At 45.7% G+C, this 123833-nt stretch overlaps 1 protein-coding gene across 5 annotated transcripts; it reads left to right on the forward strand.

The window, feature by feature from the left end:
- Window positions 1–20112: 20112 nt before the first annotated feature.
- Rnf19a (ring finger protein 19A, RBR E3 ubiquitin protein ligase) lies at window positions 20113–119960 on the forward strand. Of its 5 annotated transcripts, none has more exons than XM_035449614.1 (10): window positions 20113–20134; window positions 95839–96604; window positions 103757–103965; window positions 107372–107516; window positions 108478–108640; window positions 113547–113661; window positions 114015–114176; window positions 115523–115736; window positions 116869–117012; window positions 117842–119960. In XM_035449614.1, exons 2-10 carry the CDS (start codon window positions 96009–96011, stop codon window positions 118521–118523), a joined length of 2430 nt encoding a protein of 809 aa, XP_035305505.1. In that variant the 5' UTR covers window positions 20113–20134; window positions 95839–96008; the 3' UTR covers window positions 118524–119960. The 5 variants fall into 5 exon arrangements, with proteins under 5 accessions (XP_035305505.1, XP_027287296.1, XP_027287294.1 ...); XM_027431495.2 differs by lacking the exon at window positions 20113–20134 and adding an exon at window positions 81438–81509; XM_027431493.2 differs by lacking the exon at window positions 20113–20134 and adding an exon at window positions 81565–81702.
- The last annotated feature ends 3873 nt before the right edge of the window (window positions 119961–123833 follow it).

A 123833-nucleotide genomic window follows, 5' to 3' on the forward strand; every position in this document is an offset into this window, starting at 1 on the left:
CTGAAGAGGCAGAGTTGAAGAGGAGAGGGGCAGGAAGGAGAGGGAGGGGCAGGGAGGGGAAAAGGAGGGAAGGAGGGGAGATGAGAGGTCCCCTTGGCTTGCAGAAGTGGTCCCCAAGTGGGAAACAGCGTCACTCTGCTCGCAGTAATTTGCCCCCTCCCGAGACCACCTGGGAGAGCGCTCCGAGTCCCACGGTGGCAGAACTCTTGGCTGCACATTCTCCGCCCTGTGAGTCAGGAATCAATACGGAATCTTAGCAACAAAGCCGATGATAGGTGGGCGGACCTTATTCCGACCAGCGAGCTTTTATGTCTATTTAGGAATCATCGTGGCTCCAGCTTTCCTTCGAGATAATCCGTAAACATCCACTCATGACTCAAGCCAAATATTTGTTACCGTTTAAAGTATTCCACACCGTCCGTACCCAGGTTCTCTCCCAGCCGGTGAGTCACCGCTCGCCCGCTCACACAGGCCAGGCGGCAGCTACACCTGACCAGGCGGCTCTTCCGCACGCACCGGCGTTTATTAGCATCCCACCTGCACCCGCGTTTATTAGCATCCCACCTGCCTTAAACGAGAATGAGGGTTCAAGAACTGTTCAAGAAAAAGAAAAAAAAAGAGCAATATCTGGGAAACGAGGAAGACTGCAGACGGGAAGTCCTCCGCGCCACGTTCAGGGCAGCTTCTAATAAGAAAATCAGTAAAGAAATAGCAGTTTATGCCATTTAGAGGCAAACCGTCCTTCCATCTGGGGGGGGGGGGGAAGCGGGCTCCAGGAGGCTGCCTGCCTGGATTCGGACACACACACACACCCCATACGCGCGCGCACACACACACACACACACACACACACACACACACACACACACACACACACACCACACAGACACACACACAACACCCCTGTGGGGGGCGCAGAGAGGGCTCGGAAAGCCACCCGGTGGTGGGTTCCATATTGCATTTTACGCTTTTGTGTCTTGCGAATGCTCTTTTCCAGGGGTCTAACCCCGAGCTTCACCTCTGGAGGAGAGAAGGAACAAGCACACCAGTTACCGCCTCCCCGGGTGATGGATAAAGGAAGCCTCTCCTAGGGCAAGAGAAGTCACAGAGGCAAGGGTCAACTTTCTCAACTCAAACGCAACACGAGCTCTCTCTCTCTCTCTCTCTCTCTCTCTCTCTCTCTCTCTCTCTCTCTCTCTCCTCTCTCTCTCTCTTTTTTTCTGTCCTCTGCCTGAGGCAGTTCGGAATCGCTGAGGTCACTATCACTCCAGTGTGCTTCAGGGACCCCATGAGTGTTAGAATTCGCTGAGCCTAGTACAATGCAGGATGTAATGTCCAACCACAGTGCTACTGAGACCCTGGAAGGTCGCATTCCAACACTGTCAACCCCTGGGGAGTCTGTCCTGCTAGCTCAGTGGGCTGGCGGGCTCCAGGCTGCCCTGTTAGGTAGTGAGAGGTATGTGGCAGCCAGGAGCCAGCAGCACTTTCTCCTGGATCTTGGCCAGGGGGTAACCTACCCGCAGCCCTTCCTGCCTGCAAGGAATGTAGGTGGGGTCCTCCTCCTACCTGCCAGGTGAACACCAGCAGGAGAAGGCTGTGCCAAGCTAGGGCCTCTTCTGCACTCACACTGCCTCTGTGAGCGTTTAAGAGAGCAGCACCTGGTGTCTCCTCTCTTGCATTCTGGGACTAGCCCGGGGGTCAGCTTTACCCACACAGACTGCTGTTAAACTCGCCTAGATGGGTATCGTTTAAGGAGGCCTCCCCCAGGGCCAGATGATAGGAACAAAGCAAGATTACGGTACAAAAATGTATTTGAAAGCAAAACCTTCTGAGCAAGTCTCTCCAGAACGTCTGTGCTGACAGGACCCTGAGGACTGCCTCACGGTCCTGTCAGCACCACATCCCCGAAAGGAAGGCAGTCTGATGTGCAGAAGGTTCCCGTGTGGGTGAGTTCGGGGAAAGGGGACTTCTCTTCCCAACAGCCAGTAGCCCGTGTTCTCACATTGTGCCAGAGCAGACTTTGGCACCAGTCCTGATGCTCCTGTCTGCCCTCTGTTTCCAGGAGACCTTGAGGGTGGGAGCCTTCATTTATAGGAGCCAAGGTGTATCCAATTGGTGTCTGGGGAGAAAATGGCTCAGATGCAGCCTGCTTGGCTTCCCCAAGACCCTGGATTTGAGTCTCCCTCCTCCCGTTCAAAAACAAACAAATCCTACTGCTGCTAATCAAGTAGCATGAATTCCTTCCTTCCTTCCTTCCTTTTCCTTCCTTCCTTCCTTTTCCTTCCTTCCTTCCTTTTCCTTCCTTCCTTTTCCTTCCTTCCTTTTCCTTCCTTCTAGTCCTGGCTGCCTTGGTCCTCAACTTTTCTAATGCTGTGACCCTCATGTTCCTCATGCTATAGTGACATTGCTACTTTATAACTGTGATTTTGCTGCTGTTACGAATCGTCATGTAATTATCTGTGTTTTCAGATGGTCTCAGGTGTGACCCCTGTGAAAAGGTGGTTTGGACCCCAAGGGTCGTGACCCACAGGTTGAGAGCCACTGCCAGTAACTCATGGAGATCTGCCTGCCTCTACCTCTAGAGAGCTGGGGTTAAAGGCACGCACCACCACCACCTCTAGCCTTTTATTGTTTGTTTTAATTTTTAGTAAAATTTGTAATTTTACTTATTTTTGAAACATTTTTTATTTATTTTTCACATTCCAATTCCAGTTCCCCCCCCTCCTGCTCCCACCATCTTTCCCCCTCCCATCTGCTCCTCGGAGAGGGTGAGGCCTCCCCTAGGAAGTCTACTAAGTCTGTCCCATCATCTCCTTGAGGCAGGACCAAGGCCCCTCCCCACCCCACACCCCTGTGTCCAGGCTGGGCAAGGCATCTCTCCATATAGCATGGGCTCCACTAAGTCAGTCTGTGCATTAGAGTCAGATCTTGGACCCACTGCCAGTGGCCTCATATATTGTCCCAGCCACACCATTGTCACCTGTATTAAGGGAGTCTAGTTGGGTCTCATGCAGGTTCCCCATTTGTCAGACCTGAGTCACTGATCTCTCACCAGCTCGGGTCAGCTGATCCTGTGGGTTTCCCCATCATGGTCTTGACTCCTTTGTTCATATTATGGCTCCTCACTCCCTTCGATGATGAATGTTTTCTTAAGCAACTGATAACTCATGAAGTTGGGTATCAGCAGAGCGTGTCCTAAGGGCCTTGGTATGCAACATTGTTGCTGCCACATTGGCGACAGAGAAATCATCCATTTCCTCTGAAAGTCTGATTGTGTTAGTTCAGGCAGTGAACTGACGGAGGCAGAGAAGGCGTACACGCAAGTTAATTAACACGCAGAGACAGGGGCCCAAATAGCACATAGGAAATATTGTGGGGGTATTCATCAGAGATGACTGCTCTGACAAGGGTTTGAGCCAATAGGAAGCCTTCATTAGCTGGCTGGCAAATGCACTGGGTGTCTGGGATCCCAGTGTAGCACTGAGCCTTTCTCCGGGTGCGTTTTTAAGCACAAAACCCTGTTCTGGGTTGACATACTTCAGTTAACAAGAACAGTTACCCAGAAGCAGAACTACAGAAGCCAACAAGCAAGGTTAGGACGTTTAGAGACTTTCCCAGAACTCTATGGACTATGATGATTAGGCCTTTGTTTTAGTTTTGGCAGGTGGTACTGTCTAAGTGCTGAGTTTTGCAGCCTGACTGGTACTTCCATCATGGAGTCAGTCGTGCTAAGGTCTGGGGACCTGTTACACGAGACACAGGAGCCTGAGCAGTTGAAGCTCACTTGGGTAAAAGTGTGGGGTCTCTGGAGAGAGGTAGCTGACAGATTACAAGACGATGGATAAGGGTGGTGAGTCTCCAGGGTGGTTATGGTCATCTCTGCCTGGGCCTAGGGGTCAGATGCCCCATTATGCTTTCTTCTTGTGAAAAAGAAGATGCCCTAGGGAAGTGTGGTCCTTAGCCAGGAAACCTGAGCCTGCATCCTGTAGTGTTCCTTAATGTACCTGTGAGGGACTAGGACTTAGACAGAGCCCTGATAGGGAGAGGGGCCACAGCTCAATAATAAAGGCATCAGACTTCCAGCTGCTTCCTTGCACTCCTGCCTGACACAAAGGTCTGGCAGCTTGAAACAAAGGCCTTGCCGGCTTGGATTTTTCTCCTATCAGTGGCAAGCCCCCCTCCCTCCACACCCCAGCAGTAGACCTGTCCAACAAGTTCAAGGCCAGTTCTGGACATGGGACACATTTATCCCTAATTTGTGGCCCTGTCTGCTTCCCTGCGTTTGTTCAAGCTGGCCAACCCTAAGTTAGGGGACAACGACCCTTAAACCGCCCCAGGCCTTGAAGACAGAGCAGATTTCCGACTCCTAAGTACCTTTCTTTGCAAAGGGTCTTGCTCTGTGTGTGTGTGGGGGGGAGCAGGTGTACACGCATGTGTGTGTGTCATCTCACTGGACACTTCTGCCTCCTGTGTCTGAGATTTTTCCCCGCCACTACTTGTCACACCTGAGATTTTCTTTTCCTGCCTTTTAATTATTTAACTGGCAGAGAAAAGGAACCTGACCAAGGCCCCTTGAGGCTAACAGCTAGAGGTTTGTTTCCTTTTTACAGAGGGACTGTTCTTTGGAGTCCTTGCTGTGTCAGGTCCTCTTAACCAACTCCAGTTATGTGAAGAAATCTCTCTGGGGTGGGCGTTTCGGTCTCCTGTGTGCATTCATGGAAACGCCTGAGGAAAAGTAGGGAAGAGAAGAGGGCACTGCAGCTGGTGCCAACCCTTTCATCTTCAGGACAAAGGCAGGCACCTCAAACACCGCATAGCTAAACACAAGCAAGCAGAGTGAACCTTAACAGTCCCAGTCTGCAGGCTCCCTGAAGTATCCAGCTACTGGGGGTCCCCTTTACACACACACACACACACACACACACACACACACACACACACACACACAATGTTCGATCAAAATGCATTTTGTTATTTGGGAACTCAACACAATGTGTTTTCATCATATGGACTTTATTCTTTTTGTGTTTTTCTGAGACAGTCTCATGTAGCCAAGGCTGGCCTAGACTCCTGTCTCCCCCTCCCAAGTAGGCACGTGCCACCACACCCAGCTGGGGGTCCCCATCGCAACCATCCTGGAGGAAATGAAGTTATTCTAAAGCAACCCTTGTACCCTTCTCTTTGACTAACAGACTCTTGAGACAACAAACCCCAAGATGTTGGAATTTCCTCATGAGTCTCACACTGTACGAAGGAGCGGCCTGAAGCCTGGTCTCAGCCAAAGGGTGAGCTTGTCTCCCAGAAAGAGTCATGTACTTGTGACAACTTGTCAGCTGCCTTGCAGGGCCGGCCGGAGTCCAGACAGTGGTGACGGGATTGCCTCCTGACTGACATCACACGCTGGCCCTCTAAGTCTAAAATGTTGAATCGGGGCTTAGAAGATGAACTTTAGGAGTCACAGGACCTCTTTGATGCCCTTCCCAATGTGGTCACGTTGAATAAATTTCTTTCCTCTGCTTTCACTATTAATTGGCCCATTGAGGAAGGGCTGGCAGAGCCTCCCTTGTTAACGCCACCAAAGTCCACACCCTCGGCCTAACAACCCTAGTGACACTATCTAGGCTTCCTGGGCGAGCGACACATCGGGGACTCCTGTCAGTACAGCAAAGGGAAGCGAGATGCAGCCCCCGAATACAAATGACATCACCAGGTCCACCCACGGTGAGGCAAGGGGCTACGGTGGTCAGTCACTGAGCCACAACAGGAAGTAGAAGGGCACGAGGAGTCTGAGGAGGAGCGAAGGGTGGAATTCCAGCCTTAAAGAGGGTCTGGCCGGGCCACCGTATGCCTCCACCCCATTCCCAGCGCCTACTGCATACGTGATTGTATGGGGGATGCCAGTAACCTAGAAGACACTTCACAGGCTGTCTCTCCATTTGTACACTCTCCACATCACTGACCGTCTTCTGTCACGCTAAAGGCCCATTTCTTCTCTATTACCAGACGGCAACTTGTTACCTTTGCTCTTACCTGCAAGAGCAGAACTCTGCAAGGGAAGACGTTTTTCGTCTCCTTTACCAGACATGCCCCAGGAGAACTGCCTTATCTCAGGCAGAAAGACCCGGGTACTCTGAAGATGTGCTCTGCCCGCCTCTTCTCAGGGGAGTCTGTGATCACTCTTGGAGCCCAGCAATCGGGCTGCCACCTGCATGAATAAAAACAACTAGAATGTGCAGGAGAGGCGTACCAAAGTGCACGCGGTCTCTAGGCTCACTCAGTACCCTAAACCTCTCCAGTCCAGGGGTTTTCCCTCCTGCTGTGTGCTCTCTTGGTTCTGTTCTTGATTCTCCTTGGCCCTCTTTGTTCTCTTGGTACCCCTCTCTCTAACTTCTTCTGTCTCTCTCAGCCCTCTTCCCTCTCTCTCTTCCCTTCCTCTCTCCCTCTCTCTTAGACCTCTCTCTCTCCTCAGACCTCTTCCCTCTCTTCCTCCTCTTCCCTTCTCCCTCTCTCTTAGACCTCTCTCTCTCTCCTCAGACCTCTTCCCTCTCTCTCTTCCCTTCCTCTCTCCCTCTCTCTTAGACCCCCCTCTCTCTCCTCAGACCTCTTCCCTCTCTCTCTTCCCTTCCTCTCTCCCTCTCTCTTAGACCTCTCTCTCTCTCTTTCTCTCTCCTCCGACCTCTTCCCTCTCTTTCTCCTCTTCCCTTCTCCCTCTCTCTTAGACCCCCCCTCTCTCTCTCTCTCCTCAGACCTCTTCCCTCTCTCTCTTCCCTTCCTCTCTCCCTCTCTCTTAGACCCCCCCTCAGACCTCTTCCCTCTCTTTCTCCTCTTCCCTTCTCCCTCTCTCTTAGACCCCTCTCTCTCTGTCTCTCTCTGTCTCTGTCTCTCTCTGTCTCTGTCTCTCTCCTCAGACCTCTTCCCTCTCTCTCTTCCCTTCCTCTCTCCCTCTCTTAGACCTCTCTCTCTCTCTCTCTCTCTCTCTCTCTCTCTCTCTCCCTCTCCTCAGACCTCTTCCCTCTCTTTCTCCTCTTCCCTTCTCCCTCTCTCCTCTCATGGCCCTGTTCAGTCCTAAGAGCCACATCCAGTCCACTGTTCTGTCTCCCTGCCCTGGATTCTTCCTGGTGCCTCTGCCTGTGCTCTCCCCCACATCTACAATAAAACCCTTCTCCCCAACATCACCTGGGACCCGTCATGTCCTCATTTCCATTCAGGGGGATCATAGAGTCCGACGGCCCTCAGACTTCAATGTGTTCAAGAATCACCCGTCTCTAGTTAAAAAGGAGATTCTTAGTCCTTGTAGGTTCCCATTCAGTAGCTCTAGGAGCCCAAGAAAGTGCACGTTAAAGAAGCCAAAGCTGCAGGATTCGATGCCAGTGATCTGAGGCACTCACTTGGAGGATCAGTGACAGAGTTGGGGGAAAAAATGCCTCAGTTATAAAAGGCAGCACAGACCACCCAGATGATCCATTGTGTAGCTGGGGTAGACCTGGCCCTTCCCACTGCTGTGCCAAACATTCCCACTCTTACTATGTTTGTGAGTTCTGAGTGTATGCTGGTTACCAAGGGAACATGAGCGCCTGATGACATCCAAGCATACAACTACCCTTAACTATCCTTAGAAAAACCCAGCTCCGTGGTTTTCATCACCTCTACTTTCCTGTAAATCCCTTGAAAACCACCAATATGCTTTTGTGACTTGCCGACGTCAAGATCGTTTGCCAGGAGGGAACTCCTAGTGAGCCAGGACATACAAATGGATTTGGAGGTTGCATTTGAAAAACACAGGAAAATTGTGTCGTGGAACTTGGTGTAATTTAATGCTGATAAGGCCTTTGAGATGGTCTTCAAGGGAATGTGTTCACTGGTGAAAACTCAAGAATTTTAGAAGTTGTAAGGAGGAGGAATCTAAATGAATAATCCATAAACGAAAGAATGACAGTTGGCCTAAAGGTGCTGCAATGGAGAAAATGTCATGCTGGTTGAGAGCACTGCCCGTCATTTCCAGGAAGTGTCAGGACTTGGGGTTAGATCCCAGAGGACCCTCTCACTGAACGAAGGTGGCTCACACAGTTTCCTAAGAGAGATCTTTGTGGTGGCATGTCTGACTGCAGCTAATGGAGAAGAGTCACCGTGGGCCACACAGTAAGTTCCAGGCCAGAGGGAGAGGGGCCCCTGTTCCTGCCACAGAACCCTCAACATCTCCCATTAACCTGCCAGATTCCTCTGCCAGGTTTACGTATTCCAGGCTGGCCCACACTGCCTGGGCTAAGGTGTAGTCCGAAAGAACAACCACTTCTCAGAAAGGAACTGATACAAAAGTCCCCTTCACATGAGCTTTGTTGGGAGAAAGATACAGGACCACAGGCTGCCAGGGAGAGCATTAGGACAGATACAGCAGTATGGCCATACCCAGGTGTCATGGGGGCTTGAAGGGAAAGAAACCTTTTCATTGAAATCCCAGAATATTAGAGTTCAGACACTGCTTTAGGCAGCGTCAATGGGCCCTGAAATGTAGCAAGGATAATGAAAACCCAGAGACAGATATCGGAGTTCAAGCTAAAGATCAGAGAAGCAAAGCAGCCAGCCACTAGAGAGTTCTCACCTCTACCAAGGCTCAGACCAGAGGGGAGCAGTCCTGTCCTTAGTGATTTCGGACTGCAATGCTCTCCACCAGACCTCAAACTGCACTGGGACTGCATTGAGCTCCTGCCTTATATTTCCTCTCTAGTGTGGGAATTAAAGGCCCATCATCCCAAGTGCTGGAACCAAAGGTGTGAGCTCTGTTCCTCTCTTAGACTGATTCACTCTCATGTAGCCCAGGGTGTCCTCAAACTCATAGAGGTCCATCTGCTCTGTCCCCCTAAGTGCTGGGATTAAAGGTGTAAGGTGTGGTCACCACTGCCTGTCCTCTATGGATAACTAGTGGCTTAGATGTGTGTGTGTGTGTGTGTGTGTGTGTCTGTCTGTCTGTCTGTCTGTCTGTGTGTGTGTCTGTATGTGTATGGCTAACTAGTGGCTTAATTCTGCACTCTGATCTTCAGGCCAGCTTTATTTGTTAGATTAGAAACAATATCGCTACACTGAAGGGAGAGACACACCTCTCAGTTCTGGAGAACAAAGAGGCCTTGCAACTTCGATAGGTTTGCAGGCGTGGTGGCAGGCTTCACACCAGGTGACCTAGCCATCTGCCTGGAATCTTGGAGGCAGGCAGTGGGCGGGACCATAAAGGCACCCAACAGCTGCCGGAAGGAGGGAGGACAGCAAGGCACAGTGCATCAGCTCTGTCTGCAGAGCTCATGTGGCCTGATTTCTGGGAGAGAAAAAAAAAGGCAGCTGGAGAGTCTGTCACCTAACAGGTGACAGAGCAGAATTCCCTGGGAGATCACTCAGTGCAGGCAAGACGGCCTCCATCCCCCAGCCTGGCTTTCCTGATGAGGGTGTCGCTCAGTCTCTGGAGGCTTTGCAATCCGATCATTGTTTTCCATAGGCTAACAAGGAAGGTCTGGGCAGCTTTGGGCTGCACAGCAAGCATAAGCAAATCTGTGTTCTGATGGGGGATGTCCTTCTGTATCTATGTTTCTCTTTTTGGTTGATGAATAAAACAGTGTCTGGCCAATAGAGGCAGGAAGATAGGCTGGGATAGGAGACGAGGAGAATTCTGGGAAGGGTAGGCAGAGAAGGCCGGAAAGGGGAGATGGGGGTGGGGGGAGACGGGGAATAACACATGCCAGGTGGGGCCATGTAGAAATACATGGATTGATGGTTATGGGTTAATAACTAAGACAGAACTAGTCAATAGGAGGCCCTAGCCATCGGCCATCAGTTTGATAATTAATATAAGTCTCTCTCTGTTTATTTGGGGCTGAGAAGGGTGGCAGGACCTGGCGGGACAAGAACCCACCGCAACAATGTTTTTGCCCCACTGTCTTATAACTAGAAGGATGCCCTTTCATCTGTCAATGCGGATATCGCCTTGCCTGTGCTTACCTCATCCGAATCTCAGTGAAATGTAGGTCGGTACGCTGTCCCCAGTCACATACTTGGCTATGCTGCTGTGATACTGTCTGTTTTGGGAGCCTCGGCAACTGTGTCACCTCACTCAACACGTCATAATCACAGCTGGCAGCCAACACGTCTCCCACATAACGGGCATCCTCAGAGTGCTTTGGGCACAGCGACCCAGTCTCTCTATTATTTTCCTGAGTTCTCTATTCACGTTTGAAGAGGCACTTTCTCACGCAGGGTGACAGGGAGGTTTTGGAATCTGTAGCGTGGGAAATTCACAACCATAATGAAAGAATTTATCTGTTCCAGTTAAGGTTTCTATCGCTGTGAAGAGACACCACAACCACAGCAAGTCTTATAAAGGAAAACGTTTAATTGGGTGGCTCACAGTTTCAGAGGTTCAGTCCATTGTCATCATGGTGGGACATGGAGGCAGGCAGGGCAGAGACTTTCACATCTTGCAGGCAACAGGAAGCGGTCTCCGGTGTCACACTGAGCAAAGCTTGAGCAGAAGAGTCCTCAAAGCCTGCCCCCCACAGTGACACACTTCCTCCGAAAAGGCCACACCTCCTAATAGTGTCCCTCCCTATGAGATTATGGGAATCAATTACATTCAAACTACTTGGTTTCCTCCAAAGCAGATTCTCACGTCAGTGTCAGCAGTGTCACTGTGGGGCTTTGGGAAGGAAGGTGAAGTCACCCAAGGTCAGACGTGTCCAGGGGTCAGAGCTGAAGCTGGGGGTGTGGGAGACACACCCTTAGAAGCCGCAGCCCAGAAGGCAGTGTGGGACAGACACATCACCACCGCTCCGGACAGCCTGTCAGGCGTGTGTCTCACACTTGGATGCCAGCCTTCTTTCCCACACGTGCCTCTGAATACATACTGTGTCCTCTGGTCTCAGCGGACGCCAGCTTTTGCCAATGTCTCACTTTCTCAAGCGGTGTGACCTCTTACGCCAGAGGGAAGGGTGAAGTCAGCTCCTCAGAGAGAAGTTACTCAGAGGGAAAGCCAGAGTTCATATTTGAAGGGCAGGCATCAGTCTCGTGGTAATGACAGCTGAGCATTCTATCATCTCAGCGACCAGTCACGCTCAGCCCAGGGAGACATGCACCCTGTGAGCGGCCTGGGAAGGGCCAAGTCATTAATACCTGTCCCTAAATTATCGCGAGGACCTCCTGTCTCTGTGGTCGAGATGGTCATCGCCCGTATTGTCCCCCCTCCTAGCTTTTCTCCTCCTTTGACCATGTCAGTTATGGGAGAAAACAGTGAAATAAGCTTTGGACTTCAAATAAGCAAGATGGCTCGGTGTGTGAACTTGTTTGCCAGCAAGCCTGCCAGCTTGGCTCTGATCCCTGATACCCACATAGTAAAAGCAGAGAATCAGTCAACTCCCCAAAGTCGTTCTGTGATCCCAACACTGCGCCATAGCACACACACACATACACACACACACACACATATACACCACACACACACATACACAACATATATATGCACACATACTACACCACACACACACATATATACACACATACATACACCACACACACACATACACACATATACACACATATATATACACACATACATACACCACACACACACATACACACACATATACACACATACACACACATATATATATATATACACCACACACACACATACATACACACACATACACACACACACACATATATACACACAATATACCACACACACATACACACACACATATACACCACACACATACACACACATTCACACATACATACACCACACACACACATACACACACACATATATACACACACAAACACAAACATATATATATACACACACATCCACACATACGCATATACACACATACACACACATATATACACATACACATATATACACACACATATATATACACACATACATACACCACACACACACATACACACACACATATACACACATACACACACATATATACACACACATACACACATATATAAACACACATACATATACCACACACACACACATACACACACACATATATATATACACACACACATACATACACCACACACACACACATATACACACATACACACACATATATACACACACACACACATATATACACACACACATACACCACACACACACACATACACACACATACATACACCACACACACATATACACCACACACACACACACACACATATACACACATACATACACCACACACACATATATACACACATACATATACACACACATACATATACACATGCACACACATATATATACACACATACACACACCACACACACATATATATACATACACACACACACACACACACACACACACACCAAAATAAATAAGATTAGCTTTTTTTAAATTTTTTTTTTTGTTTGTTTTTTGAGACAGGGTTTCTCTGTGTAGCTTTGGAGGCTGTCCTGGCACTCACTCTGGAGACCAGGCTGGTCTCGAACTCACAGAGATCCACCTGCCTCTGCCTCCCAAGTGCTGGGATTAAAGGCATGCGCCACCAAAGACTGGCCAACTTTGTCTTTTTATTTCTGGATGTGTATCAGTTGCAAGTCCTTGGCTGAGTGCAAACCCCTATATTCCTGCCACTCACCCACTCAACCAGCACCATGACACCCCATTCCGGAAACAATGCTGGAGGCCACACCCCAAGCTCTGTCACTCTGTCAGAAGCAGCCAAGCACCCGAATCTCCCACCCACCCAAACAACGCTTTGCCAATCCTGTCATGAACTCTGCATTTTACCACCAATACCGGTTCATTTTGGTTACAAGTTGGGTTGCCAGATTTAGCAAATAGAAACTCAGCCACCCAGTTGCATTTCAACTTCAGATAAGCCATGGTAAAACTTGCAGTACGTGCTTAGGATTTTTTTTTTAAGTTATTATATATTTGAATTTCAAGTTTGACTGGATGCCCTGTGGTGTTTTTTTTTTTTTTTTTTTTTCAGCAACAGCCCCAAACCACAGCTCACCGATTTAGGTAACTCAGAGTTTGGAGGCTGTGGCTGTGTTGCTTTCAGCATGGCCTGGATGTCATCAGGAACATGGTTTCCTCTTTTCCCTCCACTGGTCATCCTCTTTTGAGTTAGCTATATCCGAAGATAGGGATCGGTACTTATGGGTCCAAGACAGCTAGAATCTTCTTGCTTTGGTTTATTTTGAGACAAAGTCTCAATATTGAGCTTAGGCTACCCTGGAACTCATGACGGTCCTGCCTCTGCCTCTGTCTCCTGAATGCTGCCACTTATAGGTGCTGCCCCCACACCTGGCAAGACAGATAAATGTTAAAAGACAGTAATAGAATGATAATATTTTTATAGTCAAAATACCTGGAGGATAAAGGAAAATCATAGAGAACTCTCTGGAAGTGTCTTCCAACTTCCTCCCATACTAAACAGATTTTATTCCCACGCTTGATTTCAGTTTAAAAGAGGTAGTTACAAGACCGCCCAAGAACAGTGGTTCAACGGTGTGCTTTTATGAGAGCTCGTTTCAACAGAAGACTTCAATCCTACATAAAAGCTTTCTTTGTTAGAAAACTTTCTGCAGAGAGACATCACCCATGACTCATTCTTTCTCCCAGGCCGGGGACCCCTGCCCTGCAATGGTCATTGAGGACATGATCTAAGCTGTTCCAGGGATACCCCCATTATTCAATCGACAATGCTCTCTTCCGGGAGAAGCAGACACACACAGATGCTTGTGAGACAGTGTGGCAGGGGCTGGAGAGATGGCTCAGCAGTCAAGGGCGCTGGCTGCTGTTTGCAGGCCTGGGTCTGAGTCCCATCACCCGTGTGGTGGCTCACAACCGTCTAACTCCAGTCCCGGAGGATCTGACCCCTCCTGTAGCCTCCTAGGGCAGTGTATTATATGGTGCACAGCAGTGAGAAGCATTGTAAATGCCAGAAGCATGGCTCTTTTCCCAAAAAACACTGCCTTCGTGAAAGGGAAACAACATTAAGTAACTTTGTATAGCTGGATACATCCCAACGGTGGCTCCACTAGAAGAAGCTACAAAGCTGCCTTAGATGAATGGAACTTACAGATGTTGACACATCCTACATATTTTAATTGCTAATATGACTTGACCACAGATTCCTCTGTTGCAAGCATAAGAAATGTGATATTTAATAAGCCGGTAAAAGAGAGGTTATTATGTAACTCGATGCTCAAGTTAGTGGGAAAAAAAATATATTTCTTTCCAAAAAGGAATATGACTCACTAAAAGCATCAAGTAAGTCATCTTGGACATAGCCTTTAGCACAGTGCCCGGGCCAGAGGACTGTGAATGAGTGAGTCGCTCTGTCTCTGAGAGTTACTGGGAACTCTTGGATTCTAGTCTCGGCTCTTACGTGTGGTGGGTAGTTCATTAACCTCCTTGAGGGTTACTTCTTATCCAGTAAACTTAAAGGCGGGGTTTATGGGAGAGCTCCAGCTTCACCTGATTACATTATTCATTGTTCAGGGGCAGCGTGACTCGGAAGCTTAACACACAGAGAAGGAGTGCAGGGTGTGTGTCAGGGGGAGGGAGAGGGAGGGGGAGAGGGGGGGAAGGGCTGGAGAGGGGAAGAGTGTGTGTGTGTGTACATGTGTGTAAGAGAGAGGGGGGAGAGAGAGAGAGAGAGAGAGAGAGACAGAGACACAGAGACACACAGAGAGAGACAGAGACAGAGACAGAGAGAGAGACAGAGAGAGAGAGAGAGAGAGAGAGAGAGAGAGAGAGAGACTGTGTGTGTGCTCCTCAGCTTCCCCCTGGTCATCTTATAGTCAGTCACCTGCTTGGAACACAGAGATTGTCACCTCCTGATACAAAGTCATTTCCAGCTCTCACACTGGGAGAGCCTACCCTTGCAAACCACTTGGCTATAAAATAATATTAAGATGGGGGGAGGTGAAGCCAAGCACTCAGCACATTAGCGTTATTTCTCTGTGGAAAAAGATGTGGTTTTTTTTTTTTGTTGTTGTTGTTTTTTGTTTTTTGTTTTTTGTTTTGTTGTTTTTAAAAGTGGAACATCTCAAACTGATGACATTCTTGACAGTGAATCTGCAAAGTCAGAAATGAAAGAAGGAAGAACATCTCTTTGTTCTGATTCCATTTCAGAGCAATTTCCTAGATGGGCAATGAGCACGGACCCAGAGCCATGCCTTCTCCAAGAATGCAAGGGGCAATGTCACCAAGCATAGAAGCTGGCTTCTCTCCTTTGTTTAAGGCTCTTGGCCAAAACATCACAGAGGAAATCCCCAGTTGCAGGAAAGTCAAGCGTGTTCCTGCGCAGCTGGGCTGATCACACACGTGGTTATGACACCGCTCGCTCCCCAAGCACATTTTCCACCATCTGTAACAGGCAAGTGCTGGCTCGGGAGGCAGGTTCTTCCTGCTCACTCAGGAGTCTCCACTAGCAAGAGACAGAGCTATGGCCTATGAAACCACAACCTTTCCCCTTCCTCAAAGGAATTGCTCGTAGGTTGGGGTTGCAGGGACTCTGTTTATGTCAACACTCCCTGCCCAGAAAGCAGAACACTGAGGGATGAGCTCCCGGCAAGTAGCATCACTATTTAAGCCACGGCCAAGACTACCTCCAAATGCCCAGTCGTGAACTTCATTTGTAAAGCTCTCCCATCAATGCAAAAGCACACAATGTCTGGAAACTCACAGTGAGAGACCGAGCCCCCAAACTTTACCATCCCCAAGCCAAACTACTTTATCACTGCTTACAGCTCCCCTGGGAAGGAGACCGAGAAGTGAGTCAGTGAGAGCTGCCATGTAAGATAGCATAGGAGGCCTCACTGGAGCTTCTGGCTTCCAAGCTGGCACTCAGCTAGGAAAGCCAGAGACTGCTTCTGGCAGGCTTATTTCTACAGGTCATAAGAAAGCCATTGTCAACCATGTGCATTCCATAGATCCAAGTCCCAAACCACGGAATATTTCAATTGTCTCCCCACAACTCCCAGTGCTGAAAGATTAAATCTGTCCCTCAGAAGACAGATTTATCTGAGGAACGGCAGGAAGGGGGCTGATTTTTCTGAAGGCCTTAATTAGTCCCTTCCGGATCCATTCCTTGAAGGCCCCTGTATCTGGTGGGGTCAGTTCTTGTCCTTTCTGGGGGCAGCCAGAGATCACTGTTGAACTGGATTTACACCGTAAACATGAAATCACCCAGGAAAATTCTTGTTTAGACTGGAATGAAAACATTGGCTGGCAGGGTACACGCCGTTAATCCCAGCACTTGGGATCTTTGATTTCGGGTCTACAAGAGCTAGTTCCAGGACAGCCTTCAAAGCCACAGAGAAACCCTGTCTCAAAAAACCAAAAAAAAAAAAAAAAAAAAAAAAAAAGAAAGAAAGAAAACCTTGGTTGACATCATAAGCTTTTTCCATCTTGGTCTTTGTTCAGACTCTGGAGGCTGGAACTTGCCTCCCAGGTAGTTGTCTGCAGCACATGGGTGGTGTGTGAACCAGAGGTCTGTTTGCTCACCGGGGCGGTTTCCTTAAAATGCAGAGGCATGACATTGGAATGTCAGACATTGTATCAGGATATGTATATACATCTAAAAGGAAAATTCCCAGTGGATGGTAAAAATACAGGTTTTTTTTTTTCTTTTGTATTTTTGTATTCTTTTGTATTTTGTACTTTTCAAAGTAGTTTCTGAAATACCTAGATATTTCTCTTGTAGCAGGATAGATGAAAAGAGGTGTGTGTGTGTGTGTGTGTGTGTGTGTGTGTGTGTGTGTGTGTGTGTTATGATAAGGCTTAGCCAACACAGAAATTATTCTCTGGAGAGTGTAGGCCCCCCAATTCTAGACTGTTCACTGAATTTTCAGGAAGAGGTCCTCAACCTGTCTTGTAACAGAGGATGTAATTAACTTTCTGCTTCACTTCAGCCCTAGAGACCACTTAGGAAACACTGTCAAAGTATTGAGTGCTGGCTGGACCGTTCTGGCTAACCGGTTCAAAATGATGCACACACAAGCCAAATTTTTATTTTTATTCTTGAGAAAGTGTATGCTTGAACTGGTTATGAGGCATGCTTGTTGTCAAAGGAAGGGGGTGGCATCTGCTCCTTTGGGTTTACTTTGTCCCCTCCACTGAGCTGATGCTAAACACTGTCCCAGCTTGCCAGAGTAGGAGAGTCACACTGTGGGTGTGGCTCTGAACGCTGGGACCAGCCGGCTTCTTTCCCAGTTGGTTGAAGACCTCGGATGATATGCGGGCAGGAAGAGATGGCATGATTTCATTCTCTGGCTCAGTTCTTCTTAATGCAAAGGATGGAGTTTGTTTATATAAGCTGACTAATCCTGCTATCACTATTCTGCTTGTCCAGAGATAATTTTGAGACAAATATGCATCAATGAAGGCACAACATTTAGAATATTTTATTAGCTCCAAGCTGACACTGTGTTCAAGGGTACTGCAGAAAGGGAAAAGAAAAGAATGAGGGGTGGGGTGGGGGGTGGGGGGAAGCGTTTGGACAGCCTCCATGTGGAGTACTGAGCTTGGAGTCAGCTTCCCCGAGCCTTGAACTGGGTTCTGCCATTGACTTGGTAGAGACGGTAAATAGAAACTATAAAAGTTGAGTGTATCCTGGGATACCCTTCCTACAATATGGCCCCTGCAGGTCTTCCTGGTTCTCTCTGTAGTCTGCACAGAGGGGAACTTGTAAGCTAACCAGGAGGCTCAGGGAACTCCGCATGGTTACCAAACAAACAAACAAACAAACAGAAAAACATCGGCAGTCTAATCTACACCTCCGAATTCTAATCAGCTGTACGGGGTGAGGCTGCAGCAGATGGGGTAAGGCTTTTGAACAGTGACCAGCCTGCTTTGGCTCAGAAATGGATACTGCTTGGCTCTTGCCTCTGTTATAAACTTGACAAGATCTGGGAAGTCCAGGTTCCACCACGGAAGTCACTAATGCTGCTTGTGCTGGCTTGTCACTCAGCCTTATTCCATCTAGACTCTAGACAATCTCCCTGGGTGTGTTCTAGGGGGATAAACGTGGGGGAGAGGACCCACATTTGCCAAGTGTCCCTCGTGCGTTGTCTCAAGGGAGCCACACAGTCTCCTATGAGGCCTATAGAGGCCACCGTGTCATCCGTGTTAGCAGCTCAAGAACACTGTGGATACCTGCTCAAGAAAACCTGCCCCGGGCCTCAATGAGCAACAGCTGGGCTAACCCACCATCTGTCTACCAACGAAGACGACAGTTACCCAACACTTCCACAGTAGTCTGCCCAAACCAGAGTTGTGCCAAGAACCAAAAAGTCCTCTAAAAGGCAGCCAAAGTACACTTCATGGATTTGATGTACTTAGGAGGGAATGTTTTATTCACAGGCTGTCTCCCAGGGCCTGGCCCAGACCATTACTGTTTTCTCACAGGAAGGAGAAAATCAAGGCCCCTGAGTGCTGAGTCCATCTCATTGCCGCCCAGTGGTGCTTCCAATAGCAACCGTCCGGTTCAGACTGGTCTGTCGGACTACTCAGAGCCTGTCTGGTCTTGGTCCTTTCTTAGCTCCCCCCGACACCTCCTTTACCTGTCCGTGGGATTTAGGATCTGATATACAGAATTTTAGCTCCAGTATTAAGAGTAAAAGAAAAGTTTGTCTTGAGTCCTGACATCGGAAATGAAGACATGGATCAGCCCACTTCAATTTGCCCTGGAGTAGAAAATCTCTTTTCAAATAGTCTACTTGGCCATTTACTGGGGAGGGGTTCCTTTTAAAAGTCCACAAATAAAGCCAGGGGCGGGGGTCGGGGTGTGACACATGCCTTTAATGCCAGCACTCGGGAGGCAGAGGCAGGCTATCTCTGTGAGTTTGAAACCAGCCTGGTCTGCAAGAGCAAGTTCCAGGACAGCCTCCAAAGCCACAGAGAAACCCTGTCTTGAAAAACAAACAAACAAACAGAAAAAAGTCCACAAATATGATCATAAGTAACAATCTGTTTTTATTTTTCTATTTCTAGGGAAGCTTGAGGCCATTTGTTTTTTATAAGATCCATGTCACACATCACACAATAAACTTGACTTGAGGCCCGATGAGCAGTCTACCTGCTGCTCCATGGAGCTGGGTGTGGTTCCAGGTGAGAGAAGCCGTTGACCTCATCTTACCAACCAACAGATGGAGAAAGCTTGAGGGTCTACTCAGGGAGGTCAACATTTACCTTACTGCTGGGTCCTGCAAATGCTCTTCAAAGGGTTATAAAGAAACGGATTCAGTCCCAAGAATATCCATCAGGGCATTTCAGCCCAGATGGGCACTGGCACTTTGGGAAACTTAGCACCATCATAATGCCAAAGAGAAAGATGGCAAGAGCCAGCAGTAATGGAGAGCGTGACCACAGGCACCGCCCAGAACATTAAGACCTTTCCCAGAGGGCAGGAATTGAGAATTCCTGTCCGGGAAATTTAAATTTTATTTTTGTAAGGCAAAAATTTTAAGATTTTTTTGTGATATCCTCAAAAAATTGTAAACAGGGAAAGACAAAGATTATTTTTGTAACATCCTCCAAATAAATATGCATAGGGAAAAATGTTATTATTTGTTTACTCATCTAGTTATCTATTTGTGTGTATAGCATGGGTATGTGGAGATCAGAAGAGGGCACTGGGTGTCCTTCGCCACTTAATCCTTTGAGGCAGGCTCCCTCGAGCAACGGGCTCCTTCTTGTTTGTTTGTTTGTTTTCAGTTAAACTGGAAGCTTGCAAATCCCAGAAACTCCCTTGTCCCTGCTTTCCTCAGAGCTGGGGTCATTCACAGGTGTTTCCCCAAAACCTGGTTTGTTACACAAATGCTAGGTTTAGAACTCCTGGCTTCAGGATGGCATAACAAGGGCTCCTTTCCTTTTAGTTTTTATGTTATATGTATGTAAGTGCACATGCCTGTCTTAATGTGTGTGCAGGTGCATCAGATTCTCTGGAACTGGAGTTGCCTCAAGCAAGCGGTAGTAAGCTGTTCCAGGCGGGTGCTGGGAACTGAACCAGGGTACTCTGCAAGAGCAGAAAGCGCTCTTAACCACCGAGCCATCTCTTCATCCACCATAACAAGGCCTCTTAACTACTGAGGTTTCTCTGCAGTCCAGGTAAGAAAGATGTTTTTGTTTCAAAGCTAAATGTTCATAGAACGAGTTTAAGTCTGGATAACTTAGGCAGCTGACAGAGCAACGTCATTAGACTTAAATCTGGCGTTAGTCATTTCCCACTGGACTTTTATCGTCTCTATACACAACGCTCAAAATGCTTAGACATCGACTAGTTACAAATACTGTATGCTCGTTATTTTCTGCTACTAAGTGGCTGTGGGGTTACTTTCACAATAAAACTTGAGAAGTTTAGAGTTGTGTGACGAAAGCTCTGGCAGATTCTGGTGGGCCTTACTCCAGCCCTGCCTCCACCCCAGTAGATTTTCGTGTTATTAAGATAGTTTGCTATTATGGCATTTAGGAAGAAGGAGGTTCTCCATAACATCTAATTTTAGAAACGGAGGCACAGATACTCAAAAGTATTGTCTTCGCCGTTCCCAGTCCCTTTCCTGTTGTAACTAACGGCTCCCGAGTTCCAATAGCCATTATGTAACCTTGGAACCAGGGCTGGGGTTTTTCTTGGCCTTGCATAGGTTATAAACACAAATGCTAATTCTCCTGAACAACTATGATACAAGGGCAGACATGGAAGTGGGGGCGGGGGTGGGGGGCGGCGGCAGGGACGGGCACAGCACAAAACCAAACCAAAAACACAGCAGAAATCAGAAGACAAGACGAAGTATTTGCTTGTTTCCAAAACCTTTGTAAGCCTAGGGAGGGAGTCCCGCTTGCTACTGTGTTTATACTTTCTTTATCCACAAGGCCTCTGTTACCACCAAATCCAACCCTCTGCTGATACATCTTTTGCTGCTAAGGACTGTGTGTTTGCAGGGTGCTTGTCTGAGACAGGGAGAGGGGAGGATGGGGGAAGGTAAATGAACAGACTCTCAAGTCCCACCAGGAGAACCAGAGGCACAGACATCTTGACCTTGGCCACTTGTCATATCCAGATAAACAAGAAACAAACCAATAGGCTCACCCCTCTACCTCAACTACGGCCCCAGCACTCTGTCACATGTCTGATTTCCAGAACATGTGTGGGAAAAGGCGTGTTCCTGTCTCATGGCTCTACTGTTCTGCTGTTCTTCGGCTAAACCGTAATGGGGAGGGTGTGGCGGGGGGTCTGTTCATCTATGGAGATGAGAGAGAGAGAGAGAGAGACTTTTCAAGTTTTTGTTTGTTTTGTCATTTAACTGACAACGTTTAAAACTGCATGTGAACCTTGTGACTGGCCATGACCTCAGGATTGTTACAGAGGAGTGCAGAGAAATCACATGGCGGGGGAATGGGGAGGTATCTCCATTGGTAAAGTGCTTGCCGTGTAAACATGAGGACCCAAGTTCAATGTCCAGCACCTGTGTACAAAGCCAGGCGTCCCAGTGATGGGGGGGGGCAGATAGAGGCAGAGCCCTGGGTCTCCTTGGTCAGCCTGAGCTAACTGGTGACTGACTGTCCCTGAACTAGGACACCTGCGGATGGCCCTGGCCACACATACACCCTCACACTCTCAAACAGGCACATATACACTCACACATTTGCACGCACCTAATACGCACAAACACCCATACATACACGAAGAACTTGGGTTTGTTTGTTCTTAGGGAAAGCATGGGAGCTGGGAGCCAAGGGGGGCCATCGTCTGGCTCCTAGAGTCACTTAACACCAAAGGACAGCTTTGTGGAGACCTGGGGCCCTACCTTGCCCACGTAGCACTCAAAGGTAGGATCTCCATTAGGTTGTCTGCAAGATACCCAGGGACCAGGACCTTCTGTGGAGACTGTGTAGGCGTCATGAGCACAGCAGTTCAGCCAGTGAGTGTCTTGACCCCAACCAGGGTGGCCCAGAGACCTTTTCTCATGTTTCCTGGATGTTGTGATCCTTGGTGTGTTCAGGCAATCTCAGAGAGAAGGGAAGTTCCTCCCTGTGCCTCTCCCCTGGCCTTGCCTCCACCAAAGGACAGAGGTTGTATTTCCCAGAGAGCCAACTGCCACCTTGTCCCTGAGTTGCTCTAAAAGAGTTGGGCACAGAGCGTGCACATCAGTTACACTCTAAACTCTGGGGTCAGTCGACTGGCATTTGAACTATCTGAGTCACTGCATTCACTGGACGGTAATTTAACTTCTGAAAGGCTAATTAAAGACTCGCGTTTCCTTGGGTTTTGTCTCAGGCTTGGGAAGGACTGCTCTTTGGAGAAACAGCTGGGAGGACAGTGACAGAGCTCCACTGGCTGAGTGTGCATATAGTGCACAAAGCCTTGGGTTCAATCTAATCCCTGGAACAGCAAAAAGCCAGGCATGATGCAGTGTTGTTGGAATTTCTTATCCCACCAGGTCCCGCCGTTTCAACCCCAAATAAACACACAGAGAATTATAATAATTTATAAACTGTTGTCCAATAGCTAGGGCTTCTTACTGGCTAGCTCTGTGTTAATTATTAACGCATTTCTATAAATCTATGTATTTCCACGTGGTCTTGGCTTATCGGAGATTGCCCGGACCTGTTATTCCTTTGTCGTCCACATGGCGTCCCTTTCCGGTTCCTCTCTGCCTACCTTTCCCAGAATCCTCCTTGTCTCCTAATCCCGCCTATCTTCCTGCCTCTATTGGCCAAACGGCGTTTTATTCATCAACCAATAAGAGGAACATATATACAGGAGGACATCCCCCATCAATGCGGCACTCAGGGGATGACAGGAGGACCAGTAGTTGAAGGGCATTTTCTGATACGTATAGCACACCTGAGGCCAGCCTGGGCTATCTGAGACCTTGTCAGAGAGAGAGGGAGGAAGGGGGAAGGGAGGAGGGGGAGAATGGAATCTTGGCATCTTGAACGGGCGCTCACTTGGTCTCACATGAGCAGGAAAGGTCCAGAGGTCAAGCCAGCCAGCTGTCAGTAGTTGTCTGACCTTAGATAGTACCCAGTTCCTGTTTGACACCAGTTCTGTTCTGCGGGCAGAAAGTTTACTCATGCCACAAAGTACTGTCACGCGCACTTCTGGTGAAACTTGGAAGCGAGCTACGTCCAAAGGTCTTAGAAGTCAGAAACCTGGGACTTTCACCAAGCCTGCAGAGTGAGTGGCACACCTGTTTGTACCTGCTTGGTAATAAATGTCTTTCTGTAGCAGAATGCAGTGCGAACGTCACTTCGCTGTGGTTATGGCTGACGTCTATGCTCAGCACATCTGCCACCCACACAGACTCAGGCTGCTTTAAGAGCATGACGCTTCATCAGGTGTGAGACTGTCACTCCCTTGTTCCGGCGGCTCTGCCAAGGCTGACGGTTGGAGTTTCTCCATCATACCCTTGTTAAAAAGGAGCTGACTTTTTTTTTTTTTTTTTTTTAAAGCACACCTGGAATGTCAGAGCCACACCTCACTGAAATCATGTGTCAATAACCCCAGCAAAGGAGGTGACAGCACCTGTCCTGGAGGGTCGACGCCCTGATTGCCTTCTTGGCTTCGCTTGCTTCTCCTGGTTTTGCCATAGGGTGTCCACTCACACTTCATCCCTACGCAGCAGAAAAGCACGAAGCACAGAGTGTGAAGCACATGCACTGAGCCAGCCCTCTATCAGTCCTCGTAAAGATGCGAGCTGTGAGTCAGTAGTGAATCCTGCAAGCGCCAACTTTACAGTCTTGTGAGAAAGAAGCATGTGCAGACATCAGCCTGTAACAGACAGGAACACCGCCATCTACACACAGGGCAAATATCGTGTGGGCTGGGAGGGAGCTCTGACTGAGGGAAAGAGCAGGCTTTGGAGAGGATGCAGTGAGCCTGGAGAGTGGGGTGCAGTGAGCCTGGAGAATGGGGTGCAGTGAGCCTGGAGAATGGGGTGCAGTGAGCCTGGAGAATGGATGCAGTGAGCCTGGAGAATGGGGTGCAGTGAGCCTGGAGAGTGGGGTGCAGTGAGCCTGAGCCTGGAGAATGGGGTGCAGTGAGCCTGGAGAATGGGGTGCAGTGAGCCTGGAGAGTGGATGCAGTGAGCCTGGAGAGTGGGGTGCAGTGAGCCTGGAGAGTGGGGTGCAGTGAGCCTGGAGAGTGGGGTGCAGTGAGCCTGGAGAATGGGGTGCAGTGAGCCTGGAGAGTGGATGCAGTGAGCCTGGAGAGTGGGGTGCAGTGAGCCTGGAGAGTGGGGTGCAGTGAGCCTGGAGAATGGGGTGCAGTGAGCCTGGAGAGTGGATGCAGTGAGCCTGGAGAGTGGGGTGCAGTGAGCCTGGAGAGTGGGGTGCAGTGAGCCTGGAGAGTGGGGTGCAGTGAGCCTGGAGAATGGGGTGCAGTGAGCCTGGAGAGTGGATGCAGTGAGCCTGGAGAGTGGGGTGCAGTGAGCCTGGAGAGTGGGGTGCAGTGAGCCTGGAGAATGGATGCAGTGAGCCTGGAGAATGGGGTGCAGTGAGCCTGGAGAGTGGGGTGCAGTGAGCCTGGAGAATGGGGTGCAGTGAGCCTGGAGAATGGGGTGCAGTGAGCCTGGAGAGTGGGATGCAGTGAGCCTGGAGAGTGGGGTGCAGTGAGCCTGGAGAATGGGGTGCAGTGAGCCTGGAGAGTGGGGTGCAGTGAGCCTGGAGAGTGGGGTGCAGTGAGCCTGGAGAGTGGGGTGCAGTGAGCCTGGAGAATGGGGTGCAGTGAGCCTGGAGAATGGGGTGCAGTGAGCCTGGAGAATGGGGTGCAGTGAGCCTGGAGAATGGGGTGCAGTGAGCCTGGAGAGTGGGAAGAGTCTTTTGATGGACAACGAGGAGGCTATCCCAGGAGTAGGAATGATTTGGAATCCAGTGGAGCCAGCAGTCTGTTCCCATGACACCAGGTTCTGGATTTTATGCCAGGTCTGTATAGGTCAGGAAAGGAAACTCCAGCAAGTGTGGTAGAAATACAGAGTAAAATGAAGGCCTGAAACCCTGCTACCACAGTTCCTAACTGGCACAGAGACACCCGGTCACATGGGCAGTGTGGGGAACCCGACAGCCCTCCAGCCATACTGCACCCAGCCAGATTTAAATTTCACACGATACCCTGGGAGCCAGAAAAGCCTTGCTGTTAACAGTTTTGAATGGCATCACGAGGAATCTGGGCTTTGTTCTGTAGCCAATGGGAAGCCACTGAAGATTTTTGAGGTTTGAAGAGACCAAAAAAAATAAATAAATAAATAAAAAATACAAAGGATAAGAACAAGATGAATATTAATACATACTTTTCTTCTTGTGTTCTCTGCTCTAGGTATATTCTCAACCATTCACAAAAGCTGCTGGGAGGCAAATTTTATGGTGTGTGTGTGTGTGTGTGTGTGTGCCACTTGCAGAGTTTGTTTTCCTTCTTCCACCGTGTGGGCTGCAGGAATCAAACCGGCCATCAGACTTGGTGCCAAGCTTCTTAACCTGCTGGGCCACCTGACCAGCCATGAGCAGATCAGGCCGCTCAGCCCCTCTTAAGAGCCCACCAGAGGCAGGTCCACGGCCTAGCTCTCTGAACACATCCCAGGACTCTTCCACTGCTCTGGGTTTGAGACACTATGCTTCTGTGTGGGTCGTGGGTCACCAAGGCCGTACTTGTGGGAGTGTGGGAATTAAAATGCCAAATTAAAATGTAAAAGACAGAAACATATTGATGAACACATAATCTAAAAGTGAAAAGAGAACTTGAGTTTTCTAGACATTCTTAATTCGCCCATTTATAACCAAAAACTTTGTTGTATTTTTTTTTTCTAATAAGATAAAGTTGTAAAACAAAGGCAGTTCACCCCAGTCAGTATCAGACTGTGAGCACACAGGCCCTTGTAAGCTCGGATGTATTTACTTTTGTCTCAATGTTAAGTAATACCACATTAATCAGAAAGCTTCTGGAAACTGTAGGTTCCCGAGAATTAAAACAGTCTTAAATATCACAAGATATCACAGGGCAGAAACTCCATTGGACAGCCTGCAGGTTGTCATGGAATGTAACTGTGATTACAAACAGACACACCTCGGCTCTGAGGCATTTTTGGTGTCCATGTGCCCGAGAAGGGAGGTGGGCCTGTTCCAGCCAAACTCCCACCCCCCAACATTTACTGCTCTGTGATAGTCGTGAGGAGGAGTAGGCATGGCCATGGCTCCTTTTTAACCAGAAAGTTACTTCCCTTGGATTATAATAAAATCCAAGCTAGGGCTCAGGAGGTGGCTTGGTGTGTCAGGCAGGCACTTACTGGGCAAGCATGAGGATCCAAGTTCAGCTCCCCAAACCCATGTAAAGCCAGAAGTGGTGTGCATCTGTAATCCCAGCGGGAAAACCACTGGAGGCGCTAAGGGCAGCTGTCATAGCAGTCACAGCAGTGAACAAGAGACTCTGTCTCAAACAAGGTGACGAGGTGGAAGGTGACTGCTGACAGTTGTCCTCTGACTTCCAACACCTGGGTGTGACATGCTCATGCCGACACACACACACACACACACACACACACACACACACACTATACACAGACCCCATATACACACATATACAGATCAAAACATAATAATGAAACGCAATCTAAGCTAGAGATTCTCCACTGTCAGCTTTGACCATCGTAGACCTGCTTCTTATCGGAAACCTGCAGGATTTTCCTCACCCGAGTTTCATGGATAGTCTGGAGAGTTTTCCTGTGCCATTTAGGCAAGTCTTCACTGCCACCATTTGAAGGTGTGAACAGGGACGATGGGAAAAGCCTGGGGTTTCTCTTCTCTAATAGTACAGGTCTGCTCTCGGCTGTTCAGCGATCACAAGGCTGCAAAAAGCATGCTGGATGTCATCCCTCGGCTTCAAGAATCCCTCCAGAGGAAAGCCACATGGGCCCAGTATAGCTAGCCATCTCCTTGGGTCATTCTCCTTGTGCAGCTACACCAGCCACACCCTTTCCATACTCGCAAAGAGCGCTCCAGTCCTTAAATACTCTCTCTACATGGGCTTCCCTGTAGAGTGACACATAGAACTGCCTTACTGACAAAAGGGGGGAAATATTGGCACTGTGACCCCCTTCTCTTCTTTCCCTGAAGATGGTGTGATGCCCGGAGCTATAGCAGCCTCCCATCACCGGGAAAGTTTGGGAAAACTGAAGTGATATTAGCGCTAACCTCATCCCATCCCTGAGCTGGTCAAGAGAACCACCGTTGCCTGCCTCCTAGCTCCATAGGTTGAGAAGTCACTTCCAATCTGGCTCTACTTTTTTTTTTTTTTTTTTTTGGTTTTTCGAGACAGGGTTTCTCTGTGTAGCTTTGGAGCCTATCCTGGAACTAGCTCTTGTAGACCAGGCTGGCCTTGAACTCACAGAGATCCGCCTGCCTCTGCCTCCCGAGTGCTGGGATTAAAGGCGTGCGCCACCAACGCCCGGCTGGCTCTACTTCTTACAGACGGTTCCTGCTAACACCGAACTCACTCCAACATGTCAGCAGACTACCCACCACTCTCCTCAATTCTCTCTCCTGAAGCCCATTTTTATCATGCCTGGTGCCTTCTTCATGGAAACCTAGCAGCGGTTTAAGCTTGACATTTGGGGGAGGGAGTTACATAAACTCATGTTGAAAGAAATACATTCATCGATTTCATTTTCAAGACCTATCATGTGTCACACCACACAGATGAAAAGCTTTCCCCGGGGGCAGCTGCTGCCCACGTGAGGGGACCAGTTGTTGTAAGAGAGGAAAGGGAAATGGTGACAGGGGTGCTAGCTGTGTGCCTAAACACAGTAACCGTTAGCAACCTCAAATGCCAAGGCTGGGCGGGAAGGAAGCGTGGGAGAAAACAAAACAAAACTAGAGGCCTCGATACCGTCTTCCGTGTACTAACCTGCCTTAAAAGTGTTAAGAATTTTATTCTCTTTAGAAGAAAAGCAAGACACTGATGCTTCCAAATGTTTCACCTGAACCCCCCTGAACAGATCTGGAGTCTCCTGCGGAACAGTGGGGTGGCTGAAATTTGTTTTGTCTGTTCCCTATTTGCTCGGGCCTTGGGGATTCTGGAGCCTTGAAAATTTGTACCAATGAGTTTATTTTTATTCCATGAATGGTGTAAGCGACTTATGCGCCAACGGGCTATTGATCTTTGCTTTATTGGGTGCCTTGACAAGCTGTCTAAAGAGATGCACACATCTCATGGCATTAGTTCACACAAGAAAAGAATTCACACGGACCTGGTTTTCATGAGATGGCCAGGGCAACAGGCTGAACACAGCATACCTTTGATGGGTAGTTACCAGAATGGATGCACAATGCACAGTGTCAACTAACAGTGTGTGTGTTTTCGAAATTGTTTTTACAGTTATCGCTAGCTTGAACAATTTCCATTAAAATCACAACAAATAGAGGTTAGTGAGTGTGTCAATTCAAACAACCCCCAAATCATGAATAATCGCTTCAGACATCATGATTAAAATTTGTTTTCCCCTCATTGGGACTGGGACACACACACACAAACAGACACACACACACACACACAGACACACGCGCGCGCGAGGGCACAATGGAGAATAACTGTTAGTTGGGAAAGGGAAAGGTGTCAGCAGGGGTGTGAGGAGGACAAAATGGTATGATAAAAATACACAATAGACATGTTTGAAAAGTCAGAGTGGAGCCCGTTATTAGGTATAAGTAATAAATGCTAATAAGAAATTTTAATAGAAAATAATGGTTGCTGGTTAAACCCCAAGTGGATGTTCCCAATCAGCCCACAGGTCTTCACCCCCCCAGACTCCCAACCTTGTTTCCCCACCACCCTCAGCCCATAACTCCTGACGCTGCCCCATTGCCCTGTGTAATATCCTGGAGGATGGAGCCCAGATGAGGAAGAGGGATGGGAGCTCATATTTCATTGGCCTGGCCGCGGTCACGTGACCAGCCACAGTAATTGCAAGTAAGTTGGGAAATCAAGCTTGGCCCTGAGCTCTAGGTGAAAGTCAAGTTAACTTCTGCAATAACGAAAGGGAGAAGGTAAAACAAAATGAGATTTACAGACTAACGAGGGATGGAAAATTCAGTTAACAAGAAGCTAGTCTATACCCCAGGGGAGACAGCAGAGGTCTACCAATTCATGTGTTAAAAGTGAAAGAGGATATGATAAAAGCTGGACAAGGGTCAGAAAGACACAGCACGCTCACTCCCCCCCCCCCATGACACACTTGGCATAACCAGTATGTTCAGTGTGTTAATCTGCTGCTCCAGTGTGCCTTCCAGAGAAGTCTCTCAGTTTCACATATCCTGCAGTTAGTGCACCACCTGTGTGCAGGTGCCCACGGAGGCCAGAAGAGACCATTAGTTCACCTGCAACTGGACTGACAGGTGGCTGTGAGCTACCTAAGGTGGGTGCTGGATATTTAACCCAGGTCCTCTACAAAAACAATTAACACTCTTAACCACCAAAGCATCCATCCAGCCCCAAATCAATACACTCTTAAACAGCATCTGAATATTCAAGAGAACCCAATTTGTTCACACAAGAGCCAAGTTTATTATAGGAGTTACTTCAGCTATAGAAAGATTTTTTTTTCTTGCTAGGTTTTAAAACATTGCCCCATCAGGCATTTCTAAAAATAAAAAGATATTAAATTTGTGAAAGTTGTTGAAGACATTTTAGAAAATTAAGCTACTCATGTGAAAGGCAGTGGTTTGAAGAAATTACATCTTTTAAAATGTATAAAGAAACCCTGAATAAACAACAAAGAAATCATTCCCATTTTTGTATATAAAAACAATCACTGCATTCACAAATAGAATAACTAGATTTGCAGGTTTAAGTCTGAAGGCTTGAAACTAAATTTCAAAATGCTCAACTCAGATTATTAATTAGATAGTCTACGAAGAGCAGAGGCTGTAAACAATCTTATTTAATTTTGTTTTGCTTGTTGTTTAATGAATTTATTTTGTTAATAAAGCTAGAAAATGACCCATGTAATCTGCAGAGGAAATAAGGTAGGATCTTCAAGTATCATGCTAACCTTTTTGAAATAGAGAAATGAGTGGTGTTACAATCCACATCCAACTCTTGAAACAGCCGCTCTACAAGCTCAACAACCACAAAAGAAATTAATTATGTGTTGGTTCCCCTGAGGCCTCCTAAAGGGTGTGTGTGTGTGTGTGTGTGTGTGTGTGTGTGTGTGTGTGTGTGTGTGTGTGTGTGTGTGTGTGTGTGGTTTCTTTTTCCTTGAGACGGGATCTTTTTCACTGACCCAGTAAGCTAAGATGTCTGTCTGGTCGGCAAGCCCGAGGGATCCATCCATCTCTTCCCCAGCTATGGTTTCTGAGGATGTAAGTGAGGCCCTCACTATTGCAAGTCAAACTTGGGAGCGCAGAGGAGACTTGGGGACCTGCTTCCTCAGAGTTGGGTACTGAAGGATGTGGGGAGGGGGACAGAGGAGCTGACAGGCAGAATCAGGGTCCCTCCCAGGAATTCCGCTCAGAGCAGGGACAGAGAAAAGCTGGGTCAGACCTGGTCACAAGAAATGACTCAAGATCCAAAGTCGGTGCAGCTCCCTGTGGTGACTCAGCAATTCTGGGTGAGCACACAGAGGACAAGGGAGTGACTGCATCGTGATAGAGACGAACACTGGGTGCTGAGCTCTCGGACAGAAGAGACGCTAAATACAGCCAGCTCCTCCGCCAACCAAGGGACAGCAGAAGGGACAGAGAGACCTGCAGGGAAGAGGGCGCTCTGCTGCCAGACAGATGGAACTGGCACTCGGCGCCCGGTGCCTTGGCACCCGCTGTAATAATTATCCTCATCTTAACTGTGAAGCCGGTCTAGAAGGGCAGGGCCAGCGTTCGGGGAGACCTGTGGTGTCCCGGTGACAGCAAAGGTCTGCAACACTGCAGAGGCTGTGGTAGAAGCAAGGGCTGAAACTGTAGCAGCACCTTGTAGGTGATGGTAATGTCCCATACCCCAAAGTGTCCCCAGCATTGTCAAATGCTCTCCAGAGAACTGAATCGGCCGCGACCACTGCTCTGGAATGGAAGGTCTGAGGAAACAGGAACTCCCCTGCGGTGAGCCACATGCGATCAGCATCACCAGGCGGATGGAGGGAGGCATGGACAAAGGAACAACCTCCAGACTACAGCAGTTGTGGAAACGCATTGTGACAAGGACACACCGGAAACCTTCCTGTGTTAATAATAAAATAAGCCCTGGGGGCTGAAGAGATGAATCGGTGGTTAAGAGCACTTGCTGAGTTCAGGACCTGGGATCCACATGTTGATTCCCAACCACCTATAGCTATAGTTACAGGGACCAGACTTCATCTTTGTAGTCCTAAGGCACCAGGCACACCTGTGGTGCACACACACACGCTTGCAGGCAAAACACTTGTACACAACAAAATAAAATAATATTAAAAAAAATTTACCCAGGCATGGTGGCACAAGCCTTTAATCCCAGCACTCAGGAGGCAGAGCCAGGCAGATCTCTATGAGTTCAAGGCCAGCCTGATCTACATAAAGAGTTCTAGCATAGTCAGGGTTGCAAAGAGACCTTGTCTCAAAAAACAAAACAAACAAAAAAACAAAAACCCCAAACAAAAGGTAAATAAATAAATAAAGCCTAAAAGGCAATTGATATGATTGAGACCAAGACACCCCAGTAGAGGGAAGAAGGAAACGATGATTTGTTTGCATTTCCAAATCCTTACCGGGTTCTACGTGTTTGCTTTTTCCACGTGGTAGTAGTGCCAGTAAGTTTACTGTTATCAGTAAAAATTTTAATACCCATAAACACAGCCTGTGGTACTTCTCTGGAATCCTTAGCATCCCATTTGGAAACCTGCCTCTATTCAAACACAAAGCTCCATTATATTAAGTGGATGGACCAATCACCACCCAGAGATAGGAACAGAAGGCAGAGCACCGAGAGCAACCGACCGAGAAGGGTGCGAAATACCTTTCAGGTTTGCCCTCACAAGCCAGAAAGCAATGGTAGCATCTCAGATTGGGTAGGATAAGATTTTGAGGGCAAGACGAAGGAGTTGTTCTAAGGTAGAACATTTTTCTGGAGATGTAGCTCAGGGGTAGAGTCCTGCCTACCCCACAGAGAGTCCCGGATTGTCCCCAGCACCCCAAACAAGTAGACGAGGCAGTATACACAGGACACTTCAGCCACGTAGGTGGAGCGCAGTCACTGTTGTCAGCAGTGGCTTAAGACGATGCTTCGGGCAGTGGTGGGCAGGGTACCCGGTGGAGGGGAGACCACTGGGATGTCTCTGATGTGGGGAGCCAGGGGCTATGGCTGTTTCACCAAAGAGCAAGAATAACGCGGGCTGAAATGGTCCACAGGCTAACAGGCTGTGCTTAAACAACTGTGTTTTAACAACATTAGGATAATGGAATTTATTTTCCACTTAAGAGCAGCTCTGAGGGAGGGTTATACAGCAGGGTCATGAAGACCTGGGCGAATCAACCCTCTCAGCGGCATGGGTAGGCTTGGCCACTTGAGGCAAAGCCAGTGTTGTCTGTAAGGTTATTTGGTTTCCAGGGTAATCCGCTTAGAAACAGGATTCCGGGATGGAAGATAATTTGAAAATTCTTTTTCGTGAAGATCCAGAGGATAATTTTTCTGTCACTATAAATTACAGTCTCTTGTCCTTCCTCTTTTGATTTGATGACATGGTAGCCGAGGAAGCCAGCGAATTCCTGGTACCCATTCTTTCTTTCCCTGTCAGTGACAGAGCCCTTGGTTGGGAATATGGTTACAAGATGCCTCATTCTCCAGCTGCCCTGGCTAGATGTGGCCACATTGTTAAGATAAGGTGGTACCCAATGGAAACTGCTGGGAGCAATCATTCTAACCTTGGTTAGACTCTCTGCTCCCTCTACCTCTTTGCTCCTCCATCTTGCTTTCTGGTACAGATATGGACTGCCCCAGGCCTAACAGCAGCAGGCTGTACCTAGGAAAGGCAGGGCCAGGAGCCAAGGGCCCCTGAGCCTTGCAGTTTCTGCAGAACAAACACAGCAGCCCCAGACTGCCTAGCTGGACCCTCTCGGGAGACAGAAATACTTCCGTTTTGCCTAAGTCTGTCTTTGGGGGTATTCTCCGATGAAGTAAAAACTAATCCGCAGTATAAACAAACTTCTTGATTTATCCTCATACAATACTTTCTAATTTCTCTGTCACCCATTCTTTCTTCTCCTCAATTCGTCACCCGGAGACTTGACGAAACACTCTGACGGATTTAGCTGAGCCCCCCCCCCCCACTACCCTGCCTCTCCACCTCCCTACCTGTGGGACTCTGCAGTACCTTCCTGCAGAGATAATTCACACTGTAAGACATGAAAAAGGGACAAACAGGAGTCAGAGATAGCTTAGCAGGTGAAGGCGCTTTGGACCAAGTCTGACAACTGGAGTCGGAACTCCAGGACCACATGTAGAAAGAACTGACTCTTGCAAGTAGTCCTTTGACCTCCACACATGTGCCCTGAGAAACAAATAAATGTAAACAAAATGTAAGTGGAAACTCAGGTCAGTTGGCAGAGTGGAGCCTCCATGAAGGAATACTGGCTGCTTTTAAAACGGAGACAGAAAGAGACATACACATATGTCTCCTGCTCTTGCTTCATAGTGTTCTGTACCACCACAGGACTCTATCAACAAGAAGGCTAAAAGCAAAGCCAGGTATGGCGCACGCCTCTAATTCCAGCGCTTAGGAGGCTGCAGCAAGAGAGTTGTGCTATTCTGGACTACAGTGAATTCAAGACCGGTGAAAGCTACATAATGAGACCCTGAGAGAGAGAGAGAGAGAGAGAGAGAGAGAGAGAGAGAGAGAGAGAGAGAGAGAGAGAGAGAGAGAGAGAGAGGAGAGAGAGAGAGAGACAGGGTCAGAGAGACAGAGTGAAAAGCAGGCAGAGACAGACACACAGAGACAGAGAGGCAGACAGACAGACAGACAGACAGACAGACAGACAGACAGGCACACACACAAAGACAAACAGTCAGGCAAAGGCAGGGAGAAACAGACAGGCAGACAGACACACATAGAGTCAGGCAAAGGCAGGCAGAGACAGACAGACAGACAGACAGACACACACACACACACACAGAGAGAGAGAGAGAGAGAGAGAGAGAGAGAGAGAGAGAGGAGAGAGAGAGAGAGAGAATGACCAGATGCCAAAGCAAACCTATTGTCTTCATGAAGTATCTAGTCTCAGACATGTCATTACAGTAATGAGAAACAGACCTACACTTCCAGTGTGGAAAGTCTCTGTGATCTTCGTCCGTCTTTTCTCCACTCTCCCTTCATCCCTCTTTGCTTGTCTTGGATGGACTCTCCTCTTGAAATGCTAATCCCTATCCGTCTGCCAGAGTTTTCCATGTTTCCACAGATCATATCAAATGTCCCCTTTCTAGTGACAACAGGCTGTGAGCCATCTCCAGCCACAGCTGTAGACAGTATCTCTCAGCTGAGAGTTTATCTCTCTCTGTCTCTCTCTGTCTCTCTCTCTCTGTCTCTCTCTCTCTCTCTCTCTCTCTCTCTCTCTCTCACACACACACACAGTTTCTGTTTGTGAAAACAGAAACTATGGTTATCAATCAGTATAATATCTGCTGCCCTTATGTAATTCTTATTTATGATAAATAGCAGTGAGTTGTAGACTTGGGCGCTGAACACAGAATTATACTCATACAGATCATTGTCAAACAGTTTGTTTTAGATTTTACTGTTTGTTGTTGTTGTCTGGTTTTCCTTTTGCTTTTAGTCAAGGTCTCATTCTGCAGTCATGACTGGCTCGGAGCTCCCCAGGTAGACCAGGCTGGCAAACTCAGAGACTGCACTGCCACCCTTGGCAATGGCGAGGATAATGGATGTTACTTTGCCCTGATGCTGACCCCTTGACACCAGGACTGTGACTTGCTTCCTCTCTCTTCCCCACCCACATCTGACCTCTTAGCCTCCATCTCTCAATGTTGCACTCACAGAATCATCTCCAGCCCTTCTTGGGTCAGACACAAATGGACCTCTCTCTTGACACCGTTAACATTGTCTTTTACTAAAATTCCTTTTTCTTTCCCACCCATAGGGCCTGTCACTTTCAAAGCGGAATCAATGCAGATTAAGATCTGCCTATTTTCTGTTCTTACGTATTTATGTTAATGTTGGAGGTTAAGTATTTATGTTAATCTTGGAGGTAAGTATTAGGAAGTAGCTTTACCACCACTCCCAAATCTGTCCACCTTCTGATTTTCTGTTTGCTTTTTGTTTTGTGTTTGTTAGTGTTTATTTCGTTTTGTCTTTTGAGACAGGGCCTCGTGTAGTAAGGCTGGCCTTGAACTGTTAATCTTTCTGCCTCCACCTCCCAAGTGTTGAGATTACAGGCATGTGCCACCGTGACCATGTCTGGTTCCTCTTCTGATTTTAAACTTAGAAATTATCTCCAAGGAACATGGAGCTGGGAAATGGTACCCAGCACAGCGTCTCTGGCAGAAGACCTTCCCAACATCACTCCCCAGCGGGAGGGTTTATGTTCTAAAGACCCGTCTCCTGATATAGCTGTTGCCACCTCCTCTAGCGTCTCCCCTTGGTGGTTCCTGGTCTAATTCAGCCTTATTCAGTGGTGAACATCCCCAGGTAGATAGACGCTCGTTACATTAAAGTGAGTCTATAGCTGACATGGGGCTTCCTTTTGATTGTATTCTCCCACCCAACCTAACACAGAGTCCTTTGCCTCATGTTTTCTGTCACTGAGGAGTGAAGTTCTATTGTCTGGGTCTGCAGGTCAGCTGGTAGTGAAGCCAGATGGCAGCTGACTTCAGAACCAATGTGGTGGTGCTCCCTGAGTTTTCTGTTGTGTTAGTGTCCCACACTTTCCTCCCCTCTGTGTAAGCCGCACTAACCAGATTCTTGGTATTGTAACAAATGCCTGTGACAAATCCGATTATGAAGAGGAGACGTTTATTTGGGTCTACAGTTTGGAAGGTTCCTGCCAGTTGACCTTATGGATCTGAGGCCTATGATAGGCAGTGTACCATAGTAGGGGTACATGGTGGAACAAGATGCTCACTTTATGGTATGACCAGAGCCTTGCAAATCCTCTTCAAGACATGACAACTTCCCATAGGTCTCTATTCAACTCTCTCTCTCTCTCTCTCTCTCTCTCTCTCTCTCTCTCTCTCTTGAGACAGAGTTTCTCTGTATTGTTTTGGAGGCTGTTCTGGAACTCACTCTCTAGACCAGGCTGACCTCAAACTCAGAGATCCGCCTGCCTCTGTCTCCCGAGTACTGGGATTAAAGGTGCGCACCACCAATACCCAGCCCCATTCAACTCTTAACGGTTCCAGCACCTTCTCATAGCACCATGGAGAAAAACAAGATGAGCAGGTGGGGGTTTGGGAGACATTCTGGATCTAAATGATATCGTGGTTCTTAAGTAGCATCTTAAATCTGTTCTTCCTCGTCTGTTTTCCCAGCAGCCAGTGAACCCGCATGGAATCTTGGTGCTGTCTGTGAAGACAGAGTTTCTATCCTGCCTGCTCACTCAGCTGTTTAGTTCCACATAAACACACAGAGGTTTATATTAATTATAAACTGTTAGCCGAGTGGTGGTGGCACACGCCTTTAATCCCAGCACTCGGGAGGCAGAGGCAAGCAGTCTATGAGTTTGGAGCCAGCCTGGTCTACAGAGCGAGTGCCAGGATAGGCTCCAAAGCTACACAGAGAAACCCTGTCTCACAAAACAATATATATATATATATATATATATATATATATATATATATATGCTGGCCGATGGCTCAGGATTCTTACTGGCTAGCTCTCTCTTAATTATTAACCCATTTCTATTAATCTATGTATTGCCCGGAGGCTGTGGTTTACTCTGGCATATTATTCCTTCATCAGCTACATGGCATCTCCCTGGCAGCTCCTCTCTGTCTCCTCTTCCCAGCATTCTCCTAGTCTGGTAGCCCCACCTATACTTCCTGCCTGGCTACTGGCCAATAAGCATTTATTCATCAACCACCAAGAAAAACATATATATACAGCATACAGAAGGACATCCCCCACCAGTCTGTTGGCTCTCCTCAAGTGCAAAGTTCTCCTGTGCTCAAGAGTCTTTTATCAACCAAACACCTTCACTCTGTGCTGTTGGGTCAGGAAGAATAGGGTCTGCCTCTTCTCTCAAAAGAGGGTCTTGAGGCTAACCCTTTTCTTTTTGCAGGCTGACACTCCTTTGCATCTTGGGAGTTGCTTATTTTTCAGGGATGGGGATATATCCTGTGGCCCTACTATGCAGCTCATGAAAGAGGTTCAGATAAATGGCTCTCAGGGGGGAAGAATGTGTCTCTTCCATTCTCTTTCTTTAGCCTAACGAGCTTGTATCCAAGATGGCCTAATTAGTCTTGGAGAGAGAGAGGAGGTGTTCAAAAATAGTGAAACTAGAGTCTGGAGTCTGTGAACCCTGAAGCCAGCCATAAGCAAGCACCTACTGCTTTACTGGGGTCAGACTATTCAGCTAGCTTGCATTTTTAGGTAGTAAAGGTCACCATGAAGAATAAAAGCATATTAGAACATGGTATACCAGATGGCTCCCCCCAAAAAAAACCTAGACAGAGGATGGGAAGAAAGCTACAAATACAGACCTATAAAAGCTATATTTGTTTTGCTTTGGTATAGCCTCATTTCCATGCTGTCTCAAGCTTTGCTGCATAGTCTCGACCTAGAAGGGATGTTTGTAGTTCTCCCAATTTACTATTTCTTGAGGTAACCCCCACAGTGTCATTGTTACAGTCAGTCTTCCTCCATGATGATATAGGTGGAGGTTAAATAATATAAAACCTATATATAATACCAACCACCAGGTTATATAAGTGTGAAACCTAACTTTGGGGCATTGTTATCCTTTAAAGCATTCTCTCTGATTTGGGGTTATATTACAAAGATGCCTATGAACTTAGTCTAAGTGACGCCATACCAGGCAGTGGCTGAAGAACCACATAGTGGCACCAGGAAAGATCTTCAAGAAAGAACTAACAGGAATCTGTTTCATTTCTTTGACCAAATGCTGTGGTGCTTTCTCTGCACCAATCATGTCATTTATCTCTCCCAGTAACAAGGTCACATAGTTAGTAAATGCTGGAACCAAAACTCATCCCCGGGCAGCCTGGCATGCCATATTTGTACCTGAATGATCATTTCCTCCTAAATTTCTTTGGAATATTACTGTTTGGGTGGGAGGTGTTCCCCAAAGCCACAGAGAACAAGTGAAATGAAATCAACTTCTTTTAAAAGAAAGCCCCAAGGAGCAAATGACTCTGGGTCAGTCTGCTCCTCTCTGGTGCACATCCTGGCAGGAAACTTCCGAGATTGCCTGCACTAAGCACAGGAGACTTTGGGAAGGAAGTGTTTGCCCTTGACTCTCACCGGGTTTCCTGTTTTGTCCTCCAACATTTACATACATTAAAAATATTTTTAGGAAACAAGTTTGTTGATGATATTGCTTTTCCTTTTGCGTGCAGTAAGATTCACGTTGGGGAGTGATCAGTTGTGGAACCGCTGGGCTAACTACATCCATACTCTGTCCCTTCCCCTTTGAAGCCTGAGCTTTGGGCACTCTCCTTACACTTTAAAAACGCCTCTCCCTCCCTGGCGCTCCCACTCTGCCAATTCTCGTGGTGCTTTGCAAATATTATTTGCATATACTCCTGAATCTTGACCAAACCGCCAGCTGCCTGCTTGTCACAGTGCTGTGGTTACCAGCACACAGCAGCCACTCACATGAGCTAATAGAATGGATGAAATACAGATCAGTGACTGCTTACAAGCTGTCAGCACTGAGAACCTGCATGAGAAGCAGGGGCTCATCTGATCTCTCTTAAAGCTGGTGACACCACTGAGCAGGTCTACAAGTCATTACTCTCAGGCAAGAGCTGGGGCTCGGGGAGCTATGTGATTCGATTAAGGTATCACAGGTCATAAACACTTGAGCCATGAGCCAAGCTCAAATAATCCTTTCCTTAAAATAGGCAGATGAAGAAAGTCTGCAGCTCAGGGGGTTTGCCGATCCTCGTGGGTTCCGGTGAATCTTAAAAGGTTTTACTGTTTGGTCTGGCTGTTGGTTCCAGCAGAATGAAGTTATGGAGACAGTGGTCACCTTAATTTTTGTGATCTTTCCTAAAAAAGGCAGCGTGGTGTAGAAGGGAACTGGCTGAATATCGTCCTGGTCAGAGTTCACATCCTGGTTCTGACCCTGTCCCCAGCATCCCTGTATCTCTCCTAGAGGAGCGATGGCTCTCACACCTTTGGATGGAGAAGAGCAAATCAGGCATCCAGAGTCTCAACCCTCCTCCTGGCTACATTTTAGCACCCTCCTGGCGTTCCATGAGATGCTATGGTCCAGATCAGGTATTTGAATAACAGGATGCCTATGAGGTCTACTGGCGGCGTGTTCATCGCCCTGGCATCCTTTCTTTTCCGGATTTAACCAGGTCCCAAACACCAGAACAAGTTCTGTCTCTCAAAGTCGCTCTTCCCACAGCCTGCAGAGGACCCTCACCTATCTGGATGAGGAATCCTCCCGTCAGCCTTCCAGCCCTACTACAGGGTGTGCTTGTTCTTTATTGACTGGGGGGGAGGGTACATCTGTTGGGTGGTGAAAGGGGGAATCTTGAGCTCTTGGCACAAGCTAGAGGTGCACAAGCTAAAAACCAGCAAAAAATTACCTTAGACTAAACACATTAAACACATTTCCCTACTGCTGGACTCCTTGAAGCCTTTGCTGTCCTCAGCTGACACTGACTGTCCAAGAGTTGCTGCAGAACTCACTTTCAAGTGTACATTACGTGACTATGATGTTTCTTCATTGCAAGACACTGCTTGGGGCCAGCTTCCCACCCCCCAGGTTACTTAAAACAAACAAACAAACAAAAACCTCATTTATTTAGGGGCATCAGTGCACCGCACACATGTTGAGATCCAAGAACACCCTTCCATCCCAAGGGTTCAAAGGTTGAGCTCAGGTTGGCAGCAAGAGCCTTTACTGGCTGAGCTATCTTGCCAGTCTCCTCCCCTCCAGTTAGATTCTTAGGAAGCCAGTGGTTTATTCAGTCTTTAAGGGGGGTGCGGGGGAGGGTATGGGACACAACTAGAATATCTGAAACTGCTAAAGGAATGACCTGATACACCAAAGTTAAAAACAAGCACAATAAAAAACAATTGAATTAGCCATTACCGGTTCTTAACTGGTTGCTTCAAGGATCATAAAAGCAAGAGACATTGTCAAGACGAATAGCTGGGAAGTCTCATTTGCGACCCAAGGCTTTAAAGAAATGTCCAGTGGCTGTGGCTCTTGTTAGTGACCAGACGAGAAAACTATTAGCACCAGGCTCACTTGGCGTCTTCCGTTCCCCAACAAAAGGCATTTGTATCTCAGGCTTTGGAAGACATACACAAATCTGGGGGTGGGCAGCGAATATGCAGTTGAGATGAGTTAATGCAGAGATGAATAAGCCCTCCTTATTCCAAGAACAAAGACACTCCAATGGCTCCCGAACAGCTGGAATATTGAGAAGCCCTATATGAGAAACTGTGTGCTTTATTCCTTCAGACGTGTAACATTCTCAAGACCGAATTGCTGTTTTTAATTTAATCATTTGAGGCAGTTGTATCTCTTCAGCTAAGATTACAATGACAGGCTGCAACCAGGCAGACTTCCCTTGCAAATCTGTTCCAAAATGTAGCAGCAGAGGAGGGTGCTAAAATGTAGCCAGGAGGAGGGTTGAGACTCTGGACAATAAAGCTTTGTTAAGTCCATTGCACTTTTTATCAACCGCCCATGGCTTCCAGCACAGGAAGATCTCACTTTGGATGTTTAAAGTAGCAGAAAATGGCTGCTGAAGAAACAGAAGATCGATACAATAGAATAAAGTAAGAGATTAGCACTTGGCAGGGAAAAAGGGGGGGGCTAGAATCATAGACTCATCCCTTGGGAACTCAGCCTTCTGAGGCTCAGCTTTCTCAGCGATAAATGGAGATGTTCTCATCATCTTTTCTTGTCGCTTTGTGTGTGTGTGTGTGTGTGTGTGTGTGTGTGTGTGTGTGAGAGAGAGAGAGAGAGAGAGAGAGAGAGAGGGAGAGGGAGAGGGAGAGGGGGGGGTCTCACTGTGTAGCTCTGGCTGGCCTGGGATTCACCATATAGATCAGGCTGGGCTTGAACTCACACAGACCCACCCACCTGCCCTAGCCTCCCGAGATTAAAGGCACATGCCACACCAGGCCTGAGATCATTTTTGATACAATGCAGAGCAATTTGCAAACTGTGCCTTTAACAGTTGTAAGCATAGCATTTATGTTAGTGCAGCACTAATGACGTCAGCAAACGGTCATTATCGTAAGAAAAACCAGTCTCTGTCTGATGTTGGAGAGCAGAGGAAGGAGGCCAACAAGTGCTGGAATATCAACACAAAAATAATTGGAAACCTGGTTTATAGGAACAGGAAGGGAAAGGATTAGGTCGGCTAAAAGGCTTTGGAAAGAGTAGCTTTATTCCCATTAGCAGAATTCGGGGGAGAAGAGGAAAGATTGGTCTTCTGTGCTCACTGAGATTGGTTCTGAGGTAGCTGATGAGGTAGGCTCTCCTGAAACCCTCTAGAACTTTCCCAGACCCCACCCCACCATGTGTTGACCCTGGAGCCTGCCTTAATTTTTTTTTTTTTAAGAATGTAAATCAGAACAGATTTTGAAACATTTGACCATTGGGTCGGGGTTTCAAGTGTCTTTGGGAGAAAAGGAGATTATTTTAAAATTAGATAAATGGTGATCATGAGAGAATTTGAGAATATGCCTACGGGATGAAGTTTACAGTATGTGAATTCTTAGACCTACCTATAGAGAGGTTATTCCTAAAAGAGCTAAAGCCGCCTGTGATAGCTCTGCCACTAAGTGAGACCCAGGCCTCCTGTTTATATTTGCTAAATGCTTATTATGGGCCACATTTTCCCAGTTGTTGTATTTTACATAGCTCGTTTGATTGTTTCAATACCCCTGCAAGACAAGTACTGTTATCTCCGCTGACAAACTATGGCTTACCTGTGCTCACAAAATAGTCTGGAGCACGACTAGGATCTGAAATCAGGTCTATCTTGAGATTCCTGTCTCCTTGAACTACTCAATAGACCATATCACTTTCCATGGGTAGATGGAGGTGTTACGAGAATCTGATTACCTGAAAACTTGACATAAACTCAGTACTGTAGACAAAGAACTGCGGTACAAAAAGGAACTAGATGAGCCACACTCTAAATATTCATCTGTATACATTAGCATAACTAAACGATGAAATCGGGAAGATGGAACAGAGCTGAAGAAGTGCCGGCCTTGATCTATTCCGCAAACACACATAGAAATCCAGGCTTGGCAGTGTACACTTGTACTCCCCATGCTGGGGAGGCAGAGACAAGGGATCCCTAGGGCTCACTCTCCCGAAAGTCTAACCTAATTAGTGAGCTCTGGCCCAGTGAGAGACCCTGTCTAAAAGAAGGTGAGTAGTGTTCCTGGGGAAGTTTTCAAAGGATTCAAGGGCCGAGAAGTTCGGTAAGACCTCTCTCTATAGCAGAGCTGGGCTAATGGGCTCAGAGGTGTTCCCTGAATTAGAATTCCAGTCAGTCACCCCGGTGAACATCTTTGATCTGATTTTGAAGACCCAAAAGGACAAGGTAGCAGCTACCTAGTGACCAACGAATTCCCTTGCTCTCCTCTGTCTGGAGCCTTGGTTCCTCTATGCAGCTTTCTAACACACGTCCCCACACTCTACAACGCTCCCCAAACCCTACGGTATCCTGGTCTCAGTCAGCGTTCTATTGCTGTGAAGAGACACCACAACCATGGCAACTCTCATGAAAGAAAGCTGGGCCACTGCTAGGGAAGCAGGGCAGTAACTGTGGAGTCACAATTGCTGGCTGAAATAGCAGGAGACACAGCCACCATGGCAAAGATTAAAACAACCGTTTCCTTTAAGTTCTTTTACTTCTGCCCCTAGTCTATCTATATCTGTTGATAGAGTTCCACTCAGCTGGTGGACACCATCCAGACATTAGCTGCAGACTACAGAGTGCTCCAAAGGTGATCTATACCACTCCAGCCCCAGGTCGTCCTACAAAACTGGAGAGCCCTGGACTTGCTCAAAAGCTGATGTGAACCAGTCCAGATGATGTGATTGCTTCCTGTGTCTTCATCTGGGTCAGCAAACCAGACACTTCTGATGAATGCCCCATTGCCCTAATCCCTTCTGGGCCTTTGGCTAATATTCCAGCCTTCCTAGGCCAAACAATGACGTCCCAGTTTCAGCAGGAAGTTGTAAAGAGAATACATCACCCCTTATCCTCAACAAAGGCTGGAACATTAGATCCAAAGGAAACTCCCTGGCAAGGGAGACAAAATGACCGTACATATAATGCCTACTGGCATACCAGGCTCCCCTGTTGTCAGAAGGTAACCATTAAAGACAAACAGACCAGTGTTTCTCAACCTGTGAATCATGAACTCCTTTTGGGGGTCAAATGACCTTCCCACAGGAGTCACCTAAGACCACTGGAAAACACAGATATTTGCATGCTGATCCATAACTGTAGCAAAATTACAGTTATGAAGTAACAACAAAAATAATTTTATGAGGCCAGATGGTGGTGGTGGTGCACTCCTTTAATCCCAGCAATTGGGAGGCAGAGGCAGGTGGATCTCTGTGAGTTCGAGACCAGCTTGGTCAGCAGAGTAAATTTCAGAACAGCCAAGGCGATTACACAGAGAAATCCTGTCTCAAAAAAAAAAAAAAAAAAAAAAAAAAAAAAAAAAAAAAAAAAAAAACATGGGGAACTGTATTAAAGGCTGGAAGCATTAGGAAGGTTGAAATGGACCAAGATCAACAAGTAGATTCATTAGCTAAAACAGTTCTACGATACGATAAGGCATTCATTTGCTCTATGCAGAACAAAGAGGATAGCTTTGAGAAGCACTTATTCTTTCTATGCTAACCAATCAAACATAATTAGAGAGACCCTAGCCATGATACAAATAAAGTATTGTCTCCAACAAATAGAAAACGCCAAGATGCTTACGGTCAGCTGGTATTATTAGCCATACAACAGATTTGAAAGGGACACACAAGACAAGGGGAGGATGTAGACCAGCCCAACTCCCATCTTAAGATTAAAGATTTCAAGATCAAAATGAGTTTATTCCTGTGAATTCGGGGTTTAAATGAATCCACCAGACCCAAGAAACAATCCTGTTTTCTGTAAAACTTGGGTTTGACCAGGTCTTGACCCATTTTCTGGAATTTGACACGGCGTTCCACACCCTATATACCCTAACCTTCACCCTGATAAGATAAGATGGTTGGCCAAATAATTTTGAGAAGTTCAGACAAGTTTCTACATAACCAAAATTCCTCTGGAAATCCCCCAACCTTTGAAAAGCCCCTAGTCTTGCAGTTTGGAGGGTGGGCTATATAAACACCACAGTCTCCAATATTCAATGCTATTTTCTCAAACCCTGCTTTAGAGAGAAAGCCCTATCTGATAGAAAACAAAGCTTGCTTAACTTGATCATAGAGGGGCTGGAGAGATGGCTCAGCAGTTAAGAGCACTGACTGTTCTTCCAGAGGTCCTGAGTTCAATTCCTGGCAACCACATGGTGGCTCACAACCACCTTGAATGAGATCTGGTGCCCCTCTGCCGGAGTGCAGGCAGAAGACTGTGTACATAATAAATAAATAAAATCTTTAAAAAAGCCCAAAAAACTTGATCATAGAATTTGGGTAACGGTCTTTACTCTCATTTAGTGGGATTAATACCCCAAACTATGACATCTTGGGCAAGTTACAACTTGAAAGTTGGGAATCTGAGATGGGAATCCACTTTTTTGTGAGAATGAAATAAAAAACTGTAAGAAAGAGATTCAAAAACTACAAGAGTGTTCATGTGTGCAGACACATACACACACACACACACACACACACACACACACACACACACATGCACTCTATTGTTGTCCTTTCTCTAGTTCACTTACTGACTTTCAAAAAGCCCCACAGAGCCTTCCTAAACCTAATTCCACGCCAGTGACTCAGATCTTGCATCTCTGCCCTTTAATACTAAAATTTTAAGTCAAACTTTACTAAAGAAAGTCATCACCCCCTCTGTGGACAGTCTCTCTCTCTCTCTCTCTCTCTCTCTCTCTCTCTCTCTCTCTCTCTGTGTGTGTGTGTGTGTGTGTGTGTGTGTGTGTGTCTGCCTATCTGTCTCTCTCTCTCTTACACACACACACATACACATACACACTCACACACTCACTCAGAGACCTAAGACCTAATAAAAGCATTCCCTTAGATGGTACTCTGAGAGCTAGCTCTTTTTGCTGAGTCTGACTCTTCTGCTTGCCGGCCTGGCAGTCATACGATGCTGTAGGCCGCTCTTCCTTCTCTAGTTCTGTGATGACGAATTCTCTCCTGCTCCATGATCCTCCTCAATATACTTTCCCCAAGTCTCCTCCTAGCTGGGGCAGTCTCCTCTCACTTCCCTCCCTCACAGACTCATATCCTCATGGCTTCAATGACTAAGCAGAAAACCCCCGTTATTCACCCCAATCCCAATCTCTCCCCAGATCTGCTGGGTTCTCCCAACATCAGCCTTTCCATACCATGTCTAAGATAAAACTTAATTGCTTTCCCTCCAGACTGGCTCTTCTTCTTCTTAGCCCATGTGTGGTTAGTTCCCCAATTCTGGCAGGTCCTTTTTCTAATGTTGAATGGGTTACTTTACAGAGATGCCGGTGAGAGCTCTGCGTCTTTCTTGAAGACCAGGTAAGCCTTCTCACCGCAAATGTTGATGTGCAGCTTAGTTATAGAATGCCTTTCAACCTTACTGAGAGTGTCCTCAGTAACAGATTCCGTTGAGCATTTTTTGTATAGTCTTAGGAGTAGGATGGATTTTGAGTGGATGGTTCCTATTAAATGGCAGAAAACAAAACAAAACAAAACAAAAAACAGGTGTCTCTCAGACCAACAGACAAGATGACACAGTTTCCCAAGATTTACTAACGGTACAGTTTTCCCAGGGCTACAAACTGCTGTGTGGTCCAAACCGGCCTTGGTGTCAAAGTTCGACTCATGAAGGTCTGGTCTTGAAGGTGGGTCTGGCTTTCCCTCCAAGCGCCTGGAGACCTGCCTCCTTTTTTGAGAACTGAGGCCTAGCTGTCTATTCTACCCCACCCACCCTAATACCCTTGCCTAGCAAAGACACCAAGGTCAGTGAAGCATTTATTCTTTTTCTGCCAGCCCCAAAGTGACTGTTTCTCTGCTGTTTCTCTGCTGTGTCACACCTTCTAGTTGTTGCTGTTGCTGTGGGGTCCTCACCCCCCACCCCACCTCGTCATTCCTTTCAGAGATGTCCCCAGATGGTGTCCAGTGCTTTGATCTAGTCATTTTGAGTCTGTCATCCAAAAACAAAAGCAAAAGCTGCTATCCATATTCGATCACAGCCTCTTTTATTAAGGGCAGGTGATGTAATTCCACCTGAATGCTTGTCATTCCTGAAGCTCTCAATCACCTCAGGATGCCATGCCTTTCTTCCCAGGAAGTTCAGGTTTCTCCTTAAAACCCTGCCTAAGCTGGGAAGCACTTTCCTACAGTCGTGTTGTTTAATTTTGCTTACCCCTAAGTCACTTCCCTTGAAGGAAGTGCCCCCGCCCATCAATTCCAAAATTCCATCATCTCCTTTGTCCCCTTTTGCCTTCCAACTTTCCTGAGCTCTGTGAATAAATCCAGCCCTGTAGCATTGACCTCTGCCCCTTCTGAATCTCTTTACATTGCACGAAGCCTCAGTTCCCACAGTAAAATCATGCAGAGAATAAAAACAAAGGACCCCGCATCACAGTTCCCCCGGAGTCCTCGGTCAGCAGACTGACTGTAGAAAGAGTGAAGAAAGCCTGTCTTTTCTTACACTACTGGCCCACCATAGTCTCTGGCTGGTTTTTCATTCCAAACGACAGGCCTGACTGCCAAAGACCTACAACAGTGTGAAAGAACTTATCAGCCTCAAAGCAGGTGCAGAGGAAGGGGAGATAAACCACCAGGAAAAGAAGCCTGAAGACAGACTGGCTTCACTGCAGAAATGATCCAACCACGGCAGACAGTGGAGGAGTGCAAACTACGGCACTCACAGGACACGGCTCCCTTCATACCAGTTCATGGGGATGCATGTGCCCCGCTACCATTTGAAACAGTGTCCTAAGGTGGGGTGAGTGCAGCGCACTAGATTTCAGTTTCCCTCTTCTACCTGGCCTCCAGTCTCCATAGCCCAACACTAGGTCCTACCTCTCAACATCACAGTGGCAATCAGACTTCAAGTATCAGAGGAGACAAGCCATGTTCAAGCCACATGTTACTTGATTTGTATATTTAGCCTAGGGAGGCTCACATACAGCACCATGGCTGGACACTGGCTAAGAACAGATGTTGACCTGGGGAGCTCACACACAGCATCCTGGCTGGACACTGGCTATGAACAGATGTTGACCTGGGAGCTCACACACAACACCGTGGCTGGACACTGGCTATGAACAGATGTTGACCTGGACACTGGCTATGAACAGATGTTGACCTGGGGAGCTCACACACAGCATCCTGGCTGGACACTGGCTATGAACAGATGTTGACCTGGGGAGCTCACACACAACACCGTGGCTGGACACTGGCTATGAACAGATGTTGACCTGGACACTGGCTATGAACAGATGTTGACCTGGGGAGCTCACACATAGCACCGTGGCTGGACACTGGCTATGAACAGATGTTGACCTGGGGAGCTCACACACAGCACCATGCCTGGACACTGGCTATAAACAGATGTTGACCTGGGAGCTCACACAAAGCACCATGGCTGGACACTGGCTATGAACAGATGTTAACCTGGGGAGCTCACACACAGCACTGTGGCCCTCCATTTGAAGTGGGGCCTGATGGAAGTCAGATGATCATTGGGGTTTTAGCCATGATCCAACCCACAATGGATCCACCACAGAGTCGCTGAACCTGTTCTGTGGTTCTTTGCCCAGTCCCAGGATGCACAACTGAGGTAAATGTTCTTAGCATTTGGCCTGTGATGTGGAGGCTGTTGAGAACAGAGCTGCCTCTGTCTGAGAAAATTAAAACAAAAGATTGCCTCCCTAGACAGATCACAGACGTTGAGTGCCAGCAAGAAGACCTGAGAGATACCAGAGTGGCAGTTCCTGCCCTCTAACTCTATTTGGCCTTTGCAGAAGCCAGATGGTTTAGCATTAGCTTAGTCAGGTGGTGACTCCAATTGCACCACTGTACCAGATGTGGCTTCCTTGCCTAAGTCGGTACCCTAGCATCTGCTTTTCCTCTCCATAGCTGCCCACATGGCCCACCAGACACAGTCTGTTTTCCTCTGGTCAAGATCAGCAGGATGCTTCTTTAAATACTACCTCAGAGGTAAATCACGTAACTTCACAGAACATTGAGCATTTATCTATTCCACAAAATATTATGCTGGTCTGTTGCTTTGTAACATTGTGACGATTGCATCAGGTGAAAGAGAGGTAATATCTATCCCAGAATTGCTGGTAGAGCATTTGTCCGTCAATGGATGGGGGAAAAATTCAAATAAAACCCAAGGGACTCACCTCAGAATTTTTAGGAGTGCAATGGTGTAGGGTACGCCAACGTGTCTTGTAAAGTGAAGGATAAGTTGTTGTACCTGGCCCCTCCTATAACCAAGAAAACAGTGCAACACCCCGTGTACCCGTTTGGATTTTGAGGAAGTACATTCTGCTCTTGGGCGTGTTACCTGAAGCGGTAGCCGAATGACTGGAAAAGCTGCTGCTGCTTTTGAAAAGGCCCAGACTACAAAGGATCCAAGCTGCTGTGTAGGCTTCTTTGTCCCTTGGGCCTTATGATACAGCAGAACCAATAATACTTGAGATGTCTGTGACAGAAATGCTGTTTGGAGCCTTTGGCAGGCTCCCCTAGGTGAATCACAGGAAAAGCCCTTGGGATTTTTGAGCAATACCCTGCTGTCATTGCAGAAAGCTATTCTCCCTTTGAGAGACAGATCTTGACCTGCTATTGAGCCCTGCTGGAAATGGAATGCTTGACTTTGGACCAGAACTGGCTCTGATCTCACCCACCAAGCTACAAAGCTGGGTGTGCACAGAAGTAATCTACTATTAAACAGAAGAAGTATTTGCATAATTGGGCCTGAGCAGGTCCTGAAGGCACAAGTAAGTTAATGAAGAAATGGTTTCCAATTCCTATGGCTCCTACTCCTGACAGAATGCCTGTGGCCCCCCAGTATATATCTGTTATCAGTGGGAAACGGAAGAGAAGATTCCGGACAGGCGGTGAATGATCGAAGGTTCTGCACAGTATACCGACACCACCTGAAAGTGGACAACTGTTGCACTGTAGGAGCTTTCTAGGCATCCCTGAGGATGGGTGGTGAAGGAGAATTTTCAGAGTGGTCATGCACTTGGTCATAAATGGTCCTTGGGGAGAAAAATGGTCAGATGTGTGAGTGTCCACCAAGCCACGGCTCTAGGAAATGGTTTAGTGAGAGGTCAAGGACTTGGGAGGAACACAATTGAAAAGTTGGTGATAACAAGTGTGTAGCTGGAACTACCCACACTGGAGCTAGGGAGGAGTCAGGAGGAGAGGGGAGCAAGTGTACCCCAGGACAAATGAGCATTCATGACATGACATGAACACAGTCACACTAAGGGCACCTCAGACTCACGGGAATGGTGCTGCTTTCCCAGGTTCCAGTAAGGATGTTGACAAAAGGTTGACATTTAGCTAAGAAACAGTTCGTGCCGAGTACGGACACAGCTTCCTCCTCCCACATGACTGCGCGGTCACGTTCCCTACTGTGACTATTCCCTCACACAGACCACCCCCCCCCCCATGACATTAGCTAGCACACCTCATTTGTGCATCATGTTACTTGTGTCTATTTCTCTTAGTCTCCCACCACCACCCTCAGGTAGGTTTCCAGGGCCCTGATGTGTAGACCAAACACAGTGCTTTGGAGAACAGGGGGCCCCTTAGGTCTCCTGTTAGTGTTACCAAGTTTTTATTAAAATCAGTAGGAAATTTCAACACTCAGATCAAATCCAGGAGTGATGACAAATGGCCCAGACCCTATAGGACTCAAGATGGGTCATCCTTCCAAGTAAAGGATCAAAGCTTGCTGAAATATTTGCTGAAGGCGGGGGGGGGGGGGGGGGGATACGGAATGGATAATAGAAGGATATGGCTATAAGTACTAGCTACAGCCATGTGACCAGTTACTGAAATGAAAACCATGTTGTATCTCCGGTTTTAGGAAAATGCAGGTTTGTGTGTATATAAAGCATACTAAAGAGATATCTTTGTTTTCGTCCCAGTCTTTTGTCATGTGACACACCACTGATTTGCCGTGTTAGCACTGAAGTGCTAGTGGCTTTATTTTACAGTATTTAAGTTAAAAGGGGGGAGGGGAAGAACCACGCAGAAAACTTCACCTCCCAGGGGAAGGGCGCATATTCAGTCCTGTGCAGGGCAGTTCTGTCTTTCACATGAGGCGAGGTTATGGCTTTTGTGAGGCTGTTTATTTGGAGACTTAAGTGTGGTTCAAGACGTGTTTGGGAATCTAAGTTGACAGAGGCTGGACCTGTGATAGTTAATGGTTGGGTTGAAAGGCACCTAGCAAGTTTGTCAGGCACACTTCCAAATGTATCTGTCAGGGTGTTTCCAGAGACAACAGGCAGGCTGTGAGTTAACCCAAGGAGAAAGAAGCAACATGAATGTGGGTGGAATTATTCAATAGGCTAAGACCCCTCGTGAACCAAAAACTGGCATCAAGTCTGCAGAGAGTAAAATCTGGTTTTTCTTGAGTGGATATGTTTTCTCCGTCATCATAAACAGACGTCATACTACAGCTCCCTTGATCCTTAAATCTAGACCCTCCCCTCTGGCTCTCTAGGGAGCTGCCAAGCCTTCAGCCTCAGATGGGGGCCATATCATTGCTTCCTCTTGTTCTGAGGCTTCTAGCTTTTTAGTTGGGGTAGCTACTGGGTTCTCTGGTTCTTTAGTTTATAGCCAGCCGTAGTTGAATTATTCACTGTGCAAGCCAATGAAACAGCGTGTGTGTGTGTGTGTGTGTGTGTGTGTGTGTGTGTGTGTGTACAGATAGCTCCAGCTGTCGACTTGACATAAGCCTAAAGTCACCTGGGAAGAGAGGAACCTCAAGTGAAGAGCTAGCTTGATCAGATTGGCCTTGTGGACATATTTTTTGAGACATTGCTAAAATTGATGTAGGAGGGACCAGTTACTGCAGGTGATGCCATCCCTAGGCAAGTGAGTCTGGGCTGTATGCGAAAGGGAGCTAAATGTGAGCCTACGAGTAAGCCAGTAAGTAGAATTCTTCCAGGGTTTCTGGTTCAAGCTCTTGCCTTGAGTTCCTGCCTTAGTGTCTCTCAATAATGGACCTGTAACATGAAATAGACGCTTCCTCTCCAAGTTGCTTCAGTCATGCTTTTTAGCATAACCAACTGTGTAGTTGGGTTTTTGTTTTTTGTTTTTTCTCTCTGCGGGTTCGACACCCAGCTCCCAAATAAATACTTATGAATGCCCGGCCTTAGCTTGACTTGTTTCTAGCCACCTTTGCTTACGTAAATTATCCCATTTCTCTTTAATTACATTTTGCCTCTGGGCTTTTTACCTTTCTTTATTCTATATATCTTTCTTTCCTTCTTACCCCGTGTCTGGCTGTGTGGCTGTGTGGCTGGCTGGATGGCTGGATGGCCCCTGACATCCTCTTCTCCTCCTTTTTTTGCCCCTCCCTCCTCTCTTCTCTCGTCTAGATTTCTCCTCCTGTTAATTTTCTCTGCCTATTCCTCTCCTGCCTAGCTATTGGCCATTCAGCTCTTTGTTAGATTAATCGGGTGTTTTAGACAAGCACAGTAAAACAGCTTTACAGAGTTAAACAAGTTCGGCATAAAAGAATGCAACACATCCTTGCATCATTAAACAAATATCCCACAGCATAAACAAATGTAACACATCTTAAACGAATATCCCACAACAAAGCAAAAACAGATAGATAGATAGATAGATAGATGGATGGATGGATGGATGGATGGATAGATAGATAGATAGATAGATAGACGGATGGATGGATGGATAGACAGATGGATAGATAGAAAAATAGGTAGATGATCGATTGATGGATGGATGGATGGATGGATAGATGGATAGATGGATGGATGGATAGATAGATAGATAGATAGATAGACGGATGGATGGATGGATAGATAGATGGATAGATAGAAAAATAGGTAGATGATCGATTGATGGATGGATGGATGGATGGATAGATAGATAGATGGATGGATAGATAGGTAGATGATTGATGGATAGATGGATAGATAGATGATAGGTAGATAGATAGATAGATAGATGATAGATGCATAGGTATATCTACATGTGTATTCTATTACTTTGTTCTCTATAGGATTAGAGAACCCTGACCCATACACAATAGAGGGTCCACCTTAGTGCAGGTTATTAAGCATAGTTGATTTTACTTTGATAAAGAATAGGACCAGGAAATTGAGAATTACTCCTGGTGGTGTCAGCAGACTGTATGTCTCCTTGTAGAAGGTAATATTAGATGGTTCCCGTAATTTACATTTCTGTGATCATATTGCAATTTAGGAACTAGTTGTACTTATTAATAGCATCTAACATTAGAATCTCACCTTCCATTTTTTTCTATAAATGATTTTTATAGACTTCTCATGAGCCTCGGAGGTGGGTAGAACAGCTGTTATTTGCCCCAGTTAGAGAGTTGATTTATGGTGTTTGGGACTTCGGTTAATTCTCTGGAAACTTACGCAGACATTGATGAAGCAGTGATATTCTCTGGAAAAGCAAGAGCATAACTCAGATTTTTTTCATCAGTTTCCTGGAATCCAGTAAAAAACCGTTGATGATTTTGAGTTTAAGTATGATAACTTTAAATGGATCTGTAGCTTAGAAATTGCTGCTGTCGTGAGTAACGTATTACTTCACCTATCCTAAGAGCATGAGATAATGGACTTCTAACTCACAGAGCAAAGTAGAGCAAGAGGCATTTAAATGATGCAAAATAGATCTGCAATGGTATGCCAGCATCCACTCAGAAGTACAGAATTATAAGGAAGACAGTCTCTGCTGTGTGGAAATGAACATGGTTATTTGATCACAAATTAAAATTCCCCTTGATGTTATAGGACATACAGAGTGTGTCTTACTTTTCTATCTCTGTGATAGAATGCCATGGCCAAGGAAGGACTCATTTGGGTTAACAGTTCCAGATAGATAAGTGTAACAGGAATAATAAAAACCCAGAGACAGATATTGGGGTTCAAGCTGAAGATCTGGGAAGCAAAATAGTCAAACCACCAGAGAGCTCTCACCTCTACCAATGCTCAGCTGGAAGGGACAATCCACCGAACCTCAGATTGCATCTCCGGACCAAACTCCTCCTCACCAAATCTCAGACTGCTCCTGAGACTGCACTGAGCGCCTTGTATTCTCTCTAGTGCTGGGATTAAAGGCATGAGCTCTGGGTTCTCTTTTAGACTGATTCACTCTCCTGTAGCCCAGGATAGCCTTGAACTCACAGAGATCACTCTGTCCCTATCTTCTGAGTCCTGGGATTGAAGGTGTGTGCCACCACTGCCAGCTTCTATGGTTTCGGCTAGCTTTGCATTCTGATCTCCAGGCAAGCTTCATTAGATCATACAGAATCTATCTCCACAGACTCGAGTCTATCAAGGTGAAGCAGCAGGCATTGTGGCAGGCACAGCAGCTGGCACAGCAAGCTGAGAGCTTACATCTTGAACCAAAACTACAAGGCAAAGAGAGCCAAACTCAAAATGGCAGCAGTCATTAAACTTTCAAAGGTAACCTTCACTGGCACACTTCCCCCAACAAGGCCACAATCCCTAGGCCTCTCCAAACAGTGCCACCAACTGGGGATCAAATATCTAAATGCCCGTGACTATGGGAGCGTGTCCTATTCAAAGCACCCCAGAGCAGAACCAATAATTTCACTCTGGCAACTCCATCATCTCATTCCAATAGAGCCCCCAGTCTTCTCTCTGTGTTCATTATACTGTATGGTGTTGACTCTCAAGAGAATGACCAAAATGTGGCTTTGAGACTAGATATAGATTCATGAGACAGATAATAATATATAGTAGTTAGTCATACTTCTAGGCAAGTATTTGTTAGTTGCTGTTATTGTCTGATAAAGCCCGGGATAAGTAAATGCTATCAATTTGCAACTAAAAGCAATTCCTTTCTTATTTCTAAGAGTAAGCAAGGAAGCGGTGCTTGTTTGAAAAAAAAAAATGATGGAACCACATTTTGGCAAAATTGTAGGAAGTGAGCAGATGGGAGATAGAAGAAAAGCCACATGAGTAAGAAAAGCCTCGAGTTTTCGCCACATAACTAGAATATAAAAGAAGGTTCTCCTGGGAACCCGTGGGTCACTTGATCCAACGGCGGTGATTTATTTTCCATCCAGCAAGTGTTCTAAACTTCGGGGGGTAGAGAGAGCCTTGTGACATATGGCTCTCAGCACCAGCTGTGACAGGGGAAAACGGCTGTTGATAGAATAATTCTGACTCAGATAATAAGGCCCTTAGCTGCATCTAATAGCTTCACAGGAAATTTTAAGATGGAAGTCAGCCAACAAACCCATCTTCATCTGCTCTTTCCTTTTGGATAGCACGGGCATTAGACACTTGTTTGTTTTTATAAAGATAATTTTTTAAAAAAATGCAATGGAGTTGTTTCACAGAGGACCCCCGATTTATATTTCAAACTCGGTCAAAGGATAAAAAATAGCTGCTTGCTGACATAACCCACCCCAGTGCCGTCTTCGTTGTCTTATGCCGGGGACTAAGCTATGGCTTGGGAGGTGAGGGGAGGAAATGGCCGGCCAAGAGATCTGAATCTGCATGGGTAAGTGTGTGCTGTGCCAGAGGAGGGGTAGCAATGGCAAGACACAGATGTGTCCTCATTAGCAGGAAATCACGGCCCGTTCTGAACTTTAAAGAGTAATTGGTTTCTGATGGCAATGTGAAAGACAGATTGGGAGGGTAAGACGATGAACTTGGCAGTACCTTTGGAAGGTTCTAGAAGGCTGCTAAAAGAAGGAGAAACGCTGTGGAATTAAACTGTGACAGTGGCCCTGAAGACAGAGGACGGAGGGCAGATTTGATGTGCGCACCAGGTCCCGTGTCTCAGTCATGCCCTCCGTGACATCGTGTTCTCCTTTAGTACAGGGTTCCCTCCAGGGGCTCCATTTGTATCTGATTATGTTTCTCTAGTCCGCTGCAATCTCAAACAAAATTCCCTGGCTCTCTTTCGTGATCCTTGATGACACTGACATTTTTGAAAAGCACAGGTCGGTTACTTTATAGACTGTTTTTCTGTCTTGGCTTGTCTGATGTTTCCTGGGGATTTGATCCAGATCACGCACGTCCAGATGGAATACCACACCAGCAATGCTGTGTCCTTCTGAAGGCCACATCTGGAGGCCACATGATGCCACCACCTGCTCCTCATTGGTTATGTTAATCCTGACTATCCAGTCAGGGCGTTTTTCTTCTTTCCCGACTGTGGAGTTTCTATTTTCCTCCCTGTTGCCACAAGTAGTCTGTGGGGCAACACTTTAAGGCCATATATATGTTCAGCTCATCCCCAAACTTTCCCACCTGGGTTTGGCTTCTTGGTTGATGCTGTACCGTCCACAGAACTTCCAGAGGGGGCTTAATCATCCTTGAATCAAAAGCCCCATGACTACAGACCTAACCCACTGCCACAGTGACACAGCTAACTCATTTATGAAGACAGAGCCCAGATCCCCTATGTCTCACCTCTGCATGCTACCACACCAGGGGTTAAGTTTCCAACTAAGCATCTTAGAGCAAGGCCTCCAGGATGAAGAAGGTAGGTGGCTGGGGGCAATGGGTGAGCGGCTCAGATACCAGGAGGAGACTAAGCAGAGCAAGGATTGGATAGCCTCTACTGAAGTTGATGAGTAGGGGGTCTTTGGCAGCCCACCCGGAAGAGCTACACCAAATGGAAGCCGAGGACCAAACAGAAGACGGATGAGCATCAAGCATAGACGGCTCCTCCTCCGTGGATATTCTAGGAAGAAGCAGCATTAGGCTCTATTAACTCCTGGGCTATCAATTGAGTGCAGAGAAAGCTGTCCTGCTCATCTTGAATTTCTGGGAATGAGTGCAGCCTTGGCAAACAATGGGTAATTTCTAGTGGAGTGGAAACCAGACGGAAGCCACCCCTGCCTTGGAGACCTCATAGTCCAGTAAGGAAATAATAACCGAATGAGACGAATGTCAGAAGGGCATGGTTCTGTATGATAGCACCAATTCTAGTTGGTAATAATAATAAAAACTCAGAGACAGATATTGGGGTTAAAGCTGAAGATCACAGAAGCAAAGCAGCCAGCCGCTAGAGAGTTCTCACCTCTACCAATGCTCAGACCAAAGGGGGTGATCCTGTCCTCAGACTGCACTGAGCTCCTGTCTCCTCCGCCTTATATTCCTCTCTAGTGCTGGAATTAAAGGGATCCCAAGTGCTGAGATCACCTTTGTGTGAGCTCTGTTTCTCTTTTAGACTGGATCAGTTTCGTGTAGCTCAAGGTGGCCTTGAATTAACAGAGATCCGTCTGCCTCTGACTCCTGAGTGTTGGGATTAAAAGTGTGGTCACCACTGCCTGGCCTCTATGGCTATCTAGTGTGGCTAGCTCTGCACACTGATCTTCAGGCAAGCTTTATCTGTTAGATCATAAACAAAAATATCACCACATTGTAGGATAAGAGATTTTGTTTTAGAAGTCTTTATTTTAACTGTATAGCCTCTCAAGTCTTGACGAACAGTCATACACAATCACAACAAATTATCCAGCTTTCACATCACCCACCAAAGTCTTCTCTCACCCGAGGTCCTTATAACCACTGATTTCTGTTCCTGTACCTTTGACTTTTTCATGTCATGTCATGTAAATGTCACTCAAGCAGAAATCTTTTTGTTTGGTAACACAAAGCCAGAGCCTTTTGTGCCGGGTGTTTTTCATTTAATATGTTTTTTTGAGATTCACCCAAGTTGTTGTTGCATGGAGCTCATTCTGTGTGGTTGGTGAGCCGTATTTCGTTGCATGGCTGCATCACAATTTGTGTCTCAGTTAATGGATATTTATTTGGGTTGCTTCCAGCTTGGAACAATTTTAATTTGTAGGCAGGTCTCTGTATGGGTATAAATTTTCATTTCTATTGGTGAATCCTGGGGAGAGGGGCTGGGCATATGCTGAACCTTGTAAAAAAAAAACAAACAAAAAAAAACTGCCAACTTTTTTCCAAGTAGTAGCTCGCTCTCTCTCTCTCTCTCTCTCTCTCTCTCTCTCTCTCTCTCTCTCTCTCTCTGTGTGTGTGTGTGTGTGTGTGTGTGTGTGTGTGTCTTCAATAATATATCAGATTCCTTTCTTTTACTTTGTATTTTCCTCAGAACTTAATACTGTCATTTTTGAAAGTCTAGCTTTTGACTTTACATTCACTAAGGTAATTGACACTTGGTAGAAATTGAACTCTGGGTTTTTAATTTGGATCTTCTGGGCTAGCAAATGTAGGATGGGATTCCTTCACAATCTAGGAGCCTCCTCTGTGAGATCACAGTCAGTATTCTATACTGTGCCTCAATGCTGTTCCCTACGTAAGGAAGTTCAGTAAATCACCCGAGCTGTTCTGTACCTCGTCACACAAAAACGGCCTTTGTGATAGTTTTGCCCAACACGGGCTCACATAAGTTTTCTGGGAAGCCTTAAGGTGGATCTGGCTAAACTATGAGGTCTGGCAGATCAAGAATATTATGTCCCCAGAACAAACAGATGGCCCTTTTGGTAGGGGTGGGGGGAGAGGGAGAGGGAGAGGGAGTGTTCATTAGTTAAGAGTGTGCACTGTTCTTGCAGAGGGCTCAGATTTGGCTCCCAGCACCCATGTCAGGTGGCTCACAACTTCTGCTCCAAGGGTACTGACGTCTCTGGCCTCTGAAGGCACTTATACGCCTGTGCACACACCCACGTTCTTACACATAATTAAAAATAAAGTAAGGGGGCTGGAGAAATGATTCAACAGTGAAAAGCACTTGCTGCCTTTGCCGAAGACTTAGGTTTGGTTCCCAGCACCCACTTAATTCCAGTTCCAGGGGATCTGACTCCCTCTTCTGACTTCTTCAGGCACCAGGCTCACACATGGTACACACATAGGCATATACTCACACACATAAAATTAGTTAGATAAATCTTCATTATGTCTTGCTTTCATAAGAACTACAGAGTCCTGAGAAGTGACAGAAAGGAATTGACAGGGAAAATTGTCTCTGGCTTGTGTTATTGTGAATGAAAACCAAGAGAGGAACTATTGACTAGACTGGATCATCTAACACCAGACAGTGGAACCACAAACAACTTGTTTGCTGTTAGCAGGACTTTAAGTGGTGAATGAAAACTGACACAGAAATGAACAACAAAACATCCACCATGAAATTCAGAAGTTACAGTGGTTAAAATGTCGAGCCAGGCAGTGGTGGCACATTCCTTTAATCCCAGCACTTGGGAGGCAGAGGCAGATGGATCTCTGAGAGTTGGAGGCCAGCCTGGTCTACAGAGTGAGTTCCAGGACAGCCAGGACTACAGAGAAATCCTGTCTCAAAAAAAAAAAAAATGTCAATCATTTAATTCTTGCCAAGAGTTGCTCAGGGGCTGAAATGTCCCTTGTGTAGTAGGCCCTTTCTCTGTTCAGCTTCCTGACTAGCTAATCTAACCAGGGACAGACACTTACCTCAAACTGGGGCAATCAGATTCTCAGACACAAGGGCTGACCTGGACAGCACGGACAATGAAGAGTTGAGGTCAAGAAGAAGACCAGGTGTCGTGTGAAGAGATGCCCTACCTACCCCAAAGCTGGACGGTCAGAATCTAAGGATGTAGCTGAGCTGAGCCTCGTTAGTATGCATGGAGCCTTGTGTTGAAGCCTTGAGCTCAGGACCCAGCACTACATAAACCAGGCATGGTGCTACACACTTACAAATCCCATCACCAAGGAGGGGGAGGCAGGAGGATCAGAAGTTCAAGGCCACCCTGGGCTACATTGAGAGTTTTACGGCCAGCCTGGGCTACGTGAGACCTTGTCTCATCATGAACGAACAAGCACTCTGCAGAGATGCAGAGATACAGAGCAGCCTGTGAGAGGAAAACGAAACCGTAGTCAGACAAGAACCACAGAGATTAGGAGGGCAGACGGGAGTCAGACAAGCTGTGTGCTCACACAAGCTTTCTCTGGCTGGGCCGTTTGATTTCCTTCCCCTTACCGGGGCTGGCTCCACTGTGTTTTGTTTGATTCCTCAGAACCAAAGGGTACTTTGAGAAAGACATTCATCGATTGGATTAGAGCCCAGAGTCAAAAGTAAACAAGGAAAAGCATCTGAGCCGTCACAGGCTAACTCTCACGTGACACAAGACATCTGTTACCGTTCGCTTAACTTTTATAACAGCTGCATTGAGGTCATTTACATACTCTGAAAATTCAGCCTTCTTTCATGGCCTAGTTACTTTTACTTTTTAAAAACAACCCACCAAGCTTCCAGACCTAGTGTCCGAGCCCCTGGACAGTGTTTACCGAGAGCGGCCAATAGAAGTAAGGACACCACAGCAGTAATGGTAACAGCCTAGCACAAGGGAAAATCAAAACTACAAATAGGGGCCCGGTAATTCTGAAGGGGGTATACCACGTCAGCGGCCTTTGGAGAGTGTTTTTTTAAGTGTCTTTTAGTTCCGAGGGACAGCTCAAGTTACATTTAATTTTAAGGGAAGGAGCTACAAGCAAGGAGGGAAACAGGGCTCTCAGGTCCACAGGCCCTCGTGGGAACTCAGCAAGGCAAAAATCAGTGAGTGCATCACCTCAGGATGCCACCAGGAACCCCAGGTTACCCCTTCAGCATCAGGGTCCAGCTCAGGCGCTGTTTTTTGTCACTCACCCCCCCCCCCACTGCCCTTCCCTTTCTGGCTTGTCAGTGTCTTTCCAAGGGTCTGCTCCCAGCCAGCTGCCTCATTCTCTTTGCAGCAGGCAGACTGGCAGCTCACGACCCAACTCAACCTGCAGAGTCACTGGCGTGCACGGTGCCGGTTGCAGCATGCACTTGGCAGCCCGCAGACCTTTGCCAGGCCCCTTTGCCTTCCCTACACCCTCATCTTATTTGCATGGCCTGCCCCCACTGACTGCTGAAGGAGTCTGAGTGTGTGACCTGGCTGTCTGTCTCTTTGGCAAACAGCCTTTCAACAGAGCATCTACTTTTCCATAGCATTTGGTTGTTCTACCCCCATTGGCTCTCTATACATTCAAACAAGCAAACAAACAAAATACTCACCACTGCAAACCTTTAATTCTTCATTCAAAAGCCCCACGTGGTGAGTGTGGATCACGTCCCAGAGTGGGCCGAACTGTTCCCACCTGTTCTTGTACGGAGCTGACCAGCCTATGGCGATGGCTGCCTTTGGTCCTGTGTTCACTCTGCCCAGTCTGCTGAGGCTGAGGGGCAGCAAGGGCCACCTGGAAGAGCACAGTAGTCCAGCACCACTTAGCTGCTTGAGTGGCAAGTGTGTCACCTGCAGAAGGGCCCAGGGAAAGGCCAGCAACAGTTTCCCTGCAGTGAGTGAGAAAGACTCAACTCTACAGACTTGACAACTTGAGGATCACACTCCATCCTGGCCTCCCCAAATACTGAACGTAGATGATGCTAACCTTGGGCCTTTTTAAAGGGGTCGAGTTGTGTTCAGCTTGTCTTGTTAAAGGATGTTGTGATGTATGTAACAGGTTTTGAAATAATTTCCACTGAAAGTGGCAGATGGGTGATGGCTCAGCAGATAAAGAAGGCTCTGCAGCCAAGCCTAATGGCCTGGGTTCCATCTCCCCAGACCCACATGGTAGAAGGAGAGAACTAACTTCTGCAAGTGTCCTCTGACCTCTGCAAGAGCACTGTGGTGCAAGCCCACTTGCACACGCACTCGAGCGCGCTCACACACACACACAGAGACACACATAGTCACAGACACACACATAGTCACACACACAGTCACACAGACAGACACACACATAGTCACACACACAGAGACACAGATACACAGACACACACATACACACAGATACACAGACACACAAAGTCACACACGCACAGATACACACATAGTCACACACACAGATACATAGACACACACAGATACACACAGAGACACACACATAGTCACACACACAGACACACATACAGACACACACACAGTCACACACACAGAGACACACACAGTCACACACACATACACACAGATACACAGACACAAAAAGTCACACACACAGATACATAGACACACACAGATACACACACAGTCACAGACACACACACAGTCACACACACAGACACACAGACAGACACACACATAGTTACACACAGAGACACACTCATACAGACACACACACACATAATCACACACGGATATACCCAAATGCACACTCAGATACACAGAGACACACACACAGATACACACAGAGACACACACATAGTCACACACAGAGACACACAGACACAGACAGACACATACATACAGACGCACACACACATAGTCACACACACAGATATACCCAAATGCACACTCAGATACACACACACACACACAGATACAAATACAGACACAGACACTTACTCTAAATGTAACTGAAAAGCACAAGATGAAAATAGAAAATGACAGGAAGTAAAAACACTGAAAGGTGCCCAGGTAGATTATTCTGAAAGTTAATTTTTCGGGGCTGGAGAGATGGAGAAGCAGTTCAGGGCACGGCTGTTCCTCCAGAGGACTTGGGTTCGATTCCCAGCACCCACACCATCTGTAACTCCAGTTCCAGAAGATCTGATGTCCTCCTCTGACTTCTAACGGCACCAAACAGACAAAACATTCACACATAAAATGAATTTTTTAAAAAAATCTTTAAAAAGAAAAAGAAAACCATTTTTTCTTTGAGATAGGAATGGTCTTGAAAGTTGCTAATGACGTAACCTCTGCCTAGCCAGGCAGTGGGACATGCCTGTAATCCAAGCATTCAAGAGGCCTGGGCAGCAGAATCATGAGTTAGAGGACAGTCTGTGCTACGTTGGGAGTTCAAGGCTACTCTAGGCTATGTATTAAGACCCTATCTCAAACAACAAGAATAAAACTGGAAACTGGAGAGATGGCTCAGTGGGTAAAAGTGTGTATTGTTCTTACAGAGGACTGACACTCAAGTCCCAGAAACTGAAGGGACCAGCTCCCCTTTCGGCAGCCATAACAGCCGAACACGTGCTTGCCATAAACTTGCCTTGGTCACTTAGAGGTCAGATGCCTGCCCTGTGACAAGGAACCAATCAGAAGTTAACTGGTGGTGCTGTCCTTTACGACCCTGGGTGTGCTTTACGGACAAGCGCACAGCAATGACGCACAAAGCATAGCAACCACCCTGGGAGGGCCTATGGGCCATAACAATCAGTTGACCAATCAACACAGGGCAAGCCCTCCAGGCCTGGAGGCACACCAATCCTGAGCCTGTGCGTTCCCCTAGACACTCCCCTTACGCTGCCCTATAAGATCTTTTGGGAGCCCATTGGAGCCGTCTTTTCTAGCTGTCCGCCATGGCGGGTGGGTGAAAGACCCGAGCTAACATGGGGTTAGCTCATTAAATTACAATAAAGCCTCGTGCAGTTTGCATCAAGCTTTCGACTCTGCCTGGTGATTGGGGTGACCACAGTTGTGGCCTGGGACCCCGGATACCTGAGTTTTCCGGGGGTCTAACAAAACCATGTCGGGCAGCTCACAACCACTTGTAACTCCAGCTCCTGTAATTCTAGCTCCTATGGTCTCTTTGAGCACCTGCAGTCTCATGGATGTACCTATACACAGACACATACATGTAACTGAAAACAGTAAAAATAAATATTTTTAGATAACTAAAGGGAACATAAATATCTTTTAGCTGTCATTGATCAGCTAGCAAATGTTTTGGAGACTTGATGCCTTGATTTCCTGATTCCTTATTCATCTACCTGACCTGGTTATTTAGATTAAATAAGAAAACACACATGACAGCTGTCAAGGTGGCTCAAGGGAGATTGCTTCCGAGTCTGATGGCCTGCATTCAATCTCCCAAACCCACAGGGTAGAAGGAGAGAGTTAACTCCCAAAGGTTGTCCTTTGACCTCTACAGACACACACCACACACACACACACACACACACACACACACACGCTTGCAACTTAATAAAAAAAATACAAATGAAACATCAAGAATAGGTACCTGGTTCTTAGCGAAGGGCTAAAAATTGGTAACTCTTATTGTTACTGTGTAAAATGGAGCTATGTGATAACGCATTAGCAGCATTGTCTACGTGTTCCTGTGTGTTCTTACACTGAACACAAGTTGAGTAGTCCTTCTCCAAACCAAGAAAATTGCTTCAGTCAGGCTAGTCTACTGTCGTGCTGGGGGTGTGTGTGGGTCGCCTCAGCTTGTTGAACTGTGTGGGCATCTCTGCTCATTCACTTATCTTGGTGCCTACACAGAAAGGCAAACCCCCAATGCAGACAGCTGTCAATGTGAAAGTAAACACCTCTGAAAAACAACAAAGCCAATGCCAAAGGACTGATGAGACAGTCCCTGGAGCCTCTGGCCAGCTCGGGATGATTTCCTGCTTGGAAATAAGACAGGAAAGTGCCGAATGGATGCTGGCCAGCAAGGCTGGGGTCGGAAGCCAGTGGGACTTGGGGAAGCCATCAAGACCACAGAGGGAGTTTCAAAATAGGTTGAAGGCCAGTCTCACCTTAGACTGAGTAAACACAGAGGCTCAGAGGCGGGGCCACGGAAGGCAGAGGGCAAGCTGAGGTGTCTAAAAGCTCCGCAAATCTTACAGTGGCCAGCCTAGACAGAGACCCCTGCTCTTCTAGGGTTCCCTGTAATTTGCTTCCGCCACCAGGAACTACTCCAAGGAGAGTCTACCAGCTGAGGCAAGGAAAGGGAGAGGAGAAGACGCTGCCCCCCCCCACCCCAAAGTGTGTGTGTGTGTGTGTGTGTGTGTGTGTGTGTGTGTGTGTGTGTGTGCGCGCGCGCGCGCGCGCGCTCGCGTGCACAAAAACATGTTAGGCTGGTATCCACAAAGGCTAGAGGTCTCTGGAGCCTGAGTTACAAATGGTTATGAGTGGCTCAGTGTGGGTCCTGGGAACCAAATTCCTATCTTCTGTTTAACTACTGAGCCATCTTTCTAGGCCCCCACGTCTCATTTGTTTGTTTGTTACGGAGACTAGTAAGGTCTCTCATTAAATGTCACCAGTTTGACTTGACTGGCCACCAGGCGGTCCTCGGTCCCCTGTCTGTAACTCCTCAGTGCTGGAATAAGTAGCTCAGAAGGCCACACCGAGCTTCTAAGCAGGGTGCCAGAGACCAAGCCTAGGTTCTCACACTTGCTCCCTTGACCATCAAGCCAGGCCCCGAAGCCTGGAGGCATTCTGCTTGTGTGTTGTTTTGGGCAGGATTCTTCTTAGACCACACAGTTCAGGAACCGTAGAAAAACTGGAGAAATGGCAGAAGAATAAAAGGTAGGAGACAACATGTATAATTTCTTTAAACACAAGTACCTACAGCTTTAACATACTTCTGGTTTTCTTTTTCTTTTTTCCATGTATTTATGGAATTGTGATCTCATTGCATAAGGAGTCTTGTATCCTGCTTTTAATATAATGTACACATTTTCCCTTGTTGGTGTGTTTTTCCGTGGCCTTCCTGGTAGGAATACGCCATACCTTACTTAGAAGACAACGGCTTCCAAATGGCTTTTCCAATAGGCTTTCAAGTACCCCTGCTAAAGCAATACTACTTATCTGTGTGCGTTAATTGTCTGTTTTGATGGTTGTGCTGGCATGATGGGCTCCAAGAAGAGCCATTACTGGATCTCAAGATTTAAAATCCTAAAGGCTCTTGCTGCTAAGCCTTTCTGGAAGCATCCATTAGTTTGCACCTGTGGCCAACACAGCCTAATTTTCTGGAATGAAAGATGGAATCTGAACAAGCAAATAAACTCAAGGACAATTTTATTATAATTTTTTAAAAAAGGAAAACTGCAGGGCAGGCAAACTGTTAATTTCAGCCATTGCCTGGAGGAAGAAGAGTGAGCAGAGAGAGAGAAGGCCTTGCCTTTTTGAGATTTGTGTGGGAATTCTGCCTGCACAACAGAAGGCAGGTAGCTGGGCCAGGTGACCTGGTGTTGTTCACTTCTAATCCCAGCGCTTGGGAGGCAGAGGCAGGCAGATCTCTGTGTTCTGTACTAGCCAGGTCTACATAGCAGGTTAGCCTATGTAGGGCTGTGTAATGAGAACTTGTCTCAAAACAAACAAGGAAGTAGCTTCAGAGATAAGAGTACTTAAGCCCAGAGTTCCAGGAAAGCCGGCCTAGGCATTGGCGAGTATCTAAAAAAAGGAAGAACAAAAGAAGAACTATGTATTTTACGGCTACCTCAGAAAGTCAGGCAGGCTTAACCTAGTTACACAGCTGTGTAAGCAATTGCCTTGAGCTGTTTTGTTGTTTGTTTGTTTCTGTCCTCCTGCCTTTGTCTCCAGAGTGCTGGGACTATAGGTGTACACAGCTACACATGACCAAGGTTGAACTTTTAATATGTTTATTAGACGTGTATATTTCCCATCTAGTATTCAGTTTTCTTTTCCTATTCACAGAAATAGTAAGACAAAAGTCAGACTCAGCAGCAATGCTTGTAACCCCAATATGGGAGGCTGAGGCAGGAGGATTGCTGTAACTTTGAGACCAGCAAGTTTGAGGACTAGCCTGGGCTACATAATGAGTTCAGTGCTAGCATCGACTTTAGAACTGTAGCTCTCTCCTTCAAATGGGCCAGAGTCACCTTCTCAGCATCCAGTGTCCCATATTGTCCCAGAATACAGGGGACACCAAGGAAGGCACCATCCTTTATTAGTTAAGTATAGCTTACTACCGGGATCCAAATCCCGAGAGTAGAAACATGGACCCACTGTGGACAGAGCATTGTGAAAGAAAGCTCTACAGCAAGTGACAGGGTTGTGGAAAGAAAATATGCCAGAGAGGTGTGTAGGGTCAAATTCCAATAGACTGAGAAGCTGGGAGTTGAGACATTTTGAAACTGAAAGCACAAGTTGGCTTCAAGAGACCGAGATCTCAATCAAAGGGAGAGGTTTATTGGCGGCCTGCGTCATAATCTCTTCCTCCGTTCCCTGAGTTCACTTTCTTGGGTTGACCTCATTTTCTTTCAGACTCTTTCAACACACTGGCTTCTAGCTACGACGGCTTACAAATACACGGTCCCCACTTTCTCTAATCGTTACACTGCAGATCTTGGAGCTAATTCCTACTGGTCAGTTTGGGTTACTTGACTGCCTCTGAGATGATCAATGTGTGAAACACTAGTAAGCCAGGCAAGCGATACGTGATCATTCCTCTGTGTGATAAGTTTAATCTAAGGACCAAAAGGCAGAAAGGGTGATGGCGATTTCTCCAAAGGAATCGAGGTCCTGCTTGTTACCGTTATTTTTTTATAATTATTTTGCATTCGTTTATTGTATGGGTGTGTGTGTGTGTGTGTGTGTGTGTGTGTGTGTGTGTGTGTGTGTGTGTGTGCACCGTGGCACTCTTGTGGAAGTCAAAGGACAGCTTGGGAGTGTCAGCTCTCTCCTTCCATCTTGTGTGTTCTAGGTATTGAACTCAGATTGGCAGGCTTGGTAGCAAGCACCTTTAGCTACTGAACCCTCTCCATGGCCCACGATCCTATCTCTAAATACCAAGATGCTGAACAGACAGAAACATTAGCAGTCTATTATGAGCAAAAACAAAAGGATCAAATGGTGATTATCCCCTTAAGAATAGAAAAGGCCAGGCACGAAGACTCCCGCCTTCAATCCCAGTGCTCGGGAGGCAGAGAGGGGCAGAGCTCTATGATTTTTGAGGTCAGCCTGCTCTACATAGAGAGTTCCAGACCAGTGAGATCCCATCACAAAGAAGCAAACAAACAAATCTTTGGAAGGAGAAAGGTTCAAATGGCAGAGAAGTTGGAGAGACCAGGGATGGAGGGTGGAAGGAATAGAAACTGATACTGTTTAGACAGAAACAGTCCCTGCCTCTCCTATTCTACGTCCCCAACGCCCCCCACAAGTCCCACACAAATCACGATCCCTTACAATGCCCCTCTAAACTCTTGGATGTGTTCAGCAGTGACGGGCTCGTGGGTGTGAGGATATTGTGTTGTCACACAGGTCTGATTCTTTGAAATGCCAGCTTTTCATTGAGCTCAAGTCTAGCTCTCAGTTTGCCTTCAGGATAACTATAAATCATCCACTTTCATCACTGGTCCTTTGTGTAGCAAGATAGTTCCTTTCTGCCCTGGTCTTTTCTCTCTCGGCTAAGCCAACCAGTTCTTTGACCACATATCTGGTGACATAGTTTCCAGACTTTTCTATGACCTATTTCTCTTTCTCAAGATTCACGCCCCCAGCCCCCGTGTGTGGGTGGGGGTAGAGACTATGGTGTATATGTGTCTGAATACACACGCAGAGGCCAGAGAAGGACATCCGGTGACCTGCTCTTTCACTTTTGGTCTTCCTCCTTTGAGACAGGGTATCTTACTGAGCCTGCACCTAGGCCACAGTGACCATCCTCTCTCTGCCCCCCTGGGGTTACAGTCTTATGTGTGCCCTGGGGAATCCGAACTCAGGCACGTTCTCATGCTTGGACAGCAAGGGCTTTCACCCACTGGAAGGTCTATCTGGTTCCTATCTTGTTTTGGAGGGACAGCGTCTCATTCTCTAGCCAAGGCTAGCCTGGGACTCACTATATAGCAGAGGGTGGGTAGCCTTATATTCACAATCCTCCCAGCTGAGCTGGGAGTGCTAAGATTACTGGCCTGTGCCTGCTTTGAGACTGTCTTTAAAAATCTGTCTAAATAAAAGCCTGAGAACTGCTGGGTTCTGTGGGAGAATGGCTGGGCTTATCTGGACACCATGGCCCGTTTCTTTGATACTGTGTCACGGCTCAGCCATTTCTGAGCTTATGATCCACCAAATCTCGGGCCCTTTTTCTTAGGAATGGCTGCCAAGTTGGGCCTTTTGTAGCTACGAAAACAGTGTTCTTGGCACCAAAGAGGACTTTCTACTTTTTCTTTCGATCTTTTCTTGTTTCTTTTGGATTTCATCTAGTCACTTGCTCTGATAAAATATGACTTTGTAAGCAGGAAGTCTTTGCTCCTTGATGTAAACCTTAACTCTGGTGACCCCTTAACTCTGGTGACCCCTTAACTCTAGTGACCCCCTTAGATCTAGTTATGCCTGGTTCCTGAACAGTACAGTGGCTACCTTGCTAATGCCTCGATTGTGTGTCATGGCCTCACTAGCCAGGGGTGTCTGTGTGTATCTGTGTGTGTGTGTGTACGAGTGCACGTGTGAGTGTGTGTGTACACACATTTAAGTGTGTATCTGAGCTTTGACCAGTTACTTCAGTAAGTCACCTCCAACCTTTGCTCCGGTTTTTTGCTTAGTGCCAGCTGTTCTGGACAGACAGACACTTAGGTACCTATAAACTGTTCTTCCTGTCTCCTGTGGCCATTATAAGACAGTATCTGGGGCAGCTCTGGAGGGATCTTGAATTAGGCTGGCCTTCTGCCTTGAGGAAGATTTCTGAAATCATCACGACGTAGCCAAACTTTCTGCCTTCCATCCCAAACTGAGATTAACAGAGACCCCCATGCATGCCTCCCTAGATCAGAGTTGGAAGCCTTTGTCCTGTCTCTGTGTCATCTATGACCCCCTCCCTGGCCCATAGAAAACCATTTTTAAGTGGTTGGGACTTACTCCCAGAGACTCAAAGACCCTCTATGATCTAAGACTGGCATAGCCCTGCCTGCCATCTTGAAATGCTAATACCTGTATGTCTAAGCTCTTTCCCACCCCCTGACCCGAGAGCACTGGAGTGGATCCTTTACATGCAGATACTCATTGAAGTAACTAAAATCCACTATCCCTGTCCTTCACTGTCCATCTGCCTCTGACAAGTTTGCTTTAGTTAGTCTCCAGGGCTCTCTCAGCCCCAGCAATACCCCCCTATCCACTTGTGGCTGCTCCCACACCAAAAATTCCCAAGCAGCTGGAGAGATGGCTCAGTGTGTGTAGTGTTCTTGCATTTGAAAAAAAAAAAAAAAAAAAGGACACTAGTTCCACTGGGTCCAACTTGCCCAGGTCCCCCAGGTTATGACCATAATAGAGTGAGATCTGGGGGGGGGGCAGAGGGAGGGTGTATTTTATAAAGATTCCCAGATCCTAAAACTTCCTCACTGGCCCAGTATTGATAGGTCACAGGACTAAAGCAATGTTTCTTTACATTCTGTAACTAGGCTGAGATGAGTAACAGAAAGTAAACCCAGACGTGTGGGACTTTTCCAGCCCCGTAGAAAGTACCTAGAAGACAATCCAAATAAAATCACTTAAAAGAGAAGCACAGCTGACACAATTTCTGAGAAACCATTCAGAGGAATGTGTAATCCAGATCCAAGGATATCAATCTGCTGGCTCCCATCCTGATCGTTTGGGGTTGGACACACATTTCAAAAGGATAATAGTCTGAAGCAGTCCTCAAAGAAACTGCCAGAACGAAACTTGAAGATGCCGCAAATGTCCTCCCGATTTCTTTGATGGAAGAGGGTGCGGTTTTGTGTGCAGTGCAGACCGTTTTGAGAGTAAAAATAAAGTACCAGTTATTTCAGAATAATAAATACTGAGAACCATAAGGAGTAAGAACAGGGAGGAGGGGATGAATTCGAGGACCGAGGAGAAGAAAATAAGGCCAGCTCTTCTGAGACCGGGAGGCAAGACGGGGTCTCCTGAGGGGAGGCGGAGGGGATGCAGCATGGCGAGAGGGCTGATAAGGTGATGGATGCTTCTCCATCACTAAATCACCTCGACCAATCAGAAGTTCAAGTCAGGGCTACCCCCGTTTCCCTCACTAGACTGTTAAGATCCATGAGAGCAGTGCTGTGATTTGGATAAAGGTCCCCGAGGTCCGGTGTTAAAGGCTTGGCTCCAAGATGGTTCTGTTGGAATCTGGTAGAATCTTTGAGATGTGGGGCTTGGTGGGAGTGCTGAGATCACTGGGGGCACACCTCCAAAAGAGGTAGTAGGACTTTGGCCCCTTCGAACCTCTTTCTGTTTCCTTCTTGGCCATAAAGTAAGCTCTGAAGCTCTACCCCGTGCCCCTTCCAGGACACACCACCTTGCTGCAGGTCCAAAGCAAGAAGACCAGTCGATCAAGTTTTGGAGAACTTCCAGAACTGTCAGCCAAGCTAAGCCTCTTCTCTTTATGAGTTGATTATTTCTGCCATTTTGTTAGAGTAACAGAAATCTAGATAGCAAGGCAAGGCTTGGATACGCTCTGTTCTCTTTTGTGATGCCTACTGCCTAGCGCGGTGCATGGAATATTATTGGCTCCCAACTAGAATCTGTTGTATAGAGTGGGGGTTTTAAAGGCCCAGATGTGTGGGAGGCACTCCGAATAGGTGTGGTTGGGGCTGTGTTCTGGAAACGACAAGAAATGAATAACGGGGCTGCTGATCTGTGGTGCAGTGGTGGTGGCATACACTGAAGGAGAATTAAATCATCGTTTTCCTGAAGCTTGGGAGCAAGAACAGAAAAGGCAACGAGATGGTAATTGTCATGACTAACAGAGTAGCGAGAAAAAGGAACAAGAGGGCAGGATGTAAACGGTAGGGCAATGGAGTCTGGGCTAGAAGTAGATCAAGGGTGGAGATAAACTGAACAAGTCATAAAATTATGGTTGCTTTAAGGGCTCTGGGCTGGTATAATGCACAGGTTTGCAGTATAGAGATTAGCAGCAGGCCAAGCGCCCATCTCAAGTTTTCATTATCAATTATGTGAATGTTCCAACATGGACTGTGTCTGGTTTATTTTCTCTTGTAGCCTGATCTTTCCAGTTAATCGAGTTAGAAATGAAGGAGAGAGGAAAGGAAGGAAGAAATAAATAAATTGTTTTAAGACTATTAAAATCATGAGCTATTCAGATCTCTATATGCGTACAAGGCGTGGATACGTATTTACATGGATATATATTACTCCATCCATGCATGTCCAGAGAGATTTTCCAAAATATTGGGGTTAGTAGAAGTGATTAGAAAACTCTGTCATATAATTGAGTTGGGTTACATGTGTTCTCTACACTATGGGATGAGATCTACTTTATGGGATCTGCAATGTGGGATCCGTATCACGGAATGAGATCCGGTCAACACAGGCTGAACGTAAGGACTCGGTATGAATGGGTTTGTAACTCAAGAGGAAGGTTTAGAGGAAAAGTTTGCTGCTGTCAGGGACCAGTTAACTAGAACCAAATTCCTGGATGCTGACAAAGTTGAACCATCTTGTCCCGAGGTCAGTTACTGAAAGAAAATGAACAAGAGATGACACAGTCTGGCCAGGACCCAAGACCATGGGACAGGCAAGCTCTAACACAGGGCCAAATTAGCAGGCTCCAAACAGAAAGATCCAGAATCATTTATATTTGCTCATGTCTTTGGAGGATCTCAGCGATGAGCTCGGCTAAGAGCTTTCAGCTTTGTAAGTTCTCTGACTTTAGTGCAAGCACATTCACCACTAGGATTTTCTATTAAAGGTGAACCGTTTGAACTAATTCCCCATCATCTTTTGGCAAAATGTCTTCTTATAAGGTTCTGTTCACTTGCTTTAAAACTCCCTTCCCGAAAATTCATAGATACAGATTTAGGCTTCATAGGTCGCAAATTCTTCTTTGTGTAAAACCCAGACTCCTAACTAGGAAACAATAACTCACTGTTAGGTTGGGGTAGGTAGGGATCAAGGGGGTATGGAAGGACTCTTGCACCCTTCTCCGGATTACCGGAGTCTTCAAAACGTTACTCTGGAGAGAACCCATTGTTCACATCAGATGAAAACAAAGATTCCACACTTGTTTTCCTGCTGGGTCTATGGCCAGTGGATAGTTCAGGCGGAGACCAAAGAGACACGTCTCTGTGACCAGTCATCCACTTCAGCCATCTAAAGCCACACGTGTGAAAATAGATGGCACTAGCAGAGGTTCTGGATCCCAAGATGCTTGCTACGGAATCACTCCTCTTTATTCAACACCGAACACAGGAGAGGTAATTCAAGGAGGTCCTGTAATTTGTGGAACCAACAAGACACAAGATCTGGGTGGGGCACCCTCCTCTGACTGGCAACATCTATATCACATTTGCAACTCCTGCGGGGAGGATTTTTACTGAGCAAAGCCGGGGAAACATTGCGATGTCGTTCAAGCTCCCTTCCTGTCCTTGGGGTACATTGTATAAAGTGTTGCTTTTTATCACAGGATATTAAAGTCCTAGAAACAATGTGAAATTGACTTCAGAGCTCTAGCCGGAGACTTCAGTTACTACTTTCCCTGGCTGAGCTGTCCAACCATCTGAGAATCATATTTTCTTTGATTGCCGATAGGAATGCTGGGTTGGCACAGTCAATTTTGCTTCAAACTTGTGGTGTTCTTCGAAAATTCCCAGATATGAATTTTGACAACTTAACAAAGGGTGCTAAATTCCCCCACCTGGACCTCTAGCTCCAAATATCTATCAGCCAAGGTATTCAAGGTCTTACATGCCACCTCTTGCTATCTTTTTTATATCCCTTAGGTTTCCAATTAGCCCTTTAGACTTCTGACCACATTTACTAGGAAATAACTATTTAAATTTGCCTTCCTATAACACATTTTTAATGGGATTCCCCTGGCAAAAGTAGATGGGATTTTAAAAATTGGAACCATTATTAGAAACAGAATTGTTTTTGGTAATTGCAAGTGAGTTTTCTGGCTAGCTTATACACAGCTAAAACGACAGTTCTAACTAAACAGAATGGATTGGGGCAGGGGGATGGATATCGTGAAACCTAGTCCGTCCAGCTCTAGCCTCGGCTGTTCTGTGCTTAGTAGCCTCCGACTACTGCTTTCTCCTTCCTCAAATACCTTTTATTTTCCTACTGTTTTGGCGTGGAGATCCTCTCAAAAATATCAAACAGGATTTGAAAGGAAATTAGAAAGCAAAGAGATAGCACTCTGAAAATATATTACTGGGAGGAATAAAGTTTCCTTTCTTCTACAAAAACATTCTATGACACACTGTCTTCAAATGAGAAGCCACTGGGTCTAATAACGACTCGTTTTAAAATAACACTGTTGCTAACAGCAACAGTCTCTCAGCTATTCCTAAGTTCCAGGCATGATGCTTAAATGCTCAGAGTTTGTGTTTATTACTTCACCTAAACATCAGAGACCCTGTGAAGATGAAGGACCGGGCTTAAGGGATCACAATGTGAAGTCACCCGCCCCCTGATAAGAATCTAACTGCACATGGGTCTTTGTTGTCTTGAGACAAGTCTCACTACATAGCCCTGGTTGACTTGGAACTCCTTTGTAGACCAAGCTGGCCTAGAACTCCTATGCAGGCCAGGTTGGCCTTAAGCTCATGTAGATCCACCTGCCTCTGCCTCCCAAGTGCTGGAATTAAAGGCGTGCGCCACCCACCACTCCGAACTTCTTCAGTTTCCCATTGGCTTCTCAGCACAGGGTACCAGTCCCACAGCCCCCACAGCATTATGGGGGAAGGAGGGGAGGCCGTGGGAAGAATAGTCTCCCAGGCTTCGATGGGTCATCTGACAAAGGCACCTGTTCACAGGTGGTTGTTATTGTGTGGGCTGCGTTCTCTCGTCAGAATTCTCCACCCATGCCCTTTCCTCTCTTTTTGTTCTGACAGCACAGCATTGCACCATGAACACTGAAAGCTGTGCAATCCCAGTACGGAGTGCCCTTATCACAGTATTTTGTATCAGGGTTCTGGGTCAGATCTAAAAATGTTCCAGCCTGAAAGCCAGCCTAATCCCTGCTTGTTTGCTTTTGTTGGGAATATTTCCACTCTCTAGATAGGACTGTAGTCTAATACTAAAGCTAAAGCCCGGCACCGGAGGGAGGGCTATTCGTTTGTTAAGATTATGTTTTGTAAGTGGTGTCATTATGCTTTCTATGCATTTGAATATAACCCTGTTTGGTTATATAATTAACCGTCAGTCCTGGTTTGTCGCTCTGTACACACACACATAATGAGATATCCCTCTTGTTTCAAAAAAGAAAAAGAAAAAAAGAAAAACCAATAGAAGGTGAATTACAGATGCAAATGACACAGCCCAAATCATCTGAAATTGGGGAAGAAATAGGGACAGAGGACTTGCTGTGAAAGTGTGTTAAGTTCAAAAAGACTGCTGTCACATCTTATACACAGGCTCGAAGGAGACTGAGCGCATGGATCTAGGCTTTCTCTGAGCCAAGGGACATATTGTTAGTTCCACAACTAGGGACTCACAGGAGGAAAACAAATAATTATAGACAAGGGAAACGACCATGACAGGTGTTAAAAGCAAAGAAAAATATTTCTCAGACATTGTCAGAGAGGTGAAACTATAGCAGCAAATCCCATCACCATTTCTTACAAATGTTTCATGTGGGCATAAAGTCATATACCAACGTAAAACAAACAAACAAACAAACAAACCACCACTCCCTACGCAAAGTGGATTCACTAAGGGCATCTGAGAGGAAGGAGCCATGGCAGGAGATTGGGAGCTGGAGAGGGCGGTGATAGGGCTAAGGCATTGGGACTGTCAGCCTGAAGTGACGCTCCATGCCAGGATCATTGTGAGGTTTTCCTGTGGTTCAATGCAGGACTCTGTGAGAATGACAGAACATATTGTTGAAAAGCAAGCCTCTGCTACAGGCATAAGCCATGGCTGTCCTGAGCAAACCGGGACACAAGGTCACTCTCGTTAACTGTTCATCACCCCCCAGGCATGCTATTCCCACAACAATGCTGCTATGAACCTAATGAGCCAGAATCATCCCATCCAGCATAGGGTGGGTCTAGCCTCCTCTACTTCAAGGCTGCTCTGAGAGTTTTCTTGCCCAGGTTACCAACACAGGGTGGGCTCGCCTACAAACAGAAAAGGTGATTAAGAAACTGAGAACAGCGCGCTGAAGATCTAGTCTCCACCAGGATAATGTGAGATGGCAGAACAAGGGGTATAGGAGCCACAGATGAGACTGCAAGTCGTGGGTCCCTGGCACTCCGTGAAAGGCCCAATGGCAAATCGATTGTAAGACGACTTCCTGAATTTGGGCATTGCTGTGACAAAGCTCTTAGGCTGTGGTTCCCAGACAAGTGGGATGAATTACCCACGGAGCTTGTTAAATTCTAGATCCCAGGACTCCAGCCCCATCATCAATAATGACTCTGTTATTTTGAGACCGATCCAGGGATGCATTTTGATAAGCATCCTCCCACCAGGTGATGCTAACCCTAGCCTTTACTTTGAGAAATGCCACCCTAAAGGTTGTTTAAATAGCCCTTCGTGGAGCTCCCGCTGACACCCCAGCAAGAAAGAGCACCAAGGGTGCTCCCATGACCATCCCAGCAAGAAAGAGCACCAGGAGTGCTCCCACCACCAGCCCAACAAGAAAGAGCACCAGGAGTGCTCCCACTACCACTCCAGCAAGAAACAGCCTTACAAAAAAAGCCCTGTGATGAAGGGATGACTTGAGGGACAGGTGAGGGGGAAATCTGGGCTGTTCAGCTTTCAGCCACCTGAAGGACTTTTCGTTCAAGGGACCTGTTCTCCATTTGGAAGAGAGAAGGCTTGTCCTTGCTAGGTTCCCTGTATGATCCTGACAAGAGAACAGTCCAAGCAGAGACAAGGAGATCCTATTTTTTAAAAATCCCATTTGGAATATTCCTGTCCTAGTGAGTTTGCCTCCACCTGGTAACTGTAGCTAACATTTACTGATGGCATATTAGTGAGTTTCTTTTGACCTGGTAACTGTAGCTAACATTTACTGGTGGTGTACTATATTCCAAGCCTTGATCCTTTACCCATTTAGTCCTGAGAACGACCTGGTAGGGTAGGTGTTTCAGAGCTGGGCACATTAAACAGAGCCACTGGGATGCACTACCTGGGCCACTGCCAGTATCCATGGCACCTTTCCAGTCATTTAGGCCGCAACCTTCACACGCTGACACTGGTCTTGGCACTGTGGCTCACAGAAATTTCCCAACTTTCCCAGGGTCCCACAGCTAGACAGGAAGAAATTCTGCTACTTCACAGCTAAGAACAAGGAGGGAATCTGTGTATGAAGGAACTTCTAGACCCTGATGGGAAGACAGCTGAGCCAGTCTGGAAAGCAGCTAGGGAGAAACATATACAAGCATGAGCAGGCTCATGGCAGTGATCAGTTGTGCCAACAGAGAGTCCCCCATGTTTTTCTGGAAAGCAAAGGCCCACGACAACCTCTTTCCTGCCCTGTTAATGCCAATGGAGAATCAAGCTTGAGTTGCCTGCCTTTCCTGATTGCCTTACCCACACCCCTGTCCCAGCAAACAACCCTAAGAGCAAGCTTCTTAAGGTTGAGGGTGTGGCTCATTTGGTAAAATGCTTACTTGAGATGGAAAAGGTCCTGAGTTCAATCCCTAGCAGAAGACTAGAGAGTACATGCCTATGATCACACACCAAGGAGGTAGACTCAGAAGTTCAAGGTCATCCTCAGCTAAAACAAAGCTTCTTGGCCTCTAGTGACCTCAGATAGAATTAATGCTTCTACAATGTTCTTTCTATCATACTTCTGACCCTTGTATTAAAGCCGCCCTTTAAATGAACTCATTACTGTTTTTGAGATAGGGTCTTGTTATACAGCCCAGGCTGGGCTTGAACTTGCTACATAACCTAGGCTGGCCTCAAATACACAATCCTAGTGCAGGGATTACAGTTTGCCACCGCACCAGGTTAGAATGATTTTCTTTGTTTCCTTTTTTGCTAGAGACCCGGCCTCTCTCCGTAGACCAGGCTGGGCTCAAACTCACTGAGATCCACCTGCCTTGGCCTCTAGAGTACTGGGATTAAAGGTATGGGCTCCCACGCCTGGCTAGAGTGATCTCCTGTGCGTCATTTCTCTGCCAAGTTTATAATGGCTTGAGGGCAGGGACGAGACTTCGGTGTCTCTCTGGGTGTGTCTTGTGTTCACAGCTAAGCTTCTTTGCTTACCTCTTCTTTCCCCGGTGCCTGACACCAACATTTTGTGGGAAAGCCCTAAAAGTAATAATGTAGTTAGTGCTTTGTGCGGAAAGTCGGAGATAAGCACAGGGTTGCCGTGTAACCAGATAGGCTTGATTTACACTGTCAGGACCAGTGAAGACTGGTAGATGGGCCTAGGCAGAGGAGAGGGGGCTGCTGAGTAACATTTACAAATTTAAGTGGTGCCCTACAAAGAAAATGAGGGTAGGAGGGACCCAGAAGGGAAACAAGACGGGGGACAGGAGAAAGGATTTGTGGTACGGCAAGGAATAACTAGCTGAGGAAAATGTCACCGAGATTGTCATTCTGGTGGAGGGGCTTGGGATAGGCGTGTGGCTGAAGGGGGGTGACTCTGGGACTACACAGCCTGATGGTCTAAATCTCAGCTATGCAGCTGATGGAATTACTTAATCTCCAGCCTCAGACTCTCATTTGTTAATTTGTTGTTAGTGTCAACACCTATCTTTGGGGCCTTGTGATAATTAAATGGGTCAGTGCTAATAAAACAGAGCAGGGCTTGTCATGTAGGATGTACCCGGTAAAGAGTAGCTATTACTTAATCCCAACCTTCCTTCTCTGGTTCGCCACTTTTATTGCATTCCGAGCAGGCCCTGCCAATTATACCCCAAGACAAATATGCAAAGCATCCATTTCTGTTCCCACAGTCTCAGCCGGGTTAGAACTATGGTTTCTTTATTGGATCCCTTCGACAGCCTCTAGACTAGTCTTCTTGCTTCCAGTGTTGATGGCCAGAGTCTGATCCACAGAATAGCCAGAGATGGGTTTCAAATCCAAACAGATGCTGTCTGCTTTTTATAAAATCTACTGGTAACATACGAATCACTAGCATCCCCGTATCACACATCCCTAAAGGCAGTCAATAATCTGGCTCCAGAGTTCCTGTCTCTCCCATCATAACCCCTTCCTCTTACTCTCTCTGCTTCAGCCTCTAGCTACCTGGAACGTGACAGCTTTTTCTTGCCAGGACCTCCTACCTGCGGGTCCCCAAGCGTCCTCCACGCCCTTCCCTTCCTGCCTTGCAGAACCCGGCTCCAAGAGCAGAAGAGTTGGCCTCAGTCTGAGAGAACAAAATCAAATACTGGGCTTGATACTTCTTATTCTGTTACCTTGTGTCTTAATTATGTCCCTATTGCCATGAGGACAAAGCACTATGACCAAGGCAATTTACAAAAGGAGACATTAATTTGTCTCCCAGGTTCTCTTGGTGATTTAAAGCAGTTGGGCTTACGCTTTCAGAGGCGTAGAGTAGGGCACGGTGGCAGTTACAGCTGACCTTTGGAGTCTCTGGGGAACCTACTGGAGACGGTGGGAGGCTTTTGAAACCTCAAAGCCAGGCCCATGATGGACCTCCTCCAACAAGGCCCTGACTCTTAATCCTTCCCAAGCAGTTCCTCCAACTGGGGACCAAGTATTCTAACATGTGACCCGATGGGGAGCGTTCTCATTCAGACCGTTGCAATGCTGTCTGCAAACCAATGCTGTCTGCTGTCTGCAGAGCCGGGTTCTGCAAGGCTCAGGAAGGGAAGGACGTGGAGGATGCTTGGGGACCCGCAGGTAGGAGGCCCTGGCAAGAAAAAGCTGTCACGTTCCAGACTCTGGGAAATTCATTCCTTTCTGCTTCTCATTTTCCATCACGCCCTGCCCTCCCATGTAAGTTCCGTTAGAACAAACACGTTGGCTATATGCTTCATTGCTGTATTCAGGAGGCAAATTTAGCACACACCAAAATACTTCTTGAGCCAACGTTGAGTGAATTACAAAGGGGGAAATTAGGGACAGTGCAGCAAGAATATACCTGGGACCAAGAATATTCTTCGCTAATATTAACCCAAGGAGAAATGGTGAGGTTGTAGCAGCGGCTTCCAATTTCAAATGCACATTGTATCATCTGGAGTTTAAAAAAACACATAGCTACCCAGAATACCCTCCACTGGGGTGCAGCCTAGGCATCTGAATTTTTCCAAGTTCCATTTGTGGCAGAGAGCCAATCTTGGAGGGATTGCCCTAAAGGCAAATAGTATACAGCAGAGAGATCAGAGAGGTGTTTAGAGGACGCTGTAGGTAGGGCTCCGTGACAAGTGGCTGCAGGAAGAGGGTCTGGGAAGAATCCTAGGTTTCTGGCATGGGCCTGGCTGAATGAGAGAAGTAAGTTTTATTTGTTTTGGATAAACCCTTGCCCCATCTCAGACAGACTTGAGCTACAGGCATGTCTCAGTTAGGGTTTCTATCGCTGCGATGAAACACCATGACTAAAAAGCAAGCTGGGGAGGAAAGGGTTTACATTCCCATATCACTGTTTCGTCATCAAAAGAAGTCAGGACAGGAACTCAAACAGGGCAGGAACCTGGAGACGGGAGCTGATGCGGAGGCCATGAGGGGTGCTGCTTACTGGCTTTGCTCCTCAAGGCTTGGTCAACCTGCTTTCCTACAGAACCCAGTCACCAGCCTAGGGGTGGCGCCATCCACCATGGGCTGGGCCCTCTTCCATCAATCACTAATTAATAAAATGCCCTACAGGGTTGTCTACAGCCCTGAGCTTATGGAGGCATTTTCCTAGTTGGGAATCCTACCTCTCAAACGACTAGCTTGTGTCAAGCTGACATAAAACTGTTCAGCACAAGGTGCCTCCATAGTGGAGATGTCCAACACATTTATCTTTCTTCATAGACGCATACTGGCCTAGTGAGGAATAGGACATCCTTCCAATTTCTAGAAAGAAAGAAACTGCATCTCTGGGAACTATGAAGACTATACAGAGTGCAAGGCCATTGTTGTCTTGCACAGCTCAAAACCCCTTCCCAGCCATTGCTCCACCTATCCTGGAGAGCCATTCGTGGGTGATTAGCAGGCTTAGAGTGCCCCGTAGATCACTGCATATTGCATGCAGTCTTCAGGTAGCATTTAAAGGTGAACGCGTAATGGCTCTCAACGTCCAGTAATGAAAATCATATCCAAAATCACTTCCTTTTAGATGTGTAGTCAAAGATACTGACCCCAAACTGCCTAGCCTGTTTTTTCTTTTGTTTTTTTCTTTCGAGACAGGGTTTCCCTGTGTAGCCCTGGCTGTCCTGGCACTCGCTCTGTATACCAGACTGGTCTCGAACTCACAGAGATCCTCCTGCCTCTGCCTCCCGAGCGCTGGGATTAAAAGCGTGAGCCACCAGCGCCCAGCCTGTTTCTAACTGGGAATTTTTTTTTATTTTTATTATTATTTTTTACTGGGTTACCAAAGATGTCAAGTGGGGTTTGGAAAGATGGGGCTCCTTGGTTAGTTTCTAATTTAGACACGCCGAAATAGGGACCGAAAGCGATGTATTTTTAGATTCGGCAACAGATGGTGGATGGACATTTTGGCACCCGCCACACCCATTCCTCGGTATAGTAAGGAGATGATGCTCTAAACCCTCAAATAAACCAGGAGAGGATGGGATCTGTTTATAAAGAATCTATAGCAAAATCCAGAGTGAAAAAAAAAAAATCCAGGGGGGAGGGGGGATCTGACTGGATGAAAAGATGGAGAGTGGAACACACCGGCTGGATTAAAATAATAATAATAATAATAATAATAATAATAATTTAATTTATCAGAGATCCAGAAGGGCTGAAACGCGTCTTGGAGCCGGGAGACACAAAGGGGTGCAAGCCGACCCTCAATCGCCCCATGGGGGGTCCCCCAGCCCGGCTCCTGCCGCGCCCACCCGGCCCTCGAGGGTGGGGCGCCCACAAAGAAGGGCGTCGCCGGGGAGGGGGGGTCCCCACCGTCCGGGAAGGGGGGGGTCTCCGTGCGAGCCGCAGCGGGCAGCGCCGAGGAGAACGAGGGCGAGCCTAGGAACCGGCGCGTCCGGAGGCAGCCGGGGCTGGCCTGGCAAGGAGGGCGGGGCGGGGCGGGGTCGTGACGTCAAGGCGCAGCGATCGCGGCGCGGGGCGGGGCCAGGCAGGGCGGGGCCGGAGCGGGAGGCGGGGCGGGGGAGAATGGCAGTTGCAGCGCTGGTCCCCGGCTGCCGCGGTCCGGCTGGAGTCACGGAGAGGAGACCGGGAAAGGTCCGCTCGCCCCGCTCGCCCCGCTCGCCCTGACGTCCGGCAGCCACGCTCGCAGCGGTAGCGCTCGCACGAGCTGAGAAGGTTCCGCCGCGGGGCTGAGGGCCCGTCCTTGCCCGGCCGTCGCCCTCCTCCCTCCCTCCCGCTTCTGCCTCCGCGGGATGGGCCTGCTCGCCCTCCGCCCTGACGAGCTGAGGTAGGGCGAGCGCCGCGGCAACGGGAGCCGGAGCCGCGGGGCCCGGGCGTCTCCCCTCCGGGCGGGGATCGGAGGCTCTGGCCGCTCAGGCTGGGGGTGACCGGAGCCGGGGAGCGCTGCGCGGCCGTCCCCGCGGTGTTGTGACTGGGCGAGCGTTCCGGCGAGCGAGCGAGCGAGCGGGCGGGCGGGGGGCGGTGCGAGCCGAGGGCGGCGGGGGCGAGCGCATTCCTGACGGGTGAAATCGGCCCTAACGGGACGCTTTCCGGGCCTCGGCGCCGACTCGGGGTCCCGGGAGGGCGGCGGGCCGGAGCTCGCCTCCTGGCGGGGCGGGCGGGCGAGCGAGCGGGCGAGCGGTGGTGGAGCCCAGCCTGCCCCGCACGCGTGCGGCCCCGGGGTGGTGGGGTGGTGAAGCGAGCGGGGTCTTCCGGGACTCGAGAGTCAGGCCGCGACTTTGAAATTTGCAGTATATATATATATATATTATATATATATATATATATATATATATATATATATATATAATTTCTCCCCCCACTACGGTCGGGGTTCGCTCCCTGCCTCTGCCCGTTTCCATTAATGGGAAAAGAAGTAGTTTGGGGTTCGTTAATCCCGAGACGGGGCCGGGCAGCGGGGTGAAAGAGGGTGGGTACGAGAGAGAGAGAGAAAGGTTTAATTTGATTTAATTTTGATTTTGCTCGCCCGCCCCCCGGGAGGTGGAAATGCGCGGCCGGGGCGGCTCTGCTGCTGCTGCTGGGTAGCGTTAGCCAGGGCGGCCTGTAAGTGCTGCTCGCCCTCCAGACCAGGGGCTGGCCGGGAAGGAGGTAGATTATCATTATTATTATTATTATTATTATTATTATTATTATTAGAAGGAGGTAGATTATTATTATTGTTGTTATTATTGTTATTATATTATTATTTTTGGCCGGTGCTTACAAAATATTTGGGTCTTCCCTCACTCTCTGGCCCGCCTGCCTGCCTGCGTGCGAGCGTGCATGGACCTGGCTGCCTTGTTTGTTTGTCCCTTGTTCTAACCACCTGGCTTCGTTGACCCTGTTCATTGTATGCAGTCTGACGGTATACACTTGTCTTTTTTTTTTTTCCCCCCTCTCTCCCCTTTCCTTCCGGTTTTGCTGTTAACCGGTCTCGGTGCACATCCTACCGCTTCTGTTTGCAATTGAAGTCGTTTCTGTGTTCGCCTGCTTCTTTTTTTAAAGCTTCTGTAACATGGAGCTGTCTGTATCGAATTCAAATGTAAATATTTAGAGAATGACGATGACCTGCTCTTTTCAAATGTGCTTTGCTCGGTACATGCAGTTTCTTGGGAAAGGGTTTGTTGGGGGAAGTCTTGGTGCAAAAACAAAAAACGGCCCCTTCCCCTTTTAGTGCTCTTTAAAAAAAAAAAAATACTGTATGTATACAGTGCTTATAAGGTTAAATTTCCTGTGACCACGGACAAGAATTTTAATGCCATTGCAAGGTGTCTTTCTGAGAAAGAAAAAAGAATATCATCTCAGGGTTCCAGAACCCCCCAGCAAGGTTAATTTTGTGTTTTTTTTTTTTTTTAAGTTGCAGTATTATTTTGGAAGTTGAAAACACAGCCTGTCCCTCACTAAAATAGCTTCCTGAAATGTCTCGTCTTGGAAATGCCTCAGCTGGTTATCAGGATTAATATAAAGAGCTGTTCGTTGGGCTGTTGTCCGGCAAGCGTTGGAATCCATCTTGGAACATTTGTGGAAATTTGTTGAATTCCTGGTACTTTTTTTTTTTAATCTGGCAAAACGAGGGTACTACGTTATTTCCTACTGAAGTGTTGTAAAGACACTGAAGCACCGGGTAGGAAGTAAGTGGACTGGCCGTGTTTGAACACAGGCAGGCAAAACGGTGTTTGGTGTTTGTGCCCTCGTTGGTGTAATAATGTATGTGGGAGTCGTCGCTCTTACCGAGACAGGTTTCACTGTGTAGCCTGGTTGGCCTGGAACTTGCCGTGTAGACCATGCTAACCATGGACTGAGTAAGTCAGGTCCATGCTCCTCAGGTTTAAAGTCCTGTGCTCCTTGCTCAGCCGGGAGTTACCATTGCTCTTTGATGGGATATTTGTGTGTATGTATAATTTTAGTCAGACCTTTGTGTGTGAGGCTAGTCTGGAGGCGAGGGCCCCACCCCCCACCCCCTCTGTCTTCTTTCTTCTCTCCTGTATGTGGAAAGGATCTTGTATATTTGCATGGAAAGCCCTGGTTTTTCCTAAACTCTCAGCTAATAGCACAGAGATGCTTTGGTTTCTGGTCAGCTCTCACCACTTGGTACACAGGTCCTCTCTGGTGGGAAAGTTGTGAGAAGCTACCCTGAGCAATGTAGCTAGACCCCGTGGCAAACAACGCCAGTATCAACAGTTACCATCGACAAGGTACTCAAGACTGAGACATACAGTTTCCTGAAGTTTCTAAGAAGGCAAAGTATTTGTGATAACTTGAAGACATCCCTAGTCAAGAGCTTGGCACAGGGGGAGGGTAAGGTGGTGATAAACTTGGGTGCTTTTACATCAGAGTCATGCATCCATTTGTATCTTCTCTACTCGGGAAAGAGAGAGAGTTTTAGAGAGTGTTGCTTGTCCTCCCGGGTGCTGTAGGTGACATTGTCAATACAGGCCTGTGCTTACGAAGTGTGTGCTCTGCTATTGATTTTCATTGTTGAGGTTTCGCTTAAAACCTTGAGCATCCTGGGCTAACAGCCAAAGTGAAGTTGATTTCTAAGTTACTGTTTGATTGCATTCTGTTTGTCCAGCTGGTTCTTCAGAACAAAGCAGGACCTGTGCTCGTGTAGGGAACACACTGGCTGAAGCCTTTTGCCTGACTCCTGTTTAGCAAGTGTTAGTTAGGTTGCCTGTGGTAGAATATTATTTTAAGGTGTGTTACATTTGTTTATGCTGTGGAACGTTGGTTTAATGATGTAAAGATGTGTTGCTTTTGTTTATGTTGCATTTGTTTAACTCTGTGAAGCTGTGTTACTTTTCCTGTCTAAAACACCTGATGGTCTAATAAAGGGATGAATGGCCAATAGCCAGGCAGGGGAGAGGAATAGGTGGGGCTGGCAGGCAGAGAGGATAAAGAGAAGGAGAAATGAGAGAGGGAGAGGAGGAGCAAGATAGAACAGGGAGGAGGAGAAATGAGGGGTTCAGTCAACCCAGCCACACACAGTGAGACGGAAAGGAAAGGTATACAGGATAGAGAGAGATAAAGGAAGGCCCGGAGGCTGAAGCGAGATGGGATAATTAAGAAACAAGCCAAGCTGTGGCCGGACACTTCTATAAGTAACAAAAGACTCCGTGTGTGATTTATTTGGGAGCTGGGTGGTGGACCCCCCCCCAAAGAGCCTAAAGAGCCAAAAGAGTAAAACACCACACAGCAATTACCTATGGAGAATAACTGAATTTTCCACACCTAGACAGATTTCCCCACTACAACTAAGAATAGTTTTTCTCTCTTGTTTTTTAAGTCACTTCTAATTCTTTGTTAACTGACAGAAGATGTGTAATGTTGAAACAGCTTGTGAGTAAGCATACCTATGCAGCCAAAGAGTGAAGGAAAATATTGTCTAACACATTTGTATTTCAAATGGTGGTAGACTTCAACCAAGAAAGGCATTGCAATAATCTTAGGAGCTTAAAACTTGGATATTTTGTTGTTTCTCTGTAGTTGTCATAGGTGATACTTAGCATAAAAGAGTGGAAAAAAACACTTTTAAATATAAAAAAAAAAATATTACTGGGCTGGACAGTGGTGGCGCACGCCTTTAATCCCAGAACTCTGGATCTCTCTGCATTCCAGGCCAGCCTGCTCTACAGAGCCAGTTCCAGGACAGCCAGGGCTCCACAGGGAGACCCTGCCTGGGGGAGGGAGATTACCAAATTGCTTTCATTGTTATTAGTAGTAGCTGAAGAATTACTGTGTTGTAGTTTTATGTGAGTGTTTGGACCTGCATGCAGTTCCTGTGGAGGCCAGAAGAGGGCGCCAGAGTCCCGTGGACCTGGAGTCTTTCGTGTTTATTAGTTACTATGTGGGTGTAGGAAATCAAACCCAGGTCCTCTGGAAGAGCAGCCAGTGTTAACTGAGCTCTCTCTCCAGATCCTGAATACTTTTTAATACTTATTTTATGTATGTGTGTGTGTGTGTGTGCCTGAGTACATGTATGTGCACCATTTGAGTGCAGAGCTGAAGCAGTCAGAAGAGAGCCAGATCCCCTGAAACCAGCTTTATGTTTGTGTTGGAAACTGAACCCAGGCCGTCTGTAAAACAGTTAAACACTCGACTCTAGCTCTGAGCTCTCTCTCCAGCCCAGTGGTTTTTTATTTTTAACATTAATTTGGAAGCTATTCTACCACCTTAAAACTGGTCTTGTTCTCTTGATGTTATCTAGTATTTTATTTTGTTTCCTGGATTTTTGAGTCACAGGCTTGTATAGCCCAGGCTAGTCTCAAAGGAATCTATAGTGCAGCTGGGGATGACCTTGAACTCTTTCCTGACCCTCTCACCTCCCAAGTGCTTGGATTACAAACTCACTGTCATTCCCAGGTAGCATTTTAAAAGTAATTTACAAGATAGTTACTCATTGTTGATTTGATTTTTTTAAATTTTTAAACATTTCGTTTGATGAGTATGTTTGTTTTGGCTACATATATGTCTATATACCATGTGCATACCTGGCGCTCTTGAGAGGCCACAGAGACCACAGATGCCTATGAGTTGCCATGTGGGTCCTGGGAATCAAACCCAGATCCCTTAGAAGAGCAGCCAATGTTCTTAACTGCTGAGCCATCTCTCCAGCCCTGTTGATTGGTTTTAGAAGTCCTATTTGGAAAGGTTTTGCTGTGTGAAGGTCTCAATAGGAGAGAACTAGTTAGCTGTTGTAACTTAAAAGAAAACTTTGTGCATTGGATTTTGAAGCACAGCTTTGTCCAGAATTCTCTTTGTTATTTAAGCCCCAAAGAAACCTGAGAACTGTATCTTTAACCCACAAAGCTGGAGTTGTCTTCTTAAGAGTATGTACCCTAACATTTTATTCCGCCCCACTCTAGAGACCCTCAGAGGGGAAACGGCTCCTGTACTGTGAGTGCTAGCATGTTGCCACTTAAACTTCTCAAGCTGAGTCACGGAGAGCAAACTAGTTAGACAAAGAGGACCAAAAGCCAGGGGAGGCTATTGGGAAACAGATAGCGTTAGCAGGAGGCAGAGGTAGGTAAGACTCTGAGTTCTAGACCAGCCAGAGCTACATAGTGAGACCCTGTCTCTGAAACAAAAATACAGTTTCTGCGTGAGAATCATATATCAGAAGACAAATTGTCTTTAGTCTGGAATTACAGATTTATGCTTGATGATTCCTAAATCAAACCTTGTCATTTGTACCTCAGAAGGTTGCAGTCGTCATTATTTTTATGCATGATCACACACAGAAATGGGCGGTAGGTGATGTGAGCTCTGTGGTGGCAGGGTTTGTTTTTTTTCTCATGCTGAAGGTGTTAGCACTTGGTACAGTGTGCAATGAATAACTTTAGTATTGAATAAGTATTTACTAAGTGCTCCCATGAATAAGTATTTACTAAGACTACCCCTCTCCGTTCTCTGCTCTCTGGTTGCATATATCCCAGGCTGACTTGAATTCCTGATCCTTCTCTTTCTCCTAAGTATTATAAACTGGTATTATAAACCATGCTTACGTTGTGCTGGGGATCAGACTCTGAGCCTTGTGCATGCTAAGCGAGCACCCTACCGACTGAGCTACATTCCAAGCCCAAAACAGCTATTTCAGTAGAAATACAGCGTGAGCCACATTGTAATTTAAGATTTTCCAGTGTCATATTAAGAAAATAGAAGAAATAAAGTGAAACTAATTTTTGTAATAAATTTTATTTAGTCCAGTACACCCGAAATATCATTTCAACATGATTAGTAGGCGACTTTACATTCTTTGATTTTTCACAGTAGAATGTAGCTCTAAGAATAATTTGGATGGCATGTTCCTTTCTGCAGAGATTCTTTGTCTTTTTTATTGTCATCTTGATAGTTTTTTTTAACCTGTCTTTTGAAGCCAGATAGAGATTTGGCGCTCATTATTGCAGGGTTACTGTGTTGTAGGGAAAGGTCCTGGGTTTTGTTCTGCCTTGTGTTTTGCCACATCGTCTCTCCCTGTCAGGTGAGGGACAGTGCTGTCCTTTATGGCACTGGGTTAGTGTAAACGAGTTAGGCATGGGTATTCAGACAAGAGAGCTCTTTGGTTAGGCTTGATATCGAACAGAAGAAACCCCAATGAGATTGCTGCAGGTGGAGTGCCCTGTTACCGCCTCTAAACCCTGCTCTCTCCCCGGTTTGGAATCGGTTACAGTGGTGTCCAGGTTGCCTCAAAATCCAGTGACAGATGCCCTTACGAGGGAAAGACAGGAACTTATAGAAGACATGGAAGAAGAGGAGGCGGTGTAACCAGGGACCAAGGTTGGAGTAATACAGCCCAAACTGAAGGATTGCTCGCAGTCAGCTGAGAGAACACAGCATAGAATCTCCCCCAGAGCTAGCCTCAGAGGGGGACACAGCCCTGCCTGTAACCTCAGGACTGAGCAAGTACATTCCTGTTGACAGCACCCACAGGAAATCAATACATAATCAAAAGTGGTCCCTAAACCAAAGCTTGGTTCTTCTCTCCCTGTCTCATAGCTGCAGGCGGAAGTGTGTTAATGCCCTGCAGCCCGGCAGGCTTAAGGAGGAGACCCTACCCTCTAAGTGTGGTCTGCAAAAGGTCCTGCGCCCTCCTCTCCGTCCCATCCGTGCTGTGCCTGCCCCTCTGTAGTTACTCCCTTGGTGATTTCATCTGTGCTCCCGATTTTACACGTCACCCTGTAACAATGCCCAGATCACATGTCTAGGCCGGCCTGTACTCCCGTCTCCAGTCCTAGAAGGGGTGTTTCCACCCACGGGGTTTTTGTGAAGTGGTCCAGGGTTTTGGAACCTGTTAACTGTCTCCCTCTCTTAGGAGACCCTCTCTGTTTCTCAATGGCTGCTTTTCAAATTGTTTAGGTTATTGCCTTTCAGGGGTCAATAGTTAAGCTTGTTGAGCTAGCCAGAATGTTTTTAATCTTTCTTTTTCACAGTTGAAGGAGCACTACCTTCTTTTATAGCAGCTTAGTGGTTTCTGATTGATCACATAGTGTATATTATTTATAATGCATTTGACTAAAAGGACAGAGCACCGTCTCCACTTCCTGGTGAGGGGCTGGGCTCAAACGGGTAAATGTGGTTGGTGGCTGGTGTGAAGCTGTTCAAGACACACACCTCTTTGGGGAGGCTTTGGCATGTGGGGATAGTTTATTCTGAACTTGTAGTTTTTGTTTCTGGGAACCATAGAAAGACTTTAGGGTTGAAGGTGTATATATAGCCTTGGAAAATGGTACTTTTCCGGTCTGGATTGGACTTTTGAAATGGGGTCCTCGTCCATGCTAACGATTTCTTCCTTTCCCCCTTATTTAGAAGTAATATCGCTGGAAGTGTTTATCCCATTTTCAGCGTTAGATCACTAGAATTAGGTTTCTCTAGCCATGTGGATGTAAGAAGACTGAAAACTGTATTTATTTGGAAGAAATGCACATTTGATACTGTATTCTAAACGTCCAAGTGGCTGACTATCCTGGTGAGAAAAGCCATTTCAGGCTGGAGCGATGGCTCGGGTCAGGGTAAGAGCACTGCTGCTCCTCCAAAGGCCTGAGTTTGATACCCAGCTCTCAATCAAAGAGCTCACAACTGACTGTAACTGCAGTTTCAGGGGATTCAGCACCCTTTGAGGGCATTGGCACATGTGTGGCATACACAGGTGCACACACGCTGGAATTACAGCAGATAGAGGTGGCAAAGGAAAAGGTTGATAAGGTTGAAGGTAGGATATTAAAAGCTTGCCAAGTGAATGAAATGGAGGAAAGAGATACAAAATAAGCGTGTTTGGCCACTTGGATAAACTTAAGTTGTCAAATATATAATTACAACTCCATAAGGAGACGAGAGAGACACAATATTATAGTTATAAACATTAAAAGAAGTGTTTTCTTAATTTGTTTGAATTAACTTAAAATCTAAGAAGTTCAGTCACTCTTAAACAGGATTAATACAAAGAAAACAGCCGGGCATTGGTGGCGCACGCCTTTAATCCCAGCACTTGGGAGGCAGAGGCAGGCGGATCTCTGTGAGTTCGAGACCAGCCTGCTGGTCTACAAGAGCGAGTGCCAGGACAGCCCCCAAAGCCACAGAGAGAAACCCTGTCTCGAAAAACCAAAAAAAAAAAAAAAAAAAAAGAAAACAGACTTTAGGCACATCTTAGCCATCTTTGCCAGTTTTATTGGGCTTGGAGTTGTCATGGATACACACCTCTGGATATGTATTGGGTGTTCTTAGGATCTTAGGAAGGTTTAATTGGAGAAAGAAGACCTACCTGGAGTGTAGGCAGCATCCTGAGAAGAACCAAGTGAAGCACTGGCGTTTTCCTAACCAGATGCAGTGTAACCCGTGTGCGTGTGAGTGTGTGAGTGTGTGTGCGTGTGAGTGTGTGTGTGCGTGTGAGTGTGTGTGTGAGTGTGTGTGAGTGTGTGTGTGAAGTGTGTGTGAGTGTGTGTGTGTGTGTGCGTGTGTGCGTGTGTGTGCGCGCGCGTGTGTGTGCGCGCGCGCTCTCGAGTGCATGCGCACGTGTACGGCATGTCGAGGCCAGCTGCCACCTTGCTGTGATGAATCCAAACTAACCCTCAAGTTGCTTTTTTGGTTGAGTGTTTATCACAGCAACAGCAAAGAAAACCAATGCAGTGCTTAATACCAGGGTATATAAATTAATAAAACCAAAAGAAAAGCTCGCATTGCCTATAGAGGAATCAGTGAAAATGCTTATTGCTGTGATACCCGCACACCAAGAGGCACTAAAGAAACGTGGGAGGCTGTGGGAAGATGACTCCAGGTTTGGGGGCTGGATGTGACCCACATGAAGAAATGAAGAGCCCCAGAGGTGACAAATATGTGTCTTAGTTATTCCCATGAAGACACCATGGTCTTATAAAGGGAAGCATTTAATTGGGGTGGCTTACAGTTCAGAGGTCTCTCCTTTGTCACTGTGGCAGTAAGCGAGTCAGCGTGCAGCCAGAAGCAGTGCTGGAGAAGAAGCTGAGAGTTCTTTCTACAAAGAAAGAAGAAAGACAACAGGAAGAGACTGAGCCATGAGACCTCCTAATAGTGCCGCTTCCTGTGAGCCTGTGGCGTCCATTTTCTTTGAAACCACCACAGACAGGCTCCATTTTTTTTTTTTTTTGAGGGGGTGGAGCCTGTGTGTCTGGGCATGAATGTGAAGTCAGAACAATTTGGAGAATTAAACTCAGGTCATCAGACTTGGTGGCAACTTTTACCTGTTGAGTCCCACTGAAAGCGTTTTGTAAGCACAAAAAGTACAATAATTTATAAAGGCATTTCATAAATGTGACAAAAATCTTAATTTCTATATTCCAGAACATCAAATTAAAAATCACATGTTTGGATAAGGTAAATATTGAATGTTTTCAGTTAACTGAAGGGAGCAAAGTTTCAATGTAAAAAAGGAAAAGTGAATAGCTAAATAGGGTTACATGTAAATGCATATTTAAGTTGTTTAGTGTTCAAATAAATCAAAGTTAGACGTTTTTGCTACTCAGAAAACTGTTGCTATAATAGAATGTGTTGATGAGCACTGAGGGAAATAAGCACCAGGAACCCACCACGTCTTAGTACTCTACTTCAAGTGCTTACTTCAGAAGTCTGTGTCATTTAAAAGGTTGTCAGGGATTCATGCTCCAAGATATGGCCTTATCAGTTCAGCGGTGGGCTGGATGGAAAGAAAGTCATCATTCAATGATTTATTTATTTTAAATTATATTTTTCAGTGCTTGAGAGACAGAAACAAACAGTTCTGTGAGTTTGAGGCCAGCCTGGTCTACACAGCAAGTTCCAGGTCAGCCAGGGTTAAACAGTGAGGCCCTACCCCTACCCCAAAATTCGTTAAGTTACATTAATTTTAGTTTTGTTTTGTTGTTTTGAGACAGGGTCTCACTATGTAGCTCTGGCTGTCCTAAAACTCACTATGTAGACCAGACACATAGAGACCCACCAGCCTCTGTTTCTTGTGTGCTGTGCCTGGCAATACATAGGATTTTATGTAGTATATTCTATATACATCCAGTGGACCTTATATTAGTCTTTATAGATCATGTCTGAGAATGAGCTGGAATTTAATAAATATATATTAAGTTTTTATATGTATGTATATGTTTAACTACACACACACATGCATGCTAGGAGGTCTAATAATGAAACCACACAAGTCTGATAGTTTCTGAATTTCTGTTTCTTCATCTGTAAAATGAAGAATATTGAAAAATGTTTATAGCTAAAATTTGCAGATTATTCAGGAGAGAAAAGCGAGCTGCTTGTGTGCCTGCTTCTGGGGTGATTGTTATTCTTTTGCTTAAATTAGAAATGAAGAAGACGACAAGGCAGTGCAAGATGAGACATATTAGACATATTAACCAGTTTATTACAGGCCCGGCAGAGAAGAGAGACGAAGAGAGAAGAGGAACAGGTTTAATGAAGAGGAGAGAGAGTAAACGGGCAGGGGTCTGTCTTTTAAAGGGGTCCTCTGCACCTGCATGCAGACTTAGTTCCCATGGAACCCTGGGCTGACCATGGTACTGCTTGTTCCGCCAGGTAACAAGCAGGCCAGCATAATGCCTAAGCCTTTCAGTGATAAGATGAAACACTGAGCATATCTTCTGAATTGGCTGTTACTTAGGTCTCTTCTTAATCTCGTTCATATGGCTTGCAAGATGGTTCCTTTAAAAAAAAAAAGTGAATTCTTTATTAGGCCACCATTTGCTATGATTTCTCTATGTGTTGTGAAAATTGAGGTATTTTAAGACAAAGTAACAGGTGAGTTTTATGAGCAAAGGCTAATAGTTGGAATTGGGGTGTGTGTGTGTGTGCTGTGTGTGTGTGTCTGTGTGTGTGAGTGTGTGTGCTGTGTGTGTGTCTGTGTGTGTGTGTGTGTGTGTGTGTCTGTGTGTGTGAGTGTGTGTGTGTGTGTGTGTCTGTGTGTGTGTGTGTGTGTGTGTCTGTGTGTGTGTGTGTGTGTGAGAGAGAGAGAGAGAGAGAGAGAGAGAGAGAGAGAGAGAGAGAGAGGTTTCTTTAGATCACTAAGGCCCAGATAGGCAGCCTGTGCTTCTTGTTAATAGTAGTGATCTCAGTGTTCTGTACCTGGAGAGCAAGATTCCAACTGTGAGAGCCCACCACAGTTCTTGTTACTGAGTTCTTTTTTCCCATTCTCTTTAGTCAACTGTTTATAGATAATTATTCCCTTGGATCCTTTTTTCCAAAGGATAGTCATTACAGTGTGTGGATTTTTAAAAATAAGTCTTGGGTCTGGAGATGTAGCTTAGCAATTAGGAGTACTTACTGCTCTCCTACAAGACTTAAGTTCCCAGGGTCCATGTCAGGAAGCAGGTGGCTACCACACACATGCATACACCCCTGCACACAGTTACACAAACATACACCTACTTTTTACAAAAGCAGCGTATGGTAGCATGCTCCTTTAATCCCAGCACTCGGGAGGCAGGGGCAGGTATATGTGTTGGAGGTGAGTTACAGGACAGCTAGAACCACATACTGAGACCCTTTCTCAAAAAACAAAAGAAACCTAGCCAGGTGGTGATGGCGCACATCTTTAATCCCAGTACTCCCGAGTTTGAGGCCAGGATAGGTGGAGCTACAGAGAGAAACCTGTCTCAAAAAACAAACCCCATAAAACTAAATAAATAATAATTTGGGGGGAAATGAACATGTCTTACTGTCTCCATAGCATAATGAGAAACAGAGAGAGCATGGTATCTGTTGTGTGTGGGGGGGGAGTGGCAGAAGTCACCTTGTAGAAATTTGTTTTTAAGTGAGTGTGTCAAAGGAAGTGTCTGTAGTGTTAGTGGTTGTTAAGTGTATTGTGCAGCCAAATCACTTCGTGTCCTGTTCTGCAAATGTCTCGTACCAGGTAGATGACAGCATTCTGTGTGAGTCTTTCCGTAGTTTATATTGGGATTATAGTTTGTTCATTTAAGTGCCCAGTTGAATACTCAGATGTTATTTACTTTTTTATTGATTTTTCAAGACAGAGTTTCTCTGTGTGGCCCTGGCTCGCCTGGAACTCAGAGTTCAGTCTGCCTCTGCTCCCAAGTGCCAGGCTTAAATGTTATTTTCTGGTTTTACATGGGGATTTTGCTGTTTTGCATTTTTTTTCTCTTTTTACCAACTATATAGCAATAAATAGATTTCTTTCCAATGTATATTATTGGTTCACTTAAAGAATTAACTTTGTAAGTAGGATACCTGGGCTTAAGAATATTTCTGTTTTAAAGTTTAGTAAATAATGCTAAATTGCCCCCCCCCACACACACACATTAGATTCTTTTAGCAAGACGTGGGGTGATTCTTTCACTGAACCTTTACAACTTCTGTTGGTATCTACCACAATGGTATCTAATGTTTGGATTATTATTTCTTTAGTTGTGATTGCTGTTGAACCATTTCCAGTCTGACAAATTTGTATAATACCCAAAACCTTTTGTTTGAGTCTTCGTGTGGCTCTCAGACTTAAATGTTTTCTTACTGTTGCTATTGTATAAAGTCTGCATTTTAGTAAGAAAGCTTATTCTTTGCTAAACATGCTTCCTCCTTTATGTGTGTGGTCTTGTTTAGCGTAAAAGTGCTGGCCATCCATATGCTTCAGTTTGGTGGTGTTGTTAAACGGCTTCCAGAGTAGTTGCGCCATCTTAGCAGAGTATTCACCCTGCATATCCCTGCCGACATCTAGAAATGCCAGTCCTTGAGTTTTAGCCGTCTCCTAGGTGTACAGCGGCCTGCCTGTGAGGCTGTATGGTGACGAATGGTGTTGCACCTTTGAACACGCTTTTGTGAGGTGCTTGTTTTGTCCTCGCTCCATTTTCTGCTGGGTACTTGTAGATGCTCTTACCTGCTCTGGACACTGTTCTTTTATTAGCTGTTTGCGGCTTCTGTCTTGTGGCTTCGTCATTGCCATCTTTTATCTTATAATTAATACCTGTAATGGTCTGTATAAGAAATCTGTTGTTGAAGTATTTTTTTTTGTCTCCCAAAAAGTTCTTCACATTAAAACTTGTGAATTTGATATAATTGAGTTTTTAAATTATTTTATTATTCTTTGTATGTTTTTGTGTTCACGTGGCATGGTGTATGCATGGAATTGAGAGGACAGCTTTCGGGAGGCATTTCCCTCCTCCTGCCACGTGTATGTTACAGGAATAGAACCCAGGCCATCAGGCTTGTGTAGCATAAGTCAAATTCCTGATCCCTTCTCAAATAATTTTTAAAAGACCATTTTTAGTGCTCAACAAAGTCACCTTTGTGAAAACTCAAATGTAATAGGCGAGGTGTGTGTTGTTTGCTTTTGTTTTTCAAGTCAGGGTTTCTCTGTGTAGCTTTGGAGGCTGTCCTGGAACTCACTGTGTAGACCAGACTGGCCTCGGACTCAGAGAGATCCGCCTGCCTCGGCCTCCCAAGTGCTGCAGTTAAAGTTGTATGCCACCATCGGCTAATATGTGGTGTTTTTTACAAGACTGTGTTCCGTTCCATTGGTCTGACATACCACATTGACAAAATTATGAAATTATATAAGTGATTGTTTCTGGAATGTAAGGGACCCTTTACCTAGAATGTTTTTCTTCAAGATTATCATATAAGCTGTTCTGAGTTTTTTGTGTTTGCATATACATTGTATTCCTAAATAAAAACAAAATCAGTGAGGAATTAGTTAAGTCAATGACAGCATCAGCATTTATCTAAGACTTTTGTAACAATTGTTTCCACTGAAGTGTAAAGTCTTCCATTAGGATTAAAGAATGTTTTTGTTGCTACTTCAGCATTTATTGTATATTTTCCTGTAGACTACTGACTTTAGTTTTTAAGCTAATGGTTGTAGAGCATACTTGTTAAATTTTTCATGGAGAACCTGTAAGATTATAAAAACATACACATAAAAATACAGTTAATTTTTTTTTTCTCTTTTTAGGACATCTGTGACAGCAGTCTTTTCTAATTGAACTTTTTCAAGATATTCTGAAGAAGCCAACAGGACTTTTTTACATCATGACCTAAACCTGAACACAAGAACAAACAATAAATTGTACTTTGGAGTATGATGAAGGGCTGTGTGTGAGCACTGACCCCACCTCAACTCTAATGAGCATTTTAGACATGAGTTTGCATGGGCAGATGGGTTCAGACAGAGATCTCCAGTCCTCTGCCTCGTCCGTGAGCTTGCCCTCTGTCAAGAAGGCCCCCAAGAGGAGGAGGATTTCAATAGGCGCTCTCTTTCGGAGGAAAAAGGACACCAAGCGGAAATCAAGGGACCTCCATGGCGGTGTGGATGGAATTGCGAGTATTGAAAGTATACATTCTGAGATGTGTACTGACAAGAACTCCATTTTCTCTACAAATACCTCCTCTGACAATGGGCTGACTTGTATCAGCAAACAAAGTGGAGACTTCATAGAATGTCCCCTGTGCCTTTTGCGGCACTCAAGAGACAGATTTCCTGATATAATGACATGTCACCATAGATCTTGTGTGGATTGCTTACGACAGTACCTAAGGATAGAAATCTCTGAAAGTAGAGTTAATATCAGTTGTCCAGAATGTACGGAACGGTTTAATCCCCATGACATTCGCTTGATATTAAGTGATGATGTCTTAATGGAAAAATACGAAGAATTTATGCTTCGACGGTGGCTTGTTGCAGATCCTGACTGTCGGTGGTGCCCAGCTCCAGACTGTGGGTGAGAACCTATCTTTTGGCTTTTCTTAATTTGTTTTTCTCTGGGGAGAAAGTTAAGAGTTTTCTTGGAGTCTCAAGAATAGTCTTAACATGCCAAGTAACTTACATTTTGGATATATACCACATTAACTATTCAAATTCAGAAATCTAACTTGTTTTTATGTTGTCTCTGTTAAGTTTTCACCTGCATTTTGAGAAGGTGACTACTAGAAGATGGTAGGGGACAGGACTGCATTATAAGCATATTTGAATTTCCCCATCCATGACAGAATGCTCAGTGTTAGGGTTATTTGAATTTTATACCACAGAGCAGTGTGTGTGTGTGTGTGTGTGTGTGTGTGTGTGTGTGTGTGTGTTCATATGTGAACATTTTCAGGTGTCAAGAATTGCTACACACAAGAATTAAATAATTCATTACCTCAAGTTCTAAGTGATAATGTCATTTCCTCAGCATTTAAAATAAAATAATTTTGCATATGTATTTATTATTATTATTATTATTATTATTATTATTATTATTATTATTATGCAGCTGCAGCCTGCGTGCTGTGCAGAACTAAGAGCAACCAGATATTTGCCCTGTAAGTTATATGTCATTTATAGTAAAAGCCACAGTGAGGAGATAGCTCAGTTGGTAAAATGATTGTTCTGCAAACACAGGGGACCTGAATCTGGATCTGCAGAATCTGTGTGGAAAAGCTAGGCCTGGTGGACATAGCTGTAGCCTCATGCTGGGGTGCAGGCAGACAGGCAGGTGCCTGAAGCTTGTTGCCAGCTAGTCTAGCTAAATTGCGTGGAGAGTGATGGAAGAGGGCATTATCAGCCTCTGGCCTCACATGCGTGGCCTCCAGCATATTTGTGGCTACATACCCTGGACACACCACATAAGAACACATAAGACTACTAAACAAATAGTACAATCCATGGATATAAAATTTAACAACCATTAGTATCCAGCCAGAAAGGTAGGATGTGAGTTTATAAAATTGTAGTTTCAGAATTCATTGCCCCGAATCAAACTAATTTTGAAAAACTTGTTGAGTAATTTTCAGATTGCATCTAGTCTTTATTCTGTATTCCTTAATTTTAAATGGAAAAAGTTAAGTATTTCCCATCTGGGCAAATTAGTGAACACACAGCTGTCTACCAAGGATCACTGTGTAATACAAAGCATTAAAGAACTGGGGCTGGAGAGGTAGCTCATTGGTTAAGAGCACTTGCCTCTCTTCCAGAGGACCAGGGCTCAGTTCCCAGCTCACAACTGTCTACAGACAACTCCAGTCCCAGGGGACCCAGCACCCTCACACAGGCTTGCAAGCAGACAAAACACCAATGCACACATTAATAATTCATGAATTCATTAGTGTGTAAGCCTCAGATACAATCTAGTATCTGCCGATACTAAGAGCTTCTGTTATCACAAAGCATCCATTAAAGATGCTATAAAAGGGGCTAGAGGTGTCGTTCAGTGCCTGAAGTGCGTGCCCAGCAAGTATGAGGTCCAGGGTCTCCCCTCAGCGCCATATACAGAGTATGCTGGTGCATGCCTACACCCTTAGCACTTGAGAAGTGGAAGCAGAACAATCAGAAGTTTAAAACCATCCTCAGCCACATAGTAGGTTCAAAGCCTACTATAGGGCTACATAAGACCCTGCCTCAAAAATAAAAGTAGGTAAGGAGGGTGTGTGAGTGTGTGTGTGTGTGTGTGTGTGTGTGTGTGTGTGTGTGTGAGTGTGTGAGTGTGTGTGTGAGTGTGTGAGTGTGTGTGTGTGTGAGTGTGTGTGAGTGTGTGTGTGTGTGAGTGTGTGTGAGTGTGTGTGTATGTGTGTGAGTGTGTGTGTATGTGTGAGTGTGTGTGTATGTGTGAGTGTGTGTGTGTGAGTGTGTGTGTGAGTGTGAGTGTGTGAGTGTGTGAGTGTGTGTGTGAGTGTGTGTGTGTTGGGCCAGGGCTAGCTGAGCTTCAGGTGTAATGGCATTGATGGTGAGTTACACTCTGTGCCTAGAAAACAGGATTGACGAGTGATGCTCTCTGATAGTTGGGCTAGAGGCTGCCCCTGTTTAGATGTGTGATTGTAGGAGTGGAAATAGTTCTCCTCAAGTTAGACTTTAAGGTGGGAGAAGCATTTTACCTTACTGTTGTTATTATTTTTACATTCCAATCCCAGACCCCCCTCCCATCTGCTCCTTGGAGAGGGTGAGGCCTCCCCTAGGAAGTCTACTAAGTCTGTCCCATCATCTCCTTGAGGCAGGACCAAGGCCCCTCTCCACCCCACACCCCTGTGTCTAGGCTGGGCAAGGCATCTCTCCATATAGCATGGGCTCCACTAAGTCAATCTGTGCATTAGAGTCAGATCTTGGACCCACTGCCAGAGGCCTCATCTATTTTCCCAGTCACACCATTGTCACCAATATTAAGGGAGTCTGGTTTGGTCTTATGCAGGTTCCCCATTTGTCAGACCCGAGTCAGTGACCTCTCACTAGCTCGGGTCAGCTGATTCTGTGGGTTTCCCCATCACGATCTTGACCCCTTTGTTCATATTTTTGCTCCTCCCTCATTTTGACTGTGCTCCAGGAGCTTGGCCCATTGGTTAGCTGTGGATTTCTGCATCTGCTTCCATCTGTTTCTGGAAGAGGGCTCTAGCTTCTCTGGGGTTGTGGATTGTAGTCTGTGTATCTTTTGCTTTATGTCTGGTATCCACTTCTGAGTGAGTACATACTATATTTGTCTTTCTGGTTTTGGGTTACCTCACTCAGGATGGTTTTTTCTAGTTCTGTCCACTTGCCTGTGAATTTTAGGATGTCATTGTTTCTCGCTGCTGAGTAGTACTCCGTTGTGTAAATATACCACATTTTTTTTTATCCATTCTTCAGTTGAGGGGCATCTAGGTTGTTTCCAAGATCTGGCTATTACGAATAATGTTGTTATGACCATAGCTGAGCAAATGTCCTTGTGGTGTGAATGTGTCTCCTTTGGGTATGTGCCCAACAGTGGTATTGCAGGGTCTTGAGGTCGACTGATCCCTAATTTTCTGAGAAATCGCCATACTGATTTCCACAGCGGCTGTACAAGTTTTCACTCCCACCAGCAGTGGAGGAGTGTTCCCTTTTCTCCACATCCTCTCCAGCATAAGCTGTCATTGGTGTTTTTGATTTTGGCCATTCTGATTGGTGTAAGATGGAATCTCAGAGTGGTTTTGATTTGCATTTCCCTGATGACTAAGAATTTTCAGCATTTCCTTAAGTATTTTTCTGCCAGTTGAGAATTCTCTGTTTAGATCTGTACCCCATTTTTTAATTAAATTATTTGGTAGTTTGATGTCTAGTTTCTTGAGTTTATGTATTTTGGAGATCACCCCACTGTCAGATGTGGGGTTGGTGAAGACCTTTTCCCATTCTTTAGGGATCCATTTTGTCTTGTTGACCATGTTCTTTGCTTTACAGAAGCTTCTCAGTTTCTTAGTTTATTAATTGTTGCTCTCAGTGTCTGTGCTACTGGTGTTCTATTTAAGAAGTGGTCTCCTGTGCCTATTCGTTCAAATGTATTTCCCAGTTTCTCTTCTGTGATTACCTTAACCTTTTAAGAGTCGTTATATCTAATGCTCTCGTGAACTTGTCAAACCCCGAGGAATGATTTCTTTTGTGTAGATCACATGAGTTATTTAGGGAGGTGTCTGAAACTGGGGCCAGCGTCAACAGAGACAGTAAATCTAGGAGCCCACAGCTTCTGGTTGATATGTCACCACACTAACACATTAAACAAAACCAGAGCAGATCACAGAGGTAGTTATAAAAGGGAAAAAAAAAAAAAAACACATGGATAATTTACTCACTTGCCACATTATCTATTGTTAAAATTGAATACACCTTACAGTAGAGAGATTAACACCAAAAGAAACAAAATAGGAACACCTAATTCAACAAATTTTGTTATAAGAAAAACAAATTTGTCAGGCCACCGTGATGCACACCTTTAATCCCAACACTGGGGGCAGGGTGAGAGGGGGGCTGAGGATCTCTCTGTGAGGTCAGCCTGGTCTACAGAGCAAGTTCCAGGACAGGCTTCAGATCTACACAGAGAATCCCTGACTTGGAAACAAACAAATACATACATACATACATACATACATACATACATACATACATGCATACGGTGGTTCTAAAGAATTACCGTCATTAGTTTGGCTATACAGTAAGTTGGTGCTGATGGCACCAACTACAAGGGACAGAAAGCGAGTGTCTCTTTATTTTTACATCATTGTCTGTGCTGGCTCCCTAGAGATTAGGAGTGTATTTTATATGTAGCTGGTAATGTTGCAGGTGTTATACTGGCATTGTATAGAAAACTTTACCCACTAACATGACACTTGTGTGCAGAGTTTGAGCATCATGGAGATGGTGCTGGAAATGAAACATGGGCCCTCTGCAAGAGCAGCCAGTGCTGGAGTTGTGTCTGCAATGGTTGCTGACTTGAACACAGACAGAAAACCCCCAGCTGACCATAGCCTTTGAATTTCCTCTGCTCTCACCTTCTGCACTCCTCTACACCCTTAATTCCTTTAGTAAAAGATAGGATATAAAAGAGGTTTAGAACAAAAGGTTTTTTCCTTTTTACTGAAATTACCATTTTTATGTAAAAACTTGACCTTAAATCTGAAACTTTAAAGTTGACAATAAAATATAGATTCTTTCTTTCCCTGCCCCCGGGACTACAGTGAATTGGCTATCCCTTAAAAAAGATGTTTTAAATAGTTTTTTTTGTTTTTTTTGTTTTGTTTTGTTTTTTTTGGTATGGGTGTTTTGCCTGCATGCAAGTCTGTGTACCACATGTGTGCAGTGCCATGCATGCAGTACCCATGGAGGCCAGAAGAGGGCAGCAAATCGCCTGTGCCTGGAGCTAGACAGTTATGACCTGCCATATGTGGGTGCTGAGTCTAACCAGTCCACTGTAAGGACAGCCAGTGCTCTTAAATGCTGAGCCGTCTCTCCAGCCCCTCCTTCGTTATCTTAAAACCAGGGAAGTGAAAGTCTGCTAAATTACTGTTTTGATTTAAAATGCCATTAGTTCTGTACTGTTTTAATGTAAATTCTTCCAGGAATAAAATGGAATTTAAGGTGCAGAGTTTGAATTTGAAGACCAGGATGCTTAAGGGAGGAATAACCCAGAAAGGGAGGAGTAACCCAGAAAGGAAGGAGTAACCCAGAAAGGGAGGAATAACCCAGAAAGGGAGGAGTAACCCAGAAAGGGAGGAGTAACCCAGAAAGGGAGGAGTGCCCTGCTTCTTAAACCCTGCAGTTATGTGAGTGGTTTTGAAATTTGATGCAGTCTTAAGATTGCTGCTTGCTTGGGTTTTGTTGCTAGTAACAAGAACACCAAAAACTCCCCTAAGTTTCCAGGAAATGTTTGATATTTTAAAAACAAACAAACAAAAAAATCCCAAAAATGTAAATAGAGACTTATTTGATGCTGCTTTCAAAGAGCGCTAGAAAGCTGTAGATGTTGACGTTTCATCTGTGTAATTCTGTGTGTGTGTGTGTGTGTGTGTGTGTGTGCGCGCGCGCACACTTAATAGGAATGCTGCTGCCCATGTGTGTTGCTCACAGTTTGTCCCCCTCTCCTATTACTGTCTTGCAAAGACGTAGGAGACTTCTGCTGTGTAAGGCTATTGGCATACATACAGTGTATTAGTTACTTTTCTGTTGCTACAATAAAATACCATGCCCAGGGATGAGACATCACTGTCCTAATGGGGAGCAGTCAGCAGGTCGTCATGGAGCTGAGAGCTGGGATCTCGGATTTTAAGTAGCAAGCAGAGGAGCAGAATGGGAATTTACGTGGCTTTTGAATCGTTAAAGCCCCCCCCCCCCCAGTGACATGCTTCCTCCTGCAGGACTACACATCCTAATCCTACCCAAACAGTACAGCTAACGGGGACCAAATATTCAAAGCCCGGAGACTGGGGGGTTTGGGGAGCTTGTGCCGTTGAAGACACCACACAGTCTACTGATTTTTCTCAGGTTTCCCTTTTTACGTGGATCTAGCTAATTCATGTGGGGTGGATTTAGTTACATAGGATTTTTATCAGGTGTAGGTTTGTGTGCATAGTCAAGGGTATCACAGTTTTCCATGTTGCCAGGTACAGCCTCTGCGTGCCTTACAGTACCAGCTGACCGAGGAGGCTGAGGTAGGATAGCAAGTTCAAGGTCTGCCTGACTAATAGCAAATTCAGAGGCAGCAATTTCTCAAGACACTGTCTCAAATTTAAAACAACAAAAACCTTTTTTAAGGACAATGATACCTCATGTCATTTTCCAGCAATGTTTACTTCCGATTTTTCCTTGAACCCTGACAAGTCATTGATGTAGTTTCCATTTCTCAAACCTTGTAGTTTCAGGTGTTACATATACAGAGGCATGTATTTTATAACTTCCTAAACTTGGCCTTTTCATCTTGTTACTGTGTCAATCATTCATTCCATTCTTGAGTTGTGTTCTGTGTTGTGTGTGTGTGCACCACAGGTTAGCATTTGCTTGTTGATGGACAGCTGGCCTTTTTCCTGGTGGGGCTATTAAGACTCCATCTGCTGTGAAAGTTGATGTGAAGAAATTCACTTTCTCTGGGACAGATATCTCAAGTTCACAAATTAAGTTAAAAAGTTTCAAGTGTCAAGATTATTTGCTTAGAGAATCAACACTAAGGCTAGTCATAAACTTACTCCTCGTCTTTTATTGGCCCCAAACACCCTATTTTAGTTCAAATAAAAGTCTGTTTTTATTAAATTATTATGTGACATTGTTTTTTGTTGTTGTTGTTTGGTTTGAGACAGGGTCTTCCCACAAAGCTCTGGCTGTTCCTGGAATTCACTCTGTAGACCAGGCTGGCCTTGAACTCAGGGATCCACCTGCCTCTGCCTCTGAGTGCTGATATTAAAGACGTGCACACCCACACTGGCTAAAATTTGAAAGTAAAGAATTAAATTTGGAATTTTTTAAGGTATTTATTAACTCATTTTTTCACATTGGTGAGATTGTGTTAGGGTTTATTGTATTGTATTAATGTATTTCTGAGTAGCATTTAATTGGATGCTTCCTACGTTTTTACTGACTTTATCTTGTTTTGTGTCATATTTTAAATTGTTTTCCTTGTTCCTTCAAGATATGCTGTGATAGCATTTGGCTGTGCCAGCTGTCCGAAGTTAACCTGCGGGCGAGAAGGCTGTGGGACAGAGTTTTGCTACCACTGTAAACAGATCTGGCATCCAAACCAGACCTGTGATGCTGCTCGGCAGGAGAGAGCCCAGAGTTTACGCTTGAGAACGATACGTTCCTCCTCCATTAGCTACAGCCAGGAGTCTGGAGCAGCAGGTAGTTTTTAGTTTTATACTCTCTATGCGTGTGAGTGCGTCCCTGTGTGTGTGCGTGCGTGCGTGCGTGCGTGCGTGTGAAGGTGGGCAAATGAGTGGAGGTGGTGGTCCTCGCCTTTGCTTGCCTGACACAGGTGTCTTGTTTATCTCTGCTGGGATGTAAGGTTAGCTGGCCTGTGGCCCTTCCATCTCCCCACAGCACGGGGATTGCCGATGTGTGCAGTCCTGTGTCTGGCTGTGTGGGCTCTGGGGATTCAAACTCAGGTCCTTACTTCCTCATGCTCTGGAAGCAAGTGCTTTCCTCACTGAGCCACCTGCCCGGGCCCTGTCTGATTTTTAAAATAAGTTATTTGATACGTAGAGTCTGCTTGGTGATTTTAACGTAAAGAATATTCAGTTACCATGAATTACTTTATGTATCTTTGTTTAATAGATAAAGTGGCTGTGAGATTGGAGAGATTTTATTGTCAATGACAACAGAAAAAGCAAGCTGCCTGACTGTGGACTAGACCACTGGATATAGTCTGCATCTATTATTCATAAACACATGACATACAGAACTTGTAAATACATTTAGTAAAATAATTTGAATGTATTACCAGTTTACGATTTCTGTTTGTATTAAGACCACACAATTAAAAGTTTAATCTTTTTATTTAAGTATTTTGTGAAATTTCAGATATATCCAATCTAGGATTAAGGGTATAAAAATCATACCTTACTTAGGAAGACACACAGAGAGCTTCAAGGTGTGTTTGGGAAGGAAATTAAATTTTGCCTGGAATCTGTTTGTAAATCTCATAGATCTCAAAAAGGTTTAAAATCTCAGACATCTTAATGTTCTTTGAATAGTAAAAAAATTGTTAACGGAATTTTCTTTGTTTATTTTCATTTTAATCCCTAGAAAACATTTTGTGTTGATAATTACAACAGAAGAAGTTTAAAGCTATAGAAATCTGTTTTAGAGACTGCCGTGTGCTTTACCCTGCCTGAGAAAAAGTCTTTTCTTTGATACAGGTTTCATATTTCGTATCATAAACCTGGGTTTTCATTCCTGTCTGCTTACTGGCTTGTTTCTGCTTCCTCTCCTAAAAATTTGGGGTAGAATACAAAGATGTTAGCAATAATTATAATAACTGTAGCTAAGGACCCAGAAGGGCTTTAGTGGGGACGAGTTAGCAGTAGCCGTTGGATGTTTCCCTTGAGGAGCGGGTAAGGTGTTTTCTCATCACAGTGCACAGGCATACGGAGTAATAGAATGGACCCCAGAACCAGATTTGGGGTCCAGAGTCAACTGAATTTAAGGTCCAGATTCTCCTCTTCCTTTGTGTGACCTGAGCAAGGCACTTGTCCCATCCTAAAATGAAGACACCACAGTGCTTATGTCTGTAGTAGGCGGCAATATTTCTGCCTCTTATGCATTCATACAATGTTAGGTATGGAAACCCCACAAAAATCTGCTAGAGATTGGAGCTTTCGTTAACCATCACTAATTAAACATTACAACTTAGTTATCTAAACGGATCCTGGGCTTCTTCCAAGTAGTCACCTTGGGGAGTGAGTGTAGTCTAGGGTAGTTTGTACTGGACGGCTGTGCTGGTATGTTTAGTGAACTCTGCAAGGCAGCGCCCGTTTGACTTGAATTTGGTTATCTTTTAAGACAACCAACATTCTTACGTAGCTAAATGAAACTAATGATACCACGGGAGGTGAATTGGGGGTTTGGATTCAGACATGTGTACAGCTTTCCCATGTTGTGACACACATTGTTACCTGCAGAGTTCACACCCTAGAACCATGCATCAGAGTTGCCCCACCTTCAGAACATGTAAAAATCATGGCCTGATGTTTTACTAAGCTGATGAGTTTGTGTTGGCTGCTGCTTAAGCCGACAGGGTTAGTATCTTTTTGATACATATATTGTGTTAGGTATAAAAGCTAGCTTTTTTCTTGTCTACCCTATGTTTAAAATTTGTAATGCAAGTGTTAAATTCTTTGGGCCATTTAAATCATGATTTATGCATGCATTTACTTTTTACATTCTAGAAACAATCACTTACCTTTGTCATGCACAGCTTGGAGCTGTTGCTTTGCTCAGAATAGCTTGAACTGTGAAAACACTGAGCGTGAACCTTACCCACTCTTCAGTTATAAACGGCTTTAGCCTTTCAAAAGCACTATAAGGACACTTGAATTCATTGAAAGCAGTTAAACACGGAGCATAAAAGTTGTAGAAAGGAAAATAGAACATTAGCTTAATGTTTACAAAGTGATGACATGGAACAAGTCCTTGAATTCAGTGGTTAGCATTGTAAATACATGCTCTGCACTGCATCTAGATAGAGGCATAGCTGCCTAATGGTAACCGTTGGGTGACTGCAGGCCGTCTAACCAACAGCTAGAATTCAGAATGGTGGTGTTGCGCTTACGCTTTGCTGACACCTACGGTTCTCTACCGCGGCATGTTGAACCTGCACTGATGTGCATTTAACTAACGCATTAGTGAACACGCGGTTGCAGCAACAACACTTGAATAAATGAAGAGAGGATGGAGACTGCCTGCTTGGAGCCATGAGGATGAGGGTTCTCTGTGAACTGCACTGTTGTTAGCTGGTGTTCCCAGAATAGAAAAGGGAGTGTGTGTGTGTGTGTGTGTGTGTGTGTGTGTGTGTGTGTGTGTGTGTGAGTGTGTGTGTGTGTGAGTGTGTGCAGTGTGTGTGTGTCTGTGTGTGTGTGTGCAGTGTGTGTGTGTATGTGTGAGTGTGTGTGTGTGAGTGTGTGTGTCTGTGTGTGTGAGTGTGTGTGTGTGTGTGTGTGTGTGTGAGTGTGTGTGTGAGTGTGTGTGTGAGTGTGTGTGTGTGAGTGTGTGTGTGAGTGTGTGTGTGAGTGTGTGTGTGTGTGTGAGTGTGTGTATGTGTGTGTGTGAGTGTGTGTGTGTGTATGTGTGTGTGATGTGTGAGTGTGTGAGTGTGTGTGTGTGTGAGTGTGTGTATGTGTGTGTGTGTGTGTGTGTGAGTGTGTGTGTGTGAGTGTGTGTGTGTGTGTGTGTGAGTGTGTGTGTGTGTGTGTGTGTGTGTGTGTGTGTGTGTGTGTGTGTGTGCAGTGTTGGGAAGACTCCGCAGTGATCGCTTCCTGCTGGCGCCTCTTCACTACAGGGCAGCCAGCATCAGGAGTCTGAACTCCTCCTCGGTCGTTGTTCTTGGTCCTCATTGCTTTGCTCCCATGTTTGAAAACGTAACAACCTGAAAATTTAGTACAAAGGGCATTTCCTTAGACGGGAAGAAAGAGTGATATCTGTACTAAAATCAGCAGGCTAGAACTGCCGCTTAAAGAATGAAATTGCAAAGACTTGTTAGGGCAGTGTTGCCGCTGCTGACCCCTTTCTTGTCTGTGTTCCTTCCTCATAGCTGACGATATAAAGCCATGCCCACGATGTGCTGCTTACATAATAAAGATGAACGATGGGAGCTGCAACCACATGACATGTGCTGTCTGTGGCTGTGAGTTCTGTTGGTTGTGTATGAAAGAAATCTCGGATTTACATTATCTAAGGTAAGCTTACCGGGAGAACTGTTTACGTGTGAATAGACTTCACATTGTATACCAGAGGTCTTGTTTTTGAAAACACTATGTCTTAGTTGGGTTTCTATTACTGTGAAGAGACGCCATGAGCACTGCAGCTCTTACTTACAAAGAAAACATTAATTGGGGTGCCTCGCTTACAGTTTCAGAGGTTCAGTTCATCGTCATCATGGCAGTATGCAGGCAGACATGGTGCTGGAGATGAGAGGCTTCCGTGTTGCAGGCAGCAGGAAGTCAACTGGCTGTCAGACGGGGTGTAGCTTGAGCGTTTGAAACCTCAAAGCCTGCCCCACAGTGACACACTTCCTCCAGCAAGGCCATATCTACTAATAGGAACCCTCCCTTTGGAGGCCATTTTCTTTCAAGCCACCATACAATATCAGCCTAAGTATTCTTGTTCCTGAGATTTATAAGCTATTTACCTAAGTTTGAAAACTACCAAGTTATACTTAAATAACTTAGAATTAATAACGAGCCAGAAAGGAAATAAAGGTTCCTTTGTTTTACAATGTTGTTATTGAACTTTAGTGCTAATATTTGCTACTCTGTGCAATTAATCCAGCTCTTAATTTTCTTACAAATAAATTTTATCATTTAGGCCCCAAAGTGACTTTATAATGTAATTACAATAATTGTGTGCCTAAAATGGAGATAAAACATATTTTATTTTGTATCAGTATGGTATTCAGAAAATTTTGAAGGTAATGGAGAACTGTGGATAAATTTTAAACCATAATTAGCAATATCCTGTTCATGTAACTTAAAGTGGATTTTTCTTTAATCCTTTGGCTTTTAAATGAACCCAGAATACATAAAGGAAGGGGTGGTTAAGTAAGCAGGAGAGCTATTCCTGTCTATAGTTGTTGCTTTGCTGGGTTGTAGTTACTTGTTGTACTGTTTCCCAACCATTATTATGTGATTTTCCTCTCAGTCCCTCGGGTTGTACTTTTTGGGGGAAGAAACCTTGGAGTCGAAAGAAGAAAATCCTGTGGCAGCTGGGAACGCTTGTTGGTGCTCCCGTCGGGATTGCTCTGATTGCCGGCATTGCCATCCCTGCCATGGTCATTGGCATTCCCGTGTATGTGGGCCGCAAGGTCAGCACTGTCTTCTACGTTGTTGGTGTGTCTTCTTGAAACGGAAATGTCTTCCCTTTATTTTTAAACACAGGAGTTGGTTTTAGTTTCTTCATTATAAAAGTTTTGGGCTGGGGATGTAATTGTGTTGGTAAATTTTTTTTCCGTGGAGGATGTCCTGGATTTGGTCCCCAGCACCCCATAAACCGGGTGTGGTGTCCATGTCTGTGATCTCAACACTCAGGAACTGGAGGCAGAAGGACCACAAGTTCAAAGCCATCTTTGGTATACAGCAAGTTTGAAGCCAGCCCATGTGTCTCAAAAATAGACAAATAAGTCAACTAACAAAAGTCCCTAATTTACACAGTAAACTCCCAGTGTTTGGCAAGCAAATACTTGTGCATAAAAGGCAACCTTGCTTAAAATGGTTACAGTCCGCACTACAGATTCAGAAGGATGGTTGACACTGTTTTCTCTGGGGTATATCCTTTTAAAAGTTCTTTAAGATAGAAATGCGTGGCTAAATAATGCATGCCCTTGAGCAAAGAGTAGTTAACCAGTTCTTTAGATCTTTACTCTTGAGTTCAAAGCTTTTCCACCCCCATTGCATGACTGCTGTGTGTAAATACAGTTACAGGTTATGACAGTCTTTCGTGGAAATCCAAACACCAACGTTTGTTAAATCCTTGTCCTCATACATCATTAGTTAGCTAAACAGGTAACTTACTTGGAGAGGTTAATGGGATAATTTATGAATTACTAAGAAGCCTGTTGCCATCTAAATTAAATTAATTGGATGTCAAGAAAGTATGTGATCCTAACACAGTCAGAACAAAGAGAACAGCTTCTCATAGAGCCAGTCATTGAAGAGTCCAGACTTTGTGGCAGGTGATTTACAGACCTGCATTTGTTTTTTGAGAGGCAGGGCCTGTCTCTCTGTAAAGTCACTATGTAGTCCTGGCTAGCCGGGAACTCAGAGATTGGCACTGGCCTGCCTCTGCCTTCCAAAGGAACAGTGTGTTTCCCCATTCCCAGCTGTTGACCAATCCTCCTGTTGGAGAACCCTGGGTGTTGTAGCCGCCAGTCCTCGGGGTGAAACTGAGATTTTCATTGACTTGCTTCTGGTAGGTGTGTGCGTGTGTGAGTAGAGATCAGAGGACAGCTTGCTGGAATAGTTTCTGCTTTCATTGTGTTGTTCCTAGGTCACACTCAGGCTTGACAGCAAAGCCCTTTGCACCATCCTGCCATCCCAACACTGCGGTTTAGAAAAGGGATTTGGGCCCAGGTGAACGAATTCTTTGTATAAGTCCCTTGTAGATTTTAGTCTAGCCAGTTGGGCACCCAGTCCCGGAGAAAGCACAGACTCGTGAGGAGGCCCACGCTATTGCCAGACATGCTGTTGTCAGACAGTACTTAGGCTGAGTCCCCTGTCCCTTGTATCCTTTAATTGTGATTCTGAGCTGTGCTACTAATCTCAGGGTAAGAACGATCCTCTTCCATAGACAGCTGTGTTTATTTCATGGACATAAGTGTTTGCCTGCATGTGTGCCTGTGTGCCATGTGTGCCATGTGTGTGTGTGCCTGTGTACCATGTGTGCCTGTGTACCATGTTTGTGTGCCTGTGTACCATGTGTGTGTGCCTTGTGTGCCTGTGTACCATGTGTGCCATGTGTGCCTGTGTACCATGTGTGTGTGCCTTGTGTGCCTGTGTACCATGTGTGCCATGTGTGTGTGTGCCTGTGTGCCATGTGTGCCTGTGTACCGTGTGTGTGCCTTGTGTGCCTGTGTACCATGTGTGCCTGTGTACCGTGTGTGTGCCTTGTGTGCCTGTGTACCATGTGTGTGTGCCTGTGTGCCATGTGTGCGTGTGTTCCATGTGTGTCTGGTGCTTGCAGAGGCCAGAAGACATCAGCAGATCAGCTACCAGGTCACCTACAACAGTGGTTCTCAGCCTGTGGGCTGTGACCCTTTATGGTAACGACACTTTCACAGGGACCATTGGAAAACACAGATTTTACATTGCAGTTCATAACAGCAAAGTGACAGTTAGGAAGCGGCAACAGAAATAACTTATGGTTGGGATCAGCACAACACTAACGGTATTAAGGGCAGCAGCGTTGGGAGGGCTGAGAACCGCCAGTCCAGAATTAGAGTTACAGAAGCTGTGAGCTGCTGTGTAGGTGCCAGGAACCAAATCAGTCCTTCGCAAGAGCAGCATCAGGCACTGCCAAGACACATCCTCTTGCCCTGAAAATACCGTCTAAAAACAGAAACACTGTTCTCAATTAGTTTTGATAGAAAGGTGTGGAGCATCCTGGTGGCTGCTTCACTGGCTTGTAGGAGGTTCTACGTTGGATCACAGACAGCACAAAAACAAAACAAAACAAAGCTGGTTTGGTGGCTGGTGAGGAATGGAGACTTCTGTTAATTGTTTATTTCAGAAGGGTCTTAAGTAAGTAAATCTCTAGCCTGGGGAGTTAGGGCCACAGCACAGTGGAGGGACACTTACACAGCATGTGCAAAGAAAATATAAGAACTGTTGCTGTGATTAAAGCAAAACAAAACACCATGACCAAAAAAACAGCTTGCCAAGAAAGGGGTTTGTTTGGTTTAGCTTTCTGGTTATAGTTGATCATGGAAGGAAGTCAGGACAGGAACCTAGAGGCAGGAACCAAAGCACATTCCTTGGAGGGACTCTGCTTGCTGGCTTGCTTTCTTTACAACCCAGGATTGACTGCCCAGTGGTGACACCACCTACAGCAGGCTGGCTCTAATTAAGAAAATGCCCCATCGGCATGCCGACGGTCAATCTAGTGTGGACATTTTCCCTCCCTCCCTCCCCCTCCCTCCCTCCCTCCCTCCCCTCCCCTCCCTCAAATTTTATTTATTTATTTATTTTAATTTTTCCAATCAGTTTCTCTGTGTGGCCCCTCTGTAGACCAGGCTGCCTCTGCCTCCCCAGTGCTGGGATTAAAGGCATGTGCCACCACCATCCCTGGCTGAGTGTGGGCATTTTCTCTGTTAAGGTTCCTTCTTCCCAAATGGCTCTAACTTGTGTCACGTTGACAAAACAATTAACCAGGACAGAAACTGATTTTAATAATTTTTTGTGTAGAGTGTTGGAAGCGGAGCTGTTTGCTCAGACACTTAGAAGAGAAAGCGACAGCCTGCGTGTGCCGACAGCTAGTTTAGAGTGACATTGGGCCTGTGACCCAGTACTCTGGAAGCTAAAGCAGGGTTAGCGACAGCCTGCGTGTGCCGACAGCTAGTTTAGAGTGACATTGGGCCTGTAACCCAGTACTCTGGAAGCTAAAGCAGGGTTAGCGACAGCCTGCGTGTGCCGACAGCTAGTTTAGAGTGACATTAGGCCTGTAACCCAGTACTCTGGAAGCTAAAGCAGGGTCTGAGGGGGAGATGGCTTAGTGATTGAGAGCACGGCACCAGCAGACGGCCCACAACTATCTGAGGCCTTTTTCTGACCTCCATGGCCACAGGGCACAAAGCATGAGACAGATACACATGCAGGTAAAACACCCATACACATATGTGTAATGAAGTTAAAACAATGAAAGAAGGAAAACATCAAACAAACGAGTGAACCAAAAGTAATGGGATGATGTGGTCACTGTTATTCCACACCAGCGGGTAAGGCTGCCAAAGTCGATAGGCTGTGTACGTCTGTAATCTCAGTACTGAGGGGCTAGCCTGGACTCTGTGTGTGTGTGTGTGTGTATGTGTGTGTATGAGCATATGGGTATATATGTGTGTGTTTATATATGTGAATATATGTACATACATGTGTGTATGTGCACATCTGTATATGTGTGTATACACGTACATGTGTGTGTGGTGTGTTTGTGTATGTATATGTATGTGTGCATATGTATATATAGGTGTGTGTATATATGTGTGTGTGTTTGTGTATACATAAATATGTGTGTACATATGTGTGTATGTATGTATGTATATGTGTGTGTGGTGTTTGTGTATGTATATATGTGTGTATGTGCATACATGTGTGTATATTTATGTGTGTATATGCACACATTTATATATGATCCTGTCTCAGAGAGAGAGAGAGAAGGGAATGGGGTGGGAGCAAAGGTTGACTCCCTTGGTTCCATGGCAACCTGTCCTCACAGATCCACCTGCATGTGTGTAGACTTGGCTTTGCTCTGCTGCTGTGCCCGGGAATAGGCTGGAAAGGAGCTACAGGGAAAAGAGCATAGAAAGGCCCTGACATTTCACCTTAGAGACCAGACTAGCCGTGTGGTTTGGAGGCCGCTCAAGGGATGTCTTCAGACAGATGGGAAACGCCCTTCCTCAGTTTGGCTCTAAACTGTTTCCCAGTTTCATTTAATAATTCATAAGCTGTTTTATGGCAATTGTTTTATTTATTAGTGTGGATTGTACAATGATTCTCTGGTAACCACTATTTGTCTTTACTCTTTAAACTGATTTTGAGTCATCTGTTAATAACTTTCTGTCATGAAAAGGTGTCTGGAAAAAAGTTGTACATGATATTTGTTTCATACAGCACCTTTTTAGACTCAACTTTTAGATGATAAAGACTGTGGAACCCTCTCCTGGGGTTTGTTCAGGGAGTCTTACTTGAAAAGAAACCCGTGGAACTCTAGTATGGTTTCTGAGATGGAGTCTTCATGGCGTGGGTCGGCTTTGAACTAGAGATGTACACAAGGGTAACATTGAACTTGTGACACAGACTAAATCTCCTGAGCCACTGCCACCTCCTGTAAACAGGACAGCAATAAGGAGCAATTTGTGACACTGTGGTGACCTTGCATTAGGGCGATGGACTGAAAGTGTGAGAAATCCTTCAGCTCTCTTACATGTGTAGGACTGTTTCACCTAAACCGAATATGTAATGTTTTTCTTTTCTAAACTTCCATTCCCTTTTGAATTTAAGATTCATAATCGCTATGAAGGCAAAGATGTCTCAAAACACAAGCGGAATCTGGCCATAGCAGGTGGTGTGACGCTGTCTGTAATTGTCTCTCCGGTGGTTGCTGCAGTGACTGTAGGTAAGACCATGCTTCGGAGCGTTACTTAAGTAGAACCTATAGGAGGTTTCTCAAGTAACTTCATTAAAAGTGCTGTTGACTCAAGAACCTGGCTTTAGGGACTGTAGATAGTGGTACAGCCCTTGCCTCAGACCTACAAGAACCTGTTGTTAGGATGGCTGGTGAGTAGCCTCCCTCAGACGCTTGCACTTTAAAAGTTCACAAAGCCGGTCTTTGCCCCCGTGGTACCTGAGGGCCACCTGGCAATGTTGCATTTGTTTGTGTCCCAGCCAAATCCTTCTCCTGAGAAGACCTAACCTCATATTCCTGGGATCAGTGTCTGGTTTCTGATATGTAATTCAATTCCTTTTTAGGCATTGGTGTTCCCATTATGTTAGCTTATGTTTATGGTGTTGTTCCAATCTCCCTCTGCCGAAGTGGGGGTTGTGGAGTTTCAGCAGGCAATGGGAAAGGAGTCAGAATTGAATTTGATGACGAAAATGACATAAATGTTGGTGGAACTAACACAGCTATAGGTGAGTCCTTTAAACATGGGAAGAAATGTGTGCATTAAGCCCTACTGTCCTCCTTTTACTAGGCCTTTTTGTGTTCTTACTGTCTCACACCCCTCCCCCCCCCCTTCTCTTTCCTCTCTGAGACAGGGTCTCACTGTGTAGCCTTGGCTGGCCTGAACTCAGTGTGTAGACGAGGCTCACTCTGCCTCAGATGTGCTGAGATCAGAGGTGAATGTCTGACAGCCTCGTAGTTTTAATCCAGAAGCATAGCTGTGAAAGGAACTGTGACGGTCAGACATGTGTGACAGAGGAGGGGTGGCTGTGGGTGCTCACCTCTTACAAGAATACATTTAGGAGTTAGAGCCTTTTCATACAGTGTTTCACTCCATACGTAATGAAGTCTGAAAAGGATGTGAAGAGCATTGCAGTTAAAAGAATTGCAAATGGTCAATAAATGAAAAACTTCTGTATCACTCAAAGAAGTACAAGTTAGAACTGTAGTGGGCAGGAATCTCCACGACTAGAGGCTTTATTCACACACCGGCAGTAGGAGTGTCAGCTTGCTGAAATAGTGCTTGTCCTGTACCCAGTGGTTTTAATCACAAGTGTGTGTCTCAGGGCAGTGTCTAAGAACGAAGCCCTTTGGTGCCCTCTGTGCACCTTCTATGAAATCTCTCGTGTGTCTCCTTGGGGAGCGTGTCTGGTCCTTGCTCTCACAGTCTGCCCTGACTGTCTTACACCACCTCTTCTTGAAGGTGACAGTTAATACTCCGCTTTCTGGGCTTTTAAACGTGTGGTTACCCCTGCCTGGAATGCTCATTTTATGACTCGTGTGGCTCGAGGGAGGCCTTCCTTGGCCATGTTGTAAAGCGGTGTCCAGGGATGACATACGCACTATAGTCACTCCCCTGTCTTGCTTGGTCACATGATTGAATATGTAATAGGAACTCAGATACTGGCGTAAGTAAGTGAATAGTACTGTAAAATTAGAATATAATCCTATAGCATCTTGTAATAGTTTATAGACAATTAGAACTACGTCTAGAAATCAGCTTTTGTCCGTTTTGTCTTATTGATCTAGAGAACAGGATCTCTCACTGGAACCAAGTCTGTCGAGGGAGGTCTTCTAAATCATTTGTTCAAATCCCTGAATCTTCTGGACTTAGCAACAACAAATACTGACCATCTTAAATTTAGGGCCAGTCTCAGATTGAGCAGTACACCCTGAAATGGCTCTCTGTATGCCTAACCATGAGTGTGATATGTACTTTGTGTGATCTAATATCCTTTCTGAAATCATGTAGGAGTTTAAGGCAGGAAAATGAGTAATCATTCTCTCTTCATTTCTTGAATCATTTTACATTTAGATACAACATCAGTAGCAGAAGCCAGGCACAACCCGAGCATAGGAGAGGGGAGCGTTGGTGGTCTGACTGGCAGCTTGAGTGCAAGTGGAAGTCACATGGACCGAATAGGCACCATGAGAGACAACCTGAGTGAGACAGCCAGCACCATGGCCTTAGCTGGAGCTAGCATAACGGGAAGTCTGTCAGGAAGCGCCATGGTGAACTGTTTCAACAGGTAAGAAATAGCTGCTTGTTTTGGTTTGTTAACAAGACCTTAGTTAGATGAAAAATATGAATGCAAAGCATGCATGATAACTACCCAAAGGTTAAAAGTACTGTGTTTGGTACTTGTGTTGTAATAAAAACTTAAGCCCTGAGAAATAACTACACTTGATGAAGTTGATTTGATCAAGGATCTGCATTTGTGTTCACTAGAGTAAAGGCCATGCTTAGCGTCGACCTTGCTTGTTTACTGATACCGTGGAGATGAGGAGGAGAAGTCAACATTTATCTTACTGCGTCATTTTTCTTATTCACTGTTGTGTGTGTTAGCTCTTTTGTGGAGAGGGTAGATGAATTAAAAGTCGTATTTATCTTATTTCAGGTAGCTGGACAGAAACTACGTTGTAATTTGGTATATGTTGTTACCTCTTATTACAAAATCAGATGTAGGCTGAAGTTGTTGAGCAGAACCCTTTTTAGTATAGGATTTATTTTCATTATTTGAGATAGAGTGTGACTTGTACTTTGTGTAATCTAATATCCTTTCTGAAATCATGTAGGAGTTTAAAGCAGGAAATTGCTTAATTTCTGGAATTATTTCACAGTTAGATACAATATCAGTAGCAGAAGCCAGGCACAACCCGAGCATAGGAGAGGGGAGTGCTGGTGGTCTGACCGGCAGCTGGGATGCTGCAAGCCCTGGCTAGCCTGGAACTCACCATACAGGCCAGGCAGCCTGCCTCTATCTCCTGAGGGCTGAGATAAAAGGCATTTGCCACTACACCCAGTTAACAGAGGGATTTTTATTTATTAATGGATCTATCATGTTTATTGATTAATACACTCTGACTTTGTATTTTGTCCTGAGCATGACAGAGGACTGCATCCTAGTGAAAATACCGTGGAGACCATTCAGATCTGTTTCCTTTTGATCTTCCTTTGGGTAGTGTTCTCTTGAGTCCTCTTGGGTGTTGTTCAGTACCCCACAGTTTAATCTGGATAATAAAAGAAGTGGGAACTGAAAAACTACAGTGCCTAAAATAGATTTTCATTACCAAAGTTTCTCACTGAATTATTTAAAGATATGTACTGTGATTGCGGAACTATAAGTGATTGGGTGCGTGTGTGATGCCCTCCTCTTTAAGGCTGGAGATTCAAGCAGATGTTCAGAAAGAACGGTGCAGTCTCAGTGGAGAGTCCGGCACCGTGAGCTTGGGAACAGTGAGTGATAATGCCAGCACCAAAGCCATGGCCGGATCCATTCTCAACTCCTGCATCCCTCTGGACAGGTGAGGAGGACTCCCCTGTAAAAATAGAAGTGTTTTAATTCACTCAAAAGGAATGATCCCGCCCACTGGGCACAGTCTCCAAGAAAACAGCGAGATGTTGAAAGGCGCAAACCCATCCAGGTAGGAAGTCCATGCCCACAACAGAAAAGCAGTAAATGTCCCTGGTACTATTTTAAAACTTGAAGCCTGAAGAGGCTGGAGAGAAGGCTCAGTAGTTAAGCACTGGTTCCTTGTCCAGAAGACCTGGGTTCAGTTCTGTACGAACACTGTGTGGCTCACATCTACTTGGAACTCCAGTTTTCTGGGGGATCTGATGCCCTCTTGTGGTCTCTGCTGGCATCGCTCATACGTACACTCAGGTACAAACAAATACACATAAAATAAATCTTTTTTTTTTTTCTTAATAGAAATATTAAGACAGTCTCCTCGGGCTGTTCCTGGTGGTGCAGGCCTTTAATCCCAGTGCTTGGAAGGCAGAGACAAGCAGATCTCTGAGTTCAAGGCCAGCCTGGTCTACATATAAAAACAAAGCAAGACAACAACAAAGGCACAAAGATAGTCTTGGCACTCGCTCTGTAGACCAGGCTGGCCTCTCATTCACAGAGATCCGCCTGCCTCTGCCTCCCAAGTGCTGGGATTGAAGGTGTGCGCCACACGTGCCTGGCTAAAGACAGTCCTCTTGTGTGTAGTTTTATGTTGGTAGAATGTAACCTGCACTGAAATGTTCCGACAAGCTTCTTTACGTAGCATTGGTGTTTTCATAGAAAAGCCCTTCTCCCTGTGTCTCATCTGAACAGAAGCAGTTTCATCTTTGCCGCTCTCGTTTCAGAGAAGGGAACAGCATGGAAGTGCAAGTGGACATTGAGTCCAAGCCATTCAAGTTCCGGCACAACAGCGGGAGCAGCAGCGTGGAAGACGGCAGTGCTGCCCGAAGCCACGCTGGTGGTTCATCCAGTGCATTGCCTGAAGGTAAATCCGGTGCCACCAAGTGGTCCAAAGAAGCAACAGCAGGAAAAAAGTCAAAAAGCGGTAAACTGAGGAAAAAGGGCACCCTGAAGATAAAGGAGCCCCGCGAGGACATGGATGCCCAGCTGCTGGAGCAGCAGAGCACCAACTCAAGCGAGTTTGAGGCCCCGTCCCTCAGTGACAGTATGCCGTCTGTAGCCGATTCCCACTCCAGTCACTTTTCTGAGTTTAGCTGCTCGGACTTAGAGAGCATGAGAACGTCGTGTAGTCATGGCTCCAGTGATTGTCACACCCGCTTTGCGACTGTGAACACCCTTCCTGAGGTAGAAAATGACCGTCTGGAGAATTCACCACATCAGTGTAGCAGTTCTCTGCTTTCCAAACCTGCTTCCGGTTCTGGAGTTCCGCAGCCCAGTCCTGCTGCAGAGGATCACGGCACCAGCAGGAGTGGGGTGAAACCGAACGGTGACGCATTAAAAGAAGCAAATAATAACCAACCACATCAGACTGTGGACTTGAAAGTTTCTATTCAGACTGAAATTTAGGCCCATGATGCTGCAGAGTAATAACACTCAACAGCCTTGTTTGGAGCTGGATGAGCCATGTGCGACTGTTAAGTTTAAGTTACCAGCAAAAGCCAGGTTCATAATCACAATGCATATACATTCTGTATGTTTAGCCGAGCATTGTTTCTTGTAGACGTTAATCACCAAATTATGAAACGGAGGCTTTAAGAGTGCATCATCATGAGAACGATAACTTAAGAAAAAATCGAGTTTTGTGTTCTTATCACAGAACACTGCTTGGTGCACACACCTGTGTATTTAGATAGAAATGTGGCTTAATTTATACTCATATGATACTAACGCTGTGCTACCACACTCTTAAGGAAAACCGTGGCTTGGAGAGAAGTGGTTAGTGACATTTTATTGAAACCACTAAGGGATGCTGTTTAGAAGAACTTGGCAGGCTTCTCTGTGTATGATCCTCTTTGTAACATTTCTCTTCATAACTGAGCTTAAATTTCATTTCTTTCTTCACACTCGATGTGGACATAAAGCTTAGTGCAGCCCATGGGTAACCATTTGGACACTTAGACACTTGAGCAGGATTGTGGCAGTCTTCGCACAACTTTGAGCTAGAAATACTTGGTACTGTTACATATCGCGTGTATTGTTGATGCCATTTTAGAAGAAAACGGTAAAAGTAGGTAACTAAGTATACTGACAACAAACAAGATATAGAACTACAAAATACAATCCCATTAGGACACAAGTATCACAAAAAGTCACCTTCCTCTACGGGAAGTTAGTGACTTTTGATTCTTGGTGCCTTTGGGAGAGACTGGGTTTTACAAGCCCAGTTATTTGAGGATTTTGCTGTATCATTTCCCATAATGTCTTCTCTATAGAAAAATACAGGAAATAGATAAACATGAATGTGATTATTAACTATACTGAAAAAGTATTCGCCTACCAAAGACACACTCAGGCTTTAGTAAATTTAATGTTACATAACCTCAGTTTTTAACCTATCTTTTCAAACCATGAAATCAAAGCAATGCAGAGCTTGCACCAAGCTTATACAAAAGGTCTGTGGCTTTGTTTCCTTTTGTTTATGGAGGATATTCAGCTGACACAAGCAGAAGTTGGCCCCAATACTGCCTGTACTATTAATTTCCCACGTAACTCTCCTGGCAGACTAACCTCATGGCCGTCAGATACCCACCTTCGGGTTTCTTTCAAGTGTTACCATTATGGTGCTACTGAGCATTTTCTTTTGATAAAGGAAAATGTCCCGGGCTGCAGTCTCTTACCCTCATTTTCCTCACTGCGTCCATTAATTTTGCTTATATAACACTAGTGCCAGTTATTTTATTTGATAATGGTTATTATGATATTTGTACATTTGTTTGCATTCCAGTTGTGTTCAGTAATGAGTGTGTAAACAGCATACATGAAATAAATGTAAATACTAATTAATTTGGTGTGTACATAGAAACTTTCACAAGAACACAATCCTCACATTGCTGTATTACTGGGAGTTCAGAATTGACAGGGCTAATCTGTATGTATGTAGAAAGAAGATTTATTGTGGTTCACAGGCTGTGGTTCGGCTAGTCCAACAATGGCTGTCTAACAACAGAGAGTCCAAGAATCCAGGAGCTGTTCAGTCTCAACTGGTCTTAAGTGTACACCAGAATCCCAAAGTAGACTGTGATGCTGATGTAGGAACGGACTTTGTGAATATGTTAAAAGTCAAAAACGAATGGGAAAGCCAGATATCTTTTAAGGAGTATAGCAGAAATGGTGTCATCTGAGATGCCAGTGTATCCCATCTGTCTTGTCCCTCCTCTGGGAGGGCCTCCCTGTTGTGCTTGCTTGTCTTACTGCTGGAACAAAAGGCAGCAAGAGCTCAAGGCAGCTGGTGTCTTTTTCCTCACTGCAACTCAGCTTGTGTTAACCCCACCCGGCGAGAATAAGACCACTGCCAGGATTAAAGCCAAATTTGAGGCGAGCTTTAGTTAAATAACTGGCCAGGTGGGTGGACTGGCCAGGTCCATTCCAGGGTTCCCAGAAATAAATGGTGACAAAGGCAAACCCACAAGGTTATGTGTTTCCCATCAGGTCCAGTTGGGCATGCAAGCACCCTGATGTGTCTCCTGCCTTCATCCCTCATGGGCAGAGCACAGCCTGACATGTCTCCTCCCGACATACCCTCCGCCTCCGTGTACACATGGGTCCATCCAGTATACATGGGTCAAACACACCCAGGACAAACAGGAACTTAAGTCTATTTCTTTTTAAATTCATATGCATTGGTGTTCTGTCTGCATTCTTATCTGTGAGGGTGTCGGATCCCCTGGAATTGGAGTTACAGCTGTGAGCTGCCGCGTGGGTGCTGAGAACCGCTGAGCCATCTATCTCTTCAGCCCAGGGACTTACTCTTTTCACTGTCTTCAGCGCAGACAGAAACCTTAACCTGCGAGGTATGTTTTTCCCAGTTTGAGGCTCGGATGCCAGGCCACAACACCAGTTTTGTCTCATCCTTACTTTCTCCTTTTTTACTTACTCCTGGCCCCCAGCCCACGAAGACCCACAGTGAAGGTGGGTCTTCACACTGGTCACCCTGCTGTAGATGGTCCCTCACGGTGTACCCAGAAGCCTGTCTCCTGGGAGGCTTCTGGGGTATCAGGTTGACATCAACACAGACTTTGCAGGGAGAGCTTCAAAAGTGCCTTTGTCTCCAGCTGCAGATTGGATTAATTCATGTAGGACAGTAAACTTGAGGGGACCAGATCTGATTCCTCCAGGGTTCAAGTGAAAACCATCCTACTTCATTTAATTATTTTTTTATTTTTTTTATTTTGTGTACTGAAGTGTTTTGCCTGCAGGTATATTTGTGCTGTCAGAGGCCAGAAGAGGGTGTCACATCCCCGGGACTGGAGTTACAGGTGGGTTGGTTTTTATCTTTCGGTTTTTGGTTGGTTGGTTGGTTTGGGTTTGAGTTTGGTTTTGTTGAGATTTTTTTTCTGTATTTCCTTATTGCTCTGTTGTCTCTCTTCTGCAAACTTGCTTTGTAAGTACTTGTGTTTTACTCCTTATAAGGGACCCAAGATATGGACTTGGGGCTGCTCTCTTTAACCCAACTTAGCTCTTGTGTGCACCCCAATAAAACCAAGCTCACTTCAAATTTGGCTGAAAGTTGTGGTAGTGGTCTTACTCTCGCCCGGCCCAGTGGGTGGACACTGTGACCCCCCACGTGGGTGCTGCGGGTTAAACCAGACCCTCTAGAAGAGCAGCCAGTGCTTTCAGCCACTTAGCATTGCTCCAGCCGTAGCTTTTGAGGATTAGGACAAAGGTCACGTGGGAGTCAGAGTACAAAGATTACAATAGCATGCCTTATAGTTGGCCATACAGAATGCTGTGTAAGCTGGACTCTCTGAATGTTCAATTTTTCAGCTTCAGAGCACAAAATCAGTTTGTTTTGTTAAATTTGCTTAATTTATCAGTCTTTCTGCTTGTTTGTTTGAGACAGGTTTTTTTCTGTGTAGATCCACCTGCCTCTGCCTCTGCCTCTGCCTCTGCCTCCTGGGTGCTAGGATTAAAGTCATGCACCACCACCCCCAGCTCATAATTTACCAATCTTATTTGTGCTGGAGGGTGGGGTAATTTATAAACATCTAAAACCTGACATCATATATTATTTAGGTAGAGACTTGGATCACTAAAGGTTATGTTTAAAGGTTATGTTAAAAGCTGTGTACTTACTGCTTCCTACATAACAGGACCAGAACGAGAAATGTTGCTCCATGGATTATTTTGCCTTTCTTGTTTCCTTACCTATTCAAAAAGCACATGTGTGTGTCTTTCATCTCTCTCATTTAGGTGAATCTCATTGCCAAGAGTTAGTGTTCACATAGTGCTTGACTTTGACCGTAGCCATTGGTTAATAGGTAAATAAAACTGCATACATGTCCTTCGGAGTTAGGAAGGGATCTGCGGCGAGAAACCGATCAATTAGTGGGATCTTAGAGCTGGACGTCTTATAGGTAGGCAAGTCTTGTTTTTCTCAAAATGTTTTGACTATTGTTGGCATTTTACATTTCCATAAGCAGTTTAGAATGACCATCAAGTTCTAAAACGACGAGTTCTGCCGGCGTCTGCCTTGAGTTTGCAGCTGTCTGTAATGTCCTCACTGTCTTGTTTGCAGGTACCATTGTTACAGGGTTAACCTTTTTAAAATGGCATTTCCTGTTTGTAACTCATGGTAGAGAAAAGTACCTGATTCTTGAATAATTTTGTTTGAGGAATCTCATTCTTTTCATTCTAATAGTTCCTAGTTTCCTTGGAAAGTATGCATATAAATTGTGAATATTTTTTAAGATTTTATTTATTTATTTTGTATACAACACTCTGCTTCCATGTATATCTGCACACCAGAAGAGGGCACCAGATCTCATAACGGATGGCTGTGAGCCACCATGTGGTTGCTGGGAATTGAACTCAGGACCTCTGGAAGAGCAGTCGGTGCTCTTAACCTCTGAACCGTCTCTCCAGCCCCTGTGAATATTTTTATTAAAAAAAAAAAAACAAAAAAAACTTTATAGCCTGGCAGTCAAGCCTTGCTATTTATTGATGTGTGTGGGTGTTGCATATATTAGATGTCTTGTCTTTTTAGACATTATCTACATAGAGACAGCTGTACGTCCCCTTTCTAGTCTGGACGCCTTTTGTAAACTCGTTTGGCCTGTTGGACTGACTTCAGCCTCCAGTGTGAAATAGGAATGTAAGAGTGGACACCCTACGTTTTCAATCATAGCTATCTACCCCTCCACTTTCCTTGACTGTTACTCCCCTCAGTAATTTCCCCAAAAGCTCAAACTGTTGGCCTTTTAGAACAGGTCAGAGGATCTTAGGGTGTACCTCGTTCTCAACTACCTAGGCAGCTATCTCCCTCTTTCCATATATAGTTACAAATATAATTTGCTTTTGTTTTTCTCCCTTCTTGGGGGGGGGGTTGAGACTTACTGTGAAATCCACCTTTTAAAGTGTATGATTCAGTAGTTCACTCCATTCAAAGGGTTTGTACAACCATTGTCACTAATTCCACAACATTTTCATCTCCCAGTAGCCGTCCCCCTTGCCTTTTCTTAGTTCCTGCCGACTTCAGACTTGCCTACAGTTTCTGAATCTGGCCGTGTGCACATTTCGTCTGTGCAGACTCACGGAATTTGCCTGCGTCGTGAAGCTTTGATTCTGCACAGCATCCATCCTCTGGTGTGGCCGTAACGTCCATTCACATGTTCATCTGCTTTTTTACTATAATGATGTTCCTGTCAATTTTTGTGAGCT

The sequence above is a fragment of the Cricetulus griseus genome, chromosome 10 (assembly GCF_003668045.3).
Source record: "Cricetulus griseus strain 17A/GY chromosome 10, alternate assembly CriGri-PICRH-1.0, whole genome shotgun sequence".
NCBI lineage: Eukaryota > Metazoa > Chordata > Mammalia > Rodentia > Cricetidae > Cricetulus > Cricetulus griseus.

What these genes read in the sequence shown, in the direction of transcription:
- Rnf19a (XM_035449614.1), top strand. Translation starts at nt 96,009, where the DNA reads ATGAGCATTTTAGACATGAGTTTGCATGGGCAGATGGGTTCAGACAGA. An exon ending in TGCCCAGCTCCAGACTGTGG is followed by an intron (nt 96,605 to 103,756) that starts GTGAGAACCTAT and finishes TGTTCCTTCAAG; the next exon opens with ATATGCTGTGATAGCATTTG. An exon ending in TCCTGCATCCCTCTGGACAG is followed by an intron (nt 117,013 to 117,841) that starts GTGAGGAGGACT and finishes CTCTCGTTTCAG; the next exon opens with AGAAGGGAACAGCATGGAAG.